Source organism: Podarcis bocagei (assembly GCF_964188305.1).
Source record: "Podarcis bocagei genome assembly, chromosome: 8".
NCBI classification, from domain to species: Eukaryota; Metazoa; Chordata; class Lepidosauria; order Squamata; family Lacertidae; genus Podarcis; species Podarcis bocagei.
This window is the reverse complement of record NC_138133.1, coordinates 49,640,448-49,773,051: the sequence shown is the minus strand read 5'-3', so window position 1 is coordinate 49,773,051 and position 132,604 is coordinate 49,640,448. Positions and strand designations below refer to the sequence as shown.

The 132,604-nt window shown below is 40.9% G+C and overlaps 2 protein-coding genes and 1 long non-coding RNA gene across 4 annotated transcripts; 2 read left to right on the top strand and 1 right to left on the bottom strand.

Moving 5' to 3' along the window:
• Positions 1–11,059: 11,059 nt before the first annotated feature.
• LOC308594125 lies at positions 11,060–90,533 on the bottom strand. The gene is made up of 3 exons (XR_014011348.1): positions 90,412–90,533; positions 87,541–87,598; positions 11,060–11,546 (listed from the first exon to the last, which is right to left on the bottom strand). It is a non-coding gene; the product is annotated as an uncharacterized lncRNA (long non-coding RNA).
• Positions 62,219–82,182, top strand: LOC308593587 (desmocollin-1-like; the record flags this gene model as incomplete). Its single annotated transcript, XM_081206047.1, has 16 exons — positions 62,219–62,273; positions 64,084–64,134; positions 65,249–65,451; positions 66,039–66,164; positions 66,924–67,079; positions 70,933–71,077; positions 72,187–72,362; positions 72,787–72,921; positions 74,234–74,419; positions 75,019–75,275; positions 75,404–75,543; positions 77,116–77,328; positions 77,429–77,701; positions 78,674–78,825; positions 79,549–80,031; positions 81,448–82,182. 16 exons carry the CDS (start codon positions 62,219–62,221, stop codon positions 81,907–81,909), a joined length of 3,213 nt encoding a protein of 1,070 aa, XP_081062173.1. The 3' UTR covers positions 81,910–82,182.
• Positions 90,534–90,856: 323 nt separating the features above from the next.
• On the top strand, positions 90,857–123,540 carry LOC308594093 (desmocollin-1-like). Of its 2 annotated transcripts, XM_081206787.1 has the most exons (17): positions 90,857–91,079; positions 98,479–98,563; positions 99,678–99,880; positions 100,577–100,687; positions 101,175–101,330; positions 101,833–101,977; positions 103,731–103,906; positions 104,732–104,866; positions 109,766–109,951; positions 111,360–111,619; positions 112,412–112,551; positions 114,045–114,257; positions 114,355–114,603; positions 116,225–116,352; positions 117,754–118,023; positions 118,578–118,623; positions 118,706–118,845. In XM_081206787.1, the coding sequence occupies exons 1-16, from the start codon at positions 91,002–91,004 to the stop codon at positions 118,611–118,613; spliced, it is 2,571 nt and encodes an 856-aa protein (XP_081062913.1). In that variant the 5' UTR covers positions 90,857–91,001; the 3' UTR covers positions 118,614–118,623; positions 118,706–118,845. The 2 variants fall into 2 exon arrangements, with proteins under 2 accessions (XP_081062913.1, XP_081062912.1); XM_081206786.1 differs by lacking the exon at positions 118,578–118,623 and having other exon boundaries at positions 118,706–123,540.
• The last annotated feature ends 9,064 nt before the right edge of the window (positions 123,541–132,604 follow it).

The following is a 132,604-nucleotide window of genomic DNA, read 5'->3' as shown; positions in this document are numbered from 1 at the left end:
CAACCCTAGCCAGCATGCCCAGTGGTTCGGAATAATGGCAGTTAAGAGTCCAGAAACCCCTGGAGGGCCACAGGTTAGCCATTCATGGTGTAGACCAGGCTTCCTCAAACTCGGCCCTCCAGATGTTTTGAGACTATAATTCCCATCATCCCTGACCACTGGTTCTGCTAGCTAGGGATCATGGGAGTAGTAGGCCAAAAACATCTGGAGGGCCGAGTTTGAGGAAGCCTGGTGTAGACAGTGCTGAGTTAGCAGGACCAAAAGTCTGGCTTGGTGTTAGGCAGCTTCCTATATTATTTCCTAATCATTTCTGATTTATCCAATGAATCTTCCATTCTCTTTAATGTCCTGTCACTTGTTCCATCCAGTTTCCAGTGCTCAGTTCCTTAGTATCTTATCAGTATTTAAAATATCATTCTTCAGTTATTTCCCCCTCTTTACACATGTAGGCCTTTTTAATGCAACTCTATGTGTTAGGCCAGGCAACACTCATTCCCAAACCATCCAAATATTTCTTGAGTGTTCATCGGCTGAATCCCTCTAGTGCAGGTGTAGTTAAACTGTATTTGATGGGCCAATGATCAGGGATGATAGGAACTACAGTCCAACAACATCTGGAATGCCATAGTTTAGCCACCTCTAGTTGCTATGCCTCTAGTTCCCCAGGTCTCACTCTTCTTAAATAATTTTGCCGTACAGCATGGTAAAATCTACTCATGCATTATTCTTTAGTTCTAGTCTCCCTTGACAAACTGGAACATTTCTTCTTTCTTCATACTCTTGCTATATATTTCAGTATTAATTCTTTTAAATGATCTCCTTCCCTTTGCCTGCAGTCTCTCCTATCCCAAGATCTGGGCTCATTCCTTATAGATGAATGTCTCTGATCAATTTAGAATGAATCATAACTCAGCTCTGCTGAAATCCATGGGGCCAGTTAGGCCTCCTCAATGGGCTTTCCTGTTCTTATTTTGACCTCCCTAACTTTGCCTCACTCATTACAAGGAGGATAATTTATCTTGCTAGGCTGACCACACCTTCAGTCTCTCCATCTCTCCCCTTTGCCTCCAGCACAGACTTGTACATTTGTTCATGGGTATGTCCTTGCTATCTTTCTTTCATTTGCTCCAACACTTTCGTCGTTCTCTACTATTCCCTAACCACAGCAATGTCTTTAAAATGGCCATTTCCTTTCCAGACTTCAAAGTTTTGCAGACTTTTTTTTTTTGCAACTCCCTCTTTATTTCACAGAGCTCCTGCCAACGACAATTTTACTATATATACAATTCTACTTTATTATCTTTGCAGAACTCTATACAATTGCAACTGATGCACATGGCGAGGTAATAATGCAGTTAGGCTATCCTGGGTTGACACAACTCCCCTCAGGGCAATTTGACCATCTACATAGGCCAGGGGTGGCTAGCCTGTGGCCTTCTAGGACTTCACCTCTCATCAGCCCAAGCCAGAATGGCCAATAGTCAGGAATGATTGAAGCTGGAGAGCTGCAGGCGCCCCATTCCTATAGACCCACAACATAACTTTCAGAAACCTCCCCAGGAATCCCCAGGAAAATATGATGAGTGAGCACAATCCCTGTATCTTTTAGAAATAGCACACACACATTGGGGGGAACTTCCTCCCTCCTTCTGCCATGGCATAGATGTCTACAATTGCTGTATTTTAAACAATTCAAGTTTCATCTCATTGCTCATGAAAGCCAGACTTTCAGAAAATTCAGAAAACAGTATGCGTGGGCTAGTGAACAAAGTGTAAAAGAAGTCTGTTTGCAGGTGAGGCCATGCTTATCAAGACTATGGAGTTATAAAAGGTATATAATCCTCTCCACATTAGCTGGTTTGAGAGACTGAGCAATTACAGTGTGAAAGGTTTGATAAATCTTTCTTGGGAAACTTGTCTGACTTGATTTAGAACTAGGGAGTGGCATCTATGTTCCAGTGCCTCCATAGAAACCAGTAGTTTGAAACCAAGAACAAAGTCAGCCAAAGCTCCCGCTACTCTCCTGGCAGCACAAAATTAACTGACGTGCAAAGATTAAGGCATGTTTTTATGCATTGGTCTGAATCTAGCAACAATCCCAACAAATTGTATTAAAAAAAATAATTCTGGAAACAACGTGAAAACTCTTCAGCTTTTTTCTTTTCTTTTTAAAATTTCTTTTCTTTTCTGTTTTTATCAGCATCTGGATGCAGACTTAATGAAAAAAATAATACTAACACAGACATAATTTTATCATTTTATATTAATGAGAGTCTTTCATAATCTGAATTCTCTTGCACATTCTGAAGGGGAGTGTGTTCTTAGTAGAAGCTTTAAAGAAAAAAAATGAAGTACAGTGGTACCTCAGGTTAAGTACTTAATTCGTTCCAGAGGTCCGTTCTTAACCTGAAACTGTTCTTAACCTGAAGCATCACTTTAGCTAGCTAATGGGGCCTGCTGCTGCTGCTGCTGCTGCACTGCCAGAGCACAATTTCTGTTCTCATCCTGAAGCAAAGTTCTTAACCCGAGGTACTATTTTTGGGTTAGCGGAGTCTGTAACCTGAAGCGTATGTAACCTGAAGCATATGTAACATGAGGTACCACTGTATCTTAAACTGGAAATTCTCAATAATCTTGAAAAGTCAGAAAAGTCTGATTCTCACTATTTTATTTTATTTTATTTGACAAGTAAGTCCCTCTAGCAGAAGACCATGTGCACCCCAAAATTGACTAGGGGAGGGGCGGTCAGCAGAACCCACAAACAGCATGTGAGGGAACAGAGGAAAGAACATTCCACTGGGCACTGTGTCATAGAACGTTCACCTTAGTGCAACATTGAATTTCTCCCATTGTTATGTATGCATTCAATTAGAAACAGATATTAGTTATTTCATTTATTATAGCTATCACTCTTGCTATTTGACTAGATTCTTCGCTGTTACGATGTTAAAGAAGGGATGAATAACCTGTGGCCCTACGGATGCTGTTGGACTCCAATTCACATCGTCCCTGACCTTTGGCCATTTTGGCTGGGGTTGATGGGATTGGAGTCCAGCAACAGCTGAAAGGTCACAGGTTTCCCATCCCTGTGTTAAATGAATGTTTTGCTCTAGTTCATTATATTAATGCATATTTTGTACAGTGTTGAGCCTCTGAGAAAAGTGCCACCACCACACTTTCATTACATATACAGCTATGGGGTGAAATTACTTTACAGTTTACATATTGTTATATGAACTCAGATCACCTTGTGTTGTATTTGTTGAAAGCTGAAACAGAAATTTTTGTATCAGCATAAATTTAAGTCAACCTGATGTGCCATAGAGGAATGACTGAAGACGATGCATCTCTGTGGTCAGATGACAATGACAACTGGGTTAAACTCTTATTTCCTCCTCCACTCACGCCAAATGTTCTGTTGCACTTGTTGCACCCTGGTGAGTTGTCTCTGAGTATGGCTACATGACTTCAGCTGTTTCTGAACTTTTTACTTAGATGGGTGGAGATTCATAATGATATAGCCTACAAATGATCAAGGACAAGCCCTTGATGAATACTCGGACTGGGCTGGGTTCCTAGTGCAAGTCCAATAATCAGACAGGGATTAAATGTGAAAACTGAAAATGTCTAGAAGCATCTAGTGAATTTGGCACCAACGAAACATTTGCTCCCTTAAGTAAACACAAAATTCTGACGTATACTTTCATTGTGTGAACACATCGTATATACTAACAGCAAACTCATAGCTTACAAACACATGGTTTTAACAAAGCAATCATCAGCAATCATGTCTTGTGTTTTTAAAAATTAAATACCAGACTTGGAGGGTAATATCAAGATTGCAGTTTGGGAGCAAGAATATACACACTAATATATTCCTTTGAACCCACTTTCAAGCGTGTTAATTGAAAAAAAGAACAGCACCATAGAGCTGACCGGAGGAAACCACCACAGCAAATATGTTCAATTAAAAGCCTATTACAGTGCAATCCTTTACATGTCTGCTCAAAGGAATGTCTCAATGGGGCTTATTCCTAGGTAAGTGGGTTTGGGATTTCAGCCTATGATAACTGTGCTAATATATCAATGCTAATGTAATGAATCTAAAAAATCTTTCAAACCCCCAAAGCTTCAATAGCTTCAGGAAGGAAGGGAAACCAGAAAGAAACCAGAAACAAGTATGAAAATGCAGGAGGCAATGCTGGAAAAAGAGGAGAAAATCCCAAGGTTTTCATGTAATATGAGTTATGCTTTAAATGCACACATTATTATACTTCTATATTGTATTAATATAATGTTAAATGGGTTGAATCAGTGTTGTATTGAACTTAATCTTTCAATTCTGTTATCTGGCATATTTCCATGTGACTATAACATTTGCAGTTGTCAGAGTTATTTACCCAGGGACTTGAAACATCTGCTTCATTATATGCACCCAGGCCAGAGTTAATTGTGCCTAGACATAAGATTTCTACATAAAGAGGACTGGTGATGTTGTTTGTTTGTTTGTTTGTTTGTTTGTTTGTTGTTGTTGTTGTTGTTGTTGTTGTTGTTATGAGAGTCACAGAGGCTTTAACAGGTTATTTCCTACAAGGTGTAAAATAACAGTAATTTCTCATCCTGAAAATCACGCGAGTCAGCCAATCATTTTACTTTATCATTACATTTACCATTCATAAAATCTTCCAAGGAAAACACTAAAATAGCCAACATCAGTATTTGAATGGTGAGATATTAAAAAACTACCGATACAGCTCACTTAAGGCCACTGAGTCTTATTATTTTGGCTTAAGTGGGATGTAATTTTGCCTGCTGATCCTTTTCATGAAGTGCAATCGAGTGCGTTGTCTAAAGGCAGCCATCTCCATGGTGGCTGCCATACAGTCACCTCAGGAACAAATGTGACCACCAGCAGGTTTGCAAAGAAGCAAAATACCATGATATGGTATCCCCACACTGATATATGTAAGCACAATGACCTTTTCATTAGTGGCACTCCCTGCATTTAGGGGCAGCCATGTCCTCCACCCCATACAATGTCTTTGGGAAGGTTGGCATAAAATGATGTTCCTTTTCTTCTAGAGTGACCTATTTTCAATGCATGTGACAGCAGCTGTGTTTTCTGGCACTCAGAGCAGCTTTTGCCAGCCAGGAAGGGTTTTTATTGGACCACCTTAAGACAATTTGTTGTCTGAGGTGGTCCAATAAAACTGAATTATGCTTCAATCTGTAGATTAGTCCAGGAGCTGTGGATCAGGTGAGTTCACTTTGACATATGGACCCAATGAATTCATTGAGCATCCCTAATTACAGCATAAAAAACCTGCTTTATAAATAAAGTTATTTATTTCTATTTAATGATGGTTTCCAAGGTCTCTCCGCCTGTGACTTTTTTTCTTCAGGCCAAAGGAAGTGAGTGTTCCTGTCCTTAACTAACTGCTGATTCATCCCAGGAAAAAGAACACAAGTTTTTCTAGTGGGTCTCTTGTAGTGGTACATCCTTTCTCTTTTGAAATGAAAGGAAATGGCAAAGGGGTGTTTTTGCCCAGTCCACCCATTCCAGGTATGGTCAGACTTTGTCCTACAGTCCCATATAGAGCATGTAGTCCAATTATGATGTAACTAATCATGTGGGACCTATTGATAGGCCTGAAGTATTGAAGTATTTAAAATGACTCTTGATTTACTTTTTCCTGCTATGTCTTGTAATTGCTACTGAATTCTCTTGAAATGTTATATTTTATTGCATGTCCCATTTTGCCCTTGTTGTAAGGGGCTTTGAACAGGGCTCACCACAGAAAAGTGGCATGTAAATAAACTGAGGAGAGACAACACCCAAACAATGCAGTAATACCCCTGGTGACATTCAGCAATGCACACACAATGCTAAGCACACTGCAGTGTGCCCTACACATGGGAATGGCAGGTCCATGAGTGCCTATTATGCTGACACAACCCTCCTCCACCCCAGGAGTGAAGTAGACACCCAGTGATTCAAGGATGCATTGGTGTGTGTAACGCAGCTACATAAAACAAAATCATTTTAGAAGGCTTAACTGACTTATTGACGCTTATAAATAAACTGATGATTCATTAGGGGAAAATGTGATGTTTCAATTGCAAGCTATCACTTGTCAGCTTCTTAAAGGTTATCATGGGTTTTGTATAATTGTGCAGTCAACAAAGACAAGGAATGGAATGAGAAGTAAGAAGACATGAGAGGTTGGCCATTATAGTACACTGAGACAAGAGATACATCCACAGTTAGTATCCTATCACCCAGGAAACCAAGGCACAGTTCCTCCACAAGGTGGTAACAATAAACCCTAGTAGTTCCAGCTATCTTCAAAATGACCTTTCAGAAACCATAGGGACACTTTAAAGCCCTGTAGTTTGGCTGGATCCTGTGTAAAACCAAATGTTAGTAAATAGGCATTTTCTTTGCAATGAAATTTCTAATAACCATCTATTATTACTTTATTCGTCAATGCCTTTATCTTAAGATGCTTTAAAATCTCAGTCTATGATTTGTTTTGTGCTATTTTCACGTTCTTCCTAATTACAGCACAAGGAAGTAACATTTAGTTCAGTGATGTTTCCATGTAGCATGTGTGTGTTGTGGGGAGAGTCTCATGAACCAGAAAGAGAGGGATGAAAGGCTACCTTTGGCCCCTGGGCTTAAAGTTCACCATCCTCACAAAAAAGTAAATCCATCAATACAACTTAAAAGTGCTTCAGGTGGATCATGCCCAACATCTGGCAGAAAGAGACTGTTTGAAAGTTACCACATTATTGCTGCTGATCTGCTGAAGTATGCGACTAAGCCATTTTTTTTAAAAAAACACATTTTAAACAAATATTAATGTGAGTTACATTGATCTCAATCAGCAGATGGATCCTCTTCTAAAGATTTGCTCTAGTTTCAAGGTGGAAAGTCTGAAAATAAAGTTTCAGATTGAATCAGAGTCTAGCTCCCTGAAAGTTTATGATTCATTTATCCTTTTCCAGCTTCAGGTTCATCTCTTCACTTGTCTTATGCTTAGTTTTTAGGATACAGTAATGCTGTTGTCGTTTGCAATATTGAGGAACCAGTCCCAGGTACGACATTTTTCTTCTTTGAAAAATGCTTTATACACAATATTAATTCATCCCATGTGAGCTTTTAGACATGGGAGTCATTTTGAGGCATGAACACTCCCATGTTGTAAAACAGCTCTTGTGGGAAGCAGATGTAAGATATCCTGTGAGTCACCATGCAATGGGGTTTCTTGAGGTGTACATCCAGATGTGGCCCCTTGTGTCAAAACTTTATTTGGAAAGGTCCCCAATGATACTGCCAGAATCAACTGCTCACTTATGTTAAGTATGCACAGCCATTTTGCTGGCCTCCAGTAATGGTATTTTCTTAAGAGTGTTTTAAATGCAGACATTTCTTGAGACATATACTGTAATCAAACACTCAGCAAAGTCACCATTTGGACAGTTTCTCAGGAAACTGTTGCAGAAGGAAAGCTGTAGCAAGCAACTGCTGTAGTCCATTGTTGCAATCCTCTCTTAATGTACTAAGGAGACAATCCAAACTTTATGTTGCTGTCGTCAGAGCTTTACGGAGTGGCTGAGCCACCACCGGATCTGCAGCTCTGCATTTCTCAGCAGCCATGATGGAAGGGAAGAGAACAGGACAATCAGGCTAGTGCGGCAATCAGATCTGGTCTGGTCCTACTGCTGGCTGACGAAAGGTGTGAGAAGATCTTGGGATCAAGCAGATCACAGGCTGGCTCAGCCCCACCTTCCAAACGCCCTGCTTGGGGCTTTCCACTGGGCTCCACCTAGCAGGGATGCTGTGAGTAGACTTCCCACAAGTTTTGCAGCTGACAGGAGGCCATCTGAGCTGGTAGATTCAAGTGAAGGGATGTATCTGCTCAATCCAAACCTCTCACAGACTATTTGGATTGCTCTGTTGGTTTGTTTTAAGATTAATACTCTGCTTTTCTATTAAAGCACTAAAAAGTGGCTTACAATAAAATGCAATAAAACCTTGATTAAGCTAAGCAGCTCTTGATCTGGTCAGTGCTTGGACGGAAGATCACTCAGGAACCTTCAGTTCTAATGTGGGGAAAAGCCATTATGTAAATGTACTTCATAATAACTAACTAACAAAGAACTAAAATTAAAACCACACATTCCTTTCAAACAAAAGCATCAACAAGTAAAATAACGAGAGGCAGCAGTACTAAAAGAAAGCCTTGTTGTTGAAAGAAACAATGAAAACCATTACATATAAATATGCACTCTACATTTAATCCTTCATGTAGTGTGGAACATATGACCCTCCGAACGTTGTTGGACTACAACTCCCATTATTGCCAACCACTGGTAATGCTGGCTGGGACTGATGGGTATTGGAGTCCAACAGCATCTGCCTCACTCCTGATAGAGCCTCAAGAACCGAGAAGATGCAAAATTCCCTGTTCCTCAAATGAATTTCCATCTGATATCAAGAAAACTGGGAAGGATTTAGCAGATTTAATCAGAGCAATGCATCAACATCTCAGGCCCCTTTACATGTGAATGCTTCACTTTTTCCTGACAGCGTCTTTACATATCATAATGTATATGGCCCTTGGGGCCGCTTGAAAAGGTAAGAATAGGTTATAAGGGTGCTATTCGAATTAAACTTTACTCAGAGTAGACCCAATGAAATAAATGAACATGACTGCTCCGAATAATACTTAGTTGAATACTACCCTAAGTCTGCAACAGCATTTGTGGAAAAGGGGAGCCAGAGGCAGGCTGAGCACACAGCTGGGCCAGAGCAAGGCGGAACCTGGGATTTTGAGCCACCCTCTTTCTGTCAGTCATGGGATCCTCAGAAGGCAGACTACCCTGCCAGACCAATTTTGCTGACTGAGGATATGCAGAGTGGTTCCACGTCTCCACCTAATCATCATACGCAGTTTGCAAGTAGCATCATGCAGTGAGTCAGGGATGAGGGGAAAGCATTTTGCCTCTCCTCATAAGCAACTGATGGAAAGAAGCTACTTGTGCATATACTGATGGGTGCCACTAGTCAAGATCTTCCTCACGAAAACTGAACATTGCGTTTATGTTTGTAGGCAGGTACACTAGCTGTTTACGACCATTTTAAACATGTATTTTCTGGTGCCATGAATGGTTGATTCAGAGAGTATGTTCTCTGTGTTGTAATCCATAGACTACTCTGCTCTCTCATCATGAACTGAAATATCTGATTTGCAATCATTCAATCTTTCTTGCTCTCAGGCATTCCTGGCCACACCTCTACTTAATGCACAAGTTGTTCCACAGGACAAGCTACAACAACGACTAGTTCCCTCTCTCACTTCACAAGTCTGAGAAGTTCTCATCCCTGACTGGTTATACTGGCATGATAGTTGGTTTCAAAAAAATAACAACCAGTCATACAATAGACATCTTTTTCTTAAAGGTGAATGAGCTACTTATTTCATGCAGAAAAATGCAGAATCTTTCTCCCCCCCTTTCTTTCTCACACAGAGGACTTCCCTGGATGAGGAAGTTTTAAACTAATGCCCAGTGGCATATATCTCCATTTGGGGCAAGGTGCTTGAGAGGGTGGTGGCAGTTGTGGTTCAGCTTCAGGCATGCTTGAAGGAGACTGAATATCTGGATCCATTTCAGCCTGTCTTCAGACCTGATCATGGCACTGAAGCTGCCTTGACCACCCTGGTTGATGACATTTGTAAGGAAAGAGATATGGGGAGTGTGAACCTGCTTGTTCTTCTTGACCTCCTGATGGCTTTCAATATCATTGACCATGGTATCCTTCTAGAGAGGCTCATGGAATTGGAGCCTGGAGGCACTGTACTTCAGTGGTTCTGTTCCTATTTCCAGGGCTGTTTCCAAAAAGCAGTTATGAGAGGCCCAGAGGGTTCTTGTTCTCCATGCTATTTAATATTTACATGAAGCCACTGAGAGGACTTTTGGAACCAAGTGTCACCAATATGCTGGTGACTACCTGCTCTGTTTCTGTTCCATCTACATCAGGAGAGGTGGCTGAGATGCTGGATAGGTGTTTGGAGGCAACAATGTGCTGGGTATGAGCCAAGAAATTGAAACCGAAACTGTACCCTGAAAAAACAGGTGTTATGTATTCCAAGTTCTTGAGTTGAGGATGTGGGCAGGAAGATGGCCTGTTATGAACAAGCTTGCACTGCCCTAGAAGGGGCAGGACTATAGCTTGAGGGTATTCAACTCGGGTGGCCTCGGTGGCTAGGTTTGATTATTTCTAGCTCTGGCTAGTTCACCAGGTATGGCCCGTCTTGGACAGAGATAACTGCTACTCCATGCTTTGGTAACTTCTAGACTGGATTATTACAATGTGTTTGATGTGCAGCTGTCCTTGAAGCCCTCAGAAATTTCACGGTTCAAAATGTAGCTGCCAGATTATTGACTGAGGTTCCATTTAGAACTCATATAAACCCTGTTCTAAAACTGTCATTGACTGCAAGTTCATTTCTGGGCCCAATTTAATTTGCTCACACTAGTGTTTAAAGCCCTAAATGACTTAGGCCACAAATATCTGAAAGATCACCTCCTTTCCTACAGATACTTTTGGATGTTCACAGCTGCAATAGGGGCTCTCATTAGTTCCACAGAAGGCACAGGAAAAGGCATCCCCACAGAGGTGCATCTGGCATATTCATGTTACAGCTTTTGGTGAATGCTGTAGATGCAGATCTTTATCCCCACTTTTGACACCTGAGGTGTGTTTTCAGGACCTACACTATTCCTATAACTGTAATTTGTTTTAACTATTTTTACTTCTGAATTGTAAATTGTTGTAACTCACCCTGGGACTTGAATTTGAAGGGCATGTAAAAATTTGTTGTTGTTGTTATTAATAATCCAATAATTAAATAAGGCAAAACCGTAGAAAAAATACTTCATAGGGAAACATGAATAGGTTCCCTGCCTCACACATTGCCAAACCCCAGACAAAATTAATATGCTTAAAAGCAAAACAAAACAGTTGAAAGAGAAATATTCTGCCCAATGTTGTTTGGAGAAGCTTTTTTCTCTGCAGAAAAAATATGAACAATTCAGATGCAAGGCATGTCTGTGAAATACCTGAAGAAAGTTCCCAACTGGGTGTGGACTATAATTTGCTCCCTTGGTTCTCTTTGCTTGGGAAGCAGCCAAAGTGAACACCCACGTTTTAAGTCAAAGGAATTTTAAAAAACTCTTTTGACCCAAAGCTTTTATTTCCCATGAATGAGCTACACAAAGTGCTTTGAAACTCAAGAGATAACTACAGTTTAATTAAAAAAAATCAAAATGCAGTTGATTGCTATTAGTAAAATGAATACTTCTGGGTGAAGTTTATAACCAATCAAACCAAAGGGCGTTCCTTCCCTGTCCCCAGCTCTGCTGCCTTGACTTCATTGGTTGTGGGTTGCAGCTCTCTCCACTGCAATTCAGTGAAGGTCATACAGGGTTCCATATATGGATCGGCCTTCTGGGTGGATATAACCCAAATGTGCAAAAAGCTATGGGAGAATAAAACAAAAACTGTACTCAGTGCCCCAGAGTATATGCACATATTATGCTCCTGCACCATATAGGCAGGTCAAACAATCCATATTTGTCAGTTCAGATGGTGCCACTTGGGCAATGGTGAAATTAGACACAGGATTTAATGGGCTTACTTGGGAAGGAGGGTGGAGAAAAGGTGAAAAGGTGAAATATGACTTGTGGTCATTTTTGACACGGCACCATTTTTGACACTTGTCCTTTTATTGCTTGTTTTAATTTTTCCATTTCTCTAAACTCTTAACCAATAAATGAATATTTAGCAAATATTTATTTGCTTATGTTTATTTTACCCAGGTAAAGGATTATTTTTCAATATTTCACTGACGTACAAAGCAAAACTTCTAAAAACAGAATGCCATAAGGGCTAATATATCCAAACTCTACAATTATCTATATAAAACAATGTGTAGTTAAGTAGGTCTAAGGTCAGGAATTATGTTAAGAAACTATTTTAGTAATTGTGATGGTGGCAGCCTCCACTAAGTGAGATAATAATGGCAGAAAAAATTGACAATTTACTTAACTCCTACTAATATATTTGCGCATGTACGTTTGTTCATATGTGCAGATCTTAGCTTTGCTAAACTCTTAAGACAACCAGGAATAGTATGATCTCTGAAGGATAGTTTACAGCCATAGAGGTTACAAATATGCAGAAAACATAAATCAGCCATCATCACTACAGTTTTTAAAACACACAGGACACTGTTTATTATTATTGTTATTTTATAATATACTCATTACATATATATTTCATTTGGCAAAGCCCAGTATTCAAACACTGTAAAACCAGGAGCTGGAACAGAGCAATAGTAAAGCAACATTTATTCTGGCTACACAAGCCTGGCCGTGCATCCTCTATTCATTTCAAAGAGGCTAGGATGCCCAACAGCAGGACATAGAGAACTGATTCTTCTGCTTACATGTGGAACCTACAGGTTCTGTGCAGGTTCTGCCCCTTTCAATGATATTCAATTGCATCCTCCTACCTTTTTTTTTTAATCCCACCACTGCTATCAATAGACACTGTGGCCACTGAGTCTGGCCAGTCCTCAATGGGCTCTTGGCAATAGGGGAGGGGGTTCCCCTCTTAGGGTATTTTCCTCAGATTATTTTTACTTTTGCAAAACTTGTGGCTACCCTAAATGTGCCACTAACTCCCTCTTGTGTGTGGATGGTACAGTTTTGGCTATATAAAGAGTACATCATCAGTACTGTTATAGATTTGGGCGGATTGGTTTTGATAATGCTTGTGAATCGCCAACAAACCTGTGTTTTTTGTATCTACAAGATGGGGGCCTGTAGTAGCAGGAACTGCTAAACCCGTCATACCAGTTTCTGTGTTTAGTTTATGGCCTAGCTGGCACAAATAACTGCATGACTGAAGTGTTTGCTATGTTGCCACAGATACAAGTGAGTTATGAGGAGGGGGTAAGCCATCTCCCCTCTTACCTGCCTGGATGTCATGTAATCCTAGAGTTAGGAAAACAATGAGCCAGGGAACTAGTCTTGGTGTTTAGTCTGAAGCTGGAGAGGGAAGCTGGAAAGACAGACATGTCTTGATATGTGCTGGATCCAAAGCTATGGCTTCTGGCACCCTCTCTCTCCCCCCATAAATCTAATGAGGAGACAAGGACTTTTAGAATGTTAATGCTCTGAGCCATTCTTCACTCTCCATCAATACAATTAATACAAATAAATGTATTGGAAAATTATCAAAGCAAAACGGTTTTTGTGTAATTCTTCTGGGTAGGATCTGCACTCTACAGCCTTCCTGGTTGCCTTCCAGTGGAATACACCAGGAAGAAATTCCTCCCATTAGAGTTTTTCAAATCAGGAAGTGTAGGCAGCCAGGGAGGTTGCAGAGTCCTGGAGAAATGTTTGATGGAAAGGAAACACACCCATACCACCCCTGGCCACCGTGCAACCGTTAAGGTCAAAATCTCACATTCACATAAATTCCAAAGCGAGAATGAGAAGAAAGGACACCTCTTTCACAGAGGAAGAAAACTATTGAGAAAATGGAGAACATGTGTCAGCACAGCCCTACTAGTAGCCATACAGTGGCCTAGCAACAATTGTAGCATTAAATCATGCAGACTTCTGTGCTACAAAAAACTGTTTAAAATAAGGGGGGGGGGGAACCATGCCAGCATACACATGACGTTTTATTCTAGAATCAATGGAGACTGAGCACTTGTTTTTACCCATGTAGTCCTCACAGAATTTAGATCTATTGCACTACATCTCAGTGTGTCCATTTGAAAACAGATGTAGGTGGTCCTGGCAATGGATTTGCCACAGCTGTGCAATGATGCTGTGGGACGCGCACATTACCGCTTCCTTCTTCGTTCATCTGGAGCATGTGCAGGGAGAAAAAGGTTTGGCTAACCTAATCAAGGGGAGGGTTTCCAAGTGCATATCAAGTCACCATGATACCCTTTGTGGATGGCAGGTTCTAGAATCAATCTGGATTGAAAGAAGCACGTTGAGGATGAGCACGAATGATTTTGCATTAGAAACAAGTTGGCATGCACACAACCTACATGTTAAATACAAACGTGTGCAAGGAAGCCCTGATATGTCAAAATGGGAAAATAATAGGCTTGAGGGTATATTAATTTTGAATGGCCAGAAAAGGAGTTGCACAGCCTGTGTAACGCAGCAGTTGGGGGGTTGGACTTAGACCAAGGAGATTCAGACTCAAATCCTCCCACAGCAACAAAGCTTACTGGGTGACTTTGGGACAGTAACCATCGCTCAGCTTAACCTATCCGACAGGTTTGTTGTGTGGATAAAAGGAGAAATATGTATGCCACTCTTAGCGCTTTACAGGAAGCATGGGACAAAACCTTTTCATAAATAAACAACCCTTTTAGCCGCTGGTTGTTTCCCCATGCAAAATTGCTCCCCAGTCTGCTGCTCCCCTCCCCTTCACAGGGTTCCAAGTGCATATTTACAATGACAATTATACAATGCAAGGACAATTGTGACCTGCAGGGAAAGAGTTAGGCACCTGGTCTCTGTATTACTCTTTTGCTCCAAAGCACAGCCTCCCGAGGCAGCTTTTTATTAAAAACAAAACAACAACATCACTGTCTCCAGAGGCAGCTTCTCATGAAAAATAACAGCAGCAGCAACAAAAACGTTGGGGCTTTTGCTTCATGTAATAGCATGCAATGTGTGATTTTTCCCTTAAAAGATATAATTTGATTCATTTTTTTCTATCTTTTATAGTTTGTAAACCACCACAATTTATATGTGAAGCATGTAATGGATTTTCACAGCAAATACAGAAAAGACACATCAGGCATGTGAAGCTCCAAATGTACATGGATTAACTTTAGTTAAACATTCGGTCCTGTACTTTGAACTAGGTTACTGATAGCGTAGGAATGCAGCTCTGGTCTGGATTTTGTTGAAATTAATGGGAAGCAAAACAAATCCTGCGCTCTAGGTTGGCAATAAATTATAACCATTTTTTAATTTGTTTGTATTTTTTTGTCAACATAATAATTTTTTAAAAATGTAACATAAACTTACACTGTCATTCTGACAGGGCCGGGCCACAACTTGGCCCTTCAACTATTCTTGCTAGTTCCTTTCAGTTTCTTCCCAGCAATGAATAACGTGAAATCACAAATGAGGACAAACAGAAAGTAATTTTTCTCTGTGTCTATGGCTGTCAGCTATATTTCCTATTGAGAAGTCTGTTGCCACCTCAAAAGTCAGGAGTACAGAACTAAATATTGAGAATGACAGCATTTTCTGGATTACACAAAGCTTTGCTACCCAAGGACTATCCTTATTTGTGATTATACATAATTGTAACAATAATGGGACAAACTTCACTAGTTCCATATTTAAAGAATTCCTAACCAAAACCAGATTTAAACATATTCAAATATCAAATCACACAGTTTCCAATGACCATGCTGCAAGAATTACATGGATTGTCAAAGAAGAGACGGAAAAGATGACTAATTGGAGTTTGGAGACAAAGGTGGCTTGATTCCTTTTGAAATATAGAACCACACCCCAAATGATGGGTGTGCATCCAGCCCAATTATTGATAAGAGGATAATAACTTACTAAAACTTATTGCATTCTAGTATGAAAGAGGAAGTGCAAAGGAAATAGACACACTTGGGTTACAGCGTCATGTCTACACCAAGAGTTTAATTACCAGGCAATTTAAAGAAAGATTATTTATCTCTCAGAATTTGTTAAGAATGATCACCCCAAAGCACAAACTGGAGCTGTTATTGAGATTTCAAAAAATGGGAGTGTGAGGACCTCTATACAGTCACTTAGCAATTAATATATTTTTCACTAAGGAGCTCAAGGTGATGTAGATGGTTCTCCACCTCTCCATTTTATCCTCATGACAACCCTGTGAGGTAGGTTAGGCTGAGAGACAGCAACTAGCCGAAGGCCACCATGTGAGCTTCATGGCTGAGCAGGGGTATGAACTCTGATCGCCCGGGGGGGGGGCACTAGGTGGTGCATTGGAAGATGGCTGACAATAACATCTCTCCGACACACACGAGGTAATTAAGAGGCTGCTATGGGAAGTATGCAACCTTCCTGACCCCCCAAGGAGATGGGGGGACTGCCTTGCCAGCGGTGTCCATAATGCACCCCCGGATCGAAAGAAGGGGGTGTCCGGTCACTTGGCACCAGCCCTCGGTGAAGTCGGCTCTTCCTGACGCTTTCTCCAATCAGCGTACTGGTTTGCTTCAGCTCGAAAATATAATTGGAAATATATAATTGGAAAGAAGCTGAAGCACATACATCCAGCGAGGTTCGGGAGCTAAGACTGCTGATTAATGGATCTCTGGGACCGGAGCGACGGGCGGGACAAATAAATCAAGTGATGAATCACCATTAAGAGACTGGTATGTTTGGAGTGAAACAGAAGGGGGGTGGAGGAAAAAACTTTTATTTTCTTTGCCTTATGTGAGTATTAATAACCCTCTATCCCAGAAAAGAAGAATTGTTGCATTTTATTAATCACAAGCAGGATTTTAAGAACTGTGTGTGGAGAATTATGGATCAAAGAGACGATTGGTAAACACCGGAGAACGGAGGAAAATTTTATGACGCAGTTTTAAATGGCGCCTCGCTAAGACAGGCTTGTCTAAGAAAGACGGGGGGAGGAGGACCAGGATCATCGGAATGTGAATGATGATTGGAATGTGATCTAAACCTGGCAGAGCCCTCAGATATACTTGGAAAGCCTGGAAAAATTAATGGACAGACTGAGGATAAATTCTTTACGGAGGTGTGGAATGGCGGCTGTCCCTATGTGATATGATTTTTGGAGAGTGTAAAACCCACACAGAGGATGTTTGCTTCCAACCCGCTTGTGAAGTTTATCAGAGATCACAAAGAAAGGAATATACGATAATAACAAGAAGATGAAGAAAGTAATAAAGAGACTATCCGGATAGAACTGGATAGAACTGTCTAATTAAAGCAGCAATAAAAGTGATGCTTGGACCCCCGTTCAGAGCTTGAAGTATGGGTACCCCCAATAAAATTTAAAAATTTGGCTGTATAATTTGGAATTAATGTGATTTGGAAATAATGTGATTTGATTAGCCTGTTAATAAAAATTATATTTTTTAAAAAAAGAACTCTGGTCGCCCGGGTCCAAATTCAACACTAACCCCTACATCATACTGCTTTCTTAAAAAAAAGAAAAAAAGATGTCAAGCAAAAAAAAAAATAGCTTGGCATATGTTTTAAGTTTTTAATTCTTCAAAGCAATCCCTGTTTTTGAACTTATTAAATACTGTGAAATTTTTTTTTGGCAGCCAAACTAATAAAAAGGCACTGGTAACTATAGTTCTCATTCTATATTTTAAATTGCACAAGCACATTCACATTGACTAATTAGGATGTTCACATGTAACTTCTTGAGCTAACCATATATCTTCTAACTGTAACATTACTAAAATATAGGTTGCACTTACCTACTTAGCAGCATTTATTTATTCATTCATTCATTGCATTTATATCACACCTTCCACCCCACCCCACAAGCAGCTCAGAGTGGCATATATGGTTCTCCTCAACAACCCCTCTGCAGGAGGTTAGGCTGAGAAGGAATGATTGGCCCAAGGTCACCCACTGAGTTTCATGGCCATGTGGGGGTTTGATCCTTGGTCTCCTGGTCCCTAATCCAACATTCTAACAATACAGTGGTGCCTCGCAAGACGAAATTAATCCGTTCCGCGAGTCTCTTCGTCTTGCGGTTTTTTCGTCTTGCGAAGCACGGCTATTAGCAGCTTAGCGGCTATTAGCGGCTTAGCGGCTATTAACGGCTTAGCAGCTATTAGCGGCTTAGCGGCTTTAAGAAAAAGGAAACAAACTCGCAAGAACTTGCAAGACGTTTCGTCTTGCGAAGCAAGCCCATAGGGAAATTCGTCTTGCAGAATGACTCAAAAAATGGAAAACTTTTTCGTCTTGCGAGGCATTCGTCTTGCGAGGTACCACTGTACATCAAGTACATTGGAGCTTACTCTAGATAAATGGGTACAGAATTGCAGGCTCAATGCATGATTTCCATTCTACGTATAAAATAACCTCTCTTAATTTCAGGATATTATCTGCCAGGTCATAACAAATACATCCAAAATGCCTTAGTTTTGTTGTTGTTGTTAATTGGAGGTTTCACTTGCAGGACAATTTGGAAACAGAACCTTGATTTTCTGGAGAATCACGCACACGCACACACACCACACACATCCCATGTGTGATGTAATACAGAGAATGTAATGAATATCTAAATCTCATCAGCAGGATTTAATTTCATTACAGCATTCTGAAATATTAATGATTTTAGTCAAATATAGTTATAACTTCTTTCTTGAATTTTTTTTTTTGTGTATATATATATATATATATATATATATATATATATATATATATACATATATACACACACACACACACACACATACATATACTGGAATTAGGACAGAATCAGATTAGTACGGGGAACTTCTGGCCTGTGGATCTAATAAGGTCTGCCAGGCCATTTTAGCCAAGCCATGCCGACTTGCACTATGTTGTCAGATGGGCTGAAAGCAGGGTTTGCACTCAGGCCCCACCAAATAGCTCATTTGTGGCCTGGGCAAAGCCATTTTGGTGCCTTTGGAATGATTCTGGCAAGTGCCAGAATCATTGGTGCCTTTGTGATGATTTGTAATTGCTGCTAATTAATAATTTGTTAGACTAATCAATTAACAACAACAACAACAAAGTGTTTATGTGGAGGAAGTCTTTCCCTGTCCCTTCAGAAAGATTTACTCACATGCAGACTTAATTAATTTAAGGCTGCAATACGATACACTTATCTGAGATTAAGTCTCATTGAATTCACTATAGTTTACTTCTGAGTAAACATGCATAGGATTGCATGATACTTGATTCACAGTGCAATCTTATGCTCATTTAATCAGAAATAAGGGCCATTGTGTTCCATGGGGCTTACACTCAGGTAAGAATGCACAGGATAACAGCTTAAAATTCATACCACTCAAATACTAAGTGTGGTATTCAATGCTAGGACTAGTGAAATTAATAGACATGACTAGCTTAGGTCTACTAATTTCAATGAGTCTACTCTGAGTAGGGCTTAGTTGACTACAACTCTTATGGGAGGATCCAATGTTACTCTTACATATGGTAAATTCACTGAAATTAATAAACATGCTTAATGAACTATTTTAAGTGGATCCACTCTGAATAGGACTAACATTGGAGACAACTCTAAGATATATTTAACTTGGTGACAGTTCTGATTTGGACTGACGTAATCAAATATTTGCACAGCATTTCCAGATGTCAGACTTAGATCAACTCTGAGGCTCTTGCACACTATTTATGTTAATATGCCATTTGCCAATGCAGAAAAGAATACAGAAGAGATGCATTTGGAAAGCCAGTTCTCCAGCCAGCAAAGATTTTAAATTTATATTAGGAACCAGAATGAAGCAAAAAGAGCTTTGACTTCATGTTTGGAAGTCCTGCTGTGTTCTGTGAACTCTTTGAGTTATGAAGCATTTCTGTCAGAATATCTCCAAAGGTGTTATCCTCCCCTCTTATGTTAATAGCTATGCAAACAGGGAGGTTTAGGCTTCAGAAGTGATCAAAAAGATAATCAGCACCCAAAGAGCATCACTTCAGGCTTTAAGGATACAGAACTAGACGGGAATGCCATGATATTTGTCTGAAGCAATTGGATCAAGCAACTACTGGGAGCAAGTTGTCCACTGTTACTTTTCAGACCATTTCAAATATAGCTTCGTATTTTTTATTATGACAATAGGACCATGAACTTGGAACAAAACTAAAGATGCTATGAGGATTCATCATTAATCCACTGCCACATAGACCACCAAATGCCATCTGTAGCTATTCACAGAACAGGAGAGAAAAGCAATTTTGCAGACTCTCAAAGCAGAAATGCTCCCAAACGTGAATCCTGAAGTTCCTAAAAGAGACAGCAACCAAACCAACTGTTTGGATGCTTCTGAGGACCAAACTAGGCATGCACTTATATACATTTCAGACAGCTACATAACTTGTTTTTTGTCTTAACTAATTACGCGGGTGGGGAAGCCCAATTCTTAAGGTGAAGGCAGTGCATGGGCAGGGGAACCTTCTGTCTTCACTCCCTCATTGAGGTTGGAATGAAAATCACCTGCCCTGCCTTGCCCCCAGGACTAAGCAGCCTTAGAAAGATGTCCCCAAATGCATAAGTGCCACTACATGCTATATATTAAATTGCCCCTCTCACTGCTACAAAGGTTATTATGTCAGCACCTAAGTTCCAGCAGACCTTTTTCTCTCTCTCTCTCTCCCTGGGGGATACCCTACAGCTCAGACCAATCTCCAATTACACCCTTCAGGCTGTTGCATCCTGATAAAATCTCTCCTCAAGAGCCAAGGAGGCTGGAGAACTTGAGACAGATTCAGTTCCTACCTTGGAGTCGCCACTATTTGCATATTATTTTAGTAACTGCATGGCATATGGAAGTGCAACAGAAGATGCATCTCCTGGCTTACAGATGCAGGAATGATAGCAGCCTGTCCCACTGTTGTTGTTGTTGTTGTTGTTGTTGTTGTTGTTGTTGTGTGTGGGAGAAGATAAGGTTAAGGGTGTTTATTGTCAGGGACATGCCACAGCCATGGGCAAGTGTACTTGAATTTTAATGGGGGAAGGTGTGTTCTTTAGCTCAGGATTATTGAGATAAGCTGCTGGAGCTGGCACCAAAGAGGCCGCAGGCCAGGGATGGGGAACATTTCTAGCCTGAGTACCACACTCCCTCACAGACAACCTGCCAGGCCACATTTGTGGTGGGTGGGCCATAGAAAAACGTGGGTGGAGCAATGGAGGTGATTTGGTCACACTGAGCATGGAGCTGGCACCACAGGGGGCACCACAACTATGATGTAGAATGGAAGGTGAGAGGCAGGTGGGAGGATTTTGGCACCACACAGGGCACCGCTGAAATTTGAGACCCAAAGGTCTGCCACTGGGAAAATGTCAGGAATGGAAAGGGTTCAACCCAGTCCACACATGGCCTCCCCATTCTGTTGCTCAAAAACCTCTAAGGGCAGTTTGGAATAAGTGCATCTCCAGCTGAGCCGGGGTTCAGCCAGGGCTATGCCAGCCAAATTCCCCTGCCTGGCTCAGCTGGAGATACACTTCCATCTTCCATCCTAGCTCAGCTGGCTCTCATCTCTCCTTGTGAAGTCTGGCAAAAGTCCTGAAAAGGGCCGTTTTAGATGTGTGTGTGTGGCAGTGGTGGGACAGGGCAGGGGGAGACTTATTCCTATTCCAAACTCCTTATATCTCAGTCATATGACCCAGCAACCCAACTGAAGTTACACTGGCAAAAATGATGGAGTGTGTCAAACTCTGTTTTAAAGTTTTGTTTTTCTTCTGCCTGGCTTCGACCGATTCAGCAGCCTTCCTTCTGAGCAGGGTTTGGAACAGGGGTAACTTTGGCTGGCTTATGATATTTTGGGCTGTTGTTGTTGCTTTTAACAAAAGTTAATTGGAGAGGTTTGCCCTCTGGCATCTAACTCTTCTTTTATAGCTACTTACCTATATTCTGGGTTATTTATAATTATATATTTATTAAAAAAATATACCCTGCCCTTCATCAACAGGTGATCTCAGGGCAGGCAACAGAATAAGCAAATACACACTTTCTTTTATTATTTGGTCCATTGTCTTTGCCCCCCTCTTTTGCAACTATATTTTTTTGACAGGTATCTTAAATACAACTCTCTCTATGTCTCTAGATATAACTTAAAAAGGAAAGTTACACACATGTAATTGGGCCATGAAACAAAACACTATAGAGACCATTCTACTCAGGGCCATCTTAAGCATATCCAGTCCTGTGGTGCAAAGATCCCTCCGGCACACCTCCCCCATCCGTTTCCCAGAGTTGTCAACCTTTTTTAAGGGAGACACCAACAGCGGCGGAGGAAGCCTCTTGGGACGGGACGGTGCTGCCAGCAACATGCCCAGCTTTGAGGGGCTGGAGGAGGCGGGCAGCAGCTGGAGGGTGGCTCCTCTGCTGGGGAAGAGACAGAGGCTGGACGTGGCACCTCCGGGCTCAGCTGGCCACTTCATGCTGCAATGGTCATGGCAGGCGGAGGCTCCGGGCGTGACGCTCCTTTGGCGCGGCATAGCGGAAGCAGGTGAGGGCAGTGAGCGGGCCCAGGGAGCCGGCCCCGTGGATTTCCACGGTGCCTGATACCTGGCTCAAAGACAAAGATGGCTAGCAGGAGGGGCACTGTGCATGCTTGTGCCTCAACCTGTTGGGTGAGCAAGCATACAGAGCGAGCGGGCCTGCGCTAAGCAAGCGAGGGCGCATGCGCCGCTCCTGCCGAGCATCGGTTTTTCCCCTTTAACCTTCTGGCGCCCCACAGAATTCGGTGCCTGCAGGCTAAAAGGAAAAAACCAAGGCGACGCTTGGCGGTAGCGGCTCACGCACCCTTGCTCATTCAGCGCGCTCGTTCGGTATTCCCTGGACTCTCGCCTGGCACTCTCCAGAACTTGGCGCCCCGCACCACTAGCGTCTATGGGTAAGACGGCCCTGACTTAGTTTTTGTGCTTTGTTTTTCCCAATGAACATTTACTGCAGCCCTTTAAGACAGGACTTGGGAACATTTTTGAACCAAAGGGTTGCATTATCTTGTGGTAAATCTCTTAGAAGCCACATACCAAATATGGGTGGGACTGAAGTCATCAGTGGGTGGTGCCAAAGCCAAAATTAATTGGGGCCAGAGCTAGTGATGAGACACTCTTCTTTTTTCTTCTAGCCACCCTTTTAAGTTTCAGAAAAAAATGATTATAGGATATGAGACTTTATATCCCTTTTAAATTCCTGTCTTAGATTAATGAAGTAGAAGACATTAGCAACATTATCATGATTAGGCTATCATAATAGCTCATTAAAAGATTTGCCTTTCTCTTTAACACTTTAAAATAAGGCTGTCCTTTAAATAAGACAAATTCAGATGGTGTGTTGCAGGTATTCTTGATGGCGTTATCACAGAAGTATGTGTCATACAATTTTGGATTCTTGAGGTGGGGCTGAAAAGAATAAGAAAGTTCTCATAGTGGAGGTAAATACCAAAGCATTCCAAAGAACCTGCCACACCAAAACGAAGTATTGGGCTTCCAGCACAATTAAGCTGACGGCTTCAACAGCTGTACTGGCACAAAAGAAATACACACACACACACATATATAATAAACAGTGTCAAGGCTTTGATCATGAGAATGATCAAGATTGTAGCATCCCTGTCATAATGTGGTTCCAGCAGTGAGAGGAGAAATCAGAGAGTCAAGCAAGGTGTGGCTCTGGAGTTTCATTGCTCAAGGCTAATTATTCACCCAAGTCCCCACCCGAGAAAAGCTGCTTGGCAGGTTTGGTGTTGCAGACAGCTGTCAAAGGAGACCAGCCAAGCCAAACTGTTTTTGATGAGGTTGCCGACACTGTACCTTTAAAACACATTTTAAGCACATTTCCTTCCTCAAAGAATTCTGGCCACTGTAGTCTATTCAGGGTGGCTGTCTACTGAAGCTCTGCGAGGGGTAAAGTCAAGTGCCCAGAGAGGGGAAATGTGCTTTGAACATGCTTTCAGGATACAGTGTGTATGCAGCCCAAGATTGCACTGCACTCAGCAAAATAATCCCATACCTTCTGGCACACATTCAGTTCTCAGCCATTATATGTCGTATTGTATAAGATGGATTTTTTAACATTTAACCATATGTGTCTTGAAACCCCACAAGGCTAATCTTTTTTAAAAATATAATTTTGCTCAAGGAAAATGTACAGCTGTGGGCATTTCTGGGCATCCCATTACAGAATATTTTACCATTTATTTATCCAGTTCAGAATATTTATTTGGTGGCATATGGAGAATAGTGGAGCATAGAGAAGCACAGCTCTAAGTCCTATTTTTCAGAGCATGGGTGATATTATCCACACTGGGATACTGGGTGGACCCTTCATGATCTGCCAAGTGAATGATGGTGACCACAAGGCTTTCTTTTTTTAAAAAAAGATATTTTTATTACTTTTTTTCCAGATAGATATCAACAATACAGAAAGACAAAGAAAACAAGAAAAGAAAAGGAAAAAAAAACAAAACTGATTTTTCCAAAGCTTATTTCAATCTTCCAACGGACTTCCTCACATCTCCCGCACAATGCAATCTTTATAATAAATTTGTCAGCAAATTATAACCTTGTTTCATGTATTTCTTTTGTACTTTCAATTGCATTTTAAGTTTAAATTACTTATTATCCAATTACTCTATAAACACATATATTTATCCTTTTTGAACATTTAAACATTGGTTCTTTCATTAATATTATCTAATTTCATATATGTTCCACTCCCTTTGCTGGAGCTAACCTTCCAAGTCATGCGAAGTCCTATAGTTCATATAACTTGTAGAATTTTTGCAAATAGTCCTTACATTTTTTCCAGTCCTCCTCCATTGCTTCTTCTCCCAGATCTCGAATCCTGGCAGTCATCTCAGCCAACTCCATGTAGTCCATCAATTGCGTTTGCCACTCTTCCAGTGTGGGCAAATCTTGAGTCTTCCAGTGTTTAGCGATAAGAATTCTTGCTGCTGTGGTTGCAGGTGACCACAAGGCTTTCAAGTTTGTTTGTGAGAACCTAGAAATCAGAGAATGACAAAGATAACTGAGCAGAGGTTGGATATTCCTTTCCTTTTCTTTACTCAGGTTCCTTAGGCATGCTGATGCTAATAAATTTGGTACAGTGGTGCCTCGCAAGACGAAAAGAATTCGTTCCGTGAGTCTTTTCATCTTGTGATGTTTTTCGTCTTGCGAAGCACGGTCCGTCGCAACTGCGCCTCTTCAAGCGGCTTTTTAAAAAAAGTGCAAGACGTTTTCGTCTTGCGAAGCAAGCCCATAGGGAAATTCGTCTAGCGAAGCAACGCAAAAACGGAAAACCTTTTCGTCTAGCGAGTTTTTTGTCTTGCGAGGCATTCGTCTTGCGGGGCACCACTGTATTATGTACTGTTGCTGTTTGATGTATAACTGCCTGTATTTTTGGATTCTCCTTGTGAACACGGCAATGGGGGTTGTTATTATGAGCTCCTGAACTTAAAGATGTACTACTGTGCCACTGGGTGGGATGCCAACAAGGAAATCTGCCACAAAATCCCCATACATTGGTCTCGATGCTTAGAGGTAAGCAAGAGCTACTTGAAGTTTTACATCTTCTGAAGGGAGCTATGCAGAACCCTGGTTCTGCAATTCCCCTCCCAGCGCATCAGCCAGTGCCTATGAACTACAGCAGAGGGTGCTAATATAGGTTCCCAGAAAATTTATTCCTTACTGGGAATATCTTTCAGGTGCTTCTTATACTTTTCATTAAAGCATTATTTGGTTTACAGTGCTTGAGGAAAACAAATGGCTAAATGGCACCTTAAACCTTGGTTATGGGAACAACAATGGAATGTCTAGGCGTGTTTTTTTAATAACAAAAATACAAAGCTAAAAATGAATGAACTACAGCTAAAATATTATGTTAATTTTTCACATGGTCTAGTCCTTCCCCTGCCCCACCCCTTATTCTTAAGAGACTCTCTTCTCCAGAGAGTAGCAGGAAGTAGAGAGGCAGAAAAAGGTCCTCCTTTCCATCCACTCTGCAGTTTTAATCTGAAATTTTAGGCACAGTACTGTGCCCAGAGCTCAGAAACTGCTAATGAAATTCCCTGTCACAAAATGCACCTAGAACAATGGGAGTTTTGAACACTGCAAACACCTATAGTATATTTCTTTCCTAAGGGACAGAGGAATGTAGTATGCACAGATGTACTGGTTAGTGGTGTCTATACGTAATATGTAGCACTGTATATATGAAGTAATGGCAGCCTCATACTTGGTGTCATTCAGGAAATTTGAGAAGTGAAAAAAAAAATAGTTCAGTTTGGAGAAGTTCAGTCCACTAACTTGATTCAAAATGGCATCAACTTATATCCAAAATTGCTCTTTCATCTCAGAAATCATGCAAAAATTGATTTTGATATCATACGAGGTGTCCAAATGCATCACAAGCTAACAGCTTTCCAAAAAATATGGAGTAAATGGAAGTCAGAAATGGGATAGGGAAGAATTTTATGTAACATCTGTTTTACAACTGATTGTTCTTAATGCCTCAGAACGCCCCCTCTTTTCTTAAGGGGTGAATCAAATGCTAGTAGTGTGTGTTTTGTGGGTGGAGTGGAATGAAGACTACACTGTAAATAAAAACACTGCCTGTTGTAAAAATTCCAAAAACAGGTATTTTTAGCAACCGTACTGGAAGAATTTAACCCATCAAATAAAGCAGAAGCTGCAAAATTAAAGCCAAGCACTTGTTTTCATGAGCTTCTGCAGCAGGTACACCCTATTTTAACCAATCATTATACAAATAATCAGCTGCAGAAATAATTGCTTCCTTGGCTAAAGGACAAAGGCATCCTTCTTTCCAGTGTGCACACTGTTGAATCCCTAAGGCACTGAACATGTCAAGACTAATGCTTTGTACTTAATATCTAGCTTCAGAGTGATAGTTCTCAGATCTACTTTGGATATGAAAAATTGGGGCTTGTTCTTAGTACAAAAATCCAGTACTGAGAGCTCACAGCTTCATCTCCCTCAATCTCATACAAACACAGAAAACTATGCGTAAAATATGTTGGAAAAATATATCCATTTGGACATGAAAATACATCAGGACCAAAGAGACTTTGAGGTTCCATTTGTTTTACGTTGCTTTGTGATGGATGGTAATTATTAATCAGGGCTGTACCAAGACATTTTGGCAACTGAGGTGGACCACAAGTGGCACCCCCTTCCTCATCAGGGAAGAAGGTGTGAGGGAAGATCCACATCAGGAACTGGGGGTTGGGGGGGGGAGAGAAAGCTTGACACTGGGATCTGCTGTCCCTGTGGATTCCGCTGCCTGAGGTGGTCTCCTCACCTTGGCAGGCCAGCCCTGTCATTAATGCAACTGTTGCAGCTTCTTAGATTGCAATCCCATTCCTTCTTCCCTAAAGGAAATCCCACTGAACTCAGTGAGCCTTTATTCCAAGCAAATACTGTATGTATAAGCTTGTGCAGTGAGAGTCTTAAAAGTAAAGAGAAAAGCATAAGTGTTCTAGCTGACACACAAGCTCTCTTTGTTCCTTGAATGGAGAGAGGTATCATAAACTAAACTTCCCCTCCCTTTTAGCTAGAACAGAAAACTGAGAGGTTTATCTTGCATTTATAGTGGCTTGATGGTATTTGTTGTTCCATGGATATTTTTTTTTTGAAAGTATATAACCACCCACTGTTTTCAGTAGATGTGGTGTTAAATATTGCTTCCTTATGTGTGTGAGATCAAAGGTGGATTCTGATGTGACAGAAGCAGCAAACTCTTCCATGTTGTCTTCCAACTGTACACAATGAAGGCGTGGCACTCGATCAAACCTCTGCCCCTGCCTGTCACACTTTGATTGTTGGTGTGCACAAAACCTATGATTTCTTCCCCTTGTCTCTTTGCTGTCGAGAAGATAGTAGGCCAAGCTGGAATTTGGAAACAAATCAAGAGAGCACGGAGAGTTTTCAGCTACAGATAGCTGAACTGGAAGGAGCCAGGCTGTGAGGGCCCATGCTGAAGCGGGATCAGTGGCTGTGCTGCATGCTTTTGGAGTCTATCTTGATTGTAGTATGCTCTACTTTGAAGATTACACCCATATTATAAAGACACCATAACAAGTGTTATCTGTCTCTCTGACACACACAGACATATGTATCCAAGGGCTTCACTATGTCTAATGGGATTTTTGATGCTTTCCTTTGCATAGGCAATATCTGTGCTATATCACAATTCTTCCTGAAACACCCCACAGTTTCAAAAAAAACAATTTAGCATACCACATGGGAGGTCTGCTCTTTGGGAAAATAAAAGTCCAAAATCCCTTTGGGGCATGTTGAACTAGTCATAGAATATTTATGTGCCGACTAGAGGCTCAAATAGGTGTAGTTGCACCTGTCTAATCTCTTAAGTCCAGTCATAATATTAGGTTAAGGATGTGAGGGCAATAAGTCACCACCTTCTCAATCATTTATGAGTCTTATCTTCTGCATGAAGTTTCAGAAACTGGGTGTGGAAAGTGGGCACAGCAACCCCTGGGGGGGTCATTAGGTACATCAAGGAAATTTTAATAAATGAAACTCAAAAGCTATCAGTTATGCTCATCTTATAGCTAAATAAGGATAATGAGCTACTATTAGAATAAGCTGTTCCTCCTTCCGTTAAAGTATGACCTTTAATCTTGGGCAAGAACTACACCCAGATAGAAATCAATGCGCTAGGACTACCTAGGTGAAAATGACTTTTTTCTTTCCCATATGACTTTTGTTCTTTACAAATCTCCTTGTTTACGTTTCAAGAACTTTTAGCACCTGAATCATTCAGATTTGCTTATGAATGCATTATTGCCTTCTTCATTTCCAAAAGCCAACTGTTAATAATGTGCAGGAGTATTTGTGGTAGATGGACTCCTGCCATATGTATATATTGCCACTAGGGAGTTATTTGTGTTGGTGGATTAAAGATTTATGAAAAAGAGAGGATGTCAGGGATGTGGCTGAATCGAATGCCTGGGAAGAGTCTGACTTGGGAGATGAAGGATTGCCAGTACAAAGAGAGCCAGAGTCTGACTCTGGAGACAATAGAATGCAGACAGGAGTGGGTGAGCTCTTTCTTCACTAGCCACAAGCTGCAGCCAAGTGAGAAGACACAAGCCCCTGTTTGGGTGATGCAGTTATGCCACACCTTAGCTAAGCTGAAGGACTGGGGAGAAGCAAAACAGCTGTGACCTCCTCTCTGGGAGCCTGTTAGTTTATGTAGTCTTGGTAAGCCATAATTTGGCTTACCATATTGTGTGAACAGGGCCTATATATAAAAAGTTTGATTGCATTATACATATCTGTCTTGCTGGTGATTGTCAAAATAGCAGCTCTGAAGTTACAGTGCATCGAAGTTGTAATTAACCTCAGGAGGAAAGCCTGCAAATGGTAGTATTCCTTCCAAGGTATGTAGCAGTTGGTGGGGAGGATTTGTATTGGAACTGCAATGCATGGGGAAAGAGTTAACCCTCTCCCTACATGCCACAATTCTGATCACAACCACTTTCCATGGCTGCAATTTATTGACAGATATATGTGCAATACAGTAATGCATTTCACATTCTGTCTAATTTGGACCTCACATGGAGACACATGATGGTTATGCTTGGTAGATCACACCCTTGCTTATATATAACTGAGGTCTCTTTTAGATTTCTTCTGACAGTAGGTCATCTCCTTTTACAGCGTTCAACCTGAGACACAGCAGATTAGTAATAATTATTTAAGTACTTTGCATGGACAATTTCTAAATATATCTCATGGCTGCTACTTATATCAAGTGTACACCAGGAGCATAATAATTATTCAAACTGAGAGTGTTTGATGTGGATTTTGAACATTACAGTTTCCTGCCCATAAAGAACAGTGACGCTTTAAGCATTAAAGACCTTTACATTATAAATATACGTACTCACAAATAAGTATACATGAACTGTATTCTATAAGAGTACACGGCTCTAGTATGGCTAATTTGGAACCTAAGTACAAGAAATATGTAGTCAAGTCTATCCATTAAGTCAGCTGAACAAATGCTTCAGAACAAGCTGCATCCTTGGCATCTTTACATTATGTTACCTGGAAAATCTTGAGTACCTGTGATGCCACAGATCGATGGAGAAATTATGTCACATTCCCAGTCATTTAAGCATCCCAACAATTCAGTGTTCAACACCCTTAACAAATCACAGTTCCCAGGATGGCCTGGGGGAAACAAAATGGTATAGTTCAGGCATAGGCAAACTCGGCCCTCCAGATGTTTTGAGACTACAACTTCCATCAACCCTAGCTAACAGGAACAGTGGTCAGGGATGAAGGGAGTTGTAGTCCCAAAACATCTGGAGGGCCGAGTTTGCCTATGTCTGGTATAGTTTAAAGTGGTATGATATTGCTTGAAAGCAGCCCTTCTTCAGAGCAAATGCTCCAGAGGTTGTCTCAGTTGCTACAGTACAACTATTGGGGAAGAACACTTACACATACAACAGCAAAGGTGACAGTTGTAGAATGGCAGCAGTGCCACCCACAACACCCAGGAGGAGAAAGGAGGCACAGTGGTGGATGAGGTGGCAGTGGTGTAGAGGAGGAGGAAGAGGCAGTCCTCCACACTTGCACCAGGCCTGTTATTCAACAGTTTTATACAGGTCTTCTTGATGACTGTGCCATGTCTGTACAATTCTCTCCCCTTAAGAGTCATGGATGGTAATGTTACTAAGGGTCTTCCGCTCTCCAGTCAATATCTTTTCTCAAAAGCCTTTGGAGCAACTGACTAATTCTGCCTTTGGGCTTTGGCTGTCTGTATTGCCTTGATGCTGTAATTAATATTTGTATGGTACTGTATGGATTTTATTTTAATTGATTTTGCTTTGTAGATGACATTATTTCACAGTCAGCGTACACTTTGGGACCTTTGGAAAAAGATAGTTTATAAATTCTATGAAGTAAATTATAATAAATTTTTTTTTGCACGGTGTCCTTCAAGATGCTTATGCCGTATTTTGTTTTATCCTCATCTCAATCCTGTAAGGTAGGTTTGGCTCAGAGTGATGGAGCGCAGTGGGGTTGCAATAACTGGGGTGGTGTCAGCAGAATCATCCCTGCTCTCCCCTCACATGCAATTGCAGTTAGGTAGAGGGGAATGCCAGAAATGGCTATTTAGTTGAGCTTCTTGGCAGAAAGAGATTGGGTCTCTGTACAGTTTACCTGCTGTGCTACTTTAAATCAGCATCCAATTTTTAATGTCACATTAAAAACAACACACACCATCCTTGTGGTAAAACACCACAGTATTACTACAAGAGAAAAAATATACTTGGACAGTTACTATGAAGTAGTGTCTGACCTCATCACAGGATGAGTCATTGTTCCTCTGCCAGAAAATGAATGGGATGTGAGGATGCATTCTGAGGAGCATCTCCCTCTTGAGCCAACAAGCAAGATCACCTTGACTCACTGGGGATCTCAGAGTGCAACCATATTACTTTTATTGTACATGGAGGGAGGAGGTCAGGAGAGGGTGGACCCTGGGTTTGTGGAAGTAAAAGGCATCCTCATTCCATAGCTGACAACAGGCCAGCAAGTCTGATCAGTGCAATTTCATGACTAATTGTGACAAAACTCTTCAAGACAGCTTGGAGAACAGAAGTTGTTACCAACTGCCTCTGAAGGTTCACGTCAAGATCAGTGGCTCTGTAAAACAATGGATCTGTAGTCCAAATTTTATTCCACTTTAATACACCTTCAGTTTTGCTTCCCTCTCCTCCTTTAAGTCACTGCTTGAGATTTTATCAAAGCCTTTCTGGAACTAGAGCTACTCCAATAAGCTACACCTGCTCTTTTATTGCCTACCTCACCTTGCCTATCCCTGTTATTCATATGTCATTGTCTGTCTCGTCCTGGTTTTCTCTCTTGCTTAACAGATCTGACTTAACGTACCATCAGCAGACTCAGACTGTGTACACACCAGCCCTTCTATAGCACAAAAACGTAGTTCATGCTGATCTTTAACATGCTTCTTTTGATCTAGGTTGATTCTAGATCCTGCTATCCACCAGAGTGGGTATGGTATCCATGCCTTTTCCTCCCTGCCCATGCCCAAGGCAAATGAAGCAAGAAATTATCATAATTTTGATATATACCCACTTACAACACCATTGGGCAGGTATTGATGTAGCTCCATTGTCAGGACCGCTGGTATCTGCTTTCAGATGCACTACACTGCAGAGTAATGCAGAATCACTCTGCAAGGAGCTTTTATTATTAAAATGAAGCTTGTTTCTCAAGAAATGCCTTTCAGGGTAGAAAAATAATGCACTTGATCTAGATTATGTGTGAACTACATAGAAAAAGCAAGTACCCATTCTCCATTGATTTGTAGATCGGCATTAATTCATCAGAATTTATTTTATTTCATAAAATTTTTATACCACTTGATTGTAAAAACAACAATCTCAAAGTGGTTACTGAACCTGTAAAAAGACACACAGTGGTACCTCTGGTTACGAAAGGGATCCGTTCCAGAGGCCTGGCTGTATCCCGAAAATTTCATAACCGGAGGACCACTTCTGCGTACGCACGAGCAGCAAACCCACTTCCGGGTTTGCTGTGGCCGTAACCTGAAGATTCCGTAACCTGGAGGTTACGCAACATGAAGTACCACTGTATAAGTGTTTTAGACAGGATTTGTGTAGATTTGTTTTTTATATTCCGTGCAGCCTCAAGCACACCTGATAGTAAGTAAATAAATGGAAATGTTTAAGATGTCTGTGCTGCCTCTTTCTCCAAAGGCACCAAAGGAGCTAACAAACAGTAATAAAAACAGATTTATTTATTTTTTTTAAATGATCATTACCTCACAATACATGCTAAAATAATAAGTTAACAAAATCCGAGCTGTTCAGCAAATCCTAGAAGCACAAAAGTAACACTGAGGCAAGATGAGAAGTGCTGACCTAGCCCTGTTGAAGCATCTCATACCTAGGTTGCACAGCAGTGGCATGAAGCACCAACACTGATGCCAACCTCTGGCGAGATCTTGCAATATTTTAGTGAGATCTTTCTGGAAGCCGGCACCAATGCTAGTGCCGCTTCTCCACCAGTGTGGTACTTTTAGCATCCAATATGACATCCTGCCAAGATCATGTGACCACACAAAGCAGCTTGATTTGGTCTTGAAAAATGGTTATGTGATGAAAAGTCAAAGAAAAGGAATGCAGACATCTATGAAAATCCAAGTGGAACAGACAGGCCATGTCTTCAGAAGACAACACCGTCCCAAAGTATTGTATCAAGAGAAGTTAACTTAGACTATAATGGGTGGAGGGTAAGTGGGTGAGGCAGAATAGATTTGTCTTCACCACTATGGTTTCTATTATTCTGAAACTGATCTTTCAGGATTACTATTTTGCAAAGAAGTAGATAAAACTGGGGAAAAGGGAATCTTTGGCCTCCAGATGTGGACTCCCATCATTTCCAACCAGCATGGCCAATGGCTAGGAATGATGAGAGCTGAACTTTAGCAACATCTGAGGGGCCACAGGTTTGCCACTCCTGGCCTGAATGTGTTGAAATAAAATGGACAGAACCACAGACAACCTATTGGCACAGGAGAAAAGAAAACAGCTGGCTTTGAACTATTCAGAAATGACAGATTTCCCCCCTTGAATCATAGTCTGGGAGGTTGTTACATCTTGTAGTTGGGTCTGTAGCTATTTCAGCTCAAGTCAGCAGTGAGTCATGAATTTGAAGACAACCTGTAGAAATCAAATTTCTTAGGCCTGACTTTTTTCTGGGAAATTGTGCAAGGCAGAAACACATAAATGAAAATGGGAAAATGGACGTGATAAACCTCTGACCGTAACCTTTTAAATTCCTGCTACAGAATGCACATGCTTTGGCTGGTGAGTAGGGCCTCCTTGCATGCATTCAATTGACACAAGGAGTGAAAGCCTGAAAAAGCTATTACTTTGTTTATACACAATTACTGATTCATACATCCAATTTGTATCCACTTAATATAGCAGGTTCTCTAAGCAATTTACATAAAATATGCAAAATATAAGCCATAGGTAAATATTAGGGAAAATACCAATATCATTTATTTATTATATTTGTCAGTCACTTTATCTTGTCCAGCGAAACCCAAAAAGACTTGCATACAACAAAACAAATAGACAATAAACCCCATTTAGATACATTAAAGCCAAGAGGAAAGAGAAATACATTAAAACATCCCACCCACTTAAATATGAATATAATACTGTACTTAATACAACAAGATTCTGTAAAAATTATATAGACTGAGTAAAAATAAATAAATCCAATGAGACTATATGGAATTAAATGAAGCTGAACAATGGAAAAATAAATAAATAAGGAATTAAGAGTTAGAGTGTGGGACAGCCTAGGTAAGCATACACAATTTTAAGAAGTGTTTAAAGCTCTTTGTTGTCTATGCCTCCTGAATTACTCGAGGAGGGCATTCCAAAGCTAAATTTATTTACACAGTTATCTGAGGATAAGATGCATGTCATTATACATTTTCTCAATTCCTAGGCCTGGAATAGAGTGCAGTTACAGAAAATTTGTATGCTCAAATACGTTGTGGACATCTTCAGGGAGAGAGCTTTAGCAATTGGGGTATGAGATCATGTGGAAACCTTCACTTCCACAGTTGTACATGTGAAGCTCCCCTTCTTGCAGAGGCATGTGCTGTAACATATGGACTCCCAGAAAATGGTACTAGTTTCAGCACATGATGTCAAAGGCAGGGCTGGTTGGCACTGATAGCATGTAAGCAGTAAGGCAGGGGAAAAGCAGACTCTAGTTCCCCTCTTACACATGCATGCTTTATTGTAAAAAGTATACCAGCACTACTAGCTAAGGTATAATGTATAAAACCACTAGTTTTATACATAAATGGCACAGCTGTGTGCATAACAAATGTCATTGGGCCTGAGAATGATTGCATTCAAAATGCAGGAGCATCAAACACCAGAACATCCCTGCTTGATCAAGCCAGTGGACCACCTTGTCCAGCTTCTTGTTCTCACAGTGACCAACTAGATCACTGTGATCAAGCAGGATCTGATTGTAACAGCAAGCTGCCTTCCTGATGTTTTCAGCTACTGGTATTGAGAAGCATACTGTCTCCAACCCTGGAAGCAGAACATAGCCTCTGTTAATTTGTCAAAGCCTCTTTTAGAGGCATCCAAGCCCGTGGCCAGCACTGCCTCTTGTGGGAGCGATTTCCACAGTTTATGTGCTGTGTGATTTGCAACAGGGACATTGGGTTGCAGAGGCTTTTTACTGGTTGCAGGGGACTGCGGGGGGGGGGGGGGAGACGAAGAGAAAACTCCATTGCATGAACTTACATGTGTTTGGAATTTTACTACATGGCATTGCAAAGGGGAGGCAGTGCAAAGAAGGCAGGTTTCTTCTTGTATAAGCTTCCTGAGAAGTTTTACAAGAAGGTGGGAAGTGTTGACGTACATTGTCAGTGTCTATGTCGTTAGCTGAAGGCAAGCGGTAACCTTGTGTCATTTGAGTGATGGGTGGAACGTGGTATTTCCCAAATCAGATTATTCACAACAAGACAAAGTAATTGGTGTCATTATCTGAAATAATAAAGCTGCTGTTTTCTGCTTGTCCGAAAGGTTTTGTCGCCATGATCAAAGAGGGCGGGGAGAAGACAGGAAATGTCAAAAGGCGTCATATGCTAATTGTCTATTGTAAATACATAACCCAGATTGTCAGACTGGTTAAAGGTAGTAGTGCAAAGACCCAATTTGTGCTCACACTTATGGCAACAGCATTGACAAATTAGATAAGGATGGTGCATTATCACAGGGACAGTTTCCAGGTTACCTCCCACATTAAAAAATAAAAAATGTGTGACTTCCCACATACAAAAACCAGCCATGCCTTTTGCAGAGCTAAATGTGTGAGTTGAAAATCTGTCACATTTACAGCCAGTATGGTGTGAATAATATGCTAGACTTGGACTGCAGTGAAATGAGCTCAAATCCATGCTCAGGCACGAAGCTCAGTGGGTGAACCTGCAACAATTGGGTCTCTTTTTAAGAGTCATGCAGAATTCTGGTACCTTTAGTTTGTTAAGAGTGCTGTAGGTCTGTGAGGCCAGCACCCTTAACAAACTATAGTTCCCAGGTTTCTTTGGGGATGTGGAAGGTATCATTGGCATAAGAGTGCACGGTGTGGATATGAAACCTCATAGGATTGTTCTGTGGATAAATTGGCATAACCTTACATATGACACCCTGAGGTCCATGGAGGAAAAAGTGCTATTTTTGTTAAGACTAATGCATAAGAACAGGGAGTGCTACAAAAATGTGGGTGCTACAAAGTCCACTTCCTCTGGCCAGGACTTGGGCAGCAGAATCCTGTGGGGCAGTGAGTGCCCCGCCCTCCCCTGTTCATCAAACCCTATTCAGCTTGCCAGCCAGGTGCTTGGCAACCCCCGCCCCCAGCTTTTGCAGTTCTAGATAGGCAGTCAGGGTGTATGGGGTGTTAGGGGAAGGGGAAGGGTAGTACGTCTGGTGTGGGCATATCATGCTCCTTCTGGGGTAGTTTGTCCACCTTTGGTCTCTGCATGCAGTTCTCAACTGTGGCTCCTAGAAGCTATCAGCATGTGATAGCAGCCACATCCCAGGAATAGCTCTGACTGGCCAACTAAACCAGGTGAGGGTAACTAATGGGTCTCAAACTCTTGGTGAGTTAAGGATTTCCTTTGCATGCAAAGACAAGCTCTGGCAGATTGAGCAGACAAGACCAATACTGGGTTCAATGGTCAAGAAGGCGCTTTCTGCACATACGCTAGAGAAGCCTTTCTCAACCTTGGGTCCCCAGATGTTGTTAGACTACAGCTCCCATCACCCCAGCCTAGCAGGACCAGTAGTCAGGGATGATGGGAGTTTTAGTCCAATAACATCTGGGACCCAAGGTTGAGAAAGGCTGCATTAGAGGGAAATGAGGGGCTGATGGGACTCATCAACCTGGGAAAGTAGCCCATTTAGGAGAATTCTGGTCCTAAACCTCTGTTGCCTTGCACAATATATTCAGGAGAAGAAAAGACTAAGGAATAAATACCACACAAATCTGGACTGGAATCGCTAAAATGGTTGGATGGTACCTTGTACACCTCCTTTCGACATCTCCATCAGCCCAGCTGGTCCAAAATGTATTGCTCTGCTTTCATTTGGTCCAGATCAGTGAGGCTGAAAGGGGAGGGGGGGTCTTGTTGTCTGGGCATCCCAGGACCTCCAGACACACTGTCCAGGCTTGCTCCCTGAGGACGTCATTTTGGTGCTGCTAATGCAGTGGTTTGGATTCACCCCTGGAGGCACACTCCATTGTCTCTCAAGACATATGGATGCTAACAAGCTACAGGAGAGTTCTTGGTGAATTACCATATAGGGTTTGTGGGCTATGCTCAGACTGACAAGTCACAAGCTTGTTTTAATTTCAGCTGAAGTATGCCTGTAAGATTGGTCTGCGATAGCACATTTTGCATGCTGCTACAGTAGTGTCCTCAATGTATCCATGCAGTCTTCACTATCCTCAAATCTGCAGGATATTACAGATGTAGGTTAATTCCAACTCTTGGGCCTTTCATGTTGGAGCTTTATGAAACTTTATGTTGTTTACTGTTTTGAGGTGGGGTTGGAAATTTAAATGCAGTGGAATAGCGTGGGGGGTGCAGGGGGGGCCGGCCGCACCGGGCGCAACATCGGGGGTGTGTGTGCTCGCACTCGAGTGCTAAAATCCACGGGTTAGGGGGCGCAAATTACTCGCCTTGCCCCGGGTGCTGACAACCCATGCTACGCCACTGTTTAAATGTATTGTTTCTAAATGGTTTCTTCTTGCTAAGCAGCAGAGTTGAAGCTATGTGGAGTCAGTATGAATAGGGCTGCAGTCCACACAGCTGTGGAAAAGTAGAAAGGGCAGCTTTTCCCGGTTTCCAGTTTAGCAGTAACTCACCAAACCAGCAATGTGGGAAGCTCATGAATGGACTTGCCTTGGGTTAAGCTGTTTGGTAGGGACTAAAGAGTTAACAACAGCCCATTGTTGTAGTTGCCTCCCTCTTCTCTCCCTCCCCCTTCCCTTTTCCCTATGCCAGACTAGTTCAGAGGTACCTGGGGCAGTTGGGACATTATATCAGACTGCCTCTTGAAAAAATGAAATAAAATGACAGGTGACATGTAGACAGTTTCTTTCTAAGGCATAGGCATGTCCTTTGCTCTTAACTGAAGCCTGGTTTCTTTATTGTTTAATGACAGGCTGTGACAGAAACAGAAGGAAACCAATCTGTGTTTTCCCAGTGCCAGCTAACTAATGAGTCATGGCGTCTTAGCCAAGCAGGTGTGACATCTGATACAATATAAGTACGCACACCACCCTTCCTTGAAGCGTTTCTTTACCCAAAGGAGGGGTATCTAAATTAACTTGTAAACTCAGTACCAAGCCCTCTTTTAATTGGCAAGCTGAGTGTGTGAAAATGCTGACTGAATGCTATTCATAAGTGCTAGCATTTTAGAAGGGCATACTTGTGGGTGGGGCATGTGAGGGAAGGTGAGGAGGGGGAACCTCCCATGAATATGGTTTCCCTACAGGTTTAGGATTGGCTGAAAAACTGTGCTTTGAAATTTATGTGGCCCTTTGATATCTGCCCACGGAATATAGTAATGAGAACCATGGAACCTGGAACAAACTCTGTGAATGCAACTGAATGAAACTCCTCCTCTGATATCAAGGGTGGACTCAGGTGACACAGCATTGCATGACTGCCGCTTGCAACCTCATTGTGCAGAGGATTCCAGAGGAGTAGCCTGTTAGTCTAGAGCAGAAGCAACAAAGAATGGGAGTCTGCAGCCACAGGGGAGCCAATTACCTTTAATGAGACCCAGCAGCAAAGAATGCGTGAATCAGCCAAGAAACACCAGCTCGTTCAGAGATATATCTATGTATGTGCATATATGTATATATGGAGGGAGAGAGGTGCACACACATGCACACACATGCACACCAATCACATATAAAATACAGTAAATTTAAGACAGTGAAGTATCCTGATCTAGACGAGCAAAGGTAAAACACAGAGTAACAACAGTTTTACAACTCCACCAGCAATAGCAAAATAAGAACAGATTGGAATACGAAGTTTTAAAGGTTTGTGTAGAAGTAACTCAAAGGGGTACAAAACACACCTCCTGAGAGGCGGAGGTCTATGGAGATGGGACCACCACCAATAAGGCCTGTCTCTCATGTGCCTACTAATCTAATTGACCCTGATGACTAGCTGGCAACAAAGGTCTCTGTAGCTGATCTTAGGGCCTGGGCAGGTTCATTGTAGTGCAAGCGAACCGTCAAATACCCAGGTCACAAGCGATTTGTGGCTTTAAAGATATCCACCTACACTTTAAATTGGCCTGAAAGTGCATCAGCAACCAACATAGCTGATGCAGAACTATGACTTATACTCTGACTACTTGGTCCCCACAAACAGCCAGGAAGCTGTGCCTAGCCAAAACTTCTGAACCATCTTCAGAGAGACTCCCATATTGTACATTACAGTAGCCTAATATATGTGAAACATTTTGAATTTTTGAAAAGTTCCTTCTGGAGGAAGGGCAGGATATAAACTGAATGAATAATAACATAAATGTGTCTGAATACAGGGTGAACTGAGTCTACCAGAGCTGAAAATTATGAGGTTGGGGGCAGGGAGAGGTATTAAGTTCTAATTCAGGGCAGGGAAAGAAAGAGTAGGCTAATTACCATTGTACATACTTTGAACCCTCAGGATGGAGCAGACTATGTGTCCAGTAAAATAGTTTGAAAGGCTAAGTGAAGTGCATTGTATTTCTATACACACAGAAAGCATAATTTTGTCAATTGTTTGAGAATTAGCATGATGCATTCTAGCACTGCAAAGAAGAACAGCACAATATCTACGGGAACAGTCTCACTAAAACATTAGATACAGCAGGAACTTGGCAGTGTTCCAGTGATTAGGGTTTTCATATTTCAAAAAGTAAAAACAAAGACATCCTAAAAATGTGATTTTTCGATTGACATGCCTAAAATCCAGAACAAAAATTCAGAAATCCCCCCTGGATGTCATTTCTGCCTTTGAAAGCCCAGTAATGTCTGGGAAAATCCGGGTGTATGGCAGCTCTACCAGTGATGGGTAAGCGGGACAGGAAACTACAAACAGAACTGCAACCAAGGAAGACTGGTAGGGGGAATTAGACATATTGTAAACTGATGGAATAGTATCATCTCAGTAGCATCTATTTATGGGATATTGTTGGAATTTAGTGAGTATGTATTTTAATCAACCAAGGCCTAAACTAAGCTTTATCTTTTGCAGACTGTTTTGAAGGAGTTGTTTTATCCTAAGTACTTTCCCATGAAAGCATTTGACATGATGAATTTTGTCAAGTGCGTGTCACGGATAGGAGGAGGATACAAATGATTATTCGGCTTGGTTATAAATGCCAATCTCAGTGCAGTCATCATTCAATCTACACCAGTTTCATGAGAAAGCAGGAAGAGGCATGTTCTAGTGATAGATCCAAGGGTAACCATCTTCTCAAGTGGCTTTTATGAGATAAATTTATACAAAGGAAACACAAAAGTTTACACACTGAGAGCCAGTGTGGTGTAGTGGTTAGGAGCGGTAGTCACGTAATCTGGGAAACCGGGTTCGTGTCTCCGCTCCTCCACATGCAGCTGCTGGGTGACCTTGGGCCAGTCACACTTCTGTGAAGTCTCTCAGCCCCACTCACCTCACAGAGTGTTTGTTGTGGGGGAGGAAGGGAAAGGAGAATGTTAGCCGCTTTGAGACTCCTGAAGGGGAGTGAAAGGCGGGATATCAAATCCAAACTCTTCTTCTTCTTCTACTATGTGAAGGATTAACCTCGGTTTCTTCCTTTTTCTCCTTCTCTAAGCCAAATAATACATTCCATTGATGTCAGTGTATGTGCATTCCTGCCAATGTGGGATTGTGTTCATGTGCATCTAGTGCCATTCTGCTCATTACCACTTTAAACACTTGTTTTGTAAGCTACATGGTTTTGGAATAATTATAAAAAGGGTCTAATTCACATAACCTTATTTTTTGCCTTTTAAAGTCACATGGAAGTGAATTTTTGAGATTTGCATTTATTGAGATGGTTTGGTTGTGCCAACCAAGCTAAGGTATATGCCCTTAAAAATACAGACTAAACTGCATACCAGGCCACTGCATAGCCATAGGTCAACTCTTGTTCTTTTGAACTTCGAAATGAATTTTACCCAAATACTTAGTATCAGCTGGTTTGGAAAATGTGTTCTGCATCTAATGACAGTCCATGACATTTGACTGTTCCATAATTACAGCTTTAAATGAGAAGATATTTCATGGCAAATGTTGTTGGCATCTGCCTGTCTTGAGAGGCAATGGAGTGTACCTCCAGGGATGAAGTCAAACCCTATAGTGACCTCTCCAGGGCATAAGCTTGGACAGTGTATATTGTGCCACTAGTTTCTGTAAGGACACATATATAGCTGACATTTGCACTTACTGGGTGTAGGATCTATGACGTGTTACATGTGTCAAAAGATGCATAAGACTTAAATCTGCTTCCAATGAAAATGTGTATGTGGAGGGAATCTATTGCTTCAGTGGAAATGCCCATTAGTTTCACTACCTTAACATCTGTCAATTCTTTCTAAAGGACTCATAATCCTTTGCCATTTCTACATAAGATCCAAGTTAATTTCTTGAAGGGAGCGTTGTCTAGACTCTTTGCCTCCATTAAAAAAAAAGTAACTGCTGGCACTCGGTAGCTTGCAAGACTAGATAGTCAGGATGAAAACCTGTGCAGTAAACATAACACAGCAATTAGGAGGAGTTAAGTTGCATTGCTCAAGGGAGAAGCTTCAGTGGAACGGTGTGTGGTATGAATATCCTTGGTAGTGCTTCTGAAAAATGCAAAAGTAAAATCTATAGATAGACAGATTGCCAGATATGTAAACTAGTAACTTTGGACACCTGTGAGTCTACTCTCATGCAGTTTACAAACATTAAAAACAGTAGACTGTCTTCTGGATTATAGAACTACCATGTTGTCTATCTTCTCTCTTTGGGAAATAAAGGTTTACTTTGAGATAGGTATTTTTTTATATATCAGATTGTATTGTTTGCCACATTAAAATGTCTGAGAAGCTTGTTCCATTGGGAGTTTTTCTTGGAAAAGGCAGGGACCAGGTGAGTGCTTGAAGATAGTCCTGTTTTCTGCAAGGGTGGATGGGGTGCTTGATGGATTACACATGTTCCCTCATGAAGAGGTTGACGAGTCTTAGCTAGTTCAGGCAGCTTGGCAGATAAACCATCCTGGCAACACATAGCAGAGAGGTTGGCTTAGGGGTTTGCATTGTTAAAGCCTGTGTTTAGTTTTCAGTGAAACATGGTCAATAAAGCATTTAACTGTGTATTTCAACTCATAGCTATCTTAAAGTGTGAACTATGTAATTTACAGGTGCTTAGCACACATGTCTTCCTTAAGAAGCACATGTGCTTTAATATCTGGCTAATTAGGGTGGATCCTCATGCTAGGTTTGAAGAACGAGAGTGCTCAGATCAGGACCACAGCATGAGGGTAGGAGAGCTTTAACCCTTGGCCACTGGTTGACTGCCCCCCCCCCCCACTGTCTGCTATTAGTTTTGGGGGAAAGCTCCTTGCAACTGTAATATACTTTTAGAAAGCCACTCATGCAATCTGCTAATTGTGTGAACGGCATCTTCTTCAGGCTTTTTTACTTACTTATTTATTTACTTATATTACATTTAGATGTTCCTGCAGACAATCGGAAGCCACACCTTGGTTTCTGAACATTTTGGAAGTCGAACGAACTTCCAGAACGCATTCTGTTCGAAAACCAAGGTACAACTGTATGCAATTTTGCCTAATATGCACATTTCTGCAAAGCGGTTTTACCTAATATAATGCATTTTTGTATGCTACTATATGCACACTTTACCCAGGTATATGCATTTTTGTACACATTACTTGGGATGTGGGTGGCGCTGTGGTCTAAACCACAGAGCCTAGGGCTTGCCGATCAGAAGGTCGGCGGTTCGAATCCCTGTGATGGGGTGAGCTCCTGTTGTTCGGTCCCAGCTCCTGCCCACGTAGCAGTTCAAAAGCACGTAAAAGTGCAAGTAGATAAATAGGTACCACTCCAGAGGGAAGCTAAATGGCATTTCCATGTGCTGTTCTGGTTCGCCAGAAGCGGTTTAGTCATGCTGGCCACATGACCCAGAAGCTGTCTGTGGACAAACGCTGGCTCCCTCGGCCTATAGAGCGAGATGAGCGCGCAACCCCAGAGTCGTCCGTGACTGGACCTAACGGTCAGGGGTGCCTTTACCTTTACCTTAAACATTACTTGGTTGGAGAACTGCATTGCAAAATTTGGAGAAGTGCAAGTTTTGAAGAACCATCTCTTATTGTTTTGCAAGGTAATCATGCTCACCTTTAAATGCAAACTGAATCCAATTTCTTCTTCATCCCTACCTACAATGTCCATCAGCTCCCAGACAGCCCTGTTTTGTAGTCCAAAACATCTGGAGAGCTCCAGGTTGCTGAAAGCTGTGATCAAGCAATGCCTGATCACCGTATTGTCATAGTGTCAAATTTTCAGTGGAATCTAATTTTCAGAATCTTCAGTTCTGCCGCCAAGTCTAACATCGACAAGGAATAGAATGCTGTTTATGGAAATCAGTTATTTTTGCTGTTCAACAAAAATCAAACAGCAGCAGTTACTGAACAACCTTCTGTGTTTTTACTGGATAAACATTTAACTTTCCTTCAGCTGTCCATGCCAACACCCACATTGTGTGATGAGATAAATATTTTCACCTAGACCTTCCAAGCACAACACACACTAAAAATACCCCTACATATTTGTATCACAGATATTGACATAGCTAGAGCATTAAGGAGCTGCCAAGACCAATTTCCTGTGTTTTCAAATAAGGAAACAATTGGAGATATTCTGATTAGAAGTCAGACAACCAGATCTGGAAACAGCCATTTATCTACCGTGATAGAAATGGAAGCTTGTACTCCAGCAGATAACATGATATTCTACATGTTAGCAAATAGGGCTGAACCATAAAACACTTCCCTACTAACCACTGAAAAGGAATGTTAAAATATTCTTTATTGGTACTCGGCAATATCTCTTACTCTTTTCATTTCCTTTTAACATTGAAATACTAACCCCTTATTATGAAGGCAATTGTGACATTAGATACACTTGGAAATACAGATGGTTGTGTGTTACTATGTGTTACTAAGTGTGTTGCTATGGCATGTAGTGCCCCTCTTCCAGCTTCTGTTGGCAAAGAGGGATGCCATGACAGCTTCAAACCCCTGCTTTGCCCACTTGGGTAGAAATCCTCTGCTGGTGGTAGTGCTGCTGGCAGTAACTGGCAGAAAGGCTTGGAACAGGGTGTTTCAGGATGGGGTGGTGTGGTGGTGACTTTAGATAACTGGATCCTGTAGATCTTCTGAAGGGGCCTATTCTTGGGCACTTGGGACTATGCCAGCTTGGAGGTGGTGTGGCAATAAGAAAACAAAACACTGCCCCCACCTTCTATATTATGAGAACCAGCAGGACTTGGGGTCTAGCACTCCACTACTTCCCATCCCATTAGGATTGCTCTGCCTGAGATCTGAACCTTCTCATGCTTAGAGTAGTCTCATTTACTTCACTGGGATTACTCTAAGCTTCCATCCAATATGTTACTTGTTGTCTTTTTCCTTTTTAAACCTCTAAGTTGTGGTCAAGCCACAATTCATTCTTGTTCTCAGAGTCTGAAACAATTGTTTTAACACAGGTGGGGTTTGGTCCTCACTTTTGAAGGTAAGGTATAGTTTTGTTCGCTTGCTTATAAATGCACAGATAGAAAGAGTTTAGCTCTTTTGTACTGTGGTTTCTTCATAAAGTAACAATGACGATCAGTTGCTTAGCTCAGGTACCCAGGTTCCTCCTATGCTTTCCCTTCTTCCACCTGAATTTTGCAGCATATTACTAATTTTAATGAAGGATTACTTGAACTATGCAAACCTTGATAAGTTGGTAAATGTATAATTGGCTATGGCCATTCATTTTTGGTTTTTGATGACATAAACCTTTGATATATTTATTACAAACTAGCTGGTAATAAATATAATATTGGTTAGTAGAAATGACAATTGGGTTTTTAATTATATAAATCTGATTCATATGGAACTAGGAACTCTTGGCAGCCTATGATAGTTGGACCACACCTATAGAAGGAATGGTAGTTGCCACTGTACTGGTTTTATTTTGGGGCGTGTGTGATGGTAATATGGACCTCCATGTTTTCTTCTTAATGCCCATCATTTATTCATTATTTACCAATTATGTAGATACATCAAATAGTTTTCGGGTTTAGAGGTAACTGTATGCATTTGCTCTTTATGCTTCTGAAATTCCTCAGAAACCACATCACTGGTGAGGTCCAAGCTTTCAAATTGGCATGACCTGACTTGCTGTGTGGAACTCATCATAAAGAGTATCGTTTAACACATTATACATAAGGATGATATAAAAATTAATACAGTGGTATGCAATCAAATACAGAGTGCCCAGCAATTAAAATTGAGGACTATACAATTGGTTATTATAGGACAATTTTATTAGCTAGTAGGAGTGTTTTGTATGCTTGTGAAGCTTTTTTTGGGCATGATTAAAGAAGGGGATTGAATTATTTTGCCACACAGCCTTCAGGTACTAAATGAATCACTGTGATAGAAGCTGGGAATGCTTCCTACTAAGGCTACATCATTCACGTGATTACTATGGCAAGAGACATTTTCCACCCCTTGCATCACTCCATGTACCTCCACTACTGTCCCACTGCCACTGATGTAAAGGAAAGAGAGCATATGGTGGGCATAGCATGGCTGTTTTTTGTGTATGGGTGAGAATAGAGATATACAGATTCTTATTTCTGAGAAGTTAAGGAAACCCTTAGTTATGTACTTTGGATTGTGCCCAACTAAGTTACATTCAGAGCAGACCTATTGAAATAAAGAGTCCTAAATTATTCATGTCCATTTATTTCAATGGGTGATTAGGATTAAGACTGGATACAACCCTTTGTACCTTGTTGTTTTGTTCTTTCTTTCTAGCAATATGCATCATACAGCAGAGCAGTGTTTCCCAACCTTTTTTGGGCAAAGGCACACTTGTTTGATGAAAAAAATCTCGAGGCACACCACCATTACAGCCCCGTGACGTCAGCGCGCAGCGTCACGCCGGGAGGGACGCACGAAAGTGTAAGTTTCAAATTTTTTCCCTCCCCCTTGCCGGGGAACCTCCAAGCATTGGGGGGGGGGGAGGAGGCAGCAAAGCGAGGCAGGAAGGAGAGCGCGGCTTGGCTGGGTGAGCTTTGGCAGGGGCAGGGAATGAGAGCCGCGAGGCGGGCGCTGCGGACGGAGGCGCTGCCCGCCGAGCTCGCAGGCAGCCAGGCAGGCAGACGGCGAGAGCCCCGCGCTGGGCGGCCTCTCCTCGCCGCCGCCGCCCCACCTCTCGCCGCCCGACTCGCCCGCCTCCCTCCAGGCAACATCTCGCGGCACACCAGGCAACATCTCGCGGCACACTAGTGTGCCGCGGAACAGTGGTTGGGAAACACTGCAGCAGAGGAATCACTTTCTAAAAAACCCACACAAACCATTCCAACTTCACACATTCAAACAAGCAGTGTTTGCAGGAATGGGGGAGAAATTTCTTTAAATTTGCATTTAAAGGTGACCTTATCTAACTTGCATTTTCTGAAACGAGATGTGAATGGAAACACAGCAATCCTTTGAAATTTGCTATTCTTCATTTTTATAGTGCAGTTCTCCAGCCAAGCAATGTGTACAAAAATGCATATAATAGTGCAAAGTGTACATGTAAATGTGAAAACATACAAAAATGCACTCTATCAGGAAAAAAAGCTTTTGCAAAAATATGTATACTAGGCAAAATTGCACATAAATTTGTATATTAGGAAAAGTTTGCACTGATGATGATTTTTTCATGAGAACCCTTAAAAAACCAAAACTGCAAGCTCATGTGGAAATCTGAATGCAAGTTTAAAAAAATGAGAAACTTAGAGAAACCGAAATTGACATATTCATCCATCCCTAGTGACATGCCTATCTTATTTTCATACTTCCTGCACAGCATGTGCCATGGTGAATCAAACATCTCCCCTGTGTTGAAATGTGTTCGGGGTGCATGTAGAACCTGCTCATCTCATGAGGCATGAATTGACACTCCACACATTACACATTATTCAGGAATTGCAAGCAAGCCCTAAGCACTTTTCTGTTGCTTAAGCATTGGAAGTGACTCCAAAAGTGAATGCTACATAGCAATAAGTTACACAGAGGTGTGGAAGAACTCAAGTCTGCTGAGAAGCTATATCCTTTGACCAGGAAGAACTAACCACAGATGACTGGGAAATGGATGCTACTCAGAAAGGGGAGAAAGTGTTTCAGAATTTGGAACAACTATATTCTGTATCCTTAACTTCATTTCTCTGAACCCTGGAATTAAAAGTACCGTATTTTTTGCTCTATAAGACTCACTTTTTCCCTCCTAAAAAGTAAGGGGAAATGTGTGTGCATCTTATGGAGCGAATGCAGGCTGCGCAGCTATCCCAGAAGCCAGAACAGCAAGAGGGATCACTGCTTTCGCTGTGCAGCGATCCCTCTTGCTGTTCTGGCTTCTGGGATTCAGAATATTTTTTTTCTTGTTTTCCTCCTCCAAAAACTAAGTGCATCTTGTAGTCTGGTGCGTCTTATAGAGCGAAAAATACGGTAAGTTTCACAGCTGAGATCTGGGAGTTCTTGCTGAGATTAACTTCTGATACATAAATCCTTAGGATGGGGATTGGGAGCCTGTGACCCTCCAGATGTTCCTGGACTACAATACCCATCATGCCTTACCATTGCTGGAGCTGATGGAAGTTTTGAGTGTAACAGCTGCCTTAGAACTTTCAGTTTACATCTCCAGAGTTCCTATTCACTAGACACACTGTGCTATCATTTGTGTCCACTCAGAAGCAAGCCCGATTGAGTTAAGTGAGGGTTGTTCCCAGATAATAAGGTATAAGATTGGAGCAGGACCACAGGGAACTGATAATTCGCTTTTCATTGCCAGTGAGAATCACAATTGCCAAGCATTGGGAAGATTTACAAATTAATGACCTTGAATATTGATATAAAAAGTTGTGGCACATTGCCCTGGTAGAGAAACTCACACAAAAGGTGATAATTGCCAGGGTACAAAGCACACAGTGAACACAGGATAAGTTCACTGCTGCATGGCTTTGCTTTATTGAACATACAGGAGTTGGTTGTCCCTCCCCTCTGCAACATATGCTTGTTTGTGGTTATGGTAATAACTGTTGGTTTGGGAGGAAGTAAAGGGTAATCTGGAAGCTGTAAGTAAGATGCTTATTAATTTGAAATTGTCAACAAGCTATATTTTATTTGTTTGCTTGCTCATTTTCCAGTTGATGAGGTAATAGTATAGTTCATTTGTAACAATCCTTCACCCTACTTTATGTTTTGTGATTTGTTTTGTACTGATTGAAACACTTTGTTTTCACACACACACACACACATTTTTTCTCTTAAAGGTTGAAGCAGCAGCCCCTTTTCTGGTTATGTATCCCTGATAAATCCCCCCTTTAGAGATGCCTTGTTAAAATGTTGTCTGTTTGAGTTGCCAGCATTGTTGTTCTTTGGGGTTTACCTAGGGTGGCCTTATGCTGGTTGTAATCCAATGACGCCTGAAGACCTAAGGCAAAGAAATGGTGAGCTGGGTTTTTTAGATGTACCAGAGTGCAAGGATTAACATATACAGGACATCATATTGTATTTTTAGACCACCCTTCATCATTTTTAGACCACCCAAGGGATTCCAAGGTGGTATGCAACAGCACGGCATCATATAACACATGTATTTAAACCATAAACACTACCATCTCAGTAGTTCAAAAACAAACAAATAAACAAAACAATCCTGCTGTGATCCAAACAGAATTTAGCTCACCCTTCCCGGAAGGGACAAGTATGCCTTTGCTTGGCAATAAAAGGATGATGAAGGGGACAAATGGGAAGGAGTTCTGTAACCAGAGTGCCATGATAGAGAAGGCTGCCATTTCACATTGCTTTTTGGGGCAGTTGCAATGCATCTATCTGCCTTTCATGTAAAATGTCTCGGATTTAATCTGTGCCATCTCAAAGTAAAGTCTGGGAATGGCCCCTGCCTGAAATCCTGGAATGCCATTGCCATTCAGTGCAGACTATAGGCTTTAAGCAGTGGCCACGAGGCCCTACCATGTGGGTTGCAAGGCAACACTATTTGGGTCACAGCAGAGCTTCCACAGCCACATTGGATTCCAGCTGACCAGACCAGAGGAGCATTGCATATGGGACTGGACTAAGATGCACTCATTTTATCCATGTCCACAAGTGCTGCAATGTGGCAGGAGAAAAGCCTGAGCCATTTTTAAAAAAATGATATTTATTGAAAAAAGACTATTTTTTTTGAAATTACAAAGAAAAAAGACAAAAACAGAAAAAAATTAAAACCATCATTTTCAAATTCTCCACTTTCATTACCTTATTTCCATGACCTCCTCCTCCTCCCATCTCTTGTATCTTGATTAATAACTGTCACAGCAAATCCTTTCCGTAATTCATAATATTCTGTCATTACATTACCTTACTCTATTTTCATCTTATCTTATAAAAAACCTTAAAACTTAAGACTTAAATCTTATTTTTACCAGCTTCTCATAACCATTACCTTTTTACCTAATTCTTTAAACATTTTTACAAGAGCCAAGTAAATTCATTTCAACATTTTTCCAATGTTCATAAAACATTTCTAATAAAAAAGAGAATAAAAACAATCCAATCTTCTTCCAGCGTCCCCTCCCCCCGGTCCCGGGATTGTCAGTCCTTTTTATCCCATTAGTCTGGCACATTAACCTGGTGATCTTATATCCGAGGCCTTCAAATCTTTTCCATGTCCCTTCCGCCGCTCTTCTTCATATTTTCCTTTCACTCGTGGGAACTCCAGCTTGGTAGTGTTTTTGACCCTTTTCAACAAATCAGTCCCTTTCCCATAGTCCAGACTAGACTCCATGTGGTATTTTAAGACATGTTTCAGATTCCCTCCAAAATTGGAAGTCCCAACAGCTCCAAACCTCTGACGGCCCATTGCCAGACTCGGAAAGTCCAAACATCCCTGCATGGGGGGGGGGGTCAGTCCACCCCCCATTTCCAAATCAATCCAAACTTTGTCTTTCCAAATCTGTTTTTTTCCAAGTTCATTTGTCAAATCCAAAGGCTCATTTTCCTGCTGGGCCAAAAGTCCCTCCATCTCTGGCGCCCAAGATTCTGCAACATCCTCTTCTATCATCTGCTCTGTCAGGACACACTCCTGTTTAAGTTCCTGGGTGGGCTCCATATAATTTCCCACTACCTGTTCAAATGTTCTGGCCGCATTAGTCATCAAATCCGTCTTCTGACTTAACTGATCCAATAGGGCATTTATTTTACAGAAAGCACCCAACAGTGCTTCTGAAAACATTGTCCTGCAAGGTCACAAGTCCTTTCCCACGGTTGTAATCTGTGGCAGCTGAAAGCTCCCTAGAATTGGTTACAGTTTCACAGTCCCCCTCTAGGGGGAAACTTCTGGTTGTTCTTTCTTTTAAGGACAATAGCAACAAAGTTTCTTTTTTAAAGATATTTTGTCAATATTTGTTCCTTTAAAATGTGAAAGGAAACAGTGGAATCACAATGTTACTCTTATTTTAACTATCTGTCAAAAACATTTGTCTCTGGTCAATGAGCTTCAAAACGTCAATTTCTGACACCCCGCTCCAGGGTCAGGACAGTGGAAAGTTACTTTACTTTAAACTCACTTCTGCAGGTTTAAACAGTCCATAAAAGATCCCCCTTCTTCTCCTGCTACCGAAGGGGGGTTCAACGATTTTAAATGGTGAAAACCAATCCTTTAAAAGTAATTTTCTAAGCTCTAGTTTACGTTGTCTTTGCTTTCTTCTGACTACAAGGAAACGGAAGGCTGACTTCCTGTTTAGACCTTCCCGTTTCAGTACCAAATTAAGGTAAATTTTTAAGTCCAATTCCTTTCTAATCGCCAGTTCTTATTTGAAGTCCAATTGTTCAATGTTTGAGTACTCACAGGTGATTACTTTAGATGCCAAATTTTCCCAGGAAAAAGGCAGCGCTCTCTGTGCGGCTTCACTCCACGGAAATAGCAGTTGACTCACAGCACCGCGCCACTTCCCCCTCTTCGCTTTGGAGCCCGTTAGTGGGTTCCTTTGCGGGTTGGGGGGGCGCTAAAGGTGCCTGCCGAGTCCCATGGTCACAGGCTTCATCCGCCTGTGATTTCTGAAAGGGTCCCCGCTTCGCCGCAGCGGAAAAGACCCGTTTCGCGCGGAGCTGGTCCCTCCGGTTCAGAGGGAGTCCGCCATTGCCGATGGCGCCACCCTGGAAGTCCAAGCCTGAGCCATTTTAAAATAAGATACATATTTCTTGCCAACTACATGCTCGCTCCTTTCCGTTGCCACATTGCAGAACTGTTTTTCATTTAGTAGTATTGCTAAGGTATATTGCTTTGTGATTTGCCATTTTAGTATTAATAATATGTATTATTAGCACTATTATGTATAAAGAAAATGTGAAAGTGGGTCTCATGTTGCAGTTTGGGAGTCAGAAGTCTTGGGTCTAGACTGAAGGCCACTCTTCTAACACAATACTGACTACATAGACCAATGGCCTGATTGAGCATAACACAGCTTCTTATGTTCATTCAGGGCTGTAGTTGCTATAGAAAGTGTTGAATTGTGGGGCACATGTTCTTCTGGTATTTATTTAACTCAAAGGACACTCACCCTCTGTAAATCATGGAAGGACAGGATGCTGCACACACAAAAAGAATACAGTATGAAAACAGGCAGAGTAGAGCCTTCAGGCATGTTACAAGGAGAGTTGGCTGTTCAGCAGCAATTTTTCATATAATGGTGCTCCAGGTGTGTCACTACTTCCCTATTTGAAGTCTTGGATGGTTATGATTCAATGATCTAAAATGGCTACCAATGATGAAGTTCTAATGCCCTGAATCAAATTTTACAGGTTCCACAATCAAATTCACGCAGCATATGAAGTTCTAACAACCTAAATGCAATCTTCATGCAGAACTGAGCCAGCTGCCCTTTGATTCCAAGGAACACAGGGTGTGTTGGATACCATGCAAGTCTTTCTTTTCCTTTGCAGCCACGCCAAAATATTACTACCTTCTTTTCTTAGACATCATTTTCTGAGTCATGAGGTAGGCCTTCTCAAGCTTTGACACTACCAACCTGAAAGTCATGGTCCTTCAAAGCAAGGCAGTCTAAAAAGCACCCCTTCTTGCTTATACTGCTCCTTTAGAAATGTTTCTACTGGATGGAATGAGGCACACCCATCTCCTTAAGGGCTGAGTTATCCAAACACACCCAGTAGATGAAACAAATCCAGATTAGGAAAAGAAGCAGCAACTCTCTGGGCAGGCCTAACCTGCTCTTCTGCTCTTTGCTTAACCTAAAGCCTATTTTATTTTTTAAAATTATTATTATTAACTGTCATGGTTCTGTATTGTCTTGTCCCCATCCTCTTATTCTAAAAATACATAAATCTCAATGTTCATGTAATGTTACGTTTGGAAGGTTAGCTGACAGTTATTGGTTGCTGTTGTTATTCTTTGGCTTTAGTTTTCTTTGCTCCTTTTAGGTACATTTTGAAACTTTCCTCAGTTTCAAAATCCATGGAGACAGGCCAGGGTGAGACTGGTGTTTAAGAAAAAGGGCGGTTCTATAATCCTTCTGGGTTAATGTTAATTTACATGGAGTTCATGTAAATGAGCTCCCTTTCCAAAAGGTACTGTATTATGTTGTAGTAGAATGGTTCTGGATCACATAAGACATGAACCCAGATCATGAAACTGCAGTAATGCTGTGCCTGTTTTATCATCCTAGAACTATGCCTTAAAAGAATTGTAAAACACAATATTAAGGCAATGCACTGATGCAAAATGCAAGTTAATGTATTGCTGTTGCTACTGCTGTTATCAGAGGGGGGAAATTCTAAAGGTATTGTATTACTTTTAAAAGTACTGGATTACTCCTATTACAGAAGTAGGTTTTTTTTACATGAATGACCTAATGTTGGGTACCAGTTTTATAGCTAACTTTCTTTCTTCCCTGAATAGGCTCATGTGCTCTTTTTTTATCTAAAGCACAGAGTAAACCTATGCATATTCACTTAGAAAAAAGTCCCTCAGGTAAATGTGTATAGGATTGCAGGCTCATTGCAGGCTCAATCACACAGAAAAGTGAATATAAATATTATATTTAGCAAATGCCCTTAATAGTGATGCTCAGTGCTTTAATTTCACCCAGCATTTGCTCCAAAGGCTCTTGAGCAGAGGTGATTAACCTGTGGCCTTCCAGATGTTGTTGGACTCCAATGTCAACTGCTCCAGCCAGAAATGCCAAGTGGTTAAGGATTATGGGAGCTGAAGTCCAGCAAAACATGGAGGGCAAAGGTTAGCCACACATGCTCTAGAGACTGCATCTTCTAACTCATAGAGAAAGCAATAAAAAAGTTCCAGTGTTGAATTTAGTGTTGAACTTGGTCAGACATTTAGACCTACTAGAGTTAGTGGTACTAAATTTGCTTTATTCTTAATAAATTATTGATTGAGTTGTATGCATCCCACCACTTTACAGACCAGGGTTGGGGGAACCTGTAGCCCTGTAGATGCTATGCAAAGGTCTTCTATTGTTGCTGATCCCGCCCCCCCTTCCCATAAGCTGACCCCCTGTACTGCATTGCATGCCATTCTATCTTTTCAGACAGAGCTGCACAAGAGATGTGGAAAAGAACCATTGCATAAGTAGAATTGTGCCTGCAGTTGTTAGGCTCCAAGCCCCTACGTATTCATTACTATGAAATGACTGCTTATCATGGGTAAAATTATGCATGTCTTCTTGCATTTATTTTGTAGACACAAAACAGAAGGTCACAGAAAACAGATTTCTAGTGACACCCAGTCTCAGTTATCTAAGGCTCTCCAGGAAGAAGGCTCCAAATCAATCATTTCCTGATGTGAAGTCTTCTGGAACATGTCCCCGCAAAATGTTAGTTTGCTCAGAATCCTAAAATCAATATTGTGGTTTCATATTCAGTCCAAAACACACACACACTTCAATGGTACTTGCTTAGAAATGGATATGCTTATGAGTGGAATGTCAGTGTACTGTGTATGGACTATGAAGATTTACTGAACAAAAAGAAATGAAATATGACAATAAGAGCCATCAACTATTCTTTTAATGATGATAAAGACTGTCCACAAGAGATGTATTATCTATATGTATAACACCAATCCCCAGTATTCCACCATTCTCTAGAAGTATCACAATTCTAGTATCCTATGATGAAGAATCATAGCCCATAATATGGCTATGCGGAACCAAGAATAGGGCTATGCAGACAGGAACATATGATAATATCTGGGATCCCTAGGAAGCAAGGAGCAAATTTGATCTCTTTCACTAGTGTACCCCATACATTCTTCCTGTTGCAAGAGGGAAGTGCTATTCTCTCCAGTCTTAAGCACTGGGAATGGGAAATTAAGCACTGTGCCCAGGAGCACTGAAGTAGAGGTTGAAAAACACATCTGACAGTAGGTGATGAGTTCTCACTAGAGAGAATCTGGGGCAGGGAACTTCAGGCAAATACCTTCCATATTTCTTGTCATAATGGCAGGAATGTTGCTGTTGTTGCTAGTCTCATATAAATGATAGGAAGCAAGAATCATCAAGCAATTAGGAATTCATGGCACAAACTATGTACGTATCATAATGATTTCAGAAAGCATCTAAATGAATAAATATGAAAACTGTGCTGAAACCAACCTGCACAGGCAAGTTTGAGCTTAGGTAGGATATGGATCAATTGCAAAGAACATGTCAAAGAAGTTAGTAAAATAATATACACAGAACCACACCTTTTTTCAAGTCTTCAGATACAGATGACATACATGGCTCTTAGTTCTATGTAAGTCATAAGCACAGTATTTCCAGTGAATAAATTAATATTGGGAGAGAAGCTCAACCTCTTTCTCCTCTTCTTCAAACAATAAATCAAACGAACCAGCTTATCTAGCTGGTTGTAATACAAATAAAGAATGTCTGTTCAAGATGCCTTGGATGAGCAAGATACTCCTCCAGGCTGGATTACTGCAGTGTGCTGTATGTAGGGCTGCTTTGAAGACTGTACAGGAACTTAGAATCATAGTTGAAAGAGACACAAGGGTTATCTAGTCCAACCCCCTGCAATGCAGGAATCCCAACTAAAGCAACCATGACAGGTGGTCATCCAACTTCTGCTTTAAAACTTCCAATAAAGGAAAGTCCACAACCTCCCGAGGGAGTTCATTCCACTGTGTGACACCTTTTACAGTCAAAAAGTTATTTCTGATGCTTAGTCAGAATCTCCTTTCTTGTAACTTGAAGCCATTGATTCAGGTCCTACCCTCTGGAGCAGGAGAAAACAAGCTTGCTCTATCTTCCACCTGACAGCTGTTAAGATATTTGAAGATGGCCATCATCTCTCTTCTCACTCTCCCTTTTTCAAGGCTAAACATACCCAACTCTCTCAAGGGTTCTTCTTGAGGCTTGGTTTCCTTGATCATCTTGATTGCCCTTCTCTGCACATATTCCAGCTTGTCAATATCCTTCCTCAATTGTTGTGCCTAGAACTGGAAGCAGTGCTCCAGGTGTGGTCTGAGGCAGAATAGGGAGTTCTTTTACTTTCCTTGATCTGGACACTATTCTTCTGTTGATGCAGCCTAGGATAGCATTAGCATTTTCTGCTGCTGTATCACACTGTTGACTCATATTATACTTGTGGTCTATTAAGACCCTCAGATCCTTTTCACATGTACTACTGGCAAACCAGGTGTCTCTCATCTTATATTTGTGCAGATGGTTATTCCTACCTAAGTGTAGAACCTTACATTTGTCCCTATTAAATTTCATTTAGTTAGTTTTAGCCCAGTTCTCCAATCTGTTAAGGTCATATTGAATCCCAATTCTGTCTTCTGTGGCATTCACTACCCTTCCCTGTTTGGTGTCATCTGCAAATTTGATGAGCACCCCCTCAATACCTTCATTCAAGCCATTTATAAATATGTTGAACCACCACGAGCCCCGGACAGAACCCTGCAGCACCTCACCTGTCCCTTTTTTCCAGGATGTTGAGGAACCATTAGTTCTAGGATCTTTCCTGGTATCAATGTTAAGCTTACCAGTCGGTATTTACCTGGGTCTTCTTTCACTCCCCTTTTGAAGATGAGGACATCATTTGCCCATCTCCAGCCTGCAGGGACCTCACTTGTCCTCCAATACTTTTCCAAGATTATAGACAGTTCTGCTTTTGATCTTTGAAAACCACATACAGTACCGCTCAGGACGCTTGCACCATCAGTAGAGCATGAGACTCTTAATCTCAGGGTTGTGGGTTCGAACTCCATGTTGTGCAAAAGATTCCTGCATTGCAGGGGGTTGGACCAGATCTCCTTAATTGTGAATGGCAAGTTAACCAAGTAATTTTCAGAGATATATACCTTTCTTTTGCACATAACTCTTGCAAAATAAGCAAATGGGTGTGTTTTAAATGAAAAATATGTGGTGGTAACTGAGCTTCTTGGCCTATCAAGTGTATTCTACATATTTTTCCAAATGGCTTGGAAAATTTGCATGGAATCTGCCTTAGGTGAATCACATCTCTTGCATTTATCAGTGCTAGTTGAGTAAAGCTTAGTTGAGTAAAGCACCATTTGCTTATAAGATTCATTAAGTTAGGCCATGTAATTAACAGCTGAAATTCAGGTTTTGTTTGTAAATGCCTATATTTAAGTATAGGTTGATTTATAATATGCCTTAGCTGAAAATATTGGAACATCTGGATGATATGCATTCATTCTATTCTTTACTGTCTCATACGATATCACATATTTTTCCATCACCAAAATTTGCAATTAAGTTAAAGGTCATAGTCCTACTGGACATATGATAAACCTTGTAATTTGAAAGTTTCTTTTACAGTGGTACCTTGGGTTACATACGCTTCAGGTTACATATGCTTCAGGTTACAGACTCCGCTAACCCAGAAATAGTACCTCGAGTTAATAACTTTGCTTCAGGATGAGAACAGAAATCGTGCTCCAGTGGCACAGTGGCAGCGGGAGGCCCCATTAACTAAAGTGGTGCTTCAGGTTAAGAACAGTTTCAGGTTAAGAAAGGACCTCTGGAACGAATTAAGTACTTAGCCCAAGGTACCACTGCAGTTATAATTCTTTCCTCAAAATGTAAAAAATTGCATAACTTATACTTTATATTGATGTTAAACTAACTTTTGTCCCTCTTTAGCTTCCTTGTACAATTTTGATCTTTTTTTTTTTTTTAAAAAGGCAAGATATGTAAGCCACAAAGAGAGTATTTTACTGTGCCATTTAACTTCTGGAGAAAAAAGAAGATTTCCATGTGTTTTTTAATATAAGCAAATTATCTGTGCAAGTAATTAAGTAAGATTTTTCTGTGCAAATCCCACGGGAGTGAAGAAACAACTAGTGCCATCACCCCTAGTGGGACTTGTTCTATGTTCACGCAAGGCATGTGGGGCTAAGAAGCCCTGTATGTAAGCTGCTCACTCTATTCCAAAAGTTTTAAAGAAAAAATGGGGGAGGGATGAAAGATGCATATAAGATTTTGGCCACCAAATAAGTACTTTTAAATGTTTTTTTCCAGGCAGATTTTTAAGGATGTGACATCAAAAATCTGCCTGGAAACAGGTTGAGGCAGACTATATTCTGTCCCCTCTGAGATCTGAGAAGGACCAGACTTTAATGGGGCTCGTGGTTTACAGGTGGTTTATTCTCTAGTATTCTAATGTTAATGCTCTTGTCTAAAACTATTTGAACCATGATTGTTTTGCCAAGTGTGTGTACGTACAGTACCTTTTAATTTCAGAGCAGTCAGTCATTTTTTTTATTAAGTGTTTGTTCCTTCTCTAGTTCTTAAAGCAATTATCTGAATCTAGATAATCCAAAACAGGTTATAAAGGAGATATGTGCATGCTTAATAACCACTTATTACAGTGCCATACCTTTAATCAATGTGAAATTAAACAGTTTTTGTTAATTTTGGTAAATTGGTTCTATCCCCTCACAGTGTTTTATGCAATGGAGATTTTAGGGGTTCTCCTAAAATTGCAATACTGAGGAATCTGGAGTCCATGTCCAGTGTACTAAAGTAGCATTCACGGCTCATAGAAGATGTTCACATTTAGAACCAACAACCCACCCCTATTTCTTCAGCATAAAAATCCTTTGCTTGTTTCCCCCCCTTATTTTAGATATACTTTTATATAAGATATTGCCCCTTTTTGATTTGCTGGTTTGTTATCCTAACTGAAAGAGTCCAATTCTTGATTTTTTAAAAAACCAATATTGGTATGAATACCATTTTAACCATAGTTATTCTTCCTGGAAAATAGTTTCCCCTAGTGTATTATAAAACCTTCACACTCTCTATAAAAGGATTCATGACTATTTGCATGGCGACCACAAATTCAAGCTCATTCAATTGAAAAGTGGGATATATGTGCATTTATATGAATGAATAAAATTTCATTCTCCTCTTACATTTATAACAAATGGAATTGTGAATATTTCGTGCTTTGATAATATAACTGCCAAATGCAAAGTCCCTTTACAATGGCCAGGTATGATAGGAGTTGTTACCCAAAGTATCTGGAAAGATCACCAAGGTTGATTTAGTTAGTGCTCTGAAGCTCCTCTTTTCTGGAACAAGGAACACCCACCATCATTTACAAGGTTTATAAGGATGATATTTAAATTAATCAATGTTCTTTGAACAAAGGACAACTGAAAACCCTTGGTGATGAAAAGGAAGGCTAGAGCTTCTTCTATAAATAGAAAAGAATTGTTTTATATTAATTTAATTGGGATCCCGGCAATCAAGAAAGATACGGTAGATGAGACAAAGAGGCATGGCTGACTGGGGAGCATGCTCCTTGAATGGGGAACCCAGAATCTTTGCACTGGTCTTGGCTGAAAACTCATTGCTTCAGCCTCCAGTTTAAGATTCTATGAAACCAAGAATTATCTCTGTGAAACCAAAAACAATTTAGTCCTAGGCAATTGGGAAGGGAAGGGCAAGCCCAGGAGCCCAATCCATCCAACTTCTCCCTCTCCCCCAGCATTTCACCAGGGCAAGGAAAGTCTGAAATGAAATAGAGCACGTTCCACAAGTCTCTTTCAGGACAAGCCCCATGACATTTAGCAAGAGAGCTGAATTAACAACCCGGCCCTTCTTAGACAGCAAAAGCTTTAAGTGAAAGGGAAGAAAAGGAAGAAAGTTGCATTCACTTTTTGCACCATATACTCGCTGCTGTTGCCTTGCAGTGTTTCCTTTCACCCTGACTCCTCTGGGGACTATCGCCAGACCCAGCAAGTCAGTAGCCAGAAAAGCCCTGCAGCCCATTGAATTTCTATACTGGAAATGGTGCTACTAGCTGCAAGATGGGGTAAAGGCAGCATCTTATGTAGAGCTATCTGGCTACAGCTTCTCTTCAGTCTACTGGTGAGTAGAACAGAATGTTGAATTGGTTGTATATCAATAGTAAGTAGCCAGAATTCATCGTGAAATAAAGGGACCAAATAAAATCTATGTAGATATTTGTATTTAACTATTCTCTGCCAAAGACTACGGCCATTACAGAGCTGTTCTCTGGAGTATGGTGAGAATAGTATGTGCTAAAATAAAGAACATCTGCTTTATTTTATGTAGCTGATGTATTTTTAAATATGTTGCATGTCTTAGTACAGGAGACATCCCTTACACTGACTCTTGGCAATGCTGAATACGAAACAGTTGCTATTATTATTTAAACTTCTTGCAACAATTCCAGTATGCCTTTCTAATTGTCAAAATAACACTGAAAGTCTAAAGATCATTGTGGGGTCCTATTTATTGTTTTTAAAAAGGTATGCTAATAAGCTGATTACATTTAAAGTAGTTGATGCATGGAACTGTTTGGTACAGTTTAATGGAATCACTGTGCTCCAGCATCAGGAATATTAATTTTGATTTAAGGAACTTTAATACGCTGATATCAACAAACTTTTGAGAGGTCTGGAAACTTACCATCACAGAAAATGTCTAAGCCTGAAATCCTGTGCCCATTTATCTGGGAGTAAGACCCACTGAACTTAAATGAATTTACTTCTGAGTAGATATGAATAGACTTGTGCTCTAAGTGTTCTATATTAATTTCTTTGCATCAGGTATTGGCTCTCTTTAGAATTTTTTAGCAGGGGAAATACTCAGTGACAGATAATATCAGCAGGATTGTTTCTGCATTTGTACTGAAATATTATAATAAGGATTATGCTAAAATAAATGAGTTTTTATTTGATTCTTTGGGCAAAGTCCTAGTTAAATGTGTGTGTGTGTGGGGGGGGCAATTTCTGTTTTTGTTAAATTCTCTTGTATTTATTTCTTGTGGGAATTTATGGTCAGTAAATAATTGCTGAGATCCTATCCTGGCTATGTATTGGAAGTGGTTTGTAATATTTAATAATAAGATTGCAGATACACTGCTCTAGAGATATTTATGGTCATTCCGAACAAGGAATCTGTTTTGTTACTCTATTTACATAAAATAAAAAATGAGAAGATAAAGCAGAGAGGGTGGCTCCAGTTCCCATCAGCCCCAATAAACATGGCCAATTGTCAGAAATGATGGGAGTTGTAGCCAATAAAGGCCACAGATTTCCTACCCCTGAGGCAAAGGAAATGAGACTGGGGCCAGACCACATATCAGGAGAAATTTGGTTCGGTGTTAGAACTTGTACTAAATAAAATAAAACAAAAAGATGGAGATAAGGAATTTATGGAAAACCTGGCCATGTCAGAATCACAACAGGAGTGCAATATGTAACGCACATCATCACATTTAGGAACTTCCAGGAAAAGACTCGTATCCTTTCACTTCAGTCAGTTCAAACCATTAGGAAGGCATATGGTATAGGTCATATATGACTGTACAACTTCTGAATTAATGTGGAGCAGGAGTTGCTTGTTTTTAGTTTTGGTTGAGATCTACAGGTTTGTGTCTGACTCTTACACCTTGTTTGGGCCTTTGGATTGAAAAACTATTGACCAGTTGCAAATACCCCCTTTTGGGAGAAGGTGATAGAGGCTGTGGTGGAGTAGCTGCACATTTTTGGAGGACACAGATTATCTAGGCCACAGAACCAAGTTGCTCTTGGTCGTCTCGATGGATGACCTCTGCAGAGAGTGTCACCTTGCTGCTGCTTCTTGATCTCTCAACAGCATTTGATACCATCAACCAAGGTATCCTCCTGGAACAACTCCAGGGAATGGGAATTGGAGGCACTATATTACAGTGGTACCTTGGTTCTCAAACTTAATCCATTTCAGAAGTCCGTTCCAAAACCAAAGTGTTCCAAAACCAAGACGTGCTTTCCCATAGAAAGTAATGCAAAATGGATTAACCCATTCCAGACTTTTAAAAACAACCCCTAAAACAGCAATTTAACATGAATTTTACTATCTCATGAGACCATTAATCCATAAAATGAAAGCAATAAACAATGTACTGCAGTCACACAATCAATCAATCAGTAGCTGAACTGGGTTCCACACAGTCACAAAAACAAAACAAAAAAGCCGCAAAAATAAAAATGCAAAATAAATGACAAAAACAGACAGACCTCAGCGTAACACCCAAAATGGAAGTGTGGCACTCAAATCAGAAGTGTAACACTCAAAATGGAGCACGTTTGGCTTCCAAAAAATGTTCGCAAACTGGAACACTTACTTCCGGGTTTGCAGTGTTTGGGTTCCAAGTTGTTTGAGTACCAAGGTGTTTGAGAACCAAGGTACCACTGTACAGTGGTTCTGATCCTACCTTTGGGACCGAGTTCAGAGAGTAGCATTGGGAGATAGCACTTATCTCCACTGCTATTTAACATCTACATGAAGTCACTATGAGTGGTCATTAGGAGTTTTAGAGTGAGATGCCATCAGCATGACACTCAGCTCTACTTCTTAATAACATCTGAATCAAGAGAGACCATGCAGTTCCTGGGCTACTGCATGGATACTGTGGTGAGATGGATGAGGGAGAACAAGCTGAACTTGAATCTTGGCAATGTGGAGGCACTGTGGGTGAGTAGTTCCCGGGTCTGAGAAATTGGCCAATGGCCTACCTTGGATGGGGTTGCACTCCCTCTTAACAAGAGGTAAGGGGGTGGCAGGATCTACAGATCTGGTCTCCGAGGAATGAATCACCTATTGCTGCTGCTATAGTGCCACTGGCAGTTGCAGCATGCTCACTGGAAGCTGGATCTTCCTCCACAGTGGCCCCTCTAGGAGGCAAGGCTGGTCTCCTTCCACCCTGCTCCCAATGTTGCTATTTATCTCACCCTTGTTCCTGATGTAGATCTTCACTCCCTCTTCTTCCCTGGTGATGGGAGGGGGCCACCATTTTGTGATTTGCCTCAGGTGCCAAAATGACTTGGGCTGGCCTTGAAGCAGCAGGTTCACAGTTTGGGAATGCTTCTAGATCCAGCTCTGTCACTGGAGGCTCAGACAGCCGCAGTGGCTAGAAGTGCCTTTTACCAAGTGCAGCTGGTTCAACAGCGACGGCCATTTCTGGACCAGGAAAGCTTTGCCACAGTAGTTCATGCGCTGGTAACTTCAAGACTGGACTATTGCAATGTGCTCTATGTGGGGGCTTCCCTCACACTTGATCCTGAAGCTGCAGCTAGTGCAGATGTTTATAAAGTTTTTAAGAGTTTTAATATTTTTAGTCTTTTATTGTGGTTTTAGCCTTTTTATGTTTTAAATTACAGTTGTATAATTTTTAGTTATAATTTCATTGTTTTATCCTTTTTGTAAACCACTGAGGTTTTTTCTACAAGCAAGCAGTATATAAATATTATGAAATAAATAAATAAATAAATAAATAAAATAAAAAAACAAAGGGAAACTTTGTAACACATGGTTTGCAATATATTTTCCCCCAGTCCATTCACACATCTTGAATGTGATTAGATGCTGAATGATACATCATTTACTTTATACCAGAACTAATATTCTCTTCCTGCATTTGCTTGCTTTAATGATGTCTCTTGCAAATGCAATACAAATATTGGTGGATACTAATCTGAAATATGATACAAGAAGTCTAGCTTCCAAAGTTCTTCTCTAAGTATTACAAAAGAGAGCACAGCAGAGGTTATATTTTCTGAGAATCCTCCGGAAAAACAATCTCTCAAAGGACCTGTTGATGGCATTTTACCATTGCACTGTGGAGAGCATATTAACTTATGGTCTCTGTGTGTGGTTTGGGAGCTGCACGGCCAGGGAAAAAACAATGCTATCCAGGGTTGTAAAGACTGCAGAGAGAATAATTGGGTGCACTCTTCCCACCTTAGATCAAATCTATGCTGCCAGGTGCCATAAGAAAGCGGCAGAGATAGCGCAGGATAGTACACACCCCGGAAATGATCTCTTTCAGCTTCTGCCTTCTGGAAGAAGGTATAGGGTTATAAAGGCCAGGACTAGCCGCCTGAGAAACAGTTTCTACGCAAATGCAATTCTGGCTCTAAATGCAGCATAAGGGGTATCTATAGTATAGTGTATTTTAAAATGGGGTTTCAGAGTTTTGAGGAGTTTTTGAATGTTCTATGTAGTTTTTATGTAGTTTTATGTAGTTTTTCAATTTCATTGTTCTGCATGGGACAATGACAATAAAGATATTGTATATCGTAGAATATACATCCAGCTTCCTGCCGACTCCCTTACCCACTTGCAGTTTCAGAAATGGTGGAATGGAAACAGGAAGCAGGTCCCTCTCCATTCTTCCCTGGTTCCTGACTAACGGTCATAGCAGCAAGTCAAGCGTAACAGAGTGAAGAGGGAGATACACTCCTATCACTCTTGCTTCAAGACCCCTCTTCTTTCACCATTGTAGGAACACCAAACCTAGTTAGTGGGCAAATGGGAGATGGCTTGCAAACAGATGGTAAATTCATGGGAAGAAGGAAGGGAATTAAGGGGTTCACTGGGCTGGGGAAAACTGTTGCATTCCTGAAAATATAATTAGGAATATGAGTGATGGAGTCTGTTGATCAAGCTTGAGGTTTTTTCCAGTTTTGAGGGAAACTGTTCCATATTGCAAGCCCAGTTTATTTATTTATTTCACTACATTTATACAGTATATCACTTGACTGCAATAAAATCTCTAAGCAGTTTGCAAAATTCCAAGGACAATATTCTTCATTACTGATATGTTTAATTCTCTCTCTTTCTGTGTTAACTTTTAGTAGAGTCTTATTTGGTGTAAAGGAACCTGAAGCAACATATATTTTGAAGATATAGGAGATCCATTAATGGACATTTTGCTTCTCAGCTGAACCCTTTACAATTCACAGGTCTTTTGAATTTGGGGTCAGCAAATAAATTTGCTGGAATGAGGAATACAGGATTGGGATATGAGAACTCTACAGTTCCACTGATGTAGACGTTTGTTATCAAAGCAAACTAACTGCTGAATACTTTTAGAATTTAAATAACAAGCCAATCAATACAAAGTTTGTATTGAAATAATTTTGTTGCTTCATGAAAAAAAAGAATGATTTAAGGTTTTGGTCTCTCTCTCTCTCTCTTTAAGGTATTGAGTTTATCTTCTGAAGCTTGCAAGAAAGTAACTTTTAATGTCCCTCAGAAACTAAAGGCAGGGGCATTTGTCGGCCAAGGTGAGAATCCAAGAATATGTTATTGCTGTTGTCGTCAAATATGTACTATTTGAAAACCAATAATATATAGGCAAATTAAAATTTAACCCGAGTTGTTTCCAGATTCTGGAGTTCAAATTCTAAGGTTACCTAAATTATCCTACATATTATGCGAATTGTACAGATCTGGAGGACAATAGGCTATGGGGAGTGCCCAGACCACCTGTGCCATCAACAGCTAAGCAGTTTGTGGCCAGGGCAGCAGGGACTCCTCTGCCTGTCTATCATAAATTTGATTTGGCACTAAATATAGTTTCAGACACCTTTGTTTGGAATTACGTCTTTGTAAACTATTTTTCCTCCTCATTTCAACTAGTCCTTTAAATTTATATTTTCCTACAGTAAACATGAAACAGTGTCTTAATCATTCTGAAATTGTTTACTCAAACAATCCCAATTTCACAATTCAAGAAGATGGCTCATTGTATACAACAAGGGATGTTTCCCTGACTTCCCATGAAATCATCATCACCATATTTCTTAAAAACAGTCATGAACAGGGACAAAAGAAAATACATATTAGTTTGCTCACACATTCAAAAAAGGTAAGCATATCTGATTTGCATCAGTATATCTTATCCTGCTTTTTTCTGCTCTTTTCACTTCTTCCTCATCTTTTAGTGCTGCTGTTTTACTTTGAAGGACAATTTTCATGACTGTGATCAGAATCTGAATGTGTATTGTTATTGTTAGAATCGTCTCCCAAATTACTGCTAAATATTCCACTAAAAACAGAACTGATAAAGCACAGATAAAAATAGAAAGTTATAACCTTGATCAATGACATAATACAAATTCAACATGGAAGAAAAAAAAGAATTTAATGGACATAGTGCAAGGACAAAAATATCAGATTTGTTTCGCGTGACACAAGAATGCTACTATTCCCATATGCTACAATTATCCTAGAAGTCAGGAAGTCTTATTAACTGTTAAAATAATTGTAATTCTAGCAGAGAGATAGACACAGAGGGACTGAAAAATAAAGTGACGCAACACATAGGGTGGCATCCAACTTAATCAGAGGAGACCCATTGAAATCAATGGATTTAGGTGCCTTGAATATGACTTGGCTGAATACTGCTCATTATTGCTATTGTTGTTTGCTTAGTTATCTCTCCCGTTCTTCTAGGTCCCAATAGCAAAGACAAGACATTTACGAGATACTTTTCTTAGACGAACTAAACGGAGATGGGGTCCTGTCCCAACTATTTTAATGGAAAACTCACTTGGACCTTATCCAATGCAAATCCAACAGGTATGTTTTAAATTCACCTCTTCATTTTTACTTTTCAAATTATCAGTCAAGGATTTTTGAGCAGCTTGGCATATGTTATAAGTGATCAGTAACAGAACTTCAATCAATAGAAACTATGATTGAAGCCTTCAGATACACAGCATACTCTCTGCCCTCCAATTCTTGCTAGGCAGCCAAGAACTTTACTGTTAAACCCATCGTTTGTGTCTATAAATGATTGCCCCATCTGGTAAACTCATCTGTCTGGGGGAATTGTTTGTTGCATCACTGCTGCTGATATATACATTGCTGCAGAAATCTGGGATTAGGGAAACCAGTTTGTCTCTGCCTACATCTTTTGAAGAAGCTTGTAATTGCAATGTAAATATCTAAAGTCAGCTATTTAACACCAGAGAATGAAATCCATTTAAATGCTTCAGCTTTTGCCTGGAAGTACCAAGGAAACAACAGCTTGAGTCTGATGGGAGTTCAATATAAGGCTTTTACATTTGTAAGCAACTAGCTATGTGGAACAGCCTAATCATATGAATTCTCCCTACTCTCACCAGGAACATGGTAAGCAAGTCACAAGCATTTTAGACTTTGCATGGAGCTACTATCACATGAAACATTTATTTCCTGTGTCCATAATATTTGAATTGATGTGTAAATATTTTGGTTTTGCATCTTGGGATTGCTAACGGATTCTGAATAAATAGACAAGAAAACAAGATTTTGTTAATTATTATTTCTGTTTCAAATTGGTTTGCATTTACACAGCTGCTTTCCGACACATCCCTAACATACGATATCAGATACTCCATAAGTGGTCATGGTGTTGACAAGCCACCATATAATTATTTCTACATAGAGGAGGACACTGGAAATCTATTTGTTACGTGTCCAATCGATCGGGAAGAGTACCCAGAATTTCAGGTATGGGTTTCAGACTTCTGTTTACGTATTTACTGATAAGTAAGAATTGGACAGATCCATTGTATTTCTTTTACTAAAAGTTTCTCTGAACAGGGCTGCCTTCAGATGTTTTCTAAAAGTTGTGTAATTCTTTATCTCCCTGACATCTGATGAGAGGGCATTCCACAGGGAGGGCCCCCATTGCTAAGAAGGCCCTCTGCAGTATAGTCTCCTCAAGGTAAAGAATTAAAAATGAATGAACAGATGCAACAATTACCGTATTTTTCGCACCATAGGACGCACTTTTCCCGTCTTAAAAACTAAGGGGAAAAGTCTGTGCGTCCTATAGAGCGAATGCAGGGAGGAGGCAGGCAGGAAAAGCCCTCAAGAGCCCCACACAAGCTTCGCGCGGCTCTTGCGGGCTTTTCCCCAAGAGGGAGAAGGGACTGACACCGCCAGTCAGTCCCTTCTCCCTCCTCTAGAAAAGCCTTGCACAACCTCTCCAGCCGGGGGGAGGCTTCGCAAGGCTAAAGAGGAAGCCAGGGCAGCGAGCGCGATGCATCCCGTTCGCTGCCCTGGCTTCCTCTTTAGACTTGCGCGCCTCTCCAGCGGGGGTGGTGGGGGTGGGAGGCTTCGCAAGGCTAAAGAGGAGCCAGGGCAGCGAGCGCGATCCATCCCGTTCGCTGCCTGGCTTCCCCTTTAGACTTGCGCGCCTCTCCGGGGGTGGGGGTGGGGAGGAAGCCAGGCAGCGAACGGGATGGATCGCGCTCGCTGCCTGGCTTCCCCTTTAGACTTGCGCGCCTCTCCGGGGGTGGGGGGGGTGGGAGGCTTCGCATGTCTAAAGGGGAAGCCAGGGCAGCGAGCGCGATCCATCCCGTTCGCTGCCTGGCTTCCCCTTTAGACTTGCGCGCCTCTCCGGGGGTGGGGGGTGGGTGGGAGGAAGCCAGGCAGCGAACGGGATGGATCGCGCTCGCTGCCTGGCTTCCCCTTTAGACTTGCGCGCCTCTCCGGGGGTGGGGGGTGGGGTGGGAGGCTTCGCATGTCTAAAGGGGAAGCCAGGGCAGCGAGCGCGATCCATCCCGTTCGCTGCCTGGCTTCCCCTTTAGACTTGCGCGCCTCTCCGGGGGTGGGGGGTGGGTGGGAGGAAGCCAGGCAGCGAACGGGATGGATCGCGCTCGCTGCCTGGCTTCCCCTTTAGACTTGCGCGCCTCTCCGGGGGTGGGGGGGGGGTGGGAGGCTTCGCATGTCTAAAGGGGAAGCCAGGGCAGCGAGCGCGATCCATCCCGTTCGCTGCCTGGCTTCCCCTTTAGACTTGCGCGCCTCTCCGGGGGTGGGGGGGTGGGTGGGAGGAAGCCAGGCAGCGAACGGGATGGATCGCGCTCGCTGCCTGGCTTCCCCTTTAGACTTGCGCGCCTCTCCGGGGGTGGGGGGGGGTGGGAGGCTTCGCATGTCTAAAGGGGAAGCCAGGGCAGCGAGCGCGATCCATCCCGTTCGCTGCCTGGCTTCCCCTTTGGACTTGCGCGCCTCTCCGGGGGTGGGGGGTGGTGGGAGGAAGCCAGGGCAGCGAGCGCGATCCATCCCGTTCACTGCCCTGGCTTCCTCTTTAGCCTTGCGTGCCTCTCCAGCCGCAAGAGATCTACCAGAGGTAGATCTTAACCCTTGCCTCACCTGGGAGCTTCTCTGGGCAGGAATTCCCTCAGCTTAAGTGAGGTGGGGGAAGTGTGGCAAGTAGGGGGGTACCTACCTAGACACTGAAGCCACATGTCTCTCAGATGAAAATTGGGAGTGGGCATTGTGTGAAGTGCTCTGATGGTGTTTCCTGCTTGGCAGGGGGTTGGACTCGATGGCCCTTGTGGTCTATTCCAATTCTATGATTCTATGATTCTAAGTGGCTGTGGATCTCCTGCTGCAGAACTGTAGGACTGTATAGAGTTGGGAGGGCCACCTGAGGGTCATCTAGCCCAGCCCCCTCACAATGTAGGAATCACAGCTAAAGAACGCCAGGCAGATGGTCCCCCAACCGCTGCTTAAAAGCCTCCAGTGGTGGAGACCCCAAACACCTTCCGAGGTCATAGAATTGCAAGGTTGGAAGGGAACCCCAGGAGTCATCTAGTCCAGCCCCGGTGGACAGCGGGCGCAATCCATCCCGTTGCACAAGACTAAAGATGCTGTGCAAGGCTAAAGAGGAAGCCAGGGCAGTGGGTGCCTGCCCTGGACTGCCTTGTCTTCTTCTTTAGCCGCGCTGGAGAGGTTTAGCTCCTGGCTGGAGAGGTTGCGCGGCTATGGATCCCGTGCGCTGTCTTGGCTTCTTTGCTCTTTGGGGCTGGTGGGGGAACCCGGGCTTCCCCCGCAGCCCCAAGAAGCTCTGGGAGAAGCAGACAGGCTGCGCACAGCCTGTCCGTTGCTCTTTGTGGCTGGGGGGAGGGATAATATTTTTTTCCTTGATTTCCCCCTCTAAAAACTAGGTGCGTCCTGTGGTCCGGTGCGTCCAATAGAGCGAAAAATACGGTATCTGTTGTAGCTGTCTGTATGTTACTTTTTTGACAGGTAACTGCATGATTGAGGGAAACACGCAGGGAAATGAGTTTTCAAACACTGTATCCACTACAGAGAAGCTGTTTTTGGTAGCCTCACAATGCTTACATTAGTCCTCAATTCTTCAATAGAAGGTGAGAGGGATTTGGTTGGTGAGCAACATGTAGAATCATCAGCAGGCCATGCACAGCATCAACTTGCCAATCAGAGCCAGATGTTCCTGTACATGTAAATAGGTGGGAGGAGAATACTGATTTACTGGCTGCTAGCAGTACCAAGGCACTCAAGGAAACCTGAGAAGGCATTTGTGGGTTTTCTTACAGATGAAAGATAGCAACCAGCCTGCGCTCACCCCAGCCTATTATCTTCCTTTACTTCACAGCTTTCTGATAACACTTGCCCACTCATACTAGTGAAACAGTTCAGGAAAAGGTGAACAGGCAAGCAGACACAAAGAACATGATGCTTGAACCAGGCATTTGACTGACTAGATGTCTTTCCTCCTAAACTGTTGTTCTGGGCTGCTGTGTTGATATTTTGTCATTGGCTGTATTGTGGTTTTATTTTATGATTTCAATGAAAATTGTACTTCCTATAACCATTCAGTAAAGAGGAGACTACAATAATAAATATATAAATACTAACACTCAAGGTGCAGCGCCAATTGATGGGGATATATATGAAAACTTGTCCACAAAGATGGATTATAGTTGAACCAGCAAAAAGGTACTTGCTCCACCTTCCCTTCACTGTTCCCATGTGGTCTTTCCTATCTTTCCCATATCTCCTTCTTCCTTCATCTCTCCTTTCCATGGCCCAAATGGCTGTGCCTAGTCCCTTATTTGTTTCCTTGCCTCAGGCCCCTGTTCGAACACACAATTGCCTTGCACAAGTCCTTCTTTCCCAGGCCATTCAATGGACTACTTTATTTGTCCATTGCTTCCTCTGTACTTCACTTTGTATGACGCACAACTCCTTTATACCTCCTTCACATGGCTCTTGGACTCTGTCCATTTCCTCATGTCCCTGCCTCCTTTCTCTCTTCTTCTTCTTAGTCCAACTCAACTGTAGCCTATCCTTATGTCTGTTTTTAAATGCATATACTCTGGGAGATCACGGAGACACAATGTCCCATGCTTTTCTGGATGTACAGGTGGACTGCTCACCACAAAGGCCACACACAGCATACTCTCTGCCCTCTGTTCACCTTGGCAGATTCTTGTTTAGAAACTTGGACTGAAGTAACTGTATCCTGATTTGTTAAAAATATATATTTTTTTCTGCTTCAGATCAACTAGCAAATAAATGTTTGTTTGTTTGTTTGCTCTTTTTTATACAGTTGATTTGCTATGCAATGACAGCAGATGGATATACACCAGAGATACCGCTTGTGCATATAATTAGAATAGAAGATGATAATGATAATGCCCCAGTGTTTGAGCAGGACGTTTATACTTTTCTTGTCTTTGAAAACTGTGGAATTGGTAATTTTAAAAATCTTTTCTTTTTTAAATAAATCATGCTTAGTTTAGACAGCAATATTTTAAAGTACTAATTAAAAACTGAGGTTCTGTGAATTGTATGTAAGCTCCATATTATTTTTATTTGCTATAATTCTGAGCTAATATCTGAGTTCCGAAAAATAATAATCTACATATAGCCCTATTCAAGGATTCTGATTCTGGTTGGAGTAATCAAATGACAGCCCCCATCCTCAGTCACACGGGGCTGAGAGGCCTACCTCCATCTTCATAGCCATCATTCTTGTTACTCTCGATAGGAGCCAACTCCTAGGGGCTGGGGTGTGTGTCTTTGCTCCCCTAGTAAAATATTTGAGGGGGTCAGGGGCCCCTAAAGTTTATGGGTATTGCCATCCAAATGGCTTCCATGCAACATATCATGTGAAATGATTATGCAGGGCGGGGCTTACATGCCCCCCATATTTCATTCAAGTTGGCATCCCCTGTTGCTCTCCATGAGTTAGAGGGCAACTGTGTGAAATGGGGAGCCTTCTATACTTGTGGTCTCCCCATGCATTTTAAAATGCTGATTTTCCAGGTGTCTACAAGCCCTACAAATACAGTAGGTTCCCTGCTTCCCACAATTGCTCTCTAACCGATGAGAATGATGATGAGTAAGCATGATACTGGTAAATTCATCTCCAGAGTGTACCTGCTCCCCAAATGAGTTGTTGCTATAACCAGCAAGAGAACTTCGGTTTCTCATCAAATAAAGGGTGGTGAACCACTGTTCAGCAATGCAGTCCTAAAATAACGAACTTCACTATTTATGCAGTAGGAAGTCCCCAACAGCGGGGAAAACCAATCTGTTTCAAATAAGAATATAGAAAGATGCATAGACAGATATATCTGTTTCATTGATCAAATGTTAAGAATGGTTATATTTCTCTACAGATGTTTTAAAATAGGTATACTTAGGTATACAAAAGTGATTTTTTAAAAAAGCATTCTGACATATATGCCTGGATTTACATGTTTAGATTAAGTGAAAAATCACCACATCTAAATAATTATTTTAAAACTATCTTATGAAGGAAAGCTGGAAATTTAAAGATGATGTTTTGTACATACAGGGACGCTAGTTGGACAAGTGACTGCAACAGACAGTGATGAGCCATACACCTTACATACGGAAGTGAAATACAGAATTGTGTCCCAGGATCTTCAAAGTTATCAGAATTTAAGGGTATTTGCTATAAATCCAGATTCAGGTTCTATTACGGTGGTAACATCACATCTGGACAGAGAGGTAAATTTCCGGTGCACCTAGCCTTTATTCACATGCCACAACTCTGCCAATAAGGGCAACTTGGAGCTTTTTAGAGGAAAGGTAGATTATAAGGGAAATAAATGGGTACATCGCCATGCAATTGTTGTTTAGGATCAGAATGTGAAGTCATTCTTGCTCCCTTTTTAAAAAAACAAGGAGATGTGTTGGATGTTGCAAACAGATCATTTAAAGCATTTATTTCTCATAATGCTATTTTGTAGGCTCAAACAATGCCAAGCTGTTTTTTTTCAATACAGCTTCCGCCATCTTGGTCAATATTATACAAACGTGTAACTATCTGAAGAACTGGGCAGTCCCATGGTCTCTGGTTTTCCTTTTCATAAAATCCTGGTGATTTTAATCAGAACAGGGAAATTATGTTTATATATTCATTTTAATGCAGACAACACCAGAGTATACGCTACAAATTGAAGCAAGAGATATGGGAGGCCAGGAATTCGGTCTGTGCACTACAGCAAAAGTTATAATTACAGTTGGAGATGTAAATGACAATGCTCCGCAATTAGAACAAAATGTGGTAAGTTTGTTATTGTTAAAATTCAACAGAGCTTTAAAAAATGTGGGTACCTCCTGAGCAGCCAGTATTTCCTATGGTGTAAATGTAATCATAATAAATGTTAAATTGAGGAAAAATACAATTATTTGCATTTTAACTATAGAGAATTCCTTCCCTGGCTATCAGGATGGAACATGTATTTACAGAATAATTGCCCAGACTATTCTATTCCTCTTAATCTTTCAAAAGTATAGCTTTGTTACAGTGCAATCCTATAGATATCTGCCCAGAAGCATGGCCTATTAAATTCAGTTGGGCTTACTCACTGGTACATGAATATAGGATTGCAGCCCAAGTCCCAAAGTAGAAAAGTATGTGTCTAACAGATTCTACTCTGTTAGATGCATGAAGGGTTAATCTCAGTTTGCAGCTATATAGACATGTGGGTAAAAAAGAAGAGGTGGGAGTGGAATGCTATTACCATGTGTGGCCAGGAGGCCACCAAAACAAGCGATATGTGTGTCCTATTACTATGGTAAGAAGAGTTTGGATTTGATATCCCACCTTTCACTCCCTTTTAAGGAGTCTAAAAGCGGCTAACATTCTCCTTTCCCTTCCTCCCCCACAACAAACACTCTGTGAGGTGAGTGGGGCTGAGAGACTTCAAAGAAGTGTGACTGGCCCAAGGTCACCCAGCAGCTGCATGTGGAGGAGCGGAGACGCGAACCCGGTTCCCCAGATAACGAGACTACCGCTCTTAACCACTACACCATACTGGCACAAATGCAAACAAGGCATAGATGCAAACAAATTCCCTAGGGGTAAAGTATCAACTCAAGAGTGGATGTGGTCTAATCTCCAAAGATAATGAACAGGAAAAGCAAAATTAATAATAAAATGGTACCTTGGGTTACAGACGCTTCAGGTTACAGACTCCGCTAACCGAGAAATAGTACCTCGGGTTAAGAACTTTGTTTCAGGATGAGAACACAAATTGTGCTCCGGTGGCACGGCGGCAGCAGGAGGCCCCATTAGCTAAAGTGGTGCTTCAGGTTAAGAACATTTTCAGGTTAAGAACAGACCTCCAGAACGAATTACGTTCTTAACCCGAGGTACCACTGTATACGTGAACACCAAGGGACAATCACATCCTGTAGTGAGCTAGCCATTCCCAATTGTGGCTCAGTTCAAGTCTGGTAGTGTCAGATCTGCACAAGGCTTGAAACTCTGCAGCTTCACCACTGGAGTTAAAGTATTTTATTGTTGCTTTTGGAAAATTATTTCACTGTTCTAGAAGTGTTTATTAATTGTTTATTTGAAAACTTCATTTCAGTATGAAGTGAAAATATATGAAAACGAAGAAAATATAGAAATATTGTGCATTCCTGTAAGAGATAATGATGAACCTGGGACTCCTTCATGGTTGGCTGAATTCACAATTATAAAAGGAAATGAAGATAATGCTTTTTCTATGAATATTGACCAAGAGAGGAATGTCGGGTGTTTACTTGTTTTAAAGGTAAATGCAGATGGGGAAAAATTACCTGTGGTACAAAGGTATATTACTAATGGGAATAATCTAGAGTTTTTTGGGGAAATTATTTGATGGTATGCAACATACCGGTAATTTTAAGCCCTGAAAGGCTGTTCTTGAAATGTTATATTTGTAACTATTTTCCAAGGGTTCCCAAGCTTGAAATGTTCCCCTAAAGGAAATTTATCCATGGTTTATGCAATTTGGGGGAAATAAGCAAGTATGAGGAAAAGGAAGGGTGGCAAGAAACTTAATGAAATTGCAAAATACCAATTGATAACCATTGTGTGGAATCCAAAAGGTGTCATTCTACTAATGGAAGGAATTCACTATACCAATAGGGAGGCAATTTTTGAAGACTCCCTATGCAGCCCACATCCCCTTAATCTACTCTGCAGGGTCCCTGGCCAGAGAAATCACCAAAAAAAATTTTCCCTCCCTGTTCTGCTTATGCATGTCTTCTGTCAGCAGAGTGACACCCATTGGATTCCACACATTATTTTTACCATATTTGTTAAAAGTTTATAACAGCAACCCAGTAATAAATATTGTGTTAGTTTTAACAGAAATGTGTTTGTTTCCAGGGACTGGACTATGAAACTTCCAAGGAGAGAAGATTAGAAATTGTTGTAAATAATGAAGCACCTTATATCCTAGCACCAAATTCAAGAGCCCCATCAAGAAACCCCACCACAATTGTGATTGAAGTTATGGATGTGGATGAGGGGCCAACATTTGCCACTGAATATATTATAACTTTAAGGGAATCTTTCCCAAAAGGAACAGTGGTTGGAATCTATCAAGCATATGACCCAGAAACTGGAGATAGCACAGGCATAAGGTACACTTTTAATTATAACACAGTAATCTGGTTTATAGATTGTAGTTAAAAACAGGGAACAATTATAATTGGTTTATATTATCACATTGTACTAACGGTATACAACCCTCCTAAAATGTTCTCAATAGTTATGGAATAATAAATGACCCATGCAACTGGATCACCATTGATGAAACAGGACAGCTGATAACCACTACAATTTTAGACAGAGATATATTAAATGAGGAATACAGTCAATGCATTGTAACAGTCTCTGCAACTGACCAAAGTGAGTAACAAATGCTTGTAAACTGCTGATTATGCCATCTACATATTTGCAGTAGTATTTTCTATCTTTCTTTTAAACCACAGTGTTAAAAGAACTCTAATCCTATATGACATCAGTGAGCTCACAATATGGATATAAATCATGGTTCCATCTGTATTTTATATATAATAAGCTTGCTACCGTGAAGAAAATGAAACAACAGAAAAACCCAGTAAACTGAATCATAAAAAGGTTAAATTAAATAATACCAAATCCACATATTTTGCACTTGTTTTATGAATGCAGTTTTATCAATTTCATGCTGCTTATTTTTTCTGAATGGCAGTACAGACATTTTTGCGAATAAATATTTTGAAATCTTGTTGATAATTCAGTAAGTGTTTAAAAAGAGCACTAAATGCTAAAAGGTAAAGGACCCCTGGATTGCTAAGTCCAGTCGAATTCGACTATGGGGTACGGTGTTCATCTCCGCTTTAAGGCCGAGTGAGCCAATGTTTGTCTGAAGACAGCTTTCTGGGTCATGTGGCCAGCATAACTAAATGGCTTCTGGTGCAATGGGACACCGTGACAGAAGCCAGATCGCATGGAAATGCTGTGTACCTTCCCACCACAGTGGTACCTATTTATCTACTCACCCTTGTATGCTTTTGAACTGCTAGGTTTGACGGAGCTGGGACAGAGCAACAGGAGCTCATCCCGTCACACAGATTAGAACTGCCAACCTTATGATCTGTAAACTCAAGAAGCTCAGTGGTTTAGACCACAGTGCCACTGTATCCCCTTAAAAAAAGCACTATTCCCCTCCTAGCCCTGGTTTTTGCTGTTTGTTTAAGTGTAGACCAGGATAGGAAAAACTTAATTCAGATTCTTTTTTCTAAGCTTATTCATAGGTAAAGGTAAAGGTAAAGGTACCCCTGCCCGTACGGGCCAGTCGTGTCCAACTCTAGGGTTGTGCGCCCATCTCACTTAAGAGGCCGGGGGCCAGCACTGTCCGCAGACACTTCCGGGTCACGTGGCCAGCGTGACGAACCTGCTCTGGCGAGCCAGCACCAGCGCAGCACACGGAAACGCCGTTTACCTTCCCGCTATAAAGCGGTACCTATTTATCTACCTGCACTTAGGGGTGCTTTTGAACTGCTAGGTGGGCAGGAGCTGGGACCGAATGACAGGAGCTCACCCCGCCGCGAGGATTCGAACCGCCGACCATACGATCGGAAAGTCCTAGGCACTGAGGTTTTACCCACAGCGCCACCCGCGTCCCTAAGCTTATTCATAATAAGCTTAATTGATACCAGAAAGGTTGCATTTTCCTCAGAGTCCTACGCCGAACTCCATCTTCTGTTGCTGAACTGAATTCTTAGTTTTTTGCCCTGTTGCCAGAGAAATAAGTCTAAAAGCTAGCTTTAATCCATGAGAGAGGGGGAGAGAGAGAGAGAAATTCTTATAATTTTCTATATTTGGGGCAGAACTTTTTTCCACTACTACATATTTGCACAGATTAGCTGAAGCCTGCTACTGTGTCAGTGTGTGACTATTTACAGCATTAAATCATGAAAAACTTCCATTTTCCAGGTGGTAAAACAGGTCTAGGGAAAATTGTGATAAACATCATGGATGAGAATGACAATTTCCCAGTGATTACGACAAAGAATTACACCATGTGTAAGGACAAAACACCAATTTGTATTACGGCCTTTGATGCCGATCTACCTCCTTACACTGGACCTTTCCATTTTGAAATAGAGAATCGAATGGGCTTAACATGGAGGTTAACACCAAATGATGGTATGTACATGGTTTTCCCTGTCCCACTTCTGTAATAATAACTGTAGCTAATAGAACAAATAATGTAAAAATGTTCATCATTGCACAATTTGTTTTACAGATGAATCAGCATTGCTTTCACCCATGGAAGATATTGACTATGGCTATTATATAATACCTGTTAGGATATATGATAATGAAGGAAACAGTGGAATAAGTGAAATAACAGTTCACTACTGTGACTGTGACATTCCAAGTAATTGTTCTGAACGCAGCACAGTCGCCGCTCTGGAGAATGGGGCAATCCCTGTAGATCGCGTTCCATATCAAGCAGAATCTGCTTTTGGCCCCTGGGGCATTGCTGCAACAGTCCTTGGATCAGTATTATCACTGTGTAAGTATATCTCTCTCTTATAGATGATATACAAAATGAGCCATTAACTCCAGTCTGTTGCAAAACTGCTTCTCCCTTGACTCTTCCTTGGAGTTCTAAATGTTCACTTAAGGTGGCTTAGTCCCATGTTTGTGTATATAGGTATGTTAAAAGGAAAATGCACATACCAATTAGCTACTGTGCATATTCACCAGGTGTCATGGAAAATGTGCACATGTCCACGAAGATGGAATTCTGCACATTTCCTGGTCAATTTGTACAATCCACAACAAGCTTTGGGCATTGTGCATGTATCAACTACATTAGGTATGTTCTCTGGCCAATATGCATTATCTCCAACAGGCCTTGCAAAACGTGCATATCTCAACTGCGTTCTGTACATACATGCTGACTGTTTGCTGTTTGGGAGAACTAGGCCTATTTTCCAGAGCTATCAAATCTTCCAGAGGAAGAAAAGGGAGGGGGGGAATGCCCTGAAATGAAAAATCATCCATAGCATTTTATTATTAGTCGTATTCATTAGATTTGTACACCACCCTTCATCCGTATATCTCAGGGTAGTTCACAGCATAAAAATACAAGCTAAAGACACAAATAAACATAATAAGAACAAACCAAACCAATAACCTCCTCCTGCTCCCCCAAAAACATTTAAAAGGCTATAGGATGTTAATCAGCCAAAGGCTTAGTTGAAGAGGAACATTTTCACCTGGTGCCTAATGGTGTATGATGAAGGTACCAGCTGAACATCCCTGGAGATATCATTTCACAAATGGGGTGCCACCCTTTACTTTGATTATTGTATTTACTTCTCCAGCCCCCCACTTCCTGAGGTACATGCCGGCCTCCGATGCTATTTGCTTTATAGAAAACATGTAACAATTTACTTATTAAATTCAGTACCCTTCATGCATGACTTTGAATCACATAATTAAAAACTAAAGCTCAGATTATGTGTATTTCTTTCTACAGCGGGGATGATGGTACCCTGTGGTTACTGGCTCCATAAAAGAAATTCCAATACTGAAGAAGCGCCTGGAGAAGCGCCTGGAGAAGCGTCTAATAATGCAGCTTTTGAGAACTTAATGATGTCAAACACAGAGGCACCAGGTGAAGAAATGACAGTAAGTAGCATTTTTTGGCTAAAAGTTATGAAGTTCCGTACTGCATTTGCTTTCTAAAAAGTGGGGTGTGGGTGGGTGGGTGCGCACTAAATATTAGAGTTGCTGTGTTACTATAAAAGGGGAAAAGCATGCTTGCAATGTTTTATCTTTTTAGTGTGTGTACTTTTGAGCTAACTCCTGCACTGTGGGTGTGAGAGAGCGTGTGAGTGAGAGACAGAGAAAGGTGGGGATTAGTAAGAAGACTGCTGAGCACCCAAAAAATCCCAAAACATAAGGTGGTATTCAACTAAGTTTTATTCGGAATATACACATGGAAATTAATGAACATGGCTACATTTCTGGGTTCAGAAAAGATTGGGATTCATTTTCTTGGGTATGGAGGTCAAGTTAAGCCAACTGTACTTGCCAAATAAGATGGTGGACAGTAAGTTAGCTGCAGCACTTTATCATGGTTATAAGAGGACCTGGCCTGGTGCTGCAAAATGTATTTCTGGATCCTGGAATGGCATGCAGGCAAGAGAGTTGCTGAGTTGTGGAGATGGTAAGGCCCACAAGTTACTGCTTTGAGTTGGTATGGGATATGTATACATAATGGGGAAAATAGTTGGTTTGGGTTCAGGCTCTGTTTTTCCGAGAATTCAGGAATCTTATCTCCCAAACTATAGATGGTAAAAAGAAACTGCTGCTTCTTTTACAAAATTCTGCTGTTATCTTTCTTTTCAGGTTCTAAATATACTTCCAGTGAGCACACTGAATACAGCTGTAAGCATGGAAGTGATAAAAGGAGAAGGCCATCACCCACCAGAATTGGTCAAAGGTGGAGGAAATAAAATGGCAGCATCTTTACATGACATCAGAGGGCAAAGCAAACCAGAATTAGTCAAAGGAGGAGGAAAACTCTTGGCATCATCTTTACATGATATTACAGGGCATCACAAACCAGAACTAGTCAAAGGCGGAGGAAATATCGTGGCAGCATCTTTACATGATATTAGAGGGCATCGCAAACCAGAATTAGTAAAAGGTGGAGGAACTCTATTGGCAGCATCTTTACATGATATCAGAGGGTATCGCAAACCAGAATTATTCAAAGGTGGAGGAAATCACTTGACAGCATCTTTACACAATATCAAACAACCCATACGGAGTTCCTCCAGAGATTTGTGCTCACAATGGCAGGAATTTACCAATCCTCATTTAGCTAAAGTAAGCATACTGATACAGATTCCCCATGGTTTATGTTTGGATTAATGTTAAGACTATCCACCATAGTGTGATATATTTCAGTTAAGTAGCTACAGTTAGTTCATATTCTGGATTTTAATATTGGCTGTAGCTCTCTGGTTATTTGATACACTTAGGCTGTTTTACTGGAAAGATCCATGTTGTTCGTGCTTGTGAGGTGTTTGTGTGGTCCACAATTATTAATTTATTTCCAAAAAAGAATCGAAGGTCACTCACAGTATAGCATACCGTTAAAACAATAAAAGCTAAAAATTCAGTTATAATACTAAATAGCATAAAGCAGTGAGATAAAACATAATCCATAAAGATCACAGCAGAAAACAAGTCAATACCATCAACGAATGCCTCATACAAGCAGTATAAAATAGTATCAGTCACTTATCAAGCAAGACAACATAGCCCAAAGAGTGGGGAAAAACAGACCACCTTCCTCTGGGATGGTGTTTCAGAACTTTGGTGCAACTACTGAGAAAGTCCTACCTATTCAAATGCTTCCATTATTTTAATGCAGAGCCTAATGCTGATGCTCAAGGTATCCCACAGTGTGATGTGGAGGCTAATAAAAGGTAAAAAATGTAAGGGTAAAGGACCCCTGGATGGTTAAGTCCAGTAAAAGGTGACTATGGGGTAAAGAACTCATCTCGCTTTCAGGCCGAGGGAGCCGGTGTTTGTCCACAGACAGCTTTCTGGGTCACGTGGCCAGCATGACTAAACCGCTTCTGGCACAATGGAACACCGTGACATAAACCAGAGCGCACGGAAACACCGTTTACCTTCCTGCCACAGCAGTACCTATTTATCTACTTGTACTGGCGTGCTTTCGAACTGCTAGGTTGGCAGGAGCTGGGACAGAGCAACGGGAGCTAATGCAATCTTAGGTTGCATTTATAGCAGCACAGTGCTCGGAAAACAAGATGAAAGAGTTCCATTCTGGTCTGCACTAGTCAGGCCAAATGTGAAGTCCTCTGTCTAGTTCTTGCCATCAAAATTTTAAAAGGAAATTGATAAAAGAAAGCAAGCCCACAGATTCTGTACTGACCAGGAAGGGGGTATTTTGTTCACTGCCCAGGCATTCTGTTGAATGAAGGGTGACATAAAAAGCACAATAAATATTAATAAATAGGCGGCTAGAAAATCCCTTTCAACCCAGTGATTCTATCCTGTGTAGTATGGTATAGATTGACACAAGAAGCTGATCATTGCCTTTAATAAACAGTATGCAAACTGCATTGTTATGCTTTATAGAAAGGGACTTAAATAGTATGAATCATATACATGAATTATATTCTTCTTTGTATGCAGGAACCAGTTAGAAGCTCTGATTTATGTTTAGGTGCATTTAAGAAAATGGTTAACGTGTACTTTCTTTGTGTGCAGAAGGTGTTTTTGTGTGAACAGGAGGAAGAACGTAAACGTGTCGGCGAATATGTACATTCATATAAATATGAAGGAAAAGGATCGCTGGTTGGTTCCCTAAGCTCCTGTACTGGCGAGTCATCATCAGAAGAACTTGAGTTTTTAAATGAGCCAGAGCCTGCTTTTAAGACATTGGTTGAAGCCTTTGTAATGAAGAAGCATGCTTCCATTGGTTCTGAAACCCACCTGCACAATTCTACAGGAAGCTATGTGCTAACTTCCACAGTTGGAGGCAGCAATGCTTCTGAATACCAGCTGCTGGAAACCACAGGACAGAAGAGTGCTCTCGTGCCCAGAACGTGCTTGCTGGTTTCCCAAAGGCAACTTGTTGGCCACTGTGAGAACAGGATGCTAGACCAGATGGGCCACTGGTCTGACACAGCAGGCTCGTCTTATCTTCTTAACTCCATTGAAATGAATTAATGTTCTTGTACCTCCCTAGTTCATCCCAATAGGATTTGAGCAGGAAAGCATGGCCTACTGTAGGCTGTCCCCATTCACATGTCTCTCTCCCCCCCACATTTTTTATTTAAGTAGGCTCTAAAAGAGTTGATTTAGTGGGTTTTTAAAAAATAATAATTGAGATTCTGAAATTTGACCTAACTGCACAAAACAGTTTTAAGCTCAGGTGCCTAATTTCATATTTTTAACAAAATGTAGTTTCGTCCTTATCTTTAAAAACACCCTTTGGAAACAGTAACACTCTATTATTTCAATTTCAATATTATCTGTCACATGTCTGGTAAACAGAAAGTATTACTTGGTTTAGTGTCTCTTTTCAAAGACTTCTAGTAATAATTTTCTTAGTTTCTTACTTATATTAATTGCTTATTTATATTCTTTTAATTTCTTACATATCATCTGTGTACTGGGTTCTGAACTAAGCCAGCACATAGTTGCCTAGGAAGTCCAGCTGAAATCAACACAACTAATGTGCATAACAATGTACTGGATGCAACCTTTAGTTTTTATAGCCTGAACTGTGGAAATAAGATTAAATTGGAGAGCAGCACTAGTCCACTAGCAAATAAATGCCATTAAAAGCCCTCCATACTTTATCTCTGTCCACACAGCAGTTGTAAGCATATAGGTTCTCCATTTATTTTTCTGTAGCTCCTCCTGCAATGAAATAAAAAATACAGCCCTCATGCCATGTGTGTATGAGAGCAAGCATGCGCAAACTGCTGCCAGGCCCACACGTCACATGCTATTTGCCTTTCAGATCCTTTTTCACTCTTGCCTCTGGCTTCTGTCCACCCAGCAGAGCTGATCAATATGTTGAAACTGCATATTGATTAGATTATATGGCTTGGGACAAGTGCTTGAAGAATCATAGCAATAACAAAGACTACTGATATGTCTAACATTTGCCTGGTGTTATATTTGGTTCCTGCCCACAACATAATTGAACTTGAGCATAAAATGAAGATCAGCTAACCAAGCAAAAAACTAAATTTCAGATGCATTATGTATTTTCTAACACACAACACAACACTGTAAACAGTGAGGTCAAGAGGCCATAAAATCAAATTCAAAAAGTTTTGTATGCAAAGCTCAGGTCAGTGAATACATCAGCCTTTGCCAACCTTGTGCTTTCCAGATGTTTTGGGCTACTACTAGTTCCCATCATTCCCAAGCAACACAACCATGCTAGCTGGGCTGATGGGAATCATAGTAAAAACATCTGGAGGGCACCAAGTTGCCAAAGATAAGTATGCAAGACCGGCATAGCAACCTTTCAGAAATAATCTTTCTTAATATTCCAATATTCTCAATTTTATCTAATCTTTACCAAAATGCATTAAGGCTGTTTCCATACACTTATTCCAGAGATGAGTGCTGTTCTCGATTGAAATGAAAGAGAGTTATTGATATTTCATCAAAAAGGTTACTTTTGAGAACTACCCGGTCGCTAGCCTTTTCAGACCTTTAACCTAAACATGCATTTAGAGGCCCATTTCTTAATTTTATACAGTGTATTTATGTGCTGATGGTAGTGCTGCTGTTGTAACCCAGCAGTGAGTCCTGACCCACTGGATGAAGACAAATGGTCTAGTTGAATATAAATATTACTTCCTTGCTGATTATTTTAAATATCTGATAAAGTTTTGTTCTTTCAAAAATAAACTGGCATTTAAACAGGAGCTCATTTGTTTTGTATGTTAAAAATATTAATATACTTCTGTATAACAGTCACATCATAAATTAATGTTGTACAGTATGACTGAAGTGAGCTGTTATGATTGTAAGCTGCTTGCGATAATGGAAAATGCTGAAAGAAGAATATGACAAAGTTTCTTCTCATGACACTTCTGCAGTGAGAAGGAATTAGAACACTGCCCTGCAGCCTCTAGGAACATAGCTCAGAACTGTGCCTCCCATACCGGAAATACTACCCTGACAGGGTAAAGTGTAGCTCCCAGATGCCTTGAGAGATGTTTAAGGCATTGTTTGCACACTTTTACATGTAATTTATTAATTGCCCAAATGTCAACTCTAACAGACATGCATGCAAACGCAGCAGTCTTCTTCTACTGTACTACATTAGGCTGCTTTCATGTTGCTGAAATTGAGGCTTTTCCTGCTGGACCAATTATCTGTTTTGACAGTGCTGATGGTTTCGGAGAGTAGAAAAAGCTGATGACTAGAATAAGAGCTGTTCAGTGCTGTGGGCAAAACTCCTACCCAGCTACAGTTACGGCAGATAAAACCCTAAAAATATGGTGTAGATTTCCATGCCCCTAATCCAGATGGGTGATTTGTGTGCAGAAAACATGATTTTGTTCAACTGTTTCCTTGTTTTATCTACCAAAGAAAACAGCTATTCGGACTAATATAGCTAAGTAGACCATTAAAATCTCTGCCTGTTTTGCATCTTTACAAAATTGTGCTTATTTGTTTTGACAGCCTATAAAAGGCAGGAAAATGTAGTAATATAGCCCCAATCTGCGGCAAAATAGTTGATCGTAAAAGCAGCTGGGATCCTTTTGCTGTGATAAAAAGGGTGCCTGTGCACACTTAGCTTCGCTGATCTTCTGCAACAAGAATATATTGTTTTATATATTAAAGTTTTCATGTTTTAAAATGAGGCCTAGTTCTCTAAAACTGTGTGGATAAGGACACATTTGGGGCAGATGTGTTATGTGAATTAATCCTTTTCTATTCACAAAAGGGTCTGGTATGTAGAAAACAAAGGAGTGAAGCAGGCACCCCCAAACTTGGCCCTCCAGATGTTTTGGAACTACAACTCCCATCATCCCTAGCTAACAGGACCAGTGGCCAGGGATGATGGGAATTGTAGTCCCAAAACATCTGGAGGGCCGAGTTTGGGGATGCCTGGAGTAAAGGTTCTAGCTGCCCCTTGCAGAGAGGGAGAGGGGAGGGGAGAGGGGCAGATTGTGGTGGAGCCAAGCTGACAGTCCTGCTACTGTTTTTCTTATGATGGTACAGCTATTTGGGGATTTTTTGTGTAGGAAAGAACATTCAGTCGTGTGGGCCCCTACCGTCAATCTGAAGAGATGCAGCCTTCATATATAGGTTCACCAGCCCACCTGCTCTCTGTGACAACTAGGCCCATGACTGCCTTTTATTAATGCCAAGTTTTGTTTAGAATACAAGACTGGTCAGAGAAGGGAAAGGTAAAGCATATAAATGAGATTACACAAAACACGTCAGAGCTTATTCAGCACTGTTTTACACATACACCTAAGCTTTCCAGGTGAGCAGCTATCTAAATGTCCATGTTGTCACCCAAACAATTAACACAGCAACCATAGTGCAAAACCACCACAGTGTTGGACAGTCATTATAGTATGTAGTCACCTCTTTCTTCTCATGCTTGTATATTACTCATCATCCAAAGTGTTTATAACCAAATAAGAACCCTTAAAGAGAGATAAATTTGGAAGGTAATGGTTTACCAAAGGCCATCAAGTGCACTTCCTAGCCAAGTAAGGATTTATTATGGAGTTTTCCACATTCAAACCCAAGAAGTCAGCCGCTACAGCACATAAGCTTTTGTGACTCTTTTCCTGTAACACCCTCTCTCCCCCAGGCATCATGGCTGCAGAAACTGCTATGTGATATTTGCCATTTATGATTGGTCATGTCTTACAGGTTGCATTGTACAGACTTTTAGGCTGCAAGTCAATACAGTATCCTCTTTCCTGTCAATAAGCTCTGTTGACTCAATGTCCGAGTTGAAACATACAGGATTTCACTGTTAGTCTCTTCCATCATTGTAAATGTGAGAATATAAGACAGATAATTTCCAGTGATTTCTGAGATGCCTATAATTTATGTTCTCAATTTACAGTGGTTACATATGCTTCATGTTACAGACGCTTCAGGTTACAGACTCCGCTAACCCAGAAATAGTACTTCAGGTTAAGAACTTTGCTTCAGGATGAGAACAGTAATCGTGCGGCAGCGGCAGCAGGAGGCCCCATTAGCTAAAGTGGTACTTCAGGTTAAGAACAGTTTCAGGTTAAGAACGGACCTCCGGAACGAATTAAGTTCTTAACCCGAGGTACCACTGTATTGTTTTAGGAGAACAATTATGAAAGGGATTTACTTTTTAAGCACTGACTGTGGTTACAGAGAAATTGCAACAATACTTTGAAAAAAATGTATACAATCGAAAGACTTACAAGCTACTGGAAAAACATTGCAATAAAATATTGTTAAAGACACTTTGTTATATATCTCAATGACAACAGCACCACGTACGCAGGCAGAATTGGATACAACATTTACACAAATTTTATTCAGGTAGTAATTCTTCTATGTTCTTAGCAGTGACTCCTATGTGATATCATAAATTAGCTTTGAAAACCCCAATTTCAAAAGCAGTTTGCCATGTGGAATGGGTGGCTTCTCTCTGAGGGAAAAACCCTTGGGCTCACAAAACCACAACCCTGAACCAGCAAATAATTGTTTAAAATAAGGAACAATTATTGCTGCAGTGGCTGAAGCTCCTCATAAGATCATAAGAAGAATGTTGTTGGGTTAGGCTAAAGGCCTATCTAGTCCAGCATCCTGTTCCTATGGTGGCCAACCAGATGCCTATAGGAAGCAGGCAAGCAGGACGCAAGTGCAGGTCTTCCCTTGCAATAACTGCCTCTGCCCTTTGCTGGCTACCCCACAGTTATGACATTGCATCCATGCCCAATATAATAGTGCTCAGGCAACACTATGCATACTCCGAAGCTTCCCACCCATACCACATTTGCATTAATAAGAGGTGGTTGACTGGTACTTAATAATAGGATTGAAAATAATAGCACAACAGATCATAGATTGTTCTGCAGATACATTAGTGCAACTCCTTTCTAGTGCAACTATTCCTATATGGAATGTGAATCCTATATGGTTCATCAGGACAGGACAAAAAGGAATGTGCTATAAAATCACTGTGCCACTTCCATGGTCTATTTGGTCATAGAGTCTAAAGTGTGAATAATAACTGAATAGCACATAGGTTATTATGGGTTATTATTCTCAAAACAAAATACAAGTTGTGTGTCATCTACATGGATGGGATAACCATAAATAAAAAGAGAAATAAGAAGTGGTGCAAATCTCTTAGGCAGGACTTTATTTATTTGTACATTGGTTATTCGGTTTTCATTTTGGATATGGGTCTACCTTCTAAATAAAAGGGAATCTTTCAAAAATATCCCCACAAAAGAGAACGTTCAATTCAGAAATAAAAAAACAGTCATATAAGTACCAGTTTTGAGTATGGTAAGCATTCTAAATTATTGTTTAAATGGCAGTAAAAGAACACAAACGAAATATGTACTGAACTCTGAAGAAATTATAAATAGTGTTTTATATATATCTCTATATATATATCAAACAGCAAACAGACCGCAGAATCAATAGTAACACTAAAAACATATAAACATCTGCACGTACATGGAGACTGAAAACTTTAGTCCTTGTATCTTCAGTGAGCAATATATATTCAGATAAATTAACAATCATAGATATTTTTAAAATAAAAAGTAAGAAGTAATGTAGAATTACAATATTGGAAGTATCATGCCTTACCTATTTCACATGCATCCAATATAACTTGAAAACCTGCTTCTCTTGGTCTAGTCTGAGTCTAGTATTGAATAAAAAAGATGATTTAGTTAAAAACACACACAAACACACCTGCATCACCTCCCGCCATGTCTTCCAAAGCATGTTAATTTATTCATTAACATTTTACTTCATACTTTTCATTTTCATGCCTCAATATATGGAAGTTGAAGCCTATGGCAGTTTTATCAGCAATATATGAAATGCCATTAAAATGCTACAAACATAATACTCTATGCACATGCACACACATGGCTGTGCCCTTGGTCGCTAAACTCATCAACCCCCTCCCAGGTTCTGAATCACCCCCTGCTTCCTTCTCCTGCTTCCCACAGCAACTGTGTTCCTTCCCCCTGCTGCTGCCCAAGTGGAAAGTGAGAAAGCTTGCATTTTGCAAGCCCACCCCACACTGAACATTTCAACACCAGGCATCAATTGGAAGGATCAGTGCAGGGGAGCTGAGACCTTCTCCTTAGCACCTCGTGCTGTTCCTGACACTATGGATCCTGAGTCTGGCTGGCTGCCACTTTGTCCTTTTCCACCTCGTGCCACTATGGATCATGAGGCTGGCCAATGCTTATGGGCATCTTTTTCCTTCCCATGCCACTCCTCATACTACTAATGTGCTAACTGGTGGCCAGCTGCAGAGGATGAGGGCAGTCAGTAGTGGTACCAGCCTGCTTGAGGATCTGGATCCTAGGGGCAGGGCCGCTGACCCTGGAAAGTGGAGGAGTCAGCAGCTGCATATTCTTGCTGCCCCTCTGCAGCTCCCCATGGCTGGCCATCCACTGCTTCTTGTCACACACACTGTAGTTTGCATCGCCATCTCTTACCAGCTATGCAAACTACTGCATAATGGTGGGCAAGTGCAAATACACACATACACACAGAGAGTTCCCAACAGAACTATAAGAGGGGTCAAATACCTTCCTCTATAATCCCTATAATCCTTTGATAATCAATAGTATTTGTCTCATTGCTATGGTTAATTCCCACTGTATGTGTTAACATGAACCTCTTATGGTACCGTAACTCCAATTTAACTCAGATCTGGATAATCTTATTTGGGTGAAATAGCTCTCCTTAGATGGCCCTACAGGTTTGCATTATTGGCCATCCTGTTCCAACAGGGCTGTGATGATATGGAATAGGCAACATCTATTTTAAATATGGACCTGCCCCAACTGGGGGAATATGGCACCTCTCATTGTATTAGCATTATTGTCAATTCAAAATTCTGGGTGGTGGGCAACCTTATTGTAGTTGAAAATTACATTCCTTCAGAGGAAAGAGGTCAGGGGCTATATAGATCAGAGAATATGCACCCCCTTTCTCTCCATCCATCTATCTCCTCCCTCTCTCACACATAGGTAAAGGTAAACACTGTTTACCTTCCCGCAGGAGCGGTACCTATTTATCTACTTGCACTTTGACGTGCTTTCGAACTGCTAGGTTGGCAGGAGCTCTCATACATAGGCTTTCCCAAACCCTACTGGCCAGCCTTCCTACCTCCCTTTGGGGTTCTCTTCCACTCACCCTTCATCTTTTTCTCATTAATTCACTGTGTGCACGCTCTCTCTCTCTCTGTTACACACACACAAACACCTGCCTCCCTTTGGGTCCTCCAGCCTCTGCTTAGTTCCTTCCTCTCTTCTATTCATTATTTTATCTATCCATTTATTCTTTCTCATACACATAATCACATTGCTCCTTTATTCTCTCTCTCTCTCTCTCTCTCTCTCTCTCTCTCTCTCTTTCACACACACATTCACACCAACACTGGATAGTCTCATTGTGAAATACAATTTGAACTGTCCTGTTGTGCAAAATATGACACCTATTGTATGCTAAAGACTGCAGTGTCAGAGGATCGCCCTGAAAAGTTTTCCCCCCTGTCATAGTAGCTGGTATTTCACAACCCAGGAATCTGACAATTTATGATTGCTCAGTAATAGCTACTTTCTTCTGCAGCAACTGGTTTGCCTTTCCATGCAATCAAGAAAAAAACAATAAGTATACTTGTATTAACAGAAGTGAACAGTGGTGGTCGGTTAATTAGTAATCTAAAAAAGTGAGCTGTGGTATAGAATATAGGCAGAATCCCTTAAAAATGTTTCCAGATTACAGTATAACATACACTTCTCCATACCATTCAGAATGCATGCTTGTGCAACAGTTCCCAAATGCTAAAACATTTCCTAATAAATCAGGTGGTGTTCTGCCACCCCGAAAGGTGCTTCTCTGTGGGTACCCCCATTTTTCTTTATTGTGTTTCTTTCTCCTCAATAAAAAAGATCCCGTCTGTACTGGATAAAATGTTTTAAAGGCGCCTATGCTCGTCTGTTATGAGAGTAATCCTGTTTAGTACTACTCAGTCCGCAAATAATTTTTTACAAATAATTCTGTTATTAAGAACAGAAAATGAGCCAGGCGCAGACGTGCATGCTCTCTGCTCAGCAACCTGTGCACCCTGAGAGAAAAGAGGGCGCGGCTGCAGGACGTCGCTTTGGCCTGCGAAAGCAGAGAGAGAGAGAGAGAGAGAGAGAGAGAGAGGAATGGACCCATTGAAAGCGGGTCTAGAAAAGCGAAACTAGACTTCGTAGGGACTTTTTCCCTGTTCAGAACGAGGTGTTTGTTTGCTTTTAAAGACGGCTATGTGAACTCCTGATCTGAGTGTGGGCGAGGGCGCCGGCGTCTGCAGGGTCTCCCCTGGTGGGAGGCTCTGCTGGTTTCCCAGACGCCCATGGAAGCAGCCCGGGCTTGCCTGGAGAGGCGGCCCTGGACGTCCAGGGCAACCTGAAGACAGAGGCCGTGACGTCGCGGCCCGCCTCGCACCTTTGCCCTGCCTGCGCGCGAGTCTCGCTCTCCGGACACAGTCAGCGGCGAAGCAGCTGGGAAAGGAGCGTGTTAATCCTCCGCGCATCTCCTATCTGCCCAGCAGCGGGGCGGGGTCGGGGCCAACCAGGGTGTCTCCCGCTCCACTCCCTGGCCGAGTAGAAAGAAAGAAAGCGGGGCGGGGCGAGGGGAAAGAGGGAGGAGGGAGAGAGAGAGAAAAGGAAACTTAATTAAAGGTGCTCGCTCAGAAGAGCAGCTGAGGTAAACTCACCTCCCTTCGCCTCGCCCCACACCCTCGCTCGGAGGCAAATCCTCCAGCGGACGGGAGGAGACTTGAGTTAACAGAAGAAGGACAAAAAAAATCAAAAAGAAATCACCCGAGTAGGAGAAAACAACCGTCTCCGCCTCTCTGCTGATCCACTATCGCTGCCGCCACCACCCTTGCAGCTCCTGCTGTGGAGACAGGCGGGTCGCCTCAGACTCACCTGGTCTCTCGTCCAGCGCGCGCGCGCCGCCGTTTCCGCTGGTCTCTTTTTCCCGCCGAGCCCACCTTCACTCGCTCGCGCGCGCCACCCCAATCCGGCTGCAGCATGGCCCCGCTAGCGAGAGCGCGGCGCAGGGGGGGCTGGTGGACGGACGCCGGCCTCCGGGTCTTCGTCGGCCTCCTGGTGAGTAGTAGTAGTAGGAGTCGCGCCTTGTGGAGCGGGAGAAGGGAGGCAGAGGGTGGGCTGAAGGGAGAGAGGCGCGGGAAGTCTGGGCGGCGGCGACAGGTAACGGCGCCGAAGTGGGAACTTGCGGGGCGAAGTTCGTTGGGTTCGGCCTGGCGGACGTGCCGCCGGGCTCTTGGGCGGGAGGCGATGCTGTGGCGGGGAGCGGGGGGGGGGGCAGCGCCCACCTGGATTTTCCAGGGACGCCTCTTCGGAAGAAACAAAAAGCCGGACTCTTTATGCTATTTGCGCACACCGAAAAGTAATTTTTCGTTCTCAGGCTTTCGAAACCGGCTCGAAGCTGGGAGAAGCTTCCCCTGCCCAGATTCCGACTTGCATATTCGCAGAGAGAGAGAAAATGGGTGGGGAGTTCTCGTAGGAGTTGCGAAACTCTCAAGTTTTTAAAAGTGGGAATGGGGAGACTTCATTGTGCTGTGTCGAGGAGAGAAAATGTATGGACTCCTTTAAAAAAGGAGAGACGCGTTTACTCGGAAGTGAGCTCAGTTTTTTTTCAAGTAGCTTTTTTTTCCACACGGTGACTTCAGGGGCGTTCAGGGTGGCAGTTTCGTCCTGGAATTTGCTGTGGGGTTTTTTTTTTGGGGGGGTGGGGAGAGTTAGGATCCGATGGAATATACCGTGGGACAGACTTCTTAAAATCGGCGACGCGCCTTGGCTAAGTGGCGTTTGTGTGCTCTGCGGGTTTCGCCCTGCCCTTATTAACTCGCGCCTTTGATCTGCCTTAGTCTTCCCCGGGATGGTTCCCACTTTGAAAAGGAAATGTGCTGGTTTAGAATTGACGGCATGCTTATTATACCTGTTTAATCTGCGTGCTTACATATCAGTATTAGATTTGGGAATATATTTGCCTCGAAGAGGTCCCGAAGTGGGGGCAAAACTCTCTAGAGGCACAGGAAATTCAGTACCTCTTCTTCCTAATTTCTCTGCTGTATTTGAAACGGATTATTTGAGACTGGGAGGAGGCGACTTTTAGGTTGCTTTTCTTTTTTATTATGTACAGTGGTACCTCGGGTTATATACGCTTCAGGTTACATACCCTCCAGGTTACAGACTCCGCTAACCCAGAAATATTGCTTCAGGTTAAGAACTTTGCTTCAGGATGAGAACAGAAATCGTGCTCTGGCAGTGCAGCAGCAGCAGGAGGCCCCATTAGCTAAAGTGGTGCTTCAGGTTAAGAACAGTTTCAGGTTAAGTACGGACCTCCGGAACGAATTAAGTACTTAACCCAAGGTACCACTGTATTTTGTGTTTTCATATTGTGATTTTATGTTGTAACTGCCCTGAGACCTGCAGGTATAGGACGGTATACAGATTTAATAAAAAATAACAATTTTCTAGCCATTTGCTATCAGTAAACTATTGTTGTTCTCTGAGTTTGGCTTCTGTAGCCAATGGGTTTATGTTTACCAGAAAAGCTGTAAGCAAATAGGAGATTGGAAATATTTCCCCCCCCCCCTTGTCAGTCTTGTAGGAAATAACAGCTGCGGTACACTCTTATTGCAGTGAATTTGATTTGCATGTTTCAAATAATAATTCTAAGGTTGCATCCAAGAACATAAGAGCTCTGTTGGATCAGGCCAATGTCCCCTTCTGGTTCTCACAGTGGCCAACCAGATGCACCTATGGGAAACCCACAAGCAGGACATGAGACAGTACCCTGCTCCCCAGACGGTGGTGTCACATATCATCCAATGCTGGAGGAGCACACGGAAATCATGACTAGAAGACATTGATGGGTATAGCCTTCTTGAATTTGTCCAATTCCCCTTTAAAGCTGTCCAAAGTGCTGGCTGCCTAGTAGAAAAAAAGAAGCTTATATAAATTACCAACCCTTTGTCAAATACAGACAATGGGTTGGGTCCAGATTTACTCATGCTGGGAGTAGACCCATTGAAATAAAAGCCACGGCTAACTTGTCCCCTTGGTTTCAATAGGCCTGCTTTGCCTGTATGCTTGTCTGGATGCAACCCACAAATGGGGAACATGATTAACAGTGTGAACATCCTTTTTAAAATCTATAAAAACTAGTGATTGTGCAGACATAGACATGTTGGTTGAAATTTGAGCTTCTAATCCTTTGTAAGCAATAGTCCAGTTAATATGAATAGGCTCATTTACACAGCCCAGAGTCTCTATATCAGTTTTAGTTTAAGAAATGTACCTTACTTTAAAATAATCTTCCTGTGTCCAGTATCATGCTAGACTTATGGAAAACACTGGGCTTCCTTTGTTACTGAGATCTTTATAGACCCCATAGCCTTTCTGTGGCTCCCAGTACCTTACTGTATTGAGTTACTGTTCGGAATTTACTCTCACAATTGTTTGTATCATTCCTTAACCTCAAAAAAATTGGAGTAATGACTGTAGTCATGTGCACATTTGCTTCAGACTAAGTCCCACTCTGGATTATTTTTGATATCTTTAAAAACTAATTAAATCAACATTCTAATTTATTTCAAAGCCGTCAACCTAATTCTGTAATCCATACAAAAGCACAACCAGAGTGCTGCTCAGATTCATTTTGAGAGCCTGCACGTTTACCAGATTTTCGTTTCAAGACGCAAATAGTTCACTTGCCCCTTGGCTTCAATACATTAATAATAATATAACTATTAATTGGTGGCTCTTCTAGCTTGCCATTTGTGGCCAGAAATAGCAGTAATTTAATTTCCTAATTGATTGGTTTTACTTCCCCTTCAATGGACTTTTCCTGCTTTTCTTTTTAAAGTGTCCTCTGCTACCGATGGTATTCAATCTGCACTCTAGCCTTTACAGCATTAATTTCATTATTTATTTTTGGAATATCTAGTGTATAGTAACTGCTTACACTCACTCCTATGTGAATTAGTTGACAGTGTATCAAATTGACTTCCATGAAACCCACTTGTTTCAATTAATATTGCAGTATAGAGAAACCTGCACTCTTCCATCTAAGTACTTCACAATTATAGATACAGTATTACTTATAAGGCCTGCTGATATAATTGTACCTTGTTTTCAAACAAGGTGTTTAGGAACAGGATGTTTAATATGTTTGAATCCCATTGAAATCATAAGATTTATACATACCACCCAAGTCCCATTTTTATAATGCTTTCATTGTGACACAATACTTTAAAATAAATAAAGCCTATTGAACAGAATTCCATTGTTCTAAAATGCAAACACTTCAGAAAAAGTTTGCTATCTTTTTTTGGATGAAAATAGGAACTTCACAAATAAAACAATGAGTTAAAGTATTTGATTTACAAAACAGAGCTCTGTAAATCCCATCCCTGGCACTGGTAATTCTGTGAATGTTTAGAATGTTTGTATGTGTTTAAACCAGTTTGAAAGTGTGCTGAATGTGTTACCTGAATTGTAATATACAAATAAAATCTGCAAAGTGATTTTTAGACTGCAATCCTACTATACACACCTCTGAGTAAATCCCATGGAATTCAGTAGGACTTCCTTCTAAAAGGCCATGCATAGAAGCACACGGCTATTTTCTCTCTTATTCTTAATGTTATTTAAACATAGCTAGGAAGAATGGAACTGTGCTGCATATATGAAACACTTGATTCTCAAATTGACATGAATTGCTTTCAGTAAGACGAATTTTAACTGGTTATTGTTTGGTATGACGTATTCTCTTCGACTTACTCATACTGAATTTATTAACACTCCTGTAATTCCAAGACCATTTGTAGTGCCTTTAACAATCTTTTGCAACAGTCATAAACCCACTTATTCTGGAGTAGAAATAATGAAGCAATGTGACGTCATTAGACTTTTGTAAAAGTATAAGACAGTAATGGAAAACTGGAATGCGGGAAAAATGTCAACTCTTTTGTTCTTAAAAACTTTAATCCATTTTACATTTAAATTGGTAATTGGTCTTAAATCTACATACTATTTTCCTGGGCACTTTTGTTAGAAACCCAATAATACCTTTTAATTACCTCACTTTCACTTTCTTGCTGCTTGATAAAGGAGTGCTCCTAATCTGTATTCTGTTGCATCCCTCCTTCCCACGCCCAAATACTAGTACAGTGGTACCTCGGGTTAAGTACATAATTCGTTCCAGAGGTTCATTCTTAACCTGAAACTGTTCTTAACCTGAAGCAGCACTTTAGCTAATGGGGCCTCCCCCTGCCGCCTCACCGCCGGAGCACAATTTCTGTTCTCATCCTGAAGCAAAGTTCTTAACACGAGGTACTATTTCTGGGTTAGCGGAGTCTGTAACCTGAAGCATAAGTAACCCGAAGTGTATTTAAACCGAGGTACCACTGTAGTTCCATGTGAATTACCATTATTTATAATTTGCCCTGAGCACCATGGAAGGATGGGGTAAAAATCTAAATAATAATAATGATAATAATAATAATTGTACATATAGATAAATCTACTGCAGCAGCAGATACATTTGATACTCTGTGATTGTGACTCTGTAGGTGTTCAATTTATCAAGTAGTCTCCTTTTATGCCTCTGTTATCAGATTCTGTTATATCTGCCATTTTATTATTATTAATTTATTATCTTTTTATGTCTCTATTATATGGTCCCAGGGAAGGTCACAACAATTTAAAACACAACATTAAAAATAGTTTTAAAACAAATTACAATCACAGTGTTTCTCAGTTTGGTCTTATGGACCAAACATGATGCTTAACAGCTTTCCTACAGAGGGCAAAGTCACTATGGAGAGGAACCATGAGAGTAATGCTTCTGTGTTAAACGGTAGACTGAAAAATGTCCCAACAGGTGAAGATTTATTTCCTCGAGCCCCATGTGCTGGCTCCCTCCAAAGCTTCTCCTAGCCATGTAGCAATGGCACAATCCTCAGGCACTGAAGAGGTTGCAGTGGAATCTGTTCCTTATCAAATGAAATCTCCACTTGAAAAGAATGATATGCTCAGAGATGCGTCTAGTAATGCCAAACCTTTCATTAGTTGCTCCAGTAAAGCAATGTCTACTGATGTCAAAATAATAATAAGAGGAGAGGAATAATTGAAAAAAATTATTTGTGTGTGTTTTTTTTTGGAGACTCCTTGATTTAGGGGATCAGCTGATTCCAGTGAAAGGGGGCATATGGTGAGGGTTCCAATATTAGGAATTGCCAGTGCCATTAGCCTCAAAGCTATTGGGAATAAATTTCTGAAAACTTCTGGGCGCTGTATTCATAGGTTCCCCATCGGTATAATGGAAAGGATCTTAGAAGGTGTGTTTTCTTAACTACCAAGCTGAATTCTTGCCTGTTGAACATAGGGCAGAAGCTTCTTCAATTTGTATTTACATATATATATGAGCCAATGAGCCCTTCTTACTGTAAGTGGCACCACACTCATCTGATAACATGGCGGTAGGGCTGGATGACAACTGCCTCAAGATGGGTTTGATCTGCTGCTGACCATCTATAACCAGATCATGTGTATCTAGGTTTGTTATATATAGACTATCACCAAAGTACCTCCTTTGAAGCGTGGTTTAAATCCAAAGAGCCTAGTATATCCACCTGTTGCTTTGACATGCCGTGTTTGCAAGCTTCTGAAATGCATGATCAGCATTCATGAACCCAACAACATACTGGCAAATACGCAATATAGTTTCTGCAGACACTTATCACCTGATTAAGCTGGAAATCAGATCAACTGATAGTTCACTTAAAAAGAAGAAGGAAAGGCTTATGAAATCATCAGAAAGTCTTATAATTTTGGATTAAGAAGCAATCTCCTCATCTTCATACAGATCCTTTTGAGGAAATGTGCATTCCAGGTTCACGTTAGTTTTGACTTTCAAGTGGGAGAAAAGTGACCCTCAAGGTAGTGTTCTGTGTGTTTGTCTTCACTGTAAAGATTTTTTGCAGTGTGATATATCATATAGCATGCAGTTGCCTTTATGCAGGTAATTTCCAGATGTTCTTTAGGTCCTTTGTTACATGGCTTAATGAAAGATAACAACAACAAGCTTTCCGCTCTCACTCTCTCTCTATATTGGTGTATACCAATCAGCTGTACTTTGTGACTATACCTTTATCAAACAAAAATAATTTGTTTGTGCTTTTGCTGAAGGTGTAGCTTACATCCTGAAGTTACATTGAAATTCCTAGTAGTTTCATTCCTAGTAGTTTCAGAGTGTATGTATCTAGGGTTGAACAAGAAGCTCACATTCTTACTGCACATTAACTTCCTAAAGGTGTTATACATGAAGGCACTGAATGTCCTGTTTTGCATTCTTCAACCACTTCAGGAACAGACTACACTTATATACTGCAAATCTACAGGGTGTTGATCTACTCCAGACTAGATTTGGGGCTCCATAATGTACAGTTCTGCAAAGCTGTTTGCACTGAAGAAACTATATCCTGCTTATTGGGGAATTAAATTGAGCATTGGAGCATATTACACCTCAACTCATTATAGCCTTGGTACAGACTATATGCAACAATTTGTGGAACGTTTTGAAATCTCATCGATTCCCACATATCTCTGAACTAATTCCCATGGTTAATTCCAGCCACAGGCTCATTCAGCTATAGCTAACATCTGTTATTTTTTTGTCTTTTCCCCCATTTGAAGACTGCCTAGAGAAATGTCATGTTGTTTTTGCTGGGTTCCTGGGCATGCTGGAATTAAATTTGGTTGCCCAAGCTGCCAAGATGGCAACTCACCTTGCAACTAAGATTCCCATTTAGTGATTCTCCCTCCCCCAAGCTAAATCAATGGTACAGTGCCAAGAGCTGTGAGACAGTTGGAACAACAGACTTTGAATTCAAAATCAGTATTCCCATCATAAATACTTCTCAAGAATTGCATGTCATTAACATTCCAGCAGTTCCTTCTGAAGAGAGAGAGCCTAATAGTGTTGGTGCTTTGCAGCACTTCCCTCTGTCAAATATCTTTTTATCTGCTTGTCAAAACTGTCTCTAAATCCAGCCATCTGATTGGCACCACATGAGCCTAACTTCATTTTCTGGGTGAATACATTAATTAATGTGTCAATTTTCTGGTTTGCTGCCAATTTCCTCTGGTTTGCTGACCAGAAGATGCTTTATCAACAGAACATAGCCTTATATATGGCTTACTGAAATGCATCTTGTGCAATATGGCCTAGATGTTGTTGCATCAAAATAATCTCAAATCCTTCCTCATATTGACATCTAATAGTATGAAGGCTTGTCAACCATTCTTAATGGGGGAACCTGGAAATGTATATGTGTAAATTTCAGTCATATTAAGGAATATTACAATCTAATTCATGGATAAGGTTAGATCACTATGCTATATTTTGGCCTATTGTTTATAGTTCTGTATATACAAAAATAACAAAAAATAATAATGTGATTCTTTTACTCCTCAGGTACTAAGTTTATTTTGTGAAGCTAGCAAGAAAGTGACTTTTAACGTGCCTTCCAAACTAGAAGCAGGAACATTAATTGGCAGATGTGAGTAACAATTACTAGAGCCTCTTTCTGTTGCTTTCACAATGATGTTCTGTTTTCTTCTCCCTGCAATCCATCTCATATTTATAGCGCACTCCAATGCACATTATTTTGGAAGCCTATCTGTGTTCAGTGGGGCTTATGCTTAGTTACAGTATAGCATAAGCTTACAACTTTAATCCTGGACACACTTAATGGGCAGCAAGCCCCAACTGAATGGGGTTCCTTCAATCCTGGACACACTTAATGGGCAGCAAACCCCAACTGAATGGGGTTCCTTTCAAATAAATATGCATTGGATTGTGCTGCTATGCTGAAATCTTATGGTCCTTAGGAGGGTGCCCATGGGGTCATAGGAAACATTGGATCTCACTTTCTGAAGGCAGAGAGAGCGCTCTGACCTTGGAGAAGGAGATCAGATGCTAGATTCCCCCACCCACACCACTGTGAAAACTTCATTGAGTCAGTGTCAGGGCTCAGACATCAGTGGAGCCAGAAAGGGTGGTGGTGTAAGGGGTAGACAAGTAGAAGTATTGAACCTGAAGGATCACATGCATTTCTGCTCTCTTGACATGCCCCCTAAGCATACTAAACACCCCTGCCCTAAACCCATCCCCAGAAAATGATAGAGGAGTGCAAGAGGGCTCCTCTGCCCTTACAGTTGAAGCAGATGAACTGCCTCTAGTTGTGCTGCACTCTGCCACGCCTTAGGCAGCATGGGATATGTATTTCATTATTGATTGTAAATAAAGCTTGCTTTTGAATCTATAACCAACAAAACTACTAAATAAGTTTTTGGATTTTGCAGCTCATTCTCATCTGTAACCAGTTTATTTATCCATTCGCTTATTCGCTATTTGTTCATTTAATTGTTCTTAGTTTGAGTCATAGCCTTTTCCCCCAGTTGTGAAGGCTCTGGGTGGATAAGATCGACTTATTAGATTCATACTAGAGTGTCACGATCATGCTCTAGAAACTTTACCCTGACACTGCAACTATGTACAAATTTTAAAATTGTAAGCATGCAAATATAAATTTAGGACATGAAATTGGGAGTTGTTCTTTGCTGCTTTGTTTCTTGGTTTACAGTTTTTACTGTTTTTGTTTTGTTTTACAGTAAATCTGAGACAGTATCTTAGGACATCTGACCTGATCAGTTCAAGTGATCCTGATTTCATAGTACTAGAAGATGGTTCTGTATATACAACAAATGCTGTTTCTTTGTCTTCTGAGAAGAAAGCTTTTACCGTATCGCTTAATGACTTGCAAGGTCATCTGCAAAAGAAAATACATGTCAATTTGCTATCACATCCAAAAAAGGTAAGTGACATGCAATTTTTTTTTTAGATCAAAGTACATTTCAGTTATCTTCCTCGTTAGGCAAATATAGATGTTATAGGTACTGAAAAAGAGGTGGGGTTTTAGGGCGGGGAGAAGTAATGCTTGACATGACAGAACTGCACTGAAAGTTTCCTTGCCCCTGCAAGCAAACTTCAGCCATTGAAAAGGAGTGAGAACATTATGATTATGTCATATATACATTCCAGTATGGATGAGAGAGAAGGAGGATACATCATTCTGCTTCTTTTGACAGCAGCTTTGCAGTTCCTGTAATGTCCATTTTTGGCCTTAATTGACTGTCAACAGAACATTTGATTTAGCATATAACTTAAGCTCTCGCTTCAGGTAAAGAGGAGGGCTGAATCTGTCTCTTTATTGCCCAGTTAAAACTGATGTAGCAAAAAAGGAATTATCTTCATCAAGGACATTAGAATTCCAAAAACACACACAAAAAAGGTGAAAATAGAGGCATGAAAAACTGAAAACAGTTATGCAGGGTTGAAGTACTAAAAAATCACCATACCAGAATGTTATAGCAATTCATGGAGAAAAAAGATGGATACAATGGTGAAATGCTGGAGAACGTTAATAGGAACAACACAGTATAGGAGAATGGAAAAAGTAAGGAATTACTAGAATATATTACTAATGTTTGTTTCTATTTCCTGAACACAGGCTCATAAAACAGGAGAGACTGTTCTTAGACGAACTAAACGAAGATGGAGTCCTCTTCCAACCCTGATAATGGAAAACTCACTAGGACCTTTCCCAATGCAAATTCAGCAGGTAACGTTTAATAAACCAGCCTGATTACACTCTATGCTCTAGCAAATGTGTTTTATGAATAAGATGAGTAGAAGAAACCTATGTAAGTTATGATCTTAGGATAATTCTAATGACTTTTTGAGAAGCCTTGAACATGAAAAAGGAAACATCAATGATATCAATACTGTTAATTACTAAGTAGTTGCTGGAGAGTAATTTGTACCAGATAGAGTGATCCTAAGCACACTTGAAAATCAGTTCTATTAAAACAGGGCTTACTGCCTCAGTGTGATTATGATCTCATTGCCTAAACAGTGTGTACTAAATTACACTCCTGTATAAATGGTGAAGGATTTTAAATGAACAAATATTTGTCATGTTCTTCAGGAGTCTGAACTAACTTTGGTACCAGAAAATTAAGAGACAAATTGATACTTTAATTCTGAGATACTAGCTATAGTATGATGACTTACGTTTTTCTGTTTCATACATCATTCTCTTTATACAGCTGTCTTCTGACACAGCCCAAAAATACAACATCACATACTCTATAAGTGGTCGTGGAGTCGACCAACCACCACTAAATTATTTTTATATTGAGAGGGAAACAGGAAATCTCTTTGTTACTGTCCCAATAGATCGGGAAGAGTATCCAGAATTTGAGGTAAGAATGCAAACTTTGTCAGTTGTAACAATTATAATATGAAGCCAAATGTGTTGTAAGTATAAAATGATGTGTTTTAAACAATGGATCAGTAGTGTTCATTGACACTTTGTTCATTTTGAGTATTTGAATTGGAATGGTAGGATCTGCAACCTTGTTCTGCTTTTACTAAGCAAAGCTTTTTCTGAGATACTGAATAGAACTTAATCTGATAGATGTTAATGATGGAGAAGTTTGACAGGGGAAAAGAATGTATAAAGTAAAAAGTTTGGATGTCTCTCTGATGAAACACAGAAATGTACTTGAGTTTAAGAATTCTACAGAAATATGGCTATTGGTAAAATGGAAACTGTAAACCTGTCAGTCTTTCAATGTTAAAGTATAAGAAAAGTAAAACATTGGAAGTTCTTGTGTTTGTTCAGAAGCAAATAGCAATGCATTACAATAAAACCAATTATCCTTACATAGGTAGCTACTAAAAGTGTTCCCTCTTTTTTTACAGATAATTTGCAATGCAAGGACATTAGATGGCTATACTCCAGAGGTACCACTTAGACATGTAATCCGAATTGAGGATGATAATGACAACCCACCAATGTTTGACCCAGTTACTTGGGCTTTTAATGTTGTAGAAAACTGCAGAGCTGGTAAGCAGCTAGAAATTTTATAATATCATTTCAATTACTTTTATCCAATGAGTGAAATCTAATGGTGCCCTTCCACCAGTGGAATGAACCTTCACATGTGCAACATGACTTGCTCTCTTTCCCCTCCTCCCTGCAGACCTCTGTGTGCTCCCAAAATCTTTGCTGAAGGATTGGCAAACCATCTGGAGCAAATGGGGGAGCAGTAAAGAGGAAGGAAAAAAAAAAAAAAAGGAAAACCTGGATGTATAATCAGACATCTATTTGCCTGTCATTGAATGTGGCCCAGTGTTAAGATCTTTAATCTTCTTACTTTGATGTTATATAATGGCAGATGTTAAGCCAGTGTAGGTTAATATTAATTTGTTTTACTATACTGTGTTGGTTTTTAAAAGTATTGACTGCACCATCCCCTTGGAATGGGGCAGGTTAGTAATCTAATAAATAAATGCATGGGCAAACACACAGATACATACAATTTCACTAATTATGCATGAATGTGCCATATTATTATTATATTGAGCATTGATATATATGAACATACACCAAGTCAAATGACTAGCCCATCTAGTCCAGAAATGTCTAGGGACTGAGGCAGAAATCTTTCCTATCACCTGCTCCTTGATCATTTAACTGGCGGTGCCTGTGATTGAACCTGGGAGTCAGGACCTTCTGTTTTCAAAAATGCATTACCACTGAGCTATAATCCTTCCCATCACATTTTTCAAAAGCTTTCAGATTAGACCATGTATTTGCATCCATATTCATTTCAATGACTCTTGATAGAAATGCTAGTCAGATTTATAACTGGTCTGTCCAGTTTGAAGAGTGTTTTCATTTATCTGTGTATGTTTGTAACTGGGTAAACCTTTGCTCCAAAATAGTGAAGATATTATTTTCTATGTAGAATAAAAGTTGTATCTCATCAAAACATGTTTTCATCATTCAGCATTTCACTGCTGCTTATGAAGACAGGGATAAATGTTAGACGGTCATTAACAAAATGAATGTAACACGAACAGCATCAGTGAGAAGATCTGCGCCTACTGTACGCCTAGAATATCGTTTGACAGCAGCAATTGCGCACATGCTTATTCGGTGCAATTTCATGTAATTGCTAACTTAACAAATTTCCATAGGTATACATGGGGAGCAAGTGATTGTAAGACCACTTTTTAGACATCGGCCTGCATAGATTTATCAGAATATGATAAATATGAAACCTAGATTATTTTCTTAGGCAATTTCCTCCATTAGGAATCTCTGTGATTCAAAATCTGTAGATCATTACAAATATATGTAATTAACTGAAAGCTCAGAATTACTTCTTTTAAAAAATCACATAAAAAGTGCAGGGCTTCTTCATCTACTGCTGCATATCTTCTGTTCATTTCACCAGGGCTTGGGCTGGAATCCCTTGCATTAACCCAGGCATAGGCAAACTCGGCCCTCCAGATGTTTTGGGACTACAACTCCCATCACCCCTAGCTAACAGGAGTCCCAAAACATCTGGAGGGCCGAGTTTGCCTAGGTCTGCACTAACCCAAATGAAGTAAGGAGAGGTTTCAAAGCAAAGCAGCAGTCCATAAGCTTTATTAAGGCTGAAGTTAACAACCATGTATTGTATTTTCTTTTCTAGTACTTTAGGCAGGGGTTGCGTGTGTGCTGTATTATTAGGCTAGATCTCCAATGATAATTTGATCAGTATTTTATAGTATAATCTTTAAAATGTTACAATGGTAATCTGTGTATGCAGGTACCGTGGTTGGACAAATAACTGCAACAGACAGAGATGAACCTGGTACACTGCACACTAAACTGAAATACAGAATTGTGGGCCAGCATCCTGTACCGCTTCAAGGTTCCTATACGTTCACTATACATCCAGATACAGGTTCTATTACTGTGGCATATCCAGTTCTAGACAGAGAGGTAATTTTATTGAAAGTCTAATGTTGTTATTTAGCATTATGCCTATGAGTAAGGCATAATTTGACGGGGAGGCGGGGAGAGGACGCATGAATCTCTGGGAAATTTATAGTTTGCTTGCTTGACAAACTCATTATTTTGTTGTTGCCGTTGACACCTCCCTTCTCTAAATCCTATGCAGAAAAGAGAGTTTGTGTTAGTGGCAGGTTGTTGCAGGAGCTACAAGCTGCTGCTTAGTCCTGCAAAAATACAACAGAAAGGGAGGTGACCTATCTTGTCTTTCATCAATGGGGAAAAAGGGAGAGGTTCTCTCTCTTTCCATCACTTTTTTGCAGGAGGCAGCAGTGAGAATGAGAGAAAGGGTACTTGATGGACTTCTGCATAAGAAGCCTTAAAAGCATTTGTTTAGCTAGGAACTCTGGTGGTTCCCTCTGGTGAAGTTCTGGTGGTTTCCTCACTGCAAGAAGTGAAGTTACAGGGAACCATGCAGGGCCTTCTTGGCAGTGGTGCCCACCCTGTGGAACACCCTCCCATCAGATGTCGGTGAGATAAAGTACTACACAACTTTTGGAAGACATTTGAAGGCAGCCATGTATCAGGAAGTTTTTAATGTTTGGTGTTTTACTATGTTTTTATATGTGTTGTAAGCTGCCCAGAGTGGCTGGGGAAACCCAGTTAGATGGATGGGGTATAATTATAATTATAATTATTACAATATGACTAAAGAGAGTCAGTATTAAGAGGATATTGTGTTCATTGGCTTTCCCCTCCCATTACTGTGTTTATATTGTACTATATTCATATACTGTTTGCTGTGTTCTTTTTCAGAAAATAACGACATACACAATACTGGTAGAAGCAAGAGATATGGGAGGTCAGCCTTTTGGTTTGTGCAGTACTGCAACAGTTGTAATTGAAGTTGATGATGCAAATGATCATGCACCCATGTGTGAGCACAGCATGGTATGTTTGCTGCCTTCACACTTCTTAGAACATTACTCTTCATTTTAAGATCTTCTGCATTCTCTCTTTTTTATTTTCTTTTTGTCATTTGCATGAGTTTCATAAATATGTGTCCAAGCCTGCAGCTTTTAACTCTATTCTGATTGCATCAGCCCTGGTTAAGAAGCAGGACTCTGTTTCCTTATCAATAAGCAGGGCAACAGTTGAAGAAGGAGCAAAAAGGGTTTTCTTGTGTGTGTGTGTGTGTGTGTTTCTTTGTGGCTGATTAGCAGTTCTCCCTGTGCAAAGGTCAGAGGGGGCAGGGTTTCTGTTCAGGCAGGTGATTAGCTGTGAGAGGAGCTTATCAGAGCTAGCAGGGCAGCAGTTGAAGAAGGAGCAAAAAGGGTTTTCTTGTGTTTTTCTTTGTGGCTGATTAGCTGTTCTCCCTGTGCAAAGGTCAGAGGGGGCAGGGTTTCTTTTGAGGCAGGTGATTAGCTGTGGGAGGAGCTTATCAGAGCTAGCAGGGCAGCGCCGCAGTTTGATCCATCTTTTAGATTTAGGGGAGCTAGTCTCAAACGTTTGTTGGGGGAGACCTAGGGTTTTTTGTGGGGGGGAGTTATTTGTCCTGTCTTCACGCTTTTTATGATGGAGGACCGCTGTAGCCACCCCCAACAACACGTTCTCAAGATGGAGGGGGAGGGAACAGCTGCAGTCGCCTGCGGTTCCTGCGCAATGTTTGCCATCTTGCCAAAGGTTGCAGGCAGCTTTACCTGCAGCAATTGCATGTTGATTGCCCTCTTAAAAGACAAAGTCCAGCAACTGGAGGAACGTGTAGCTACGCTCCAAAGAATTAGAGAGCTGGAGCTCTTTTTGGAAGCAACAGAGCACACTGTCTCCACCAAGGAGGAGACAGGGGACTCCCCTGAGAAGGAGGCTAGTTCACCAATACAGGAGCCAGATATATGGAGAAACGTGACTCAAAGAAGTAGGAGGCCCAGGGTTCGCTCTGATTGTTTAGAAATACACAATCGCTTTGAGGTCCTCTCCCCTAGCATGGAAGACGAAGAGCAGACTCCATTTGAGGATCTCTCCCTCATTACAGTTGATCAGGTATATGAAGACGATCAGCAAAGTCAGTCCTCAGGGAATGTGCAGGTGACCTTGGAATGGACAGCTCATGGAAGAACCCCGACCAAACCTAAGAGGAGGCGTGTAGTGGTGATAGGGGATTCCCTACTGAGGGGAACAGAACCAGTGATCTGTGGGCCTGACAAGATGTCTCGGGAAGTGTGCTGTCTCCCCGGGGCTAAGATCCAAGATGTAACTGAACGACTGCAAGGAATCATAAAACCCACTGACAAATACCCCTTCCTCTTGGTTCATGTGGGAACCAATGACACTGCAAGCAATAGCCTCCAGAAGACCAAAAGAGACTACGAGGCTCTCGGCAGGAAATTGAAGCAACTAAATGCACAAATTGTCATCTCATCTGTCCTCCCAGTTGAACGACGTGGCCCAGGGAGAGAGGGAAAAATAGTGGAAGTGAACAGCTGGCTTCGCAAATGGTGTAAACAGGAACGGTTTAGATTCTTAGATCACGGATTGCAGTTTCTTGAAGATGGACTTCTGGCAAGTGATGGGCTGCACCTCACAACAGTTGGGAGAAATGTTTTTGCCAAAAATCTCAGAAACCTCATCAGGAGGGCTTTAAACTGACTAATGTGGGGGAGGGAGACAGCGCTCCTGAAGGTAGGAGTCTATCAATTGATGAAGATGATCATCCAAATGTCATAGACCAAATGGAGCAAACAGCACGCAGACCTAGTGGTGGGAGGAAAAAACCCTTAAATAAGAGACACGGGGGAATGATTAATGGACTTCAATGTCTGTACACTAATGCGCAAAGCATGGGAAATAAACAAGATGAGCTTGAGCTCTTGGTACAGCAAACTAAATATGACATAATAGGCATCACTGAAACCTGGTGGGATAAGTCCCACGATTGGAATGTAATAATGGGGGGATACAATCTATTTCAGAGAAACAGACCAGACAAGAAGGGAGGAGGAGTGGCGTAATATGTAAGGGATGTGTATACCTGTGAAGAGATCCAAGATTTAGAACCTCAAAGCTAAAGTGAGAGCATTTGGGTCAAAATTAAGGGAGAGAAGAATAACAGAGACCTCATTGTGGGAGTTTACTATAGATCCCCAAGCCAAACGGAGGACATAGATGATGCCTTCCTGGAACAGATGGCCAAGCATGCAAAAGGAAGGGAGATAGTAGTAATGGGGGATTTCAATTACCCGGATATTTGTTGGATGTCAAACTCAGCCAAGAGCATAAGGTCAAACAGATTCCTCACTGGCCTTGCAGACAACTTCATTGTCCAGAAAGTGGGAGATGCAACAAGAGGAACAGCCATTTTAGATCTGGTCCTAACCAATGTTGATGACCTGGTTAGTGGGGTAGAAGTGGAAGGATCATTAGGCGCGAGTGATTATGCTCTTCTGAAGTTTACTATACAGCGGAAAGGAGCAGCCAAGCATAGTAGGACTCAGTTTCTTGACTTTAAGAAAGCCGACTTCATAAAACTTAGGGAAGTGCTGGGTGAGATCCCATGGACAGTAATACTAAAAGGATAGGGAGTTCATGATGGCTGGGGGTTTGTTAAGAGGGAGATAGTAAAAGCACAATGTCAGGCAATACCAATGAGACGGAAACATGGAAGGTGCCTAAAGAAGCCAGGGTGGCTATCTAAAGAACTTTTAACTGAGTTAAGATTAAAAAAGGATGTGTACAAAAAATGGAAAAGGGGGGAAACCACCAAAGAGGAATTCAAACAAATAGCCAGCACGTGTAGACACAAAGTCAGAAAAGCTAAAGCACAGAATGAACTCAGGCTTGCTAGAGAGGTTAAAAGCAACAAAAAAGGCTTTTATGGGTATGTCCGTAGCAAAAGGAAGAACAAAGAAACAGTGGGGTCACTCAGAGGAGAAGATGGTGAAATGCAAACAGGGGACACAGAAAGGGCTGAACTCCTCAATGCCTTCTTTGCCTCAGTCTTCTCCGATAAAGAAAACAATGCCCGACCTGAAGAATTTGGAGCAAATGATTCAGCAAAGGAAACACAGCCCAGAATAACTAAGGAGATAGTACAAGAATACTTGGCTAGTTTAGATGTATTCAAGTCTCCAGGGCCAGATGAACTGCATCCAAGAGTATTAAAAGAACTGGCAGATGTGATCTCAGAACCACTGGCAGTCATCTTTGAAAATTCCTGGAGAACAGGCGAAGTCCTGGCAGACTGGAGGAGGGCAAATGTTGTCCCTATTTTCAAAAAGGGGGAAACAGAGGACCCAAATAATTACCGCCCAGTCAGTCTGACATCAATACCAGGGAAGATTCTGGAGCAGATCATTAAGCAAACAGTCTGTGAGCACCTAGAAAGGAATGCTGTGATCACCAATAGTCAGCATGGATTTCTGAAAAATAAGTCATGTCAGACTAACCTGATCTCGTTTTTTGACAGAATTACAAGCCTGGTAGATGAAGGCAAAGCAGTGGATTGATTTCAGCAAGGCATTTGACAAGGTGCCCCATGATATTCTTGTAAAGAAGCTGGTAAAATGCGGTCTTGACTATGCTACCACTCAGTGGATTTGTAACTGGCTGACTGACCGAACCCAAAGGGTGCTCATCAATGGTTCCTCTTCATCCTGGAGAAGAGTGACTAGTGGGGTGCCACAGGGTTCTGTCTTGGGCCCGGTCTTATTCAACATCTTTATCAACGACTTGGATGATGGACTCAAGGGCATCCTGATCAAATTTGCAGATGACACCAAACTGGGAGGGGTGGCTAACACCCCAGAGGACAGGATCACACTTCAAAACGACCTTGACAGATTAGAGAACTGGACAAAAACAAACAAGATGAATTTTAACAGGGAGAAATGTAAAGTATTGCACTTGGGCAAAAAAAATATGAGAGGCACAAATACAAGATTGGTGACACCTGGCTTGAGAGCAGTACATGTGAAAAGGACCTAGGAGTCTTGGTTGACCACAAACTTGACATGAGCCAACAGTGTGACGAGCCAGCTAAAAAAGCCAATGCAATTCTGGGCTGCATCAATAGGAGTATAGCATCTAGATCAAGGGAAGTAATAGTGCCACTGTATTCTGCTCTGGTCAGACCTCACCTGGAGTACTGTGTCCAGTTCTGGGCACCACAATTCAAGAAGGACACTGACAAACTGGAACGTGTCCAGAGGAGGGCAACCAAAATGGTCAAAGGCCTGGAAATGATGCCTTATGAGGAACGGCTAAGGGAGCTGGGCATGTTTAGCCTGGAGAAGAGGAGGTTAAGGGGTGATATGATAGCCATGTTCAAATATATAAAAGGATGTCACATAGAGGAGGGAGAAAGGTTGTTTTCTGCTGCTCCAGAGAAGCGGACACGGAGCAATGGAGCCAAACCACAAGAAAGAAGATTCCACCTAAACATTAGGAAGAACTTCCTGACAGTAAGAGCTGTTCGACAGTGGAATTTGCTGCCAAGGAGTGTGGTGGAGTCTCCTTCTTTGGAGGTCTTTAAGCAGAGGCTTGACAACCATATGTCAGGAGTGCTCTGATGGTGTTTCCTGCTTGGCAGGGGGTTGGACTCGATGGCCCTTGTGGTCTCTTCCAACTCTATGATTCTATGATTCTAAGAAGTATAAAGATACACACTTTGTTTCAGTTGCTGGCAGAGGTTTAATCTCATCATTGCATTATATCTTAAGCATTAATATTTTAAGGCTATAATTTATCAACCCATAGCAATTTGCAAAAACATATATGACAGCATGTGCATAGAAAACTGTGTTGCGGTGACCATATGGTTTTGAAACAATTTTCTCAAAATCTTGTTCATTTCAGTATGAAGCATATGTTAGTGAAAACACAGTTGGCGAAAAAGTAATGGACATCGGTGTCGTAGACAAAGATTCACCTGGAACACCTGCCTGGCATGCTACCTTCAACATTATAAAGGGAAATGAAGATGGTGCTTTCAAAATTGTAAAAAATCCTGATTCAAATATTGGTACACTATGTGTTGAAAAGGTAATTGCATTTCACAGCTTTTCTATATCCAATTGAATATAGTTTAATAAGTATTATGATAATTCCAATCATACTGAGCAATACAGAAGTGGGTAATCATTTTCAGCAGAGTTTAACACCTCTGACCTTCTGTGGCAGCACCGAGGTCCCTGAATTTAAATTTATAATTATTTCTCAGCAATGATTTTCCAATCTGTATATTGATCACATAGTGGCTGTGGTTGCATGACATGCTAAGCCAAATCTTGGTTACAGTTAAGAGCATAATCACAAGCCACGGTTCAGAAGACACACTATGTTAAAGCTTGACTTAGCTTAATATCGCACAGCAGCAAGAAGTGCTGGGTAGAAACAAAGCAGCTGTGAGCTTCTCTCTGAGAGCCTAGATGCTTACTTGTTTGTGGTAAGCCAGAGTGGAGCGTCTCCACCCCCATTGTGCAGCTCAGACATTGTGGTCCAGCTCGAAGGGCCTTCTGGCAGTTCCTTCACTGCAAGAAGTGAAGTTACAGGGAACTAGGCAGAGGGTCTTCTTGGAAGTGGCACCCACCCTGTGGAACACCCTCCCATCAGATGTCAAACAGATTACCAATTATATGACTTTTAGAAGACATCTGAAGGCAGCGCTGTGCAGGGAAGTCTTTTTGTTTTTGAGCTTTTTAATATTTTGTTGGGAGCCGCCCAGAGTGGCTGGGGCAACCTAGTCACATAGGTGGCATATTAAATAATAAAATTATTATTATTATTTATTATTTGGTTTAGCATGTTATGTGAACCAAGCCATTGTAGATGTTTTATTCTTTTCATTTTAAAGTAGATGTGTGGGAAAGTAAGAAACTCACAATGCATTTGCGTTACGTAAAACTGTACCATCATTCCCAGTGTTCAGGTTTTGAGTGCCGTTGCTTATGTTGTCAAAATACCACCACCTCTGTACAAGAGGGAGGTATTAACAGGCTTTTCATAAGCACAAAATCTTTACATAAAATGCTAAGGGAGTGGACCACAAAAATACATTGAATTTTCCATAAGGCTCACCATCGCCACCTAGGGTCACATTGTATATTGCAATTAAAACACACTTAAATCGTTTTATTTGCAGCTGTATAGCTGAGTCCATGATGTCATCTGTGGGAAAATGGCTTCATGGACCTAATTTGGCCTGCAGGCTGTGGGTCCCTTATGCTTGTTTTAAGGCAAGTGAAAAGGTTCAGGGCCAGAAGTGGGCTCTGGTCCAGCAGACAAAGAGCCAATAAAAACCCTCACTTCATTGACAAAACTATCTGTGAGGCAGAGACATTTCATCCACAACCTGCTTCTGAATAGGGAATCATCCCTCCATAATTGTCTGTTTTTGCTGTGAATATTAGAAAAATCTTGCCATTGACACACACATTTATTTATTTTCCAGGGGCTAGACTACGAAAGAAACAAGGAGAGAAAGTTGGAAATTGTTGTAAATAATGAAGCACCTTATTTCCTCCCACCAAATTCAAGAGCAGTTTCTACAAGTACTTGCGTCGTTGTTGTCAAAGTGCGGGATATGGACGAAGGCCCTGTATTTGATCCTTGTGTATTTTTTTTGAACATCAAGGAGTGTTTGCCTGCTGAAACGATGGTTGGCCAGTACACAGCAAGGGACCCAGAAACTGGAAATTCTGAAGGCATAATGTATAGTATTTTGTTGCCTAATTCATGTTATACTGTTAGTGTTAGTATTAATACAACCGTCTGATTCACAGATGTAGCAGCTGGCAGAGCAGGATGGGAGCAGGCAGTGCTTTCCAAGGGAGAGTTTGCCACTTATAACCAGGGGAGAGGGGTGATGTGGCAATGAGGTCAGTAGGTGTAAGCTCAATGGCAGCAGCATTGGCTTGGCTCTGCCACTGTACCTGCACTGCCCAAACTTCCCTCCTACCTCACCCTCCCCTCTTTGTTAAAAGCAATGACCTCCATGTTGGGAAGCCAGGCAAGCAGTTCTGCTCTATCCCAGTCTGTCAGCTGTTACTGGTGATGCATAAACATTGTTGTACCTCTGTTGTTGCACCACTACACTGGGGGCTATCTGCACATTACACAAGCAAACCTTGTTCTGTTACATAGGAATACATGGGGGTACTGGGTTCATTCTGTGAGTTTACGCTGGCCTGATGGTACTGCCATCCTCGTGGAGTATAGCCAGAAATGCCAGTGGGGAGCAGATCAGGTTGGAAGAACTAAGTATACTCTAAATTTATTGGACACCAGCACAGCAGGGAAATGCTCTGAACTATAGAAATGTCTTACGTATATACTAAAGACTACTACCTAATATGAGGCTGCTTGAGAATCTATTGCTGTGTGATGGTGCAACACAGAGATTTGTACCAGCTTATTTAACTGCACCAGGCCTAAAAACCATTAAGATATAATGAAGCATATATTTTGGTGTTTGTTTCTAACAGCTGTATTTGTTCCTAACAGTTATAGAATAATAAATGATCCCTGTAACTGGATCACCATTGACAACGCAGGTCAGATCAGAACCACTAGACTCCTAGACAGGGAACAACCACAAATGCAGCTCTACCAGTGTAACGTAACAGTCTCTGCGACAGACAGGAGTGAGTATTACATACTATAAATAGACTACAAAGTTCAATTAAGTAGCCTACAAAACTACTGAATATGTATGTGGCAGAGCAAATACCACATCCAAAGCTGTGTTTGCTAGCTTCAGCTGGGGCGGGAAGTGTGTACATGTGGGGGAAGCTTTTTCTTCCATTTATTCTTTCTCAACCGTTCCTTGACTCCAGTGAGAGAGAGGGAAATCACACTGCAAGTCCCAGGGCTCATCATTTTGGGTCTTGTTTTTCTTTTGCCAGGGGTGGGGCTTATTTGTTTTATTTTATTTTTTTATTGGGTGTACCATTGCTCAGTATGATCACTTTATAATACTTTTGTCTATACTATCAAACCCCTTTCAAACTAAGTTAAATAATGAACAATTAGAGCCAGTACTCATGCCATCCCGTGCCTTTGAATGCTTAACCACAATTAAGAAATTAGGATTAACCTACAGACCCATGCATTCATTCCTTGGCCTTCCTTTGTTGATTGTGGATTCCCCCCTGCCAGCATTAACCATGGTTAAGCTTAACATTGGGACTAGTGTTAACTATGTTTGAAGCTAGCCATGATACTTTCTTAACCAGGTTTCTTAATAGTTTTTTTAATGTTTATATATACTTTAATTAAATTGACATTTTAAAACAAATTTGTACATGGGTTATGTATATCATAAGGCCACATAGAATATTACACAACATCAACAAACTATGAAACACATTAAAATGAAATCCACATAGAGGTTTACAAAGCAAGGGAAGATTCAGGCAGCACTGCTCCCCTCATAAATTGGTATAAAAATATAACTGCCATCCTTTACAAGAAAATATTGCCATTCAGGAATTAATTATTTTGTTTCCAGAGGGGCTGGCATGGGTGCTCAAAGTCTTTTATGAATATCCCAAGCCTCTGGATTTGCTTTCAGTCCATTTACATGATGTGGACACATGCCTTGCTCTTAGGGGTGCACACAACTTTCCCAGGCCTCTGTGTCAAAGAAAGGAAGGACCCGGTTCACTCTTCTGTTATTTAAAAAGCAATGCCTTTCCTCAGTGCTTTTTTCCCCTAAAAAATTGTTTAGGGGTACTCATATTTTCCTACTTATATTGAAATACTGCATCTCAATGAGGCCAAACTTAGATTCACAAAATGTTTAGGGGTATGCATACCCCAGCGTACCCCCAGAAAAAAGCATTGCCTTTCCTCATGAATGCTAGTCGAAAAATGGAACATCAGCCTGGAAATGCCTTGTAATTAACATTGAGTATGTAGGGGTGGGATCCATCTTGGGCACAGGATATCTTATTGAGCCCATCTCAGATTCCATTGTTTGGGTGAGTTTCCTTGCAAGTATTTGTTGTGAACTGCTGTTGGAAATAGTAAAATTAATAATTTCAGAAGTGTAACTTATGAGTAGGACAAAGATACGTTAAATCATGGAAACAGCATTAAATTGTAAGGCTATAACTCATTCTTTGTTATTTCCTAGGTGGTAAAACAGGCACTGGAGTAATAGTGGTTAATCTCTTAGATGAGAACGACAATTTCCCAGTGATTCCCAAGAGAGAGTACATAATTTGCAGAGACAGACAACCAGTTTGCCTTACTGCTGTGGATGCTGATTTACCTGAACATGGAGCCCCTTTCAGTTTTACTCTTCCTGACCGCATGATCCCACAGTGGAAATTGACACAACATGATGGTGTGTGCTGCATTCCTAAATTTCTTGCATCTGCAGTAATTAATGATTTTGAAATAATGCTCGTCACTGAGTTGTGTTTTTGTTTCGTTTTTGGCAGAGAACTCTGCATACCTGGTACCAGCAGAGAATTTGCCATTTGGCGCTTACGAGATCCCTGTGATGGTAACTGATCGTGCAGGCAAAGGTGGAATCACTGACGTTCGTGTAATTATGTGTGATTGCACCACCCCTAGTGATTGCCGTTACTGGCCACGGGTGGGGCCACCGGTTGCACGTCAGACTCCTAATGTGACTCTTGGTCTTTGGGCCATCCTTGCATTGATTGGGGGATCCTTGTTGCTATTATGTAAGTATGTTATATATGAAATGTAGCATTTGCCATGAATGTCAAGTTGAAGGGCTATGTTATAAGATTGTTAAGACTGCTTTGGACACCTGAAGTTTGCAAAGCTGTGAAGATGGCTTATTTAATTCATTTATGTAAACAATTGTCCATTAAATACTGCGTTGAAATGATACTATAGGCAATAAAGGAACTAATAATTTTTAAAAATGTCAAATGTACTTCAGGCTCTTTAAGTCCCATAAAGGTTCCTTTCCTTAAATGCATACAGCTAGCATATCTCTGCATATTGAAGTAGGTTTCTATAGGTGTATCCCTAGCTGGATAGGGATGCACCTATACAAGTAAATGCTATGTGCCTGGCTATCCCTTCCAAGTCAGTTGCCAGGACTGAGTGTATGGAGTCATTATTTAAATCTAGAATTCAAGAAATTGACATTTGGGAAGCTGGAGCAGGAGGCTGGGGTCCCTTTGCCTAATTATTTCCTTCCAGCTAGTGAACATATTGGAGAAAGAGCTCATATGGTTTCCACTGGATAAAATTGTGCATTTAAATGATTTTTAGACATCCAGTGGATTATCTGACTACTCTTGGCTTTTGCTTCTGATATGTACAGTACTGTGCCTTGATTTTAACTAGAGAGAAGTGCTGAAACTTGTTCTAATTCTTAGAATACTGCAGTAGTTTGTGGTGGTTGCTTTTAAATAGTAAAAAAGAGAGAAATATGTTGTATTTTCTAAGTATTTAAACTGCATTTTATGGCAAGGTGACTTATATCAGTGTCAATTGCAATTAAACCAGTACACTACTGAATATGGACTGGGTGAGGTAGATTTTCAGGGAACTACTCACTGTCAGATCCAGGCCCTTAGGCAAGACACCCTCCCTTCATTCCCCTGCTCAGTGAGGCTGCTTCATGTTGGTAGGTCCACCCTTCCCGGAGGGTGGGCTCTTGGCAAGTACCCAGTCCTGTCAACCTTTGATGCTAGTTCTGTTAGTATTTAACCAACGCATTATTTGACTTGCTCATTTACTCTAACAGAGTGATTAGCACTTCTGTGTCTTTCTTACACATACTGCTTAGGAGCAAGTTCAACTGAAGCTGGTCTGGAACTTTCTTGGAAGCAAATATATATATATATATATATTATGTCTAAGTAGCAGGTTTTTGTGATGGTACTCACTGGTATGGAGTACTGCCACACCTCTTTTTTGCTGTCCATGGCAGACATGAACCTGCAACACCTTTATCAAATTATGAATACCAGCACCTCACTTTTTACCCCAAAACACTGGGTCTGAGCATTCATAAAGAAAACCTGTGTGGATTGTAGTTAAGAGTGCTGAACTTAGATTGGTGAGACCCAAGTTCAAATCCCCAATCATCCACTGGGGGATTGCTAGGTCACGTTGGGCCACTGATTTTCTATTCTCTTTTAAACTATCTCATGAGCCTATCGTGTGGATGAATGTGGGGGGAGGGCATAGACTGCTGATGATGCCATCTTGGAGGAAGAGGGTGGTAAAAATATTGTTAAGAAATAAAAGGCTAATAATAATATGTAGATGCCCTGATGCCTTATTGTATCTGATTCTTTTTCCTCTCCTCATCCGCTTTTCCAGTAATCCTCATAACACTTTGCGGCTGTTGTGGTGCTGCACCTGTGAGTAGCAGTAAGCATGTGTGTGATGATTTAGCTAATCAGAACTTGATCATTTCAAACACTGAAGCACCTGGTGAAGAAGTAATGGTAAGTTGTTTTATCTGCTCATTATTTCTTGGGCAATAGGTGCCACACACACACACACACACACACACACACACACACACACACAATCAAACACAAACTTGATTTGAGAAAGTGAAAAGATTTTAATATTGTTTAAATGCTGAAGCAGAGAGGGCTAGATGGGAACAGATCTGAGAGTGAAGGCATTCTAATTATGTGGAATGACAAGACATAACAAAATATATGTTGCGTTAAACAACTTTAAAAAACAAAACAAAAACTGGCCTTGCACTGGTATTCTATCAGCCTCCTGGCTGCTATTTACCCCTAAAGATGATGTCACAATCCTAGGGAACAAATAGTAATGGGGAAGACAGTTTTTGGCATTGGATTCCCAATCTGTACTGGGAAAGCAGCACTGCACCAGGACTGCCTCACGTTCGAAATTAAATGCCGCCAATATACATGCTTTTCAAAAGCTATTAGTTTGGCTTTTAAGGGGATAAAGAAGGAGAATGGGACAAAAGAAGAGACTATATATAAGGTGTTGGGGAAAAATATTAGTTGTATTTTGAATGCTGGAACTAATATAAATCCCATGGTATCTCAGCCAATTAATCTCAAGAATAAAAAATAGGGGTAATGTATTGCTGATTACTGTGTTAATTTTTAAATCAGAGTTTATGTTCATATATACACCGCAGTATATAGTGGATTCTTATTCTTATAGTGGATGATAATAAGCATTTGACACTTTATTCTTAACTAGCTTGGATGAGAGAACTGAACTTAGCTAAATGTTACATCATGCACACAAGTATAGAATATTAAGTGTACTTAGTATTAGCTACCATCTTTGCTTTAAGGAAAGCTGCTTATTATTTCAGTTAAAAGTATTTTAATGGCTCAAGCAAAGAAAATGAGACACTGAACAGTTCAAGTTTTCTTTATGCACATACACCCATTTAACAGGTCAGGTTGAGGTGCACTTTCTAGGCTAAGGTTAATTGAGTCATTTCCTTTTCTGAGTGTTCATCCTCCACTGGGGAAATAGTTATGATATTTTGCAGTGGGTAACAGACAACAATTACTTCAATCCTGAACATCTGTGTGTGTAGGGAGGACTTCAGAGTTGGGGTATTTTGAATTCCATTTATCCCAGGGCCACAGAAGTTGCCTATGTCTGTCACAAATGTAAGTGGAGGAGGATAAACAGGAGCTATTACTTGATGTTAAGCAAAATCAGGGATAGTTTATTGGATTGGCTTCCATTGTATACCTACTGGAAAGACTGAATACCCAGCAGGGAATACAGAAATCCAAATGGCATTCCTTGTTCTCATGGTTTCTCATAATGTCCAATTCCTTCTTCCCAAGCACCCTAATGTATTTCTTTTGCTGTTTCCCCCCCCTTCTTTTTAGGACCCCAATATACTTCCTGTGAAAACAGGAAACATGGTTACTTATGATCAAGGAACTCTTGGAGTGAAAACTGGAGGACAGGAAAGCTTTGAGATGGTCAAGGGACACCAGACACTGGAATCAGTCAAGGGCGGAGGACACCACACCTTAGACTCTGTTAAAATGGGGCATCAGACATTAGAAAGAGGAGGATATGGACAATCTGCGATGGATGCATATAGATACAATTATTCAGAATGGCAAAATTTTACACACCCTCGCCTAACTGAGGTAAGCACTGTTAAACAAACTTTTATTCAGAGCTCACATCTTCTTAGCTGGATATAATATTAATGGCCTGCAACTATAGGTGATATTTTCTGAGCAAATGTTTAGGATTTACTTTGAAATCGCCCTGCAGCTTGGAATGTGAAAAGCAATCCTTTAGTTTTAGTGTTTGGATTTAGAAAAGGTAACCTGACCAGGTATTTGTTTCGTATATCTGTGTTGTTTTAACTTGTTTTTCCTGTAGTGATTCTCTCCTGCTTTGACCTCATCTCTCATTACTCCTCCAGTATTGACCACGGTTGATAGTAATGGCTGTAATGTCGCCCAAGAAACTGTATATGTTATGAACTGGGCTCCTAAATCTGAGCCTGCCCTGTAATAAGCAATATATAACTAGGATGTCCCCACCCCCAATTTATCTGAACATTGCTTTTTTAAAAACTGATAAGGAAGTTCATTGCATTTGATTATTACGTATGTGATCAGTAGGTCTGATTTTGTTAAATTCGTCATAGAATGAATGATATAGACCAATCATGTGCATTTTTTGTATATAGGAACCCATTAGAGGACACACTCTGATTAAAAATTAAACATTGAAAGGTAAATCCACGAAATCATTTTTATGTCATGTTCAGGTTAGTTTAAGAAAACAAGTAACACCCAGTTTTTTCCCCCTATGCAGAAGGTATATCTCTGTGGACAGGATGAAGAGCATAAGCATTCCGAAGACTATGTCCTTTCATATAATTATGAAGGAAGAGGATCGCTGGCTGGCTCTATAGGCTGCTGCACTGATCAGCAAGATGAAGAGGCGCTTGACTTTTTAGATCAGCTGGAACCAAAGTTTAGGACATTAGCAGAAACCTGTATAAAGAGATAAATGTGCTGACAACAATGCAGAGAATTATCGCCCTTTCCACAGGATAACAACTTGAATACAAAATATTTTTATGTCTCTCTCCCCCCCCCCCACTTTTCTCGTGGGAATAGTTAATCAGAAGACATTCTGACATTAGGTTTGTCAGTATCAAACTTTCTGTTCTTAAACCTCTGGATACTCTGTGCTATTTGACCTACCTACATGTGTACTGCCTTAGATTTACACCAAAAAGTATTTTTTTAAACCAAATGTACAGTCAATATTGTAGTCGCATAACTTTTCAAAATAGCAACAGAGTTTCTAGTGTTCTCTGCATCTACCGTTACAGGGAGGCAAAATGCATTCTTTATCATTTTAAGAACTGAGCTTCAAAAATTTCTGGCTGTTTGGGTCTGGGTTATAGCAAGCATGGTTTGATTCATATGAATCTTTCCTTTAGTTTTATAGAAATAAACGCTAAATACTACTGCTGAATGTTAAAATAGTTATTCATTTCTTACATTCTTAAGAAAAACAGGGTTTCTAAGTATTTTTTAAAATGGGATCTGTAACAAAATTTGCAGCCAGCCATGACCTTTTCTAGAATACTCCATACCCCCCTACAGTCCTAGTTTCCCCAAAACACAGCTTATTGTGGCTACTGAGCATGCATGCATTGGGCCGATTTGATTCTCCCTTTACATTTTTCTTTTTAAGCATATTCACTAACCTGATGAGCACCTCCTCTTTGAGTATGGACAGTGTTGCTTTGATTATGTAATGATTGATACTCATAGAATGCGTTCATTATTAGCAGGGCTTTTTTCCATCCTGAACTCGCCAGAATTCAGTTCTGCCACCTCTCAGGTGGGCGTCATTGCCATTCTATGAGAATGAGGAGGTGTTCGTGGAGTGTTCCGGCATCTCTTTTTCTAGAAAAATAGCACTGATTATTAGCATATATGTAATGGCAGAGGGGAGCTGGCCCTGCGAACGCTAATATTGCTTTAGCATACATGAATGGAGCACAGTGGTAGTGAGGTCAGTCTGTGCAGGTGCACTGGCAAAGCTCACCTGGCATGGCACAGCTCCAACCTCACCAGCTGCAGTGATACTGGTGTTGAGAGGGCTATACTGTATGGACTGCCTAGATGAGTTTAATTAGGCCAAAGCTCTTAAATTAGTAAATAGAGAAGGAAGTGAGTGAAATGTTTTAATGTATATATGTACACATTTTTCTTTGTACTGAATTTTTGTGTTCACCAAATCTGACAGCATTAGTTTGTATGTTCAAATCCACTGGAGGAATAAGTATAGAAATTAAAATGTGACATTGAAAACATTTGCCAAGGCCACAGTTTCCACCCAAAAGACTTTAGATTAATTCAAAGTATAATACTTGTATTTGCCACTCTAATACAGCTGATTGTTAAAATACTACAATAGGAACTGGAGAAAATTGCTAGTATTCAGGCACAACTTATTGTTGACTCCTCCCATCTCAGGAAAAGTGGGGAGCTGAACTTGGAGCAACAAAGGTATGATCTGTGCTGATTCTGTTATCACGTAGTGACTGGTGCTTTGCACTTAACATGCATGAATGTGCCTATTGTATACGGTTCTGATGGAATAAACGTTGACTGATATTTTTTATATATCTGTATACATACAGTTTGTTTGGGAATTCAAGAGAAATGTATTGGAAATTTTGAATTGTAAATAAAGGGAAGGAGGTGTGCTGTAGCTGCTGTTTTGATGTTACACATCATAGTCTTCTCTTTAATCAAGTGGATTTAAAGATATGCATTTAAAAAACTGATTTTAATAAAGCAGATGTTGTTTCTTTGCTAGAAATTAATTGACCTAAAATGAAAGGTTTTTATTCTCATCAAGTTGGTATTTTAGGCTTTTCTTTTGTGCTTTATTATGCTCATGTCAGTGCCATTGAGCAGAGAATAACGAGTTTGATTCTTCTGGTGCACTAAGGATCTTAAACACTGAAGATCCTGTTACTTTGGTGAAATTGGTATATAGTCTATTTTAAATAGGTTTTTTTCCTAGTACATCTCATATTAGTCTTCTCGCCTTTTATGCTATAGACATATTTCTCTAGATCTGCAGAATCCAGAGAAGATATTTAAAATGTTGCAAAGCATTACAAGGCCTTAACTTGCCAATAATATAGCTTTTAGGTTCAGGGTATTTTCAGGGGTTGGGTTTCTAATGCACAGACTTCTGAAGTCACTTCTTCACACTTAACACTCACTGGCTTACATGGGTGTGTTATTAAAAAACAGGCCCTACTTTGAACATCAGAGCCCTTAACCAGGTTACAATCATGATGAAGTCTCGTTGAAATAATTGGGATTTAATTTACACATGAGTACCTTCTTGCATTTGCTTCAGTGGGTCAGACATGGATGACTGATTAACCTTAGGTAGATTGTAGCACCCATACAAAAGACAAAGCAAAAGTAGTAAAAACTGATGGAACAGAAAGAAGATGAATGAATGGGCTGTATCAAATACTACATTCTTGGTATTTTTTTCTGGCAAGAATAATATAAAAAGAAAATGGAGAAATCATTGGTTTTGTGGTTTACTTTTAAGCTTTGAGAAAAAGTAAAAACAGAAATACAGGCTTCTCTGTATCTTACACTCCAAATAATTCATATACCAATGTATAAAGCAAAATCTAAGAGCAAATTAAGTATATAGTATTCTGAACTAATTCTGCTAAATTGCAAGCTTGCAAAAGTAGTAGCTACGCCTTATTGAGTAAGAGTTTTTGTATGTCGGGCTAGCTTACCCATCAGTTTAAATCTGCCTAAGTAATGTTGCAATGTTAATGGGTGTTGCACTGAGTCACAACAGCTATAAATCTGATGCAGGGGCTTTTGCTGAAAAGAAAACACAGTATGGCATAAATGTACTAACTGATGAGCTATCACAGAAGGTTTCACTTCAGCTCTTTCCCCTCATTTGTGTAACATTTAAACATCTAAGAAGAACCTGTTCAAAGTTATTGGAGAAGATGGAAGTCTCCAGAAGAATACTTTACTTTGAGAAGTTTTCTGTGGTTTTAAAATGGAGACCAGCTTTGGGTCCCTAATTTGTCACCCCCCACCCCCCGCTAATCCTGAGTTGTGTCAGTGACTGTATTCATTGAAACCAAGGTAGTCTTACAAATCTATTTTGTTTTTTAAAACAATATAAATTGCAAAAAGCCAATTACAGTATAAACTAAGAAAAATGTTGCTATTTCTATTGGTTTTCTTCTAAATACGAAACGCCATGAAATAAAATATGAACTCCAAATCATACACTATATTTTCTGTTTCCTTAATTTAGTTCATGTTTATAAAAGGAACCCTAGAATCGTAGTGTTGGAAGGGACCACAATGGTCATCTTGTACAACTTCCTGAAATGCAGGAATCTTTTTGCCCAGTGTGGGGCTCAAACCCATGACTCTGAGGTTAAGAGTTTGATGCTCTACCAACTAAGCTATCTCTCTCTGATGAAGAGTGCAATCTTAAGTGGGGAATGAAGTAGTGGATGATATGCCACTAGCAAACCTTTGCTGGTTTGTGCTGTTGGGCAGGGGTCGGGTGTAGATTATCTGCACACACATGTCCTGACTTCCTCAAGGCAGTGGATCTGGGGTTAGGATTGCTTTGAGCAGTTGGAAGTGAGATGTGCCCAGTTAAAAGCTTAACTTACCTGTAAATTTACTAGATGACCTGAGGCAACCCAATATCTCTCAGATCCCTAGATTACAACTGGTGGTCTAATAGTGCCCTCCATATTATTGCTGACGCACTCTGTGTAAAGTCCTTTGAGCGCTGAGGCAAAGTGCTGTAAAGTAATGCAAGATATTAATAGGTAATTGTTTTTAGCATTTTGCACTGGGTTATTTCCTCTGCCTCTTCAACTAGTTACTCCCTATTTGCTTGCTCTGCTTTTGGGTACAAACTATTAGAATCCCAAAGATGACAAGTATCTGTTTAAATTTAACAAAGCATTAATTTAACTATGTTATTTGTAATGTTTCTTTGTTACTACAGTGTGCAAATACGGTGCCTTTCCTAGCTGCATCTGTTTATCAAAGAGTCTTGGAGGACCAATAATGGTGGATAAGCCTCTCTAAAAGTCAGGGTGTCAACCACTATCCATCTTCCATTGCAGTGTGCAGCTCAAATGGAGCATAACAGACCTTGTTTGCATCCTACATGAATCACGTGTACCCTAGAATGTGGCCAAATACTTCTTTAAACTGCATCAAGGTTCTGTGGCAGTCTGCTTGATATGGAAAGGCTGCCTGACAGCAGAAATTGTGAGAACCCCTGTACCAGGCAATCCACAGAATTATAAAATTTGCTGGCCTGGAGAGATAAAAATGTAAAATAACATATGATTGTCATGTAAAGTTGAGAGATTTGTATTAAGTATTTATAACTTTACAGGCTATAGGTGTATATCATCTTTTATGTTCTTTACCTCACCAACAAAATGCTTTGACTCAAAATGAAAAATGATTTGCTCTCCCCAATGACGTTCTTCTCAAGAACTGTCTCATTGTGTAAACATCTTGTTTAATTTCGTATCTTAAATACATTTTGTACAAGAGTAATAAAGTTGCTTTTATTTCAAAATCAAAGGGACCTACTATAGAATTTGCTTATTTCTTATGTGTTCTGTCTGATGCTCACTGGCAGGTACTGTTGCAAATATGGGCAGAGTTTCACCAGGGGCTCATTCATTGCCTAGTCTGTAGCGCTACTTCTTTCTTCTAAGTTGTCCAGATGGCAACCAGTACCCATTTCATAGATGTTGGGCAATATAATATCCTTGTTTTCCAGATATAATGATTTACTAGGCCCAGTTTCTAGCCACTGGCAACATGGTTGGGCAGTTTGTAAGTCCTGCAGGTTTTCTAGAGCACACTTTTCATCACAACGATGAAAGAAGCTTTTAAAATGGTAAGCTGCCTAATATACTGTATTTGGAAGTAAATGGAACAGATAGGATGGAGAAGGTATACAGTAGTCATTGCAGCAAACTGATGGATGTGCGAAAAGACAACACATGGGAGCCTCAAAAGGATATTTCCCAACTTTTTATAGTTCTATACCAGAAATACAATTGCTGCAACCTTAAATCATTCAGAACATAAAACTGCATGTATCCCAAAAACCTCAAACATTTGACACCACCTACTATATGGAAAAAAAATCAGTAAGTGGATAGGAAAAAATGTCTCTGCTTTGAAATCTGTAATTCTTGATTAGTAGGATCTCTCTAATGCTGTTCTGGACAATATCTAGTGCTGTTTACAGAATCCAGCAATACAAGCCTGATAAGGCATAATCAAAGGGACTTTTTAAAAGGGTTAAATCAAGCCCTCAAGAAGAGCCAGTGGCCAAGACCCCCTTTGGCTCATGCATCTGGGTGGGTACCTCCCACTTAAATACCTGAGGGGTGGGAGGAAGAAACACAAGCTCAGGATACAGACTGACGTTCCCAGGTGTTTTCCTTCACTTCCACACCAACTCCCCACTCCCTGAATTGAAATGAGCTGTTCTGCTGAGGCAGCACTTCATAGGAAAAGCATAATGATGCTGGCATAAGATCTAGGGATCTGCCAAAACTTGTCCTCCTAGTTCTTCAGGGTTTTCTTCTGCTTAAAGAGGCTTCTGATTTTGTTCTCTGCCTCACTTGCAGGCTGTTTCAGAATTCCTTTATAAATATGGTGAGACATTCACAAGGATTCCCATCGCTATGTTGGAAATCCTACATGTAAGCCAGCTTGCTTTAGGCCAGAGCTTTCCAAACGGTGTGTCGCGACACATAAGTGTGTCGGCTGCAGTGTGTAGGTGTGTCGCGTGAATGCTTCCCATGTTCTTCCCGCGGCTGGAAAGGAGTTTAACCTCTGGTTTGCTAGTACGGTGGTACCTTGGGTTAAGAACTTAATTCGTTCCGGAGGTCTGTTCTTAACCTGAGGTACCACTTTAGCTAATGAGGCCTCCCGCTGCCGCCACTGCATGATTTCTGTTCTTATCCTGAAGCAAAGTTCTTAACCCCATGTACTATTTCTGGGTTAGCGGAGTCTGTAACCTGAAGCATCTGTAACCCGAGGTACCACTGTAAAACTGCATTACTGTGTTGTGAAATTATGCATGTCTAAAACGTGTGTCACCAATATGAAAAGTTTGGAGACTAGTGCCAATCATACATTAACCTGGGAGTCTGCCCTGTGTCTCCCATGACAGGCCTTGCTGGTGCATTTTTGCTCATAAGGTCAAACTGAATGCCTGAAAAAGGACAAGCATCTTACAAAAAACCTTGGCTACAGTACCATAACATAGTGTTTCTATGTTGCAGCTGCGATCTTGCACAGGCATTTTAGTACAGTCAAGGATGCAAGACAGAACAAAGAACTGAAGAGTTCTTTTCAAACTCTTGTTTGTGTGAAGCACTACATGAAGCAGTATGTTCAACACAGTGGAATGACTGAGAAAAGAGGTCATCAGACAAATACAGAATTCCACCAAGAAATGAAATAAGTCATATATAAATCTACCAGACTCTGTTTCAGAGTGATGCATTCTTGCAGAACATGTTCTAAGATGCAGGTATCGGTACATGATTTTTCATGCTCAGCATGATTCAATCCTGTCACCAGAGGAAAGGCACATGGGAATGTTCAAACATGTTTTATCAACCCAAATGGTTGCACTGCAAAATTTCTGAGCAAGGGTTGCAAAACACATTTCAACATGACTCACTTGCTGACAAGTTAAAACAGACTCAAAGGAATGAGCAACGGGCGTGAGCATTGAGCAACTAATTCTACCCACTGCCACGTGAGATTTTTTTTATCAAAGGCATTTTTTTAAACCTTAAATTATGCCAGTTTCTAAGATTCTCATGTCAACGCTAGGTCTGGGAAACAGGACAGAAGACCAAACATATTTCTGGCTTTCAGCAGACTCTGGGTGTGGAAGAGTTCAGAAAGACAAAGAGAGAAACTGATGCAATTTTGCCAACTGAGCAAAGGGAGGAGACCTTCTGATATATATATATATACACGTGCACACACACTAAATTTATAGACTGAAATTAGCATAGACATCTTTGCCTTAGCTTGCTCAAATGCAAATGGGTATAATTAACAGCCCTCTCACTTTCACTTCATCAGTGCCAATATATCTTACTCTATCAGTGTTTTGCTGGCTCCAGTAGTGGTTTCGGGTGCATATACATAAGTTCCCACTCACAATACCTTGATATGAAAGCTCCACTTTTAGGGATCTCACAGTATGGAAGCTTGTGTACAGCCTGGTCTGGACTGGGTCACATTCTCCCAACCCTAATCCCAGAGCACTATGTTCACATGTTCAGGATCTTCAGAATCTGCCTCTGGATACTCCGGGGCGGATGCTGCCTGAGCAGGTTCTGGTGGCAGCATAGTGCCCTGCTCAGTTGTCTCCTTTAAAGCAGGCAGATTAGAGATGGGGGAGCATTAGGGATAGAAGAAGAAGAAGATGAAGAAGAAGAAGAAGAAGAAGAAGAAGAAGAAGAAGAAGAAGAGGAGGAGGAGTTTGGATTTGATACCCTGCTTTATCACTACCCAGAGGAGTCTCAAAGCTGCTAACATTCTCCTTTCCCTTCCTCCCCCACAACAAACACTCTGTGAGGTGAGTGGGGCTGAGAGACTTCAAAGAAGTGTGACTAGCCCAAGGTCACCCAGCAGCTGCATGTGGAGGAGCAGAGAAACAAACCTGGTTCACCAGATTACGAGTCTACTGCTCTTAACCACTACACCACACTGTTTGGATATGCACTTATCAAAACAATACAGGGATGGAAACACAGCCATGCTTTGAAATTCACACTTCTCTGAATTTAGCAATGCACTTCTCCAGCCAAGTAACACACAAAATTGCATATAGTGGTGTGAAGTGTCCATAAAAATGCACATATGAGTAGGAAAAACATACAAATGTCATTTTAGGTGAAATTGCTCTGCAAAAATGTGTCTCCACCTGGTGTTTGGGGGTTCAATCTAAAGTAACTGCAAATGCACATACAGGGTGGGATCCGATTGATGCTGTTGCGCTATTGGAAGGGTGATCCAGTGGGTGCCTCTGCTAATGGAAAGGGGAAGAGATTTATTTATTTTTGGCCAATTTTCTTTCACCTGGTGCCCCCTAAATTTTCCCCATGCAGTTAGAGGACCTTCCAATAGAGTGAATGCAAGGGCATTCATGAGATCCCACCCACTGTCACTTATACATAGCAACAGGAGGCCAACAACAATGTAAGTGGTGTTGAGGCATCTTGGTCAAGCCTATTCTCAAGGTCCGGGTTTACTTGCTAATTCAAACCTGCCATCTTGAAGCTGACAAAGAATACATACTTGTAAGGAAACCAGTTCATTGCTGGAAGGCTACATTGGGAAGGTAAGAGCAGGACGTGCATGGATATTAAATTAGTCTCACACACTGAAAGTGTTCCCTTCAGGGCAGTGCTGGATGGATCCACATTTATGCAGGTAGCATGTGATGAATCTTTCCCAGATTCAATCTTATACCATTTATTTCAGAAGTATTTTGCTTTCAGACCGTTTCCCAGGTTCATATAAATTCAGTAAAATGATAGCTCATGTAGACTCAGAGTGAGAGATACCGTACATTAGCACCTTTGAGACGCTCCTCATTACTGCTGTAAAAGGCCTGCTTCGTATTCTACAAGCTGAATATTCCACAAGGAAGCCATTTCCATGCAGAAAATATTATATAACTTCTTTTAGGCCATCACATATGATGAGTGTACCTCATTCTTTCTATTATAGACTCCCAATGTGCCAAAAGCAGATAAATGTGTATTATACACATGCAGTATTCATGCAATTTTCTCTGCAGAAGTTAAAATTCATTGGGTGTGAAATGGGGCTTAATGCAACGCTGGGAAAAGCCTTAAAGAGAGTTATGCAACCACAGCTCTGCCCATACATGCTATTTTTTTTCCTTGTTCAGCAGCTCTATAAGCCTGAGAAAAAGCTATTGACCGACAACATGCATTAGCAAATTATTTGGATGGGAGGGATAGTTTCTCTCTTTTTTAAAAGACACATATTTCTTCTTAAGTGACAACCATTTCTGAAGATACCTTAAAAGAATTTAGAGGTAGTCAAATGGTATGTATATTAGCTCTTACATTAAAAAAAACTTTGTAGCTTCATAGTGGCACTCCTTTTCTGGTACCCATTTCTGTTCTTTAATCAGCGTTACAGACCTCTGAAAGGATTTAAAACACGAAACTGTCCAAATTTTTTCCTATGGAGTTATGAAGAGCTCTCATTTTGCTGTTGTTAAAGCAGAGAAACATAAGATTTAAAAACATATGAAATGAAGCTTTTAACTTTTAAAAAAGTACAACTCAACCCTTTACTGCTGCGTTTTAAAAAAGATGAAAACTATTAATACATAAGAAAAATATCAATTGCTCTGCGGGCAACAGGTGGGATTGTCTCACTTGTTGTAAAGCCCATGGATCAATATAGAGCTGTAGGGTACAGAAGAGTACAGAAAGAACGGATTGAAATAAGGCTTCATTGAGGCCCTGTTCAATTGAGATGGATTGTTGACCTGGGAGTGGGGAAAGACTCCCAAATAACCCAACTTCACATTGTTACTCACCTGTCCCAAACTGATACCCCAAGCTTCCACATGTATATGCAATGCCATATTCTTCGTATTTTATACTTTACATATTATATTTACATATATGAAAATTAAATTTAGCTATTTTTTAAAAAAATCCGCTGGGTCAAGATGTTATAAGTTTCTCTGAATTACATATGAAACATATGCCCTGTAAGCGGTACAGAAGCTCCGATAGTCTACTTGATGAGACCCTGCAGAGCTATTCTTCTCAAACAGAAATTTTCCACAATAGAAATATAATCTGCTGAGCCTATTTAGCTTAGGACAAGGCTTAGACTTCATAATTCATAGCAGGCAAAGTAGTACAGCTGCAAAGGCAGGAGGCTTTCAGAAATCAGACCCTAGTAAACGTCCTTTAAAGGGATTTCTTTCAGTCAAAAACAACAATTGCCTCATCTTCTTTAATTTGAGTGATTTGTGCATTAAGATAAAGGCAGCATTGTACAGACTACTGGTCACACATACCATCTGCACCAGATGTGGGGGGGGGGCCTTTGGCTCCTGAGATGCCATTGAACTACTACTCTTATCATCCCTGGTCATTGGCAATGGTTGCTGGGGTTGATAGGAGTTGTAGATCATATAAACAACATCTAAACTAAACAAGAGGAAAAACATCTGGAGGTCCTATGTTGGTCTATGCATCCTGCGGCTACCTTTTCATGCTAACTGAAATATACTCAGAGTCCTGTAGTGATTTCATGCTCTTCATTGCAGCTAGTAAAATAGTGATTGAATTGTCCCCCAAACCTCAGGCTTTTATATATTATTTACACAATGAGTCCTGTCTGATTGGCTGATTCTGCTTCCCTCCTGGAGCCTGATTGGTCTTTTCCTGCAGGCCAATCAGCATTCTAGGATCCTACCAGCCTAATAGGCTGATTAACTTCTTCCTGGAGCCTGATTGGTCTTCTCCTGCAAGACAATCAGTTGTTGCATTCTAGGATCCTACTTGCCTATTGTTCTAGGATTCTAGGTTAGTACATAATACCAACTGTGGCATCTGTCCTGTGGATTTCAAACCAAGGCATTGAGATCCCCAGGCCTGCATGTTTTATCTCTTGAGAATATATACAAGTTTATGATCATCATAATGTGTGTTGCACTAGGTTGCTCCAGCCCTTTTTGGTCATGTTTACTGACAAATGAATTTGGAAATATGTATGAAATTCTGCAGTTGTTTTTCCAACATATTGCATCTGTCATCCAGAGTTTTTGCATTCTATAACATACACTGCATTCCTGGGCTTGCAAGTGATAGTCTATCATGTCAATCTGTGTTGGAAAGTGGCAGTTTTCCAGTTTTAATGGAGGTGGCCGTAGTCTGTCAGATGTGAATACTGCAAAGAAATCCGCTGCTGGTTTATTGGAATGGGAAGAGAAAGAATGGCTGGATGTTTACAGACAACAACCTAACATCACATGCTCTTAATGTGGAGGATAATATTTAAACTTTTGATTCTTAAAACAAGCAAGCAAAAGTAAAAACAAATGAAAACAATCAAAAACTTCCCCCCACTTGGTTAGCAAATGTTATCTTTGGGAGAGTTCTTTCCATTTTCATCCTACTTAGGTCTATCACACTGGACAGCACGCTTGGTTGGAAATCCAATGAAGTTAGTGATAAAGGAGGAAGCTGAGAGATTTAGCTAAGGTTAAAATCCTGAGCATGAATACTAGGGAGTAGGTCCTATAACACTCAGTAGGACTACACTTTGTAAACGTGCTTAAGATTGCTCTTGCTTTATCAGTTTTGTCAGTTATTTATATAACCTTTTTTTTTGTTTGACTGCATCTTGCTAAGCTCCTGAGAAGCACTGTTTAGGGTACCACACACCCCTGATCATAGATCTAGGGAACACTCCACTCTAAAAAGAACTAGAGTTTTTGTGTGTGGAACTAAATGCGGTGAATCCTTTTATTTTTATTTTTAAATGAACAAATTAGCTTAGCCCTGAAACAGAATTTCAAATAATTTAGTAGAACTGAATGATGATTTTGTCAAGTATAATTAGGAATATCCTAAGATGATTGAGCGGCCTGGGTGTACCACAGTTTGCCAGTCTGCACACACTGTTATAACAAGGGTTGGCCACAGGATGTCAGCACATAATGCAAAGTTGAAGGCTTCCTGCCCCTTCTTGCTTTCCAAAACATTATAACCGACCATGAATAAAAAAGAAGAGTAGGTATATACATGACCACACACAAAAAATTGTGAACCGTGAGTCTGAATAGCTTATGAGCAGAATTGTAAATTCATTACCTGATACTAAAAAGCCCAAAGTGAAGGACTGGGAGAATAGTTCAAATCAATATGTCAAATTCCGAAACTCAAATTCCAGACCTTTCCAATTGCTTCCTTTTTCATCCACCTCAACTTCTACTAGGTTCTTTACCTCACCTTCTACTTTGACATGTTCCTTCAGCTACCCTCACACTGGGAATCCTGCTGTTCCTTAACTTCCCTGCCTTTGGTGACCCCTCCTCAGTCAATTTCCTCAGCTCCAGCCCTTATCACAAACTCTCCTATCTATATGTGAGGTATTAATCCCATAAAAACTTGAAACCTCCCCTCCCCTTGTAGAAGTAGACTAAAACTCTTCTGTTGCAAGTCCATCTCTGAATTGCTGTGATGTCACAAAATGTGCGCAGCTTAGCCAATAGGGGCCAGAGGGCCCAGGTTCATAAGTGAAATAGAATACAGATTCCTGATTTGATGACAACATTTTCAGTTTTACAGTATCATTTTTGTTGTTTGGTCAACTGAAAAAAGGAGAAATGGGTACCTATCACTAGAGAGATAAGAGCACAAAAATAAATGGAGAGGCAAGCAGCCACATATATAAGGAGGGCTCTCAAAAATACCATAGGCCATTTTCAAGCTCTGACTGGACACTGGGGGATGTATGGGACTGACTAGCTGGTTAATTTCATCTATTTTGTTACAGAGTCTATGTGAGCACTGCTGCCTCCATGCTTGCATGGCAGCACACAAACAGACATGAACTACTGTGGAGTCAGTTGCTGGAGGAGATCACATCGCAGGAATCAATGGGACATTAAAGCAGAAGCCCCCGAAGAGCTTTTTTCAGGTCTCACCTTTAAGATCAGTAAAGACAGAACATCCAAATGAACTGGAGTTATATACAGAGAATCATGCTGCTTTCAGGACAAAATAAAAAGAAAACGCCATCACAAAAATGGAAGGTCTAGATAACTCTCCCTTACATAAAGGAAGGAAAAGTTACTTTCTCAAGAAAATCCAGACGCACAATAACCCAACTGTAGGGAAAGATAAAGCCTGGGTGGGTACACAAATTTGAAACAATGAAATAGGAACCTGTTAAGCAAGCTTCTTCTTAACTCTTCATCTGGGTATTGAACAAAAGGGGTGAAGGGGGAGAGAGTGGTTTAACCGCCTCCCTTCCCCAGTTGCCAATTGATAACAATATTGAACTGGAATGCAGGAGGAATTTTACAGACAAAATTTTAATCCCTCATGGTAGACGTCTGATTGTAAGACTACAAGAGCGCTGAAGACAATGGGTGGCAATTATACATTTTATAGTTTCTCCGTGTCTCTCTTAACATTTTATTGGGAACATGGTGTATTGCATCAAAAAACCTTTAAGTTGCATAATATGTCAACCAAAGAAAGCACTATTATTATCACTACTACTACTATTACTCACTTATTTCACCATTTTCAATGGCTTCAATTATTATTCTATCACAGCAAGCCAATATATAGTATGTACTGCCATCGTGTGGTAATTTCATGAATCTGCAGAACAATAACACGTAAAACCTACGTATTTTGTCCAGTGTTATTTTAGTAGATCCACAATATGTATGTAGTACTCTTTTCTAAAAAAATGTTTGGAGGGTACTCTCATTTTGACTCAAGAAAACCACCATTTTATAGTTCAAATCAGGGAAAATAAATACAGTAAATGGACAAAAGTACAAAGATTCACAAAATGTTTAGGG

Excerpts from the sequence above, each read along its gene's own strand:
- LOC308594093 (XM_081206786.1), top strand. The coding sequence starts at position 91,002 with ATGGCCCCGCTAGCGAGAGCGCGGCGCAGGGGGGGCTGGTGGACGGAC. Across the intron at positions 98,564-99,677 it reads AGGAACATTAATTGGCAGAT|TAAATCTGAGACAGTATCTT; the intron begins GTGAGTAACAAT and ends TTTGTTTTACAG. Across the intron at positions 114,604-116,224 it reads GGGATCCTTGTTGCTATTAT|TAATCCTCATAACACTTTGC; the intron begins GTAAGTATGTTA and ends CCGCTTTTCCAG.